The 144179-nt window shown below is 38.8% G+C and overlaps 2 protein-coding genes across 3 annotated transcripts in view; both read right to left on the bottom strand.

Annotated features, from left to right (window-relative positions):
* The window catches only part of MCF2L (MCF.2 cell line derived transforming sequence like), a gene marked incomplete at both ends in the record, with an annotated part of 134864 nt that extends 132123 nt beyond the window's left edge, over positions 1-2741 (bottom strand). Inside the window, one exon of the mRNA XM_079540922.1 lies at positions 2564-2741. Coding sequence (XP_079397048.1) covers positions 2564-2741 — 178 coding nt within the window. The remainder of the gene's footprint in view (positions 1-2563) is intronic.
* A 22520-nt stretch (positions 2742-25261) lies between these two features.
* On the bottom strand, positions 25262-142856 carry ATP11A (ATPase phospholipid transporting 11A; the record flags this gene model as incomplete). Of its 2 annotated transcripts, none has more annotated exons than XM_079543824.1 (29): positions 25262-25519; positions 32272-32437; positions 33176-33279; positions 33606-33671; positions 38554-38689; positions 40503-40630; positions 42964-43023; positions 44010-44155; positions 44383-44485; positions 45165-45339; positions 47696-47947; positions 48655-48836; positions 50728-50831; positions 51075-51148; positions 52827-52898; positions 53169-53332; positions 54570-54743; positions 57698-57895; positions 59016-59166; positions 59793-59874; positions 61093-61157; positions 63464-63514; positions 64656-64759; positions 65266-65394; positions 68628-68735; positions 71787-71867; positions 73579-73668; positions 86092-86214; positions 142818-142856. In XM_079543824.1, 29 exons carry the CDS (start codon positions 142854-142856, stop codon positions 25262-25264), a joined length of 3585 nt encoding a protein of 1194 aa, XP_079399950.1. The 2 variants fall into 2 exon arrangements, with proteins under 2 accessions (XP_079399950.1, XP_079399951.1); XM_079543825.1 differs by lacking the exon at positions 25262-25519 and adding an exon at positions 30226-30303.
* Between the last annotated feature and the right edge of the window lie 1323 nt (positions 142857-144179).

The raw sequence follows: 144179 nt of genomic DNA, 5'->3' as shown, positions 1-144179 counted from the left end.
TATATTGCATAAATGGAGGACTTCTCCCCAAAACCACACTGGTTTAATCTTGTCACTCTTAAATGCCAATAGATGAGGCTTCTAAGATGCCATTTTAAATCTCTTATGTTTTAGTTAAGATTTTTTTTAAGTATGAATTTGTAGACATCGAGGAATAGAAGGAATTTAGAAGGACCATTGCAGTGCTTATATACGCTAAACAATGCAGTTTATGATTTTGAGATAACACCAAATTCATTTATTTCCAAGAGCAAGTAAATGTAACATGAGCGTTTCAAGCGCCTGTGAATACAGCAGCTGATGATTTGCTTTACAGCACGTTTACAATTGTTAGAATTGGCACATCACATTCACTCAGCTGCCATTTGATTTCTTACATAAAAATCCTCATAATTCTGTAAAATGGTGAAAAGGCACCCATTATAATTTAGAATGTTTAAAAAAAAAAAAATACTTTCACCTTATTATGTCTTCCCAGGTAAATCTGGACTGAAGAGACATAAACCTTTGCAATCAGCAGTCACCTATGTCTTGGAATTTCTCAAAGCCTAGGCAATCATGATGATCCTTACACCATAATAAAGTTTTGACTGTAGCACCCTTGTTGCTACGTGTTACAGCAACAGCAATGAAGGTTCTTAAGATGTTACACTAGCAAATTTTTTACACCATGAAGTCTCAAAGATTTGTTCCGCTTTCCTACTGGCTTAGCAGGTGGTTAAAAGAAGAAGAATGTGTCTTACTACAAACAGATCTAAACCGAACAAATGAACAAGGAAACAAAAAGGCTTACAATCGTTTCAAGGAGGCTGTCATCAGAGCAGAAAGGCCCCAGTAAAAAATGTTATGTAAACAGGCCTTCAAGCAGAATGCTCCTGAAGTTCAATCCTGACCATACAGAACAGCATAACAGGCATTGAGAAATGGTAGATGTGCTGGATTATCCTTATTTATTGTTTTTTAAAGACTCATGACTGCCTTTCAAATCTCCGCCCTTTCTCCGTGCTCCATGTTTTCCAACCTCTTCTGAAGAGTGGGAAAAATTTATTTATTATACCACATGGATTGAAAGAAAGCAACACAGCTCAGTTGGACATTGTCCTGCTTCCATCTTGGTTACGCTCTGCTTGAAGCTGCATTTTGCACGTTTCCTCATCTACAGTTCTCAAGCTAAGCTCTTAAGTCTTCCAAGATGCAAAATGTTCTCAAGCAAAAATGTGTAAATTCACAGACACAAGACCTGCTCTTAATTATAACTTCTAGGAAAACACTGCAGTAAAAATACTGCTATTAATATAGTATCAATAGCATAACAGATGAGTTCCTGGGGAGGGAACAAAAACACTAAAACTTCAGCAATGGCAGCATATTGTTTAACTTAGAAGAGCTGCAAGATCCTCTCCATACTAACAGTGTTATCAGGCTGCAGGAGGGGCTCTCACATTGGCTTACAGAAGCCAAAAACAGAGATCATGTTGTAACCCAGATATACTCTTATGATTTCCACTGAAGTTCCATTTTGTCAACTTCTGACCAGGCCTGGAATTTCTGAGAGTTTGGAGTGTTTGGGTTTTTTTTGTTTACATGTTTCTTTGTTGCTCTCAAAAGAAGCGTACCATGGCTGCTGAGACCTCACTATTACATGAATAAAACAAATACTCTAGTAACTGCTTCCTGCTAAGCTACAGCAGAACAAGAAGAACTTTTTCTTCTGTAGTTGCACCAGTATTCAGGCTAAAAGAACCACTTTTTTTTTCTTTGCTGTTACTGCAAAGGAGTCATAGCCTGCCCTGTGATTGTGTATTAAAGGCAAAACTGCATTTCAGTTGACTCCACCTTTCTGATTTTGGACCGTATTTCTAGCTAGAGAGGTTTGCATGAATACCTGCAGATATTTTGCAATGACCTAGAAGGCTTACATATATAACTTAATAAAACCAGAGGAATACGTATTAATAAAGACCACTCACTATCCATTAGAAAAGTTTATCACGTTATAGCACTGTAGTCCATCTCCATCAGTACCAAGGCAAAAGCCTGTAACAATTTCCTATGTGAGTAAATGTAAGATCATATGGCAAAGGAAAAATGAGTTTTTCATCCCTGTCACTGCATACCAGCATTCACTACATTTTTCTCCTGCTTATGGACCACGGCAACAAAAGCATGGTGAAGTGCAGAGTTATTTTGTTCTTGCTTCTCTGAGCAGTTTATCTAGAGCATGATTTTAAAACAGTAGGAAGGTAGGTCAGGTTCCTCGGGGATGACTATTTTTTGCTAATCAATTAATTTATGCAATTATTTTAATTTCTTATGGCAAGCATCAATACCCTAGAGTAAAAGCCTTCACTCCTTGCTGACTGCTCCTAGACATTTGTTTTTGTTGTGACACCACCCTCCCCCAAGCTTGGCAACTGCTTGATTTGGGTTCCCTTCCCTATACTCACTGCTCGTGATGAGACACAACCAGTGCTAGAATTCCCAAAGCCATCACTCCTTCCCTTAGTCCATACAGCCTGGCAGCCAGTGGGACCATTTCCAAAACACACCACATTTTTCTCACCTGCTGTGCTTTCCGGCACCTCCTGCTTGTCTCGCACAAGCTGCATGATGTCTGACACCACAACCTCGTGGTTCGTGTCTTCTTCTTTCTCCTCATTAGACTGATTGGCTGTTGCAAAACAGTTACAGCTACCGGTTTCTTTGCATGGGACCAGCCTCCAGTACCAATAGTCAGACATGAAAATGCTCTGTGTTGATTTCTGTAAATCAAAAACAAACAGAAAATCATTTGCTGCCAGATCTCCCACACAAACATGCCTAAAAACCAAAAACACAACACAAAAAACATAATTTCTGAAAAGAAAACCCTCAAGTAATATCAAGATTGACAGTTATACACAGATTACTGATACCTTTGGTTTCATCTGAAGAAAACTTATATGCAGTTTATAATAGTCACCTATGGCATCTTACTCAATTCATAGAAGCCATCCATGGAAGAGTATCCAAAATACTAACCTCAAGAGTCCCCTGTAGCTTTTTAGAATGGTTATATTGTAAGTCAGCGAGCCACTCACATACACAAAGACCCTTATTTCATGCAGTCTTAGTATCAATTGTATGAAAGCAAAAATTAGCAATGTCTCTCCATATTTTCAGAAGGCTGAGTCAATATTTGGAAAGCCAATTGAAGCAGGTGAAAGAGCACCCCAGAGTGTGTGCTGGCAAAAAGCAAACTAACGCAAGGATTAAAACATGACAGAATGCTTCCTGCACTATGGGAAGCTGAACTTGCTGTGAGAAGCTTTAATAAGCACACGAACTGAAGGAAACCTTGATGATGGGAGAGTGGCAGGGGGAACTGATAATGCAGACCAGTCAGGTTTGGCTTTCACCTGGTGCCAGGGGCCCTTGAGCTGCCTTCCTGAGCAGGAGCAGGGGCACAGGAGCACCCTTAGCCCCCCTCTAGCCAGAGCTCATTCTCTGCCCTACTTGCGATTAGGGGGAAGGGAGCAAACATGAGCTTTAACACCTGCAGGTTGCTACATTTACATATACAAATGTCAGAGAGCTACCACATTCTTTCTCTTTTACATTAACAAAAACCATCTCTTCCCGAAATTATAGATAATTCGACATTCACTGTATGAGCTTCCCAAATGTTTACAGTTGCTAAACTGTACTTGGGAACTCTGCAGAGCGCACTTCCTTTGGGAAACCACACCTCAGCCCCCTGGGCTGTCTGCCCTCTTCCCCAGAAGACACACTGGGGAACCAAAGATGCCCGAAGCACCGAGGCCAACACATTTTTCTGGCCATATCTAGAAATGCCAAGCTGAAGAGGGGGGACACATACATTTCTCTAGGTAAATGTAATGCTATCTGGATAAGGAAGCACTGGATGATGTCCATTTGTTCTAAAACCCAGTGCTTCCAGTGTAGCTGCATTGCTGGATGCTCCAGTAAATCTTACATTACGTTTAAAGGTGACAGCTTCAGAGAGCTGAAGAAAGTAAACTCCATTAAAAAATTATCTTGATGCAAAAGAGTTATCAGCTTAAAAACAAACAAGAAAAAGTCAATCCCATGTTATTTAGCAGTAGGTCCCCCAGGAATCAGGTCAGGAGCATTTAGCATCTCTGTCTCTTATTTCAGTTCTTCAACAGAACAGAGGATTTCCTGTTGAAACACTGTGCTTGAAATATCACATCAAGGTGAATCTTCTCACCGGATTAAAGATAGCAATCCCACTTTATTTTAGGCCAGTGGTACAGTTCCTACAATTTTCCCTTTTCGTGTTTCCAGACTTCTGAGGCTCTGCCACATTTGCCAGTGGTCTGAAAATGCAGCTGCAAGCAACGGGCTCCAGTTATTCTGCAGCTGCCCAGCCTCCCATGCCCAGCACACACATCCCCGCTGTCAAACAGGTAGCAGAAACCTGTTTGCCTTCAGTACAGCTGCATTCGCACACACGCTGCTTATAAGTAACTGTATTTACTTTTAAGCTGCATCTACCTCTGTGAGTGTTTGATGTGCTGCATGCAACTGGGCAACACGTGCGCACACAGCTTAACGGAGCAGCACTGCTGTTTGAATGAAAGAAACACTTCACAGCACTTCAACAGATTTTTTAGTTGCGTGGCATTTCTTTCAATTACCTTTGAGATGTTAAACAAATCGATTTTTTTTCCTCCTTAAAGTCCCTTAGAAAAGTTTAAAGTTTCTGGTCCCGAATTTCTCCTTTCCTTGCTTCCTAAAATTGGGGCAGGGAATGGGGAATCTGCTCTGAAGAAGCAAAAATCCCAGAAAGTTGCAGAGGATTTTTCCCCAGCTCTTATGAAAGGCTAAACTGAAATGCAGCTGGATCTACGCTTCAGTAATCAGCAAATTACTCTCAGAATAAAATTTTAATTTATTGCCTTTCCTTAAGGAATGAAAACTCCTAAAGATCACCAGAAATAATTATATCCAAACACGCAGCTAGAGACACACATTTCTGACCTTAATTCTACTTTAATTAAGTTTCCTGACCCACTCCTTTTCTTTATTTTGATTTTAAGAGCAGTAATGTGAACTTACTTTTTGAGCCAACAGCTCAGGGACCCCAGAGAAAAAAAACCCTGGGAAATAGAGGAGAGGGCTAAGACATAATTGCTACATCCATTCTTCATACTATTTGTGGAGATGGCTCACAGGGACACCCATAAGATTGACCTGAGCAAGACTGCCTAGAAGTTGGAAAACACCTAAGAAGGGGGAAGCAAACAATCAAACTTCATCTTTTGTCTTAAAAGCAAACACAAAACGTTCCAAGCAGTCACAGCTTCCTTGACAGATGCACTGCAGTGATCTGAGAGGACATGATTCTACAGACACAAGTTTTCATTATTTCAAAACGTCTAAAGATAAACTAATGCCCACAACCAAACTGATGTAACAAGGAAAAAAACAAAAGGAAGCAAAAATCCACTATTTGATACCTGCTACCAAATGTCAGTTTTGCATGCTAAAACCAATACTTTCTGTTTCCTTAATTCAGACTGCAGGTACCAGAGTTGGTTAAAGATCTAAGGAAAAGCACAGGCAGAATCTAGATCTACTTGTCAGAACCTGAAGGCACTGCCAGGCTGCACTGGCCCTGTATCAACCCAGACCACTTCCAGCATTTATGTTCAGCCCAGGGCTGAGTTTACGCCTCAGGCTGGATATCAGGAAAAGCTTCATCACCACAGGGTAGTGGACATGGAATGGACTCGCCATGGCAGTGGTCACATCCCCAAGCTGCTGGAGTCCAAGAATCTGGACAACACTCTCACACATCTGGTCTGACTTTTGGGTGGTCTTGTGTGGAGCCAGGAATTGGACTTTATGATCCTTTTGGGTCGCTTCCAACTCTGGGTGTTCTATAATTCTGATGATTCTAATGATTACAACCTAGGAGTGGCTGTCTCCAGCCCTGACCCCAAGGCAGACCTCAGATCTGTGCTGAAGCCCTGCTTTCAGACCCAGCTCTGGATTTTTATGCTCCTCACCGTGGACCTGGTCCTTCACTCACCACATCTGGGAGTGCTGGTAGAGCCTGTTCCTTACACTCTGTTCTTGTACTCAGCCCCTGTGAGCAGTGCCCTGGCTGGCAAGATCTGTGCACAGCCACTAATCAATAATACTAATAAATAATGCTAGGGAGCATTCTGCACTATTTCTTAAGGGGTAAAGGCTTTCCTCAATCATTGCCTATTAAATTCATAAAACAGCAACAATTTTTTGAAAGCAGGAGTCTTTGTACTTCAATTGCTCTACACTCACACATGTAACTAATTTGTTTTCCAACCAAAATCGCACTTTAACTCAAGACCAACATTGCAAAGGGAGTAGTTAATAATTACCTTCAAAAGTAGACCAGTTACTTAGGGCATCCAGCTGTCCCACAGACTTGTCTTCATATTCTGCAACCACGACCCTGTACAGCCATATTGGCTGAGGCAGCAAAGTCATCTGATGGACCAGGAGTTCATCAGTATGCTCAGTAAGTTTCTGCAGGAAAACTGGGCTGAATGGGACCCCAAAGTCCAGATAGTTCTACTCAAGACTTCTTTCTTTCAGAATGGATTTAAACGCATGGAATGGTACTTAAACCCGTACAGTAATGTTCTGATGAGAATGTTATTTTTAGTAAATGAATCTGGGCTGCAGCATTCTCTACAGTTTCTGTGCTTTGCAGGACTGGCTTGTTGTTCTTTTCATTTCACAATGCATGGGGAAACTGCTAAACACATGGGGTACGCACAGATGACAGCTTAGATGCCTCCCAATAAATTCAGACATCAAACAGGGATATCTAAGAACCCAGTTGAGGGTTGGACTAAATGATCTCCAAGGGTCCTTTCCAACCCCTGTGATTCTGTGACCCTTCAAAACTCACTGGAAGAAAACAGATGTGCATCTCCCAAGGCCCTTCCAACTCAGAGCATTGGGCATTTGTATACAAAAATGGGTCTTCATCATCTAAACTCAGATGTGCCCACATTACCCACACTCAGAAGTGTGCCACAAAGAATAGATCACATAATAAAAGCAACGAAGAGGTTTTGGATGTTATTAACGCCTATTTAACTATTCAAGTTCTGCCCATGGAGAGACTGTATTTCTACTCTTACCATTCCTCAGTCCTTTCACGTTCTGCTCAGAGAAGAATAAGGCAATAGCAATGAAACCCCAGATGTGCTCATCTCTATCTCTAGGGCACGCAGAATACCCTCACACGTATCAAAAACGAAATCAATGTACAGATTACATTTTTCCCTCATCTGGAGCTTTGCTCTGATCAACATTTAACTTGAGTACTAAGTGGTCCTTCAAGACAAATGTTCTCATTTTTTATTTAAAAGTCTTCCATAAAGCATCAGAAATCATCAGCGGACTTCTGTAGGAAATGCTAATTTCTAACAAACTGCAAGACTGCTTAGCAAGGGCTAAACTGAGGCCTCTTCAAAAGAAAATCAAATGGGTTTAATAATAGAAATGCTTTCTTATTTGTTCAATTTTTCATCTTACAGACAGAAATTACTCTTTTGAGGAACACTCACATATTTAACTGCAATTCCCTCAGCTGTCTTCCTGCCTCCTTCTGGGGCAGCTGTACAAGAAAATGTTATCTCTTGCTAGTTAACTCAGAATTGTGCATTGCATATAAGACATCTAAGAGAAAGAAAAGAAAAAAAATACCACATAGCATACTTGAGTCCTCCTGAGACTTAAGCAACCTTCCCTACAGCAATCTGCAAGTACGTGCAAGAGTAACAACAAGCAAAGAGTCAGATTCTGCCTCCCTTTCTTGAACTACAGGCTCCAGAAGTCACCACCAATCTGGCCCCAGACCCTCAGAGCAGAGTGTGGGGGCATGGGAAGAGCTCCTTGAAGGTACAAAACAAAGTATGGACAAACGTTGGAACATCCTCCTTCTCTTTGCCCACCAGCTGCAAGCATCCTACCGTGAGCTACATCTCAAGTCCTTCACTAGTCTGGACCAGCCACAGGAGGCACTTCCACTTCTGATCTATCAGAGAAAAGAAGAAAACTAAGGGCCTCAAGTTTAATACAGTAGCGGATTTGTCTGTTTTGTACAAACCTCATGTCTAATGGTGGATGACAAACTGTTGCTACTCTCGGAGAACGTTAACATGAGAAAGGCATCATATTATAGAGTTCTAGTTGCCTAGAGATCACTATTAGCAAAACCATATTTTCCTTAGACTTTAAGACTCCCACCAAACCACCTACGTCCCTGGAAACTGAGCTTTCCGAATTAGGTACCTACATTTCTTCTCCTCCTGCCCCCTCACACTGCCCCCACGCTGCAAAATTCCCATTCCCACTCATTTTTCATTCCGCCCATTAGGAATCAGATAATCGCACCAGCCTGAATGCTGCGTCCTTTGGTTTTGACACCTCAAGGCAACAGAATAGAGAGCAGCTGACATCTCTTTAGAACTGCTCATAGTCCATATCTGGTTCCACTTGGATCATATTTCAGAGATTTTTCCTCAAAGCCTCAGAGAATGACAGGCCCTGTTTCATTTTTAAAATAAGCCTGAAATACAATAGAAGCTGACAGCGCTACACAGCATTTTGTGGAGAGTGAGATGGCTGGGTGCTTGACCCCGTACTTTAAACTCTGACAAACCTCCCCTTATTCAAGCTGCCCTCCTGATACACCTGAGCTCCCAGCTCACCAACACAATACCCCTCCATGTGCAAAGCCACAAATAAGATGCTGTCATCAGCATGAAGCCACTCTATGCAGACAGGTGTTTAATTCAGAGGTGCTCACAGCCAAGCAAGCAAACTGTAGCTACCAGCTAACTCTGTTGAAACAAACAAAATAGATGCTACTTTCTGAAGGTCAGGAGATACATGGCATGTTCAGTTTATTTTTCATTTATTATGGAAACCAGCACTGGAATATCAGCATTTGGAATGTTAGAGACCTCTGTCTGGATGAAGCCCCTGGGAAAGACAGCTCAGTGACCGCACAGCAGCAGCCTTCTCTCCCATTATAGCATGCCTGTGCTCACAGGGCATGGGCTCTGGGGACGGCCTCGGTCATCTCGCCCCACAGACCTGCTGACAAACATACAAAGGGTGTCCGTTTTCAAAGGGCTCACAGAATATCTACTGCATCGAGTCCCTTCTCTTCTTCCTCCTGCCCAAACTCGGTCTGTCAGAGGTCAAAAACATTTTGAAATAACCCATTAAAAAAAAAAGCTCAAGACTCATAGCTACAGCATTCATTCTTTTGCCATAACACAGCCAGGAAAGCAGGATGGCTGAGGTCTGCTGAGAACGAGAAGCCTTCCCTGCTGCTTGCCCGCAGGGATGCGGAGTGCTGCCACCATCCCACGCCTGCACAGTTTGCACAACAAGACAAAGGAGACCCTTCAGGAAAGGGGCAGTGAGCTTCCTTCTGGTCAATGTGGGATTAAATTTAATTAACATTAAGCAACCATGCTGAATACTTCCTAACGAAGTTCGTATAGATTTATCCTGCAGAGTAACTTTGTTAGAAATGGCAACTGATAATAACTTCCTTCTTCAAAGGAGCACTTGACTTAGTCAGTAAGAGCATGTCTTGTGGTGATTAAACTGGGGGCTGTTTGAAACCTCCTGCAAAGCCTCGGCAGTGCATGCAGCTGCTCACCTTCCTGACTGACTCAAATGGTACAGAATGATAGAACGGATTGGGTTAGCAGGGATTTCAAACATCACTTAGATCCAACCCCTTCCATGGGAAGGGCTGCCCACCAGCAGCTCAGGCTGCCCATCCAACCCCATCTAACCCGGCATTCAGCACCTCCAGGGATGGGGCACCACAGCTTACATGGGCAGCTGTGCCAGCTTTGACACAAACACACACACAGCAGTGCTTTTCCTTGTGACTTCTATAACTACTTTTGTATAGTCCAGTCCTGAATCAGTGGAACCTATAACTGCTGGAAATCACTCCAAATGCATGGATTTCAAAGTTCAACAGAAGAAAAAAAAAAAAAAAAAAAAAGTGGTGTGGCTGCTGCCCAGATGTCCACACTGAGGAGCTGAAGGCAGAGAAGGGGCTGTATGGCAGCTGCCCGGCCCTGGGCATTTGGTGGCTTCTCATTCACTCCCTGAGCCCTCACTCAGACCCCCTCTGTCTCTCTGAAATCACCAAATCGCTTCTGAAACAAAACAGGTTTGCCAGTGCAAGCCTGTTGGCAAGCGTGTCGACATAAGAGTTTCACGTTATTTTTCCATGTTTTCAGCCAAAAACACCTTGAAGTCTTTTTGGCTTTCGGATGGCAAACCCTTGAGCTTCCTTCCTTTTGGAGATACAAAAAGACACAGAAGTGAGGAAAGAAAAAAAAAAAGAAAGAAAGAAAAAAACAAACAGCAAAACAAACAGCAAAACAACCAACAAGTCTGCAGCCAACACGGCTGCCTCATTTATTTCGATAGCCCAGCTCCAGCCAACCGCAAGCCCAAGCGGCGCGGCGGTAGGAGCATCCCGCGTCCAGCGCTGGGCTCAGCCGCCGCGGGTACCGGCCGCGCCTTCACACCGCCTCCGCAGCAGCGGAGCGCTTTGTCTCCCGTTGCGGGACGCCGAACCCGACCGCCAACAGAAGCCCCGCTCGGGGAACCGACGGGCAGCGCGGACTGCGGGTGGGACAGCACCAACCGTCCGCCCCGGAGAGAAGGGATGCCAGCCCGCAGCGTCCCTGCATCTTTTTGTTCGCTCGCTCGCTTTTAGGCAGGTCGCCGGGCTCGCCTTTGTTCCGCTCCCCACCGTCCGAACCCGCGACCACCGACACCGAGAGGGGAACAAGAGAAAGGAACGGCAGCCCGCAGCCGAGTAACCCCGGCCCTAAGGTCCCGCAGCCCCGCCCCGGCCCACCCCCGCCCCCGGCAAGATGGAGGCGCTGCCCGGCGGCACTCACCTCGCACCCTGCCCGGGACCAGGTGGCCGCCACCGCTCCGCAGCCCGACTGGGGCAGCGCCTCCCCTCGGGGCCGGCAACGAGCGGGGAGGCGCCGCGGGGCCCCGCCCGCAGTGAGGTGGATGTGGGCGGGGGGCGGCGGCATTTTGTCAGCGCCCCGCTGCCCGCGTGCGGCTCTTTGTTCGCGCCGGGCACCTGTAGCGCTGTGTTTGGGTCTTCTCCGTCGAACAATTGAACAGCTGGAAGAGAATTGCCTTCCCCGCAATAAATATACGATGGGTGTTTGTTTGCTTTCTTACTCAGATGTCCCTGAGTGGTAAAAACTTCCGAAAGGAAAAGTACTGCGGGGACCTGGAGCTTGTGGGGTTACAGTAGTGATAGTGGCGCCTGCGTCTCCGTACTCAGCTCTGGTGAGGCCGCACCTCGAGTATTGCGTTCAGTTCTAGCCCCTCACTTACAAAGAAAGACATTGAGGCCCTGGAGCATGTCCAGAGAAGGGCAACAAAACTGGTGAGGGGTCTGGAGCACAAGTCTTATGAGGAGTGGCTGAGGGAGCTGGGGTTGTTCAGTCTGGAGGAGACGTGGGGGAGGCCTTATTGCTCTCTATAACAGCCTGGAGGTGAGGTGGGGGTCAGCCTCTGCTCCCACGTAACAGTGCATTTCTCCTCTGAAATCGTGGTGAAGCGCTGGGCCCAGGCTGCCCAGGGACAGGATGGAGTCACTGACCCTGTTGGTGTTGCAGAACCACGTGGATGTGGCACTGAGGGATGTCGGCAGTGGGCATGGAGGGATGGGCTGCTGGTTGGAGTAGGTGTGCTCAGAGGTATTTTCCAACCTTAACGGTTCTATGGAAAGAAGACACAGCTGTGTTGGGAAGGAGTGTGAGAATTTATGGGAGACCTGCCTGGATGCCTACCTGTGCTACCTGCTGTAGGGAACCTGCTTTGGCAGGGGGGTTGGACTTGATGATCTCTGGAGGTCCCTTCCAACCCTTACAATTCTGTGATTCTGTGATTCTGTTTTGTTTCTTTTCAAACGTTGCTTGTTCTGCATTAAATAAAATATACTAATTGGTGTAGTACTGACTTTGGAGAAGGATGCTATATTCTATGGAAAATACTTTTTTGTTCTGGCTGTGCCGATAGGCTGGGGTGGATTTCAGCAGGGAAACAGCTAAGTTTCAAACAAATGTCAGGAACAGATGACATTTAGGAGGTCTGAAGAAATTAATAAATAAAGTAACCAAGCCACTGGAGCAAATGTGTACTTTTACATTGCAGCAGCTGAGAGCAGAACAGGGTTGGACTGAGGTTAAGGTATCCATCCTAAATAGGAGTGGTTTGGGATTCTGAAGGCTGCGAAAGAACAGTCTTACAGTTCAGGCAAAAACTGTCACTGAGCACCTTCTTCAAATACACAAACACTGTGCTTCACACCCTGCCAGCATGAAAGTGCTGTAAGTCAGCACAGGGAGTGAGGCGCTGATTTGTCTAAAACTTTCAGCTCAGAGAAAAGCTGGGATGAAACAGCCCCAAAGGCTGTTCCCAAGGGAACCAAAGGTCCCAACAGGTCCCAAAGGACCTAACGAATCCCATAGGTGCTGCATGTGCTATTGTGCAGACGAAGAGTGGACAAACCCAGTAAGGCTTTGGAGGCTCCAACAGACTGATGATGATTCTCTTCCTTGTAACTAAGGCAGTACTTAGTGAGTGATGCAGAATCATTTTAATTGATAGAAAGGCATGTCTCAGTATCTCTAATTCTCATTTCAGATTGTGTGATGAAGCACCGGGCGGAGTGATTTGTGAGTGGCTAGTGTCACTGAGGTGTGGTTACAGTAGGAAAAGACGTAGAGCAGACTTTAAAGAATCCCATTGGTAGGCTGCAAAAATTCCATGTTTGTGCAAGATGTGAGGAAAACATGTTCTCAGAAAACTCGCCCATCTTCTTGTTACACTGAAAACGTTAGCAAACATGACTCATAAGCTCAGGGGACTCTACACAATCGTGCTGGTGGCTTAAAGTATCTCTGGAAATTCCTCCTCCTCTGGTACGAAATATTTACCTCAACACAAATCTTACGAACTCACTAAAAATAACAGCTCTTTCTCCATGAATGATAGATTCTTGGTTGCAGGTGTATTTTACGGCTGAAAATTTAAGACTTAGAACAGCCTTCAGTATGTTCAGTCTGTGGCATGTTCCATTCCATCAAAAGGGCACAGCTGAAGGCTTGGCGTGCTGTGGTTGGGGGATCCTTTGGTATCACTGCAATGCTCTGGTGCCCGCCAGCTCCTAATGAGACCCAGGACTGCCACTGTAACAAATGGGACTGCGTCAAAAGGACCTGGTTTGTGGAGGAATCAAATGGACAAGGCACTCAACATGCACACCGACTAGGACAAAAGCTAATTGGCTACGAGGAAAAAGAAATGTGCTCACCAACTGCTTGTTGATTCCCTTCCTGAGCTCATTTTGATCAAAAAGCAGTGCACATGCTGGGGCTTTAAAAACCACTTGGTAAAATGGGAAAGATTTTACCTAGCCCTGAAACAGAACTGAAACCCTCGTCCAAGTCCTTACCCAGATTTGTTGGGCTCCAGCTTTGTGTTGTGCTGGATATGGAGGCTCTCAGCTCGCCAATGCAACAGCCTGCTCTGCTGCTGAGCCCTGCAGATGTGTGGGTGTTACAGGTGGAGGAGGTGGCAGATGAGGTATGGAGGGCTGAAGGAACAGCTGATCCCAAACCACGTAGCTTTGCGTAATCCTCCTGCTTCTGTCCTCTGTTCCACATTAAGATCAGGGAGTGCTTTGGTCACGCTCAGCTCCCACGACATTGAATGGAAGCTGAGGGACGTAGTGCAGCGAACTCTTACTCAGAATGCTATTTTTAGGTCTCAGCATTAAGCTTGCTGCCAGAGTATGTGGGCCTTCCAGCACAGTTAGGTGCACAGTAAGCTTAAGAACTGTCATGACCTGTGTTAGGACGTGTGGGCTTCTGGAGACAAAGGCACTTGTTGGATGTTTTCTCCCATCTAGCTCCCTCAGCTAGTCACAGAGCAATTGTGAGGTGCTGGGAGAATGAACAAAGCAGGAAGAAAGCTGTCTCAGGGAATCAGCTAAGAAAGGAAAATCCTTCTGTTGGACCTACCTCTTGGGAAGTCTTAGGAAATCTCTAGCAACAGGAGCATGGGACTCCATAGCTTATGCGGAGGAAGACTTCATTTCCATTGCTCTAACAGTGCAGCTTAAAAGCTCCTCACTTTTCTGAAAAGCAGAAGGCGTGCTGCTTTCTCACTGTAACCAAACCAACGCTGGGACGCTCAGCAGCAGGCAGTGATGCGGGACTGATGTTCGCAATAGCCACCCAGCACTGCAGAGCTTGCGGGAGCAGCTTGGCAGAGGCAGATGGTGCTTTCTGCAAGCTCCACGATCCCACAGTGGGAAATGATTCCCCACGGACATGGTGGAATCTACAGGGCAAGCATCTCCCTGAACCTTGGTTTAGCAAATATTTGAGATTGCAAGCAAGTTCACACTGGAAGTGGCCATGGAAAATCTGTCCTGTTGTTTTCCTCTGTAGCTGGCACGGAATCAGAATCTTCCAACTTTTGGTGCAAAGTATCTGTGACACATGGAGCAAGATTGCCTTTCCTTTCCTTTCCTCTCTTCCTTCCTTTCAGGGTTATGAGAGTCAGGCCAGGCCTCGTTAGCTGTTCCTCTTCCATTTTAAGTGCTGGGAGGTCTGTCTGCAACCTGTGTGCTGAGTACATCCGAAGGGAAGCGAGGAGATTGTTGGGCTGGCGCTCTAAATGTGCTTAGGTCCTGTAAAGCTTCATGCAGTGTACAAACAATGCCAGCTAAATGAGATTAGTCCTAATCAGCATACTAGGGACATGACCACAAACAACAAAAGTCATGTGGGAGGATGGGGCTGCAAGGCCATCCTACTGCTAGCTAGTGCAGAAGTCCCCAGTCCTACCCTGCTTGAACTTTGCATGCTTCTATTTCTATGCTGCCAGAGTGACAGAAAACTGAGAATATTTTGTCTCTTTTTTGCTTGGACGTGGATATGAAACCTCCTTTGCTGTATGTTTTTTCTCTTAGTTAATATTTTTCCTGGCTTTCCAAGTGTTTAAGAAATAACTGAAATTGTTAATGGAGTTCACTGTGCTTACATTCAGTACTGTTACTTATATTTGAAAAGTAAAAACATTTTAAATGTCTAACAAATAAAATAATTACTAAAGGGCTTGGGATGAATGTCTTGACTGATTAACAATAGGTTAAGTTGTAGGTACTCTGTTGTTAGTGTGCCATTCAATGGGGAATCTTCTGCTGGCTCTGGTGGGAGCTCAGACACCTGCATGGTAGACACAGCTTTGTCTGAACCTGAATCTCACATTTGTCTTCCTGGATCATATTTGATGTTGAGTTCATGGAATCTGTTTGAGTTAGAAGGGAGCCTTAAAGGCCATCTGGTCCTGCAATGAACAGAGAAACCTACAGCTCCATCAGGGTGCTCAGTGTCCCATCCAGCCTCACCTTGAATCTCCCCAGGAATGGGGCATCCACCACCTCGTGGTGCCAGAGTTGTTCAGATACTCAGCTCCCAGTAAATTCCTGCTTATAAGGGAGGGAGAGGAGTGGAAAAGTTCCTGGGACTAAGAACATGGTGTGCTTTGGGCTGCAGTGTGGAAAGAAGGGATTTCTAAGTCATGCATACTGCTGGTTGTTCTGTGGGGAAGACAAACTGTGGATCAGAGCTTGGGACTGTGTGCCATGAAACACCTGAAACAGACCGATAGTTAGAGAAAGATGATGTTAGGACTGGAAAACATGACATTTCTTTTTTTTTTTAAAAAAAAAAAGGTAGTAAAGAATAACACGTTAGTTTTGACTACATCCAGTGTGGTAGTAGAGAATAAATGAATTTGCAGCCCACAAACCCTATTATAATCATAAAGTCATAGAACCATAGAATGGCCTGGGTTGAAAAGGACCACAATGATCATCTAGTTTCAACCCCCTGCTATGAGCAGGGTCATCAACCACCAGACCAGGCTGCCCAGAGCCACATCCAGCCTGGCCTTGAATGCCTCCAGGGATGGGGCATCCACAGCCTCCTTGGGCAACCTGTTCCAGTGTGTCACCACCCTCTGTGTGAAAAACTTCCTCCTAACATCTAACCTAAACTTCAGACTCAGTTTAAAACCATTCCCTCTTGTCCTATCACTATCCACCCTTGTGAACAGCCGTTCCCCTTCCTGTTCATATGCTCCCTTCAAGTACTGGAAGGCCACCATGAGGTCTCCCTGGAGCCTTCTCTTCTCCAAGCTAAACAAGTCCAGTTCCCTCAAGAGCAATGTAACATGACAGTGAGATGAAATACATGTGGAATGACAGCGTGAAAGATAGGTTACAGGCAAATGCTGAAAAAACAGGCAGTTATCATGTCGACAGGCCAATCCCTATGAGTGAACTCTGTGTATAAGACAAACTTTTTTCATGCTGCTATAACATATTCCTAGCCAACATATTTAATACTGAATCTGTAGTGCTCGCACATAGACAATAGGAAAAAAGATGAGTGACAAGAGTATCCTGGGATAGTGCCCAGCAGCATTGCTTGGGGCTTTTTGCACAACATCCACTTTCCTCCTTAAACCAGTAGAATCACACTGCCTGAGCTCAATACTTGAATACAAAACCATTAGGATAAATCAGAATTGTTAAGTGTGCTCCTCTGGGAAAAGCAAGGTGGGTGCAAATCTTTGTAGACAAAAAGTTGATAAAGGTGGTGAGATATGAAACTCATGAAAAGCACGAGTATCTTCTGAAATACAATCGTTTGCTGGTCTGCGATAGCAACAACTCTTGAGTTTCTATGGGTGAGGGGGAGATTTCATGGATGAACAGATGAGTTGCCAGTAAAATTAAGATATTGTCACAGCTTTTTGTATTTTAGAGTTCATGCAAATTTGGAAATAAAGAATTGGCAGATGGTTCTCATGAACTGCATCTGGAAATAAAAGATGCCAAAGTTGACTGCATGAGTAATATTCGGATAGGCTAAGGAGGGTGGCACGTTGCCAAAAGCTTTCTGAAGGCTGTCATCACGACTGATGCAGAGCAAGAACAGCGTGAGGGAAATGTATCATTAAGATATGGATATTAATTTCCTTGGTGTGTGTGTGTGGCAGAATCTAAATATCATTGCCTTTCCATGTTACCATCAAGTCCCTGGGTAAATATGAAAAATGACACTTCCTTTTGTCTTACAAATACTGCCCATCTTAAAGAGTTTCTCCCTGGAGACCCTCAGACAAGGGAATGTCCAGGTAGTTTGTCAGTTAAGTAAAATTCTAGGATACAGGTAGTTTGCAGTAAATTGAATGGGTTAATGGGTAAATTTAATTTAATGGGTAAATTTAATTCATTTTTTCCCCAATATCTTCAAATCACAACTTTTTATGGTGAAAGCAATTGAAAAAGTCTCATCAGATCATGTATTCTTTCTGAGCAACTAGCATAAATGGATGTGAAACCAGGATTTGTAATAGAGGTTCATCACGCTGGAGAGGCTGTGAAGAGAGAGCAGGTGGGGAAAGGAACCTCCCTTCTCAGTGCTGTATGTGGGATATTTGTGTTTTCTGGATAGAAGTGAGCAGGGCAATAACCAGTGGTGGTGACTGTACCACATCAGGCCACCTGCTTTGCCTGTTCAGTGAGCTGTGAGGTAGCACAAATAAAGATCTTTCTCATTACCCTACGTTGGACTGTGCTTACTCACATAAGGAAAGAATGGTTTCTTTCTTGAGAAGGAAAACGGGGAGTGCTGAAAAGGAACTTCCAGGGGAAATAAAAAGTATATTAAAGGTGTCAGTATCAAAATGATATCTTTTCCTGTTTGGGAACTCCTTAGTAGTTTCTGATGAGCATATGCATGCACTGTAATTATAGTTTATCTGTGTCCAGATTGAGTTCAGTTTGAGGAAACATATCTGTAAATGCAGATATACACTCCTAAAAGTAAGGAATGAGCAAATATTCCTAGCCATGTTTCACATTGTGTACTCTGGGTCCTATAATTTTGTAGTGTTAAGCACATAGTTCAGATCAGTGTGGGTATAAACCATGGCAAATTAGCCACCACAGCATTACCTAAGCATTGGCATTGATTGACTGTGTTGCTGTAGCAGCCTGGGGAGACCTACTCAGGGAGAAGGAAATGGAAGGAGGGATGCTAATAGTTGAGACTGAAATGAACTTCATGAACAGCAATGGCATGTGCCAAAAGATCATTAGTATGGGGATCTCTGCATACTTTAGGCCCCAAAGTTATTTCCAACAGATACAGTATTTACAGGCAAGCAGCAAATTATAAATCACAGGTAGATCATTACTATCTGGAGTTCAGTTGTCTTGGACTCAGACCTCTTGTTATCTGCAGAAACATTCTGGCTGTGCACTATGGTGGATGTAAATACAGCTTCCGTGCAGCTGCTCGGATAAGTATTCAATGAGGTGAGAGGGTATCAGCTAGCTGGGCATTTCCCACAACCAGACAGCAGCCTAGGGCCACCAAGGAAGGTGGATTCATAGAATTGCTCAGGTTGGAAAAGACCTTAAAGATCATGGAGTCCAACCACAAGCTAACCATCCTACCGTAACTCTAACAACCCTCCGCTAAATCAAGTCCCTGAGCACCACATCCAAACGGTTTTTAAACACATCCAGGGATGGTGACTCAACCACCTCCCTGGGGAGCCAATTCCACTGCTTAACAGCCTTTTCTGTGAAGAAGTGTTTCCTGATATCCAACCTAAACCTCCCCTGGGGCATGATTATTGGCTTTGGGCCTTACTGAGAGGTCAGAGGGGAAACATTGGGCTGCAGTATCATCTACAATGGAAGGACATGCAGCTTTTTTTCCATCTGGACAAGTCCCCTTAAGTACAATGATTTGCAAACATTTGGTGCAGTTATGTTACAAACCACAGCCTTAGTTTTCAAGACACCTCTGTTCCTTTGGGTCAAACTAATTCACTTGCTAAGAGTCACTTTAAAGCCAAGTGCATCTCTATTGTTACTGAGCTGTATCTCTCCATTGGTGAGATGAAGTCTCACTTCAGTCTTGTTTATATTCCCTGACTAGGCAAGGTTTCTCTTTCTAAATTCTTAATTCTATTAGAAGGGAACACAATCCCTCTTCATAGCTGGAAATACGCAGATAGAGTTCAACCTAATTAATGCTGACAACTTTCATTAGCTATGCATTTATAATCTGTGTAGAACTGGAGGAAAATATCTGTGGAAGAATATTACTGCTGTTGGATTGGAAGCATTTACTGACATGAAGGTCAGCATATCACTCAGTGGTGGTACATGGATCAAGGACTTATTTTTCTTCTTTTCTAAGGCTCAGCATCTATTAGACTGCAAGATCAGATTAGATTTCAGATTTGGTTTTGATGTTAGCATTTCAGTCAAGCATCTTTTCAAAATATATTTAAAATCTCAAGGTAAGTATTGTTATGCTTTTTGGACAACTATTAGGATTGCTTTGCTTGTTAGGAGCAAGAAGCAAATCCATGAAGTGATGGATGAGACTGGGTGTTAACAGCTCTCCTTGACATAACCTGACTAGTGGCCCCACAAACTGAAGAGGACACTGCATCGTATGTATTTTTAAAAGCTTAACGGGCCAGATTGTTTTAACTGAAATGAATAATAGAAAACAACAACAAACCTTTTGGGGGTTGAAAATTGAATACTATTCCTATTTGTCTCCCATAACTGGAAAATAAAGACTTCAATTATTAAAACTCACCACCATTACTTTACTGCAGACTCACCATTAAAAAAATGACTTGAATGACTTGACTTTGCTTTAGCATTTGAATGAAATTAAAATGAAAGGACCTGTAAGGATACGTAATGGAAACACACAGAAACAAAACTTTATTAGAACACTAAAAAATCATTTTGAACTTCCTGTTGAGTATCAGCTCAGGAAATCAGAATGTGCATAAAGGAAAAACATGAAATTTCAGCCTGCCTCCAACCTATTTCAGTTAATACCAAAACTGACCTCTTGAAATAGTTTATAGAGCAGCATTGTATATATTGCAAAAAGGAAAAAAGTAGTGTCTTTATAGAAGAAACAGCTTTCAATTAATTTATGATGTAACTTACTAGAAAAGGGTAATTTAAAGAGCTCAAGGAAAACACAGTGTGCAATTTAGAATTAATAATGAGAAATCACTGCCTTTCTGCCCTTTTATCCTTTAAACAATTTAACATTTTTACATACAAAATAGAAAGTTGCCTACTTACAATGTGACTTCTTCCTTGTGCTACTGTGTTCTTCCTGAAATCCATACGCATCCCATTCCTCTTTCAATTTTTTATCTAATTCCAATTTGTGCATTTTTTAGTTCATTATATGAAGAAAGGGGAAAACATCTTCCAGATTCACCTTTTTCCCCTCAAACCATCCCCACCACAGCTCATTCAGTAGAAAACCCAACACTTCTCAATGAACAAAAGGGATACGGTAGGTAAATGGGCTTGCATTATTCAGATAAATAGTTGTTACAAGCAGAAATCTGTTACTCTAACATTTTTATTTTGCGAACAGAAAAGTCAATACACAGAATGCCTAAACATTCTATGCAGCCTCATCAAGAATCACAGAATCACAGAATGGCTTGGGTTGGAAGGGACCTCAAGGATCATCACGTTCCAACCCCCTGCCACAGGCAGGGCTGCCAGCCACTGGATCAAATACTGGATCAGACTGAAGAAAGGGGGAGGCACCTCACCTACTGCTCTGACCTGCTTTGTGGAAGCAATCTGGGGTAGCTTCAGGTTGATGGTGTCAAGACGTTTGTTATCGTGCTCTGTAACGATGTCCAAAGTACAGGATGTCCCATGGTACCACCAAACAAAAGAAAATGATAAACATTTGTGCAATCAGCCTGCTTTGTAAGAACACTGCTGCCAACTCAGATGGCAGAGCACACTGGCTTTGCCTGTAAGTCCACTTCTTTAAACTGATAACAATGCAGAGAAAGGTGAACTAGCTCTGGGTAGCAGGACTGCAAGGAAGTACAGATCTTCTTATGTGCAGCTTTACTAGCTTGGATTGTAAGGAACTTTAGCACTAATCCAATCAATGTGGGAAGAATGAAGCTCTCCTGGGCTGGTACTGATTTGGATCAGCTTCGCAGCACCCCTCACATCATTCACCTTTTGCTCTTCTTTGAATGTTCCGCTTGCTTTTTTTTAACTGGCCGCGATACTCTGAGAGCAGACGTGACTACAAGCACATTCAGCAGCAGAATCAAACACTCAATCCATTTTCTGTTCTCTACTTACATTTTATTACAGACTAATATGAAATCATTTCATATTCATACTCGGTTTTAATTACTCGTGAGCAAACTTAAACCAGTTCTGAATGTTTATATTTATTGCAAGCAGATCCATGTCTCCTGCTCATATGTTCTACGTAAGGATCCAAAACGTGACTGAATATAAACTAGTTATATTTGGTTATCTACAGAAATTAAAGTTAAAAATAGCACTGAAAAGAAACTTTACAGTAATGTATTCACACACTGACTCTTCAAATCAAATAAATGAAGTGGTATAGGATAATCTAAACATTAGATTTGAAGGCTGATTTATTTTCAAATAAACGCATCTATAATTGTACAATAAAAATAAGTGTTAGTATTTGGTGCCGATGACTACAGACATCTTTAATGTTAATGCACAGATAACTACCCCCAGCCCCCGGGCAGCATTTCGCAGATTCTACTTTACATTCAGTCATGGAAGGACATGTAAAATGGAGTGCATACGTAGCACAGAACTTGTTAGAGACGATGCATGTTAAAATCGTGTGAATTCTCATAAGGTAAAAAATTAAAGCTTCATCGATGGATTTGTAGATTATTCTGCAAAGTAGAATCGCGTACTTTTTAACTTTCACAATACTTTCACAAATTTCCATTAAAGCTTTCTTAACAGAGACAGTAGCATGAGCACAATGACCCCACTGGCTTCCAAAAAGAAAAGTAGTGCAGTGCTCAATTCGGCTATCTTTTTCCTTTTGTATTTGCAAGCCAGTTGGGACAAGACAGGCTAATGCAAGCAAGAAAGTAAACTGTAAGCTTTTATATTAAGTGGCTGAACAAACAATTATTGTACAGTGTAAAACCAAAAAGATCCACATCTTTTGCCACGAGCCACTGCAGGAATATATGAACTTCAGTGGCTGAAAAGCTTGAAATACTTTCTAAGTCTTCAGATACATTTGGTTAGCGCTTACCAGTTTCAAGACATTTATAGAAGTAGTTATGGAGACATTATGCTGTTAAAGCTGCAACGATTTAAACAAGGCGAGTTAGGAAGTTACATAGATTTTTATACTTTTCCCCATTCTTACAATATATAGAAACCAGTCTCCTTTCAGTGCCCCATCCATAATAAAACATTCTAATTCATTTTGATCTAAGTTTTCATCTTGGTATTGCCTGGTTGGTTTACAGATTAACTCCAAGTTGCCACCTGCTGCAGTGGGCTAAGTTTGCATGGCAATAGGAACAGAAACAAAAACCTATCAAGTGAAATGTTGGTGTTCTATGGGTTTTCCATCAAATGGTCTATTTTAATAAACAGTACCGACTTTTAAAGGTAGAAATATTGCTAAATCAAAGCAGAAATTTCCACTTAAATTCAAGCACTTTTCCTCCTCCAAAAATGACACATTCAACTAAAATTTCCCAAACACATAAAGAGGTGTTTCAGCATGAATAATATTGTAAATATTCTAAGTGCTGGTCTACACTAAGTTTGCAATGAACTGCTTTGTTAACAGGCTGAACGGGAATGCAGCACTTTCAAAATCATCGAGCAAAAAATCTCCTTATTTAAGGCTAAAAGATGGAACTCAAGAAGAAAAAAGCAGGAGGGTTTATAGAATAGAAAAGCTAGCAGTAACAGTACAGCACAGAAAGTGTATCGCTCTAATTGCCAGCAAATCATTAATGGTTTGGGTGACACTGACAGAGCAACTGATCTATATTTCTAATTTAACATTCATTAAAATTTTAACATTCAGCCACAACTTCACTCTAAGCTAAATTTAAGTGGCCAAAACTCATAAGTATAAAAAAAGCCTTCAAAACATATATACTTAAAAAAAATAGAAATGGTGTGTTAACAAATGTATGCGTAAAACAGATTTATAAATAGCTACAGTATGAAAAATATTTCAGTGCAAAGGCAATTTTAAGATTTCTAAAAAATACATTACAAATAATTTGTTAACTACACACAAGAAATTTGTCACTGCTACTGGTATAAAATTTATACGCATAATAACTTTGTTTAAAAAATATATACACCAGTGTTTTATGTAGGGGAATTGGTTTGAACTGACCAACATTCAAGTATGCAATGGCATATATATGTACACACTCCCACACTCATATACATGTTTATGTATTTCAAAATGTTGCTGCTATGAGGACATTCTTTGAAACACAAAAGTGCTACATGTCAAATGGTAAAGATACCTTCATCTGTGGTGCTCACCATCAGCCTTTTATAATTCTTCCCTTTTCTTTGGTATGATGAAAATTTCACTGCTGACTTTACAATCTGCTTGTCTCAGGGAATATTCAATATTTCACTACTTGTTGAACAAGAAAGTCACTCAGAATATTGTGTGAAACATTTCCTACCGAGTTGATTTTTCTCTTACTCAAAAGTAAATTATTAAGTAAACCATTTTGTCTCTATGGGAAGTCATTTTTCTCCACCACTCACGTTCATTAAATACACAGCTAACGTTTTGCTCAAGTCTTCCAATAAAGACTGCAGCTCTGATTCCAAATGTTTTGTTTTCATTTTCACACTGCAACACATTTTTAGTTAATATCCTCCCACAAATATTTAAAGACTGTGGTTATTAACGAGTTAAAAACACCAGGCTAAACTAGACTGAAATTGGATTATTCCTTCAGGTAGTTTTGTACCCCAAAATAAAACACTGGACTAAAGAAACGAGACAAGGACACAGCTAATAGTTGAATAAGTGCAAGGTAACATAAACGTAGCAGAGAAAATAGAAGTAAAAGTTGGCTGTCATACTTGAAGTAATACAAACAGAATCTTTGCAGTCAAACTAATTTCTATTATAATTATGTTTCAGCTGTTAGTAATAGCTGTGTGCCACCTACTGGTTTGCTTGCAAAAGTTAACAGTTGGGTATTTCTTGCATTGTAATGCATCTCCTCAGCCAATTAGGTCTTATCACTAAAAAAAAACCAAAAAAACCCCTAAAGAAATAAAAAGTCAAAACTAAAAGGATAATAAAAGATACTTATTTGCAAAAATAGCCTTTTTTTGAGGGGAGAAAAAACCAAACCAAAAAGGTTCTCTGTATAAACTTACTACTATACTTACTAGTATGCATACTTTAAAAGCATGGAGATAGTTAAGAAGTGGGAACACTGCGTACCTGCATCCTTGATGAATTCACGAAGACACTGGAGGCAAAATCCTTACATTCAATTTTTCTGTAGATATCGACACTGATGATACCTACTGAACAGCCAACTTGACTTCATATAGAGTGCACGTACTCTACACAAGGATCATTTTGCCTGTTTTTCTACAGGGGAGTACTAACTGAAAACCATACGAGGCCCTGATTTGGCCACTTACAAGGAAGTGAACATTAGAGAGTGTTTCTTGAAAGCAGATTTGCACAGAGGAAACACCAGTTTGTTCTACAGAAAAAGCAAAGAAAGAAAAAGGATAGAGGAAAATCAGAAACAGCACTTAGTAATATGCTTTAGGAAACTTTCATCGGAGATAACTGAGGTCATCGCTTCTGGCTGAAAATTAAAACTGCTGATCTCAGAATGCAGGTCACTGACTGAAACTATACACTTCAAGTAACAAAATGACTAAAGAGGACAGAAACAATAAATGCACAAGAATCTTGACACAGGAAGATGAGTAAATTTTAGTGCTACCAGTCTCACAGTACCAGACTGTGCAGATTGTTCATTGCCCCAGTAGTTCAAAACATAGAAAGGAGGCCTATCGGCCTGGAAGGTTTCATACTTCTAGCTCTTGATCCTGTTTGTCTGAGCAATACCTCAGACAGCAAAAGCCACATATAGTTTGATATACTTCTGTGACATGTTTGTTTCCTAAAAAAAGAAATAAACAAAGGTACAGTTTTTAAAGGCTTGAATTGGTGTTCTGTCATACAGACGTTTCCAAACCTGACCCACTGTAGCGGTAGCCTGCACTGGAACGACAATGCTTATTTGAGTAGCCAAAGACAGATGGAAGCACTGAATAATCAATGCCTCTCCAGTGCGTAAACATTGTTTTTTTAGAACGAGAATGAGACCTTCTTGCTGGGGAATTGCTGCAGTCATTGCTCCTGTATCTTGGGCTTTTGAGGCAGGCAAGAGGTGTGAATTCCGAGATGTGGTCCCGACAGTGCCTTGATGCATTCTGTTGAGAAAAAGAAAAACAAGTAAATAGGTGATTTCAGAGATAAAAGCCTAATCTTGCATGCTGTGTCTGCCTTCCATTAAATCGCCACTTTGGCTATTTGCTTCATGTGAAGGTAAAATCCCTCTTTGAACATGACTGGTTGTATATGAAGAACTAAAGAATTAGGTGCAATTTTACTTATAATCTCTAAGCCTGATAATGGGTTCTCTAGAGAAGAGATGAAGAAACAGAGGACTGCTTTCAAGTTGATTTTTGTGTTGTTCTTTTTGTTAATCTAGTTTTATAATTCACCATGCAATCTCTTTTTGTACCTCTTTTTATCTCAGAACTTTTTTTAGTCAGGTATTCTTAGGGGGAATTTGGAGGCAGAACAGACTCAACTACTTTGCCCTGTACTTCCAAAGAGAAGGAATTCTTTACAGTTGGTTTGAGCCAATAGACAAAATTTCCAGAGGTTTTTAGTGCATTTGTTTTGTACTTCTAAGCAATGCCAGGCTTTGGAACTGCTCAGGTTTATATGTAGCATAAAGTACCTGTAGGCAATCATAACAGCAGGTTTATCTTAGTCTAATTGTCCATTAATGTTTATCTATACCACGCAATCATCCCACGCGTGGCAGAATTGGCACCCCTACTCAGGAAGTACTCAGGACCATGCTATTACCATGGTACATGACAAGACCCTGAAATGAGTGAACAGACTAGAAGAAAGGCAGCACAGCACTTCCCCCAGTGAGATTATCTTATCTCCTCATGAAATGTACTTTTAATTTCCAGACATAGGGCTATGTGGGTTATATGACCATGTTTAAGATACTAATGCATTCTAACCATGATTTGGACAAGCATTATCAATGATTCTCTCCATAAGTACTATTTAAGCCAATTAATATTCTAGTCTTGATCATGGATTTCCTCCTTCCCTGTTAACATTAACACAGTAATAAGAGGGACAAAATCCCAAAATAATAACATAGCTTACAGAAGTTTGCCTACTTTCAATGCCAATCACAAGCTTGAACTGCTGTGCTAACATAACCAAAAGTATGTAGAAAGTTCCCTTAAAACAGTTTCTCTCGAAGAGAGTCAGTGAACTGTACCAAACTGCTCATTAGCAACAAAGCCTGTATTCTTTTACACACATATAGATCAAATACTAACATTAGTACAGAAAAATTTAGGGAAACAGATAACAGAGCGGCTAACTTTCTTTTGGAAATGTCAGTGGGCAGTGCAGTCCTACACTGTATAAGTTCTTTTACCTATTCCTCCAGCTACAAAGTGAAGATTTTAGTTACTCTTTCTAAAGATAAAACGGTATTTTTTCTACACATAAAACGTTGGGTTCCAATACGCCATGCCTGACACTACTCCAGAAAGCTGGGGCTTTCTACTGCTGATTGTTCAGCAGTCACTAAAGGCAGTAGATACTGGCAGATGCACAGCCCCAGACGCACAGCCCCTGACCCAGGGTCCTACTCACAAATAAATCAACTCCTTCTGTATGACAATCTCTGTTTTACTGTCTGCATTTGGTCTATGCATGTATCGAAAAACATGAGAGATAAGAGATAAATTGCTGATGTGTGAGACTTCTGACTTCATGTATTTGACACCGCAGCGTAATGCGAGCACACCCTGCTGTAATAACTGCTGCTCTTACAAAACAGATGTAAAACAACACCTATTTGTAACACCATGTATTAACTGGACTTTAATATGGGTATATCCACTCACACAGACACACTGTTCTCCTCAAATGACTAAGTGTCTGAGACAAAAAGAGCTTACCTGTGACATAGAACATCTTTTGCAACAACTAGGCTCTCCAAATAAAACATAATTATTTTGCATCAATATTGATGAAATACAGGAAAAACTCTGGAGGAAACAGTTGATTTGTAAATAGTACAGTTCACCAATAGAAATCCATCCAAACTGGCAACACGTACAGTACTGTTACCTAGCTTTGATCTAATTATGGCTCGAAGCTGAAAGAGTTCCTTCAAGAAGTGGCCCATCGCTGTTCACCAGTGCATTTAGGGCTGTTTTATGTCTCATACTCTTCTGCAATGATGAGGAAAAACAGTGAGACTTGCTGAACACAGGAGAGAAATATGAATGAATTGTACCATTTGGTACAGGTCTAACTATTGTAGCAGGGCCCTATATAGTGACAGATTTTCTGATAGATTTAAAAGGGAAAGGTTATCCAGAGTATAACAAAGTTTCTATTACTTGATCCTGAGGTCTAATTGTTTGAGCCATACTTTCACAATTCAATTTCAAACCGTTAAAAATACTTAATTACTCTCATTTAAAGTGTTTAAACTGTGGCATGACTAAGTATCATGGGCTCCCTGCTGACAATAAAGTATATTATTTATCAATAAAAGATCTCCCTTTGATATGATGCCATGTGGCTGCACATGGAGCAGTGCCCTGTAGGGCAGCCCCACTGGCCCAGTATTTCCTTAGGGACCTCTCTCCCAGCCAGTCCAGGCACTCCAAACTAAGGAGTGGATGTTCTGCTTCTTCCAAGAACTACTGGAGCACTGCACTATACAGAAGGTGATGGCGTCAATATTGATGAAGGCTTACAACCTAATCATTACCACCTGCTGAACAGGGGCAAGGCAGTTATTATGGTAACTTCTTGTATGGGATTCAAATATTTCAACAGCAGGATCATTTCTTTGTTTTCTATAGAAGAGGAGCCCAACACGTAACAAAGGCAACAGCTGGCTTCTTTAAGAGGCCCGTGCTGTTTTGTGTGCAACAGCAGCCAAGCCCAGTGAGGAAAACAGAAAGATGGTGAGTCCACAGAAAGGCTTCCCCAGGCAAAAGCAGGGTGGTGGGAGCAGCAAAGGGCAGAGATTCCACGCTGGGCCTGATGGGCTGATCTGATGACTGAAGTGAAAGCAAAGTATAAAAACCATCAATGAGAAGCAAAAGGAAAAAGAAAAATATTTCTTAAAAAGGGATGAAAACGTAGAAGTTATTTACAGCTCACAACCAAAAGGCATGGTATTTCAGCTAGAAATACTTGGGAGTACAGAAACATCGTCCATCGAAGTGACAATTTAAAATGAAAAGAAAATAATTCAAAGCGAAGTTACATTTTCCGTAACAAAACTGCTTAGCTTCTCTTCTCAATGAGAGAATTAAGAAAAAAGAAATATCATCAATTAATATAAGCTGGATATTAAAAAAGCCCTATTGCATCTTCAAAGGTAAGGCTGAAAGAAACATTACAGCAGCATATTTTCCAGTTGAAGAAAAAAATTCAGCTTGTTTCATTGAGCCAAATACTCACTGCAACTAAGTGTGACAGACACGAGCAAGTTGTGATTTAAATTACCAAAGACAACCGATTCCTCCAAAGCTTTTGCAGAGTTAATGTTTCAGCACAAGAAAGTCAACAAGTTGTGTATATATGCACATATATACACACATACATATATGGACATATATGTATGCACATATACACGTATACATACATGAATGTATACCTGCATATATAAATGAAAAGATCTTTCCGAGAACCCAGAACTAGATTGGCAGTGTTTAAAAAACTTTGAATGACGACGATGGTAAGCAATGACCTACCACACTCTGGAGCGACACCCAAGTAATAGAATAGGTAAGAAAGACAAGAATTGCTTCAAAGGCTGTGTGCCATCTGATTGTCTGAGCAGAACTAAGTTAGTAACCTGCAAGGTGACTGCTAGCCCTGTGTTAGTCTTGCCAACTGTTCCAGAAGCCCTTTGTCGAAAAGGTTGTAGAGTTTATGGGAATGCAGTAAGTTTAAAAATAGTATTAGTTTCAAACTCACTTCAAACCAATCCAAAAGATCTTAAAAGCCAATTTTAGTCAAAATTTGCAATAGTGAAAACAACTTTGTGTATCTTCCCTGTGACTTCTACAATTATGGTCATTTTTATTGACTATAAGTTTTGAAGGAAGGAAGAAGATGGATTTTTCATCTTAATCTGTTAAAAATTAAGGACATAAAAACTGTAATGGAAACCAAACCAAGAGCCTCATAGTATGAAGTCAAAAGGAGCTTTCTTGCAGACTGCAGTGAAGCCAAGATTTATCTGCCTTTCTTCTACTTTTGTAAAATTATATCTCATAGACTTCTGAATCTTGAGCTATTTTCTTTTTAGGAAGAAGCACAGATTTGAAAATGCCTGCTAGAAATAACTTAGTACAAAAAAGTTGCATTTTCAGCAGAGTGGATATTTTAATAAATTTGAAAGACTTCTTAAAGGGCTTCCAGTACCAGCTTTTCCATACCAAAGTAGGATATCAGCATATTCAGAATTATTGCTCTATGTGGCAACTATCCTCTTGGTGATTTACAATGCAAGCAAGACATGCATTCGCCGAGAGAAACACAAAAAACACAAAATGGGGTCTAAGAATCTTAGATTCTTGAGTCTACATTTTGTAGAATTCAGTAACAACGTGACAAAAATGATGGTGATAGTGACAGATTATGACAATGACTCATAGAATCCTCATGATAAATAAACAGAAATAGGAAAAATTTACAAGTATTTTGCAAAGTACAGTTGATGTGAATCAGAAATGGAGATAATGAGTACAGTAAATAACTTCTGATGACAAACTTTTTACTGTCCTTCGAATGAAATGGCCAAGCATGCAGAAAGGCAGAAAAAAAGTCACCTTTTGTTCCATTAGAAACTTAGACTGCTTGAAGTCTGAGAAAGCATAAAGATGGTGGACTGCTCAACAGAAAGGCACTGATGTTTAGTCTGATTTTCCCAGGAGATTGTAGGAGGTAACCGTGCACATCATTTATATTTAAAGCAAGGCAGCAGTTATTTAGACAAAGCAGATTGGAAGACAGGAGGAAAACAAAGAGAGGGAAGAAGAAACACAATGGATATATCTGGTTAAAAGTCAAAGATCTTGTTCTAAATATTAAAAAAAGAATATTGCCAGTGTTAGCCCAAAGTTTGCCTTGAAATCGATTCATTTTCCAGCACTAACATATGATGTTGGTGAAATTCCTTTATTTAGGGCTGTGTATTTGCATTAACCCAGCCTCATTCTCTCTCGTTAGACTTCAATTAAGCATGCAGAACCTACACCAAAACCAACTTCTTCCACAAATAGCATATATGACAGAGAGATCTGTTAAAGATATTGAAATAGAGAAATGCTAAATGCTGATCTGCCTAGAAATACTTCTTTGCTTTCTGCTTTCTTTCCCGCCCTCCTGAGGTGAGGCATTTTTACACCAAGATATATTCAAGGAATAGAAAACAATGGCAAGTGGGTTTACTTTTCAGGTGTAAGAAGAATTTTTTTACCTTTGTCAGAAGGGAAATTTTACAGTCCTTGGAAATTCCTTTATTCATTACCTCTTAACACAAAGTATCTTCTCCAATAAACATTAAATGTCATCTGATCCCTACACATATACTCACTAATAACTCATTAGTTTAACCTAATGATGGCAGCTGATGTGCTGAAAAGAGTGAGGGCAATAACATTAACTATCAGGTTCAAAACTTCTACTGTTCTTCACCTTCTAACATATGTAACATATGAATATTTATTGGAGTCAAAAATACACCCAAGATCTTTGGTTGGGATTGGTCTGATGCCCATAGAATAACACCACGTTTACCCCAGAAGTTGGCTTCTCTATAAGTCACAGTAAAGCAAGCTTGCATTTACACAACAATTTCTGCTTTTGGGTTTGGAAGAAAGGTTACAATAGATTTAAAAATACTTTTCTCATTGGCACAGCAAAGCACACGTATATAGAAATAATGAATCAAACAGATAAAATGTAAGTTGATATATAAAAGAGGAAAAAATGTTTAATAAAGTAGGTTTTAATACACTTGTTTGTTTTGTAACAGGCCCTGCTTCAGTATTAAATAGTTTGTAAGATTCTACAGATAATGTAACATGAATGTTGGCATGAATTCATGACATATTCCCTATCAACATACTATATATTTATCACGTTTATTTTAAGTGTACGAATTACAGGTTTATTCAACAACAAACACATATGTAGTTGTAGAGTTTGTTGGTATAGAACTTTAACTGCTTGTGCAAACCCTACTTTAAAGGGATCTTCAACATTATGGCTTGCTCCCTTCCTACAGGTTCTGAACATAGCTTATTTTAGCTGCATTTTAGAAAATAGATAAAGCATTTTAGATAACTACATTCAGTTTGCACAATAAATGCTAAAACGCCTGTATTAGAGTTTCCTTAACGAAGTAAAATGACTACAGATGTATTTCCTTGCTTTAAAATATAATTACCTCAACTCAGAGGTGTGGGCAGTACCTGTGAATATAACTTCATGACAGCAGGAATAACTGCTGTACAGGCTGATATAAGCGTCCCTTGTCTATGCTCACTGAGATCCCAAGCTCCTTACTCATTTCCTCAAATCGAGAATCATGTTGAACCATATAGCTATCTCCCACCATCCTTATCAACTGATTTCCCACTGGCTGCTGATATTGGAATGTATCAATCACCAAAAGTATTCAATTCAAGTATTTACCACCCTATAAATGGTACGCAGCTTCTTTCAGCATGCTGGCTGGTGAAAGAAGTGGCTGGTATACAAAACCAATGATATACACAGAGATGGGGAACCTCTATTCAAATCTTATCTCTAAACTTGAGAGAGGTCTAATTATTAGAAACTTGTGACATCAAAAACTAATTACACGGAAAAATATTTTTACCTGGATTCTTTCTGTTGCTGTAGGCCACAACTGTCTGCATAAGACCTTCTTGAGAACATCTGGAAGAAGGCTAACAGTTATGAGCAGAATTATACCCAGCCATGCAGGACCACTAGACAGCATTTGCATGAACACATAATACATCCTCTGATAATTGAGAAAAGGCCTGGCAAGAAAAAAAGTTAGATATTACACTTCAGTACACATTAGACAGAAAAGACTGACACTGTTAAACATAGAAGTTACAAAAATGATAAAATACTGAAGGTTTAACTTCCCAGTTTGTTGGGATTTATCCATGCCAGTATTCCCAAAAGGACATCTAAACATTCACAGACTACAGAGTTGCTTCCCTCTTGCCTGTCAGGGTGTAGGAAATATCAGGCTGTCCTCTCTCCCAAGCTGCCTCTCCCTTGCAAAGATAAAAAAAAGTCTGATCTCATACACAGGACTCCTGATGGTCTGCACAACTTCGGTGTGAGTTCCACTCCCTGGCTCTAACATAGACTGCTACAGCTACCTCCCTCCAAGACAAGCTGCTATGCAGGTGGCTAATCCCCAGGCAACACAGACCTGACCTACTCTGTGAAACTGTACCTCAGATAGACAGCCTCAGCTACATGAACAAACCCTTGTACTATTTTTGATGGAGACAGTTTTACTGGCAGTCTGAGGTCTGACATTCTTCTCCTCATACTGTAATATTTTTAAAAGCTTTACAGTGAAAGAAGAGCTGAGCATTCTGTAATTATGATTACTGACGCATTTAAAATGTGACTGCAATTGAAAGTTCTGCAATATATAAAAGCTAAATTGAGTTATTTGTGGGGAAAAACATGAAATGTATGACATGTTTATGTTTCTGAAATAACATTTGCAATGCAATTTATATTAGCATTCATACCAAATAATTCCTCCCCAGAGCAGAGAAAAGACAATGTAGAATAGCAGTGATCCCCAGATCATGAAGTGATTTATCCACGTCCAATAGTGTGTATCTAGTGCAAGCTGAAAAGAGCAATACATTATATTGCGTTACTACTATTTACAAGCAACAGAATATTAAAAAAAAAAATAGTAAAAGTGAAACTAAAATGACAACTTTTGAAAAAAAGGTAAGAATTCTACACAGAACCAGCTGGAAAAAGTTTGTTTTTATTTATTTATTTTTTTTCTTAAATTTTGGGCGCAGTTAAGAAGCTGTAGATTGCAAAAACTGTATTTAAACTAATATCCTACAATGTATGGTTGTAGACAGAAAGTGGTATTAGCAAGCAGCAATGAGAAAACAAGCTCTAAGAAAGTTTCAGTGGATAAAACACAGCATATCTTACCTTCAGTGTAACCGTAAATACAAGCACAGTGAACACCAGTGTTCCAAAGGTCCAGTTTCCAAACATCTAAAAAAAAATGGTCCAAGGCAGTTATAACAGGTAATATCTTCCATTGCTTCATGAATTGTCCAGAATAAACTGGACAAAAGAAATAAAAAGAATAAACAGAATTGTCCAGAATTGTCCAGTCTTAAAGCTATGTCTTACCATTACAAAGATACCAGGAATTGACAATTAAGCAACACTGAATTCTTAGATGATCTATCCACTGAAAATTTTTCTGTTTTCTTGCCCTTGTGTATACATATACTACACATTGTATGGGATTTGCCCAAATGTGCTGAAAGAGCCGGCCCACGTGATTGCAAGGCTACTGTTCATCATCCACGAAAAATCCCTGTGACAGGGGGAGGCAAATGAATACTGGATAAAGGCCCCAAAGCCCATCTTTAACAAGAGGGCAAGGAGAGAACCTGGGACATTATATGCTTGTCGGGATCGCCTTGATCCCTGTAAAGATAATGTACTGTTAGATTCCATCCCATGTATGTAAAGTACAAATATAAAAATATATTTAAAAAAAAAAAAAATCGTGAATATTCAGCATGATTTACCATGAACAAATCACACCTGATCAACCAGTTTGCTTTCTATGAAAAAATGACTGGGCAGGCAGTTGGTTGGAGAGCAGTAAGAGTGAAAGTCTGTGAGGCTGTATGAACAAAAAACTGGCTGGACAAGCAGACTCCAAAGAGATGTCAGTAGCAGTATGAAGTAACTGGAGGCTAGTTACTGGTGATGTTCTCCAGGAGTTGTCACAGACCAAAACTGTTTACCTCATGAACAGTCTGAGCAATGGAGCAGAACATACCCTCAACAAATTTTTAAATGATATCCAATTGAGAAGCAGCTGATAATCTGAAAGCAAGGATTCTATTGAGATGAACGTCAACTGTTTGGTGAAATGGGCTGACTAATCTCAAGAAGTTCAGCAAATGCAGGATTCTGCACCAGGAACAGAACAATTCTATGCACCAATGCATACTGGGGCCAACTGCCTAGAAAGCAATTTTACTGGAAAGGACTTAAGAGACTTAGTTGGGGTGAATAAGTTGAACCTGAGTTGAGTTTGCTGGTGTAAAGGCCAACCTCATAAAATATTAACAAGGATGCTATTAGCAGGTAAAGGGAAGTAATTCTGCCTGTCTACTCAGGACATAATTGTCCTAAGTAACAAGAAAAGTCCTGCTTAGGTATTAGGAGAAATGTTTTCAGCATGAAGGCAGAAAAAACATTAGAACAGCCTGCCCAGGAGGATTATGAAATCTCCATCCTGAGGGATATTCAAAACTTGAAAAAGAATGGACAAGACCTTCAGCAACTTGATTCTACTTAGTGCCTCATAAAGTAGAGAGCCAAACTGGATCACCTCTGGGTCCCTTCCCACCTACATTATTATATACGAGCTCACTTTACAACAGATGACAGGAGATCCATATGGCAAACAATCATACAAATGTCCTGCCTTGGGAAAAACTCTGAATGGACATCATAGCCAGCCATATGACAGAAATCTGCAGGAAACTTGGCTGAGATGATCTGATCCAGTGAGAACAAAAAATTGTTTAAAAAATAAACACATAGCTGACCTAAATATTCATTATCCTGAACAATCATTTAATTACTTCAAAATTTCTGAATGTGTAACCAAGTGTACAGAGCAGAAAACCTTCAGTATTTTGAACTGAGTTTTACTAAGTTATCTAACCAATGTTTTAGTGGGGTCATGTCCATGCTACATAATTATGTGCGCCCTAAAAATGTATGTGTAGCTAATACCAGGCAGGAATCTGTTTCAGGAAACTGAAATTACACCAACATTTACTGGATTTCCCTTGCAATGAAACTTTACAGTACTCTCATGCTGTATCTGGCATCTCTTGGAGTGCGTAGCGTCAGTCTAAGTTTCTGCACACTGAACAGATGTGTCCATATTTCCAGTAAAAGCTGGTAGATGAGGAAAATAACAGGAAAACCTTCCTTGTCTCTGTTCATCAGTCTACATGGGAAGCACTGCGCTACAACCTAACACCTCATCTATCCATGTTTTTGGCTAAGGAAATGAGGCCATAGCACAGAGATAGCAGATACCAACAATCTGCTAATTCGGCACAAAGGAAAAGTAAGCAGAGCAATATGGGAAAGAATGTGCCCCCAAAATGACAGAATTTTCAGCACTGAATATATCTCAAGATACTATTTGTCACTTCAGGTTCTCAATCATTCTTTTGTAAGTCTGTTTATTAATGTGCAGTTTATTAACAAATATTTTGTGCGCTCTGCTCCCAACCTATCCAAGATCCCCCCCTCCTTCTGCAATTGCATTTGGTGTATCTTCCACATTCCAGTTCATCACTCATTTCCCTTCCTGTTTTATTTTTTTCCCACTGTTAATCCCTTTAACACAGTTTTTCCTACCTATCTCTGAACCCAACTTAACAATTATATTTAAACCCATCTACACCAAACGATAAGATGAAAAAAAATCACAGCAAATATTTTTATATGAGTAAAACTAAGATGACATTCATAATTTGCAATCACTGCTACAGTGCCTTCTTTTCTTCCTTCTTTCTTTGTGCAGTTGGCCTCTGACTATATGGTTTTGCAACACCAGCAATGCCATATCCAAATTGGAACTTCATACAAAAAGTATCATCACAAAGTAATAAAGAGATAAATCTTTGGCATCTTAGTTTTGTTTACCAGGAAATAACTGAGGCACACATTTCTGGAGTCAATTTCAGTGATTGAAAGTATACTTTTCAGTATCCTAGCTATTCAGTATTTTAGCTTTTCAGTATTCTAGTATTCATTACTGTACAGAATGCAAACAATTTCAAACGCTTTTATTGAGAAACATTCTAGAGGAATGATGTTTGGAAGTAAACTGAGGAGTATTTAAATTTTACTGTGACACTGGGGGCAACTGAAGTAAAAGACATTAACTTTTTACTAGCTTTGCAAAAATGGTGTAATTCACTTTTGGAAGGAAAGAAGACTTAATTTTTTGTTGTTGTTGTTTCAGAAACCATTTTAACACTTTGGAATCTAACTTGAATCATCTGGTATCACTTATGATATTAAGTTCTTTTTATTCCCTTTCATATTTACTTCCATTGCCAGTTTCATAATAAGACATTATTGCAGTAAACATTTCAAATCTTGCAGTGTTGTACTGACATCTGCCAGACATGAGCACAATTTAAATACTTGGAAATAACCATCAACTAGCTTTCAAGTATGTACGAACTCACATTGCATCTCTGATTCTTACTGAACACTACAATTCTGGAGCCTTTAAATGTAAAACTACAACTGAAAATCTGTACACTTTATGCATACAAACAAGCATGCTGAACGATATCAAATTGTCTAATCCACTGTGACACTCAGGAGCCAGAAACTCTCATCAAGCAAATCATTTCACCATCAAATATGAACATGGGTATCTAATTCTAGACGCACACACTGAAAATTTGCAATTAAGTGTTGATGCTTCTTCACTGAGAAGAACTTGATTTAGTACACACAACAGAAATAGATTAAAATTCCAAAAACGAACTCTACCAGAGCATCTGGAATAAAAATCATTTACAAAATTCTGTACACATGAGAAGTCTAATTTTCAGGACTATAAATATGAACTGATACAGATTTGAACAACTAAGTGAACATAATGGGATCAAGAAAAGAAGTGCTGCAGGGTACAGCTATGCCTAATGGAAAGCCATCCAGTCCTTACAAGAGCTGTCTTCCTTAGCAGATGTTCTTCCACTCACTGACAAATGCCACAACGATGGTATTTTATGGAATTTGAATATTGCTTTCCAAGCAAATGTGTGTGTCATACATAAGCAACAAATTGTGCTGTTTATTTTCTCTTTCACTTTGAGGGTCTTTTCTAAAACTGTTCAAACATTTTATAGCATAAACTGCAATAAATTTTCTATAGCAGAGAGTCAGCAACAAAATATAGGCTACAGAAAAGTATAGAACAAAATAACAAAATGCAAGGAAGCAAAAAGCCTGCTTATTTTTGAAAGTTCTTGGCTCTTCACTACGTCTTGTATACTTTAATACACCTTGTACTCTACAGAATTTCTTTTACAAGTATTTTAAATACTTGTGAGGTAGTGATGAAAAGAGCATTTCTATTTAAGTAATACTGTGAAAGTTATAAGAAATAGTTAACTGCTCTTTAATTAACAGTTTAATTAAAGAACAGTGAAAGAAACGGATATCATGACAAATCCACAATAGTCTTACCATGTGAGTGTTGGTTGTCATTAGCTGAGGATAGGAAGAGAAGCAAGTAGCAAAAAGAAAAAAAAAAAAGCACACAAATAAAATAGACCAACATATCAATGGGTAAAATAAATAAAATGCAAAAAGGTTCCTAAAACTTGAATTCGTGTGACAGCAAAGCATATACAGAGAGATTATTTTAAATTGCCATTATGTAAAAATCAATTAAGATATTTAAAAGCTTGGTATACCTAAGTTCTTTTCTGATCATTCATAACTGCTCTACCAAGAGTTTTTCGATACACTAAACTCTACCAAGAGTTACTTTCGATACATTAATCAGATATTCATCAGATGCGTGTTAAGCACAGAACAAAAAGATGATTTCGTAAATTCTGAAGAAATTCTTCAACTTTGTAAGTTTTTTCCTAAGCTGCATCGAGTCCCATGCCTCCATTTACTGATATACAGAATGCCCATTAAATAATACAGATTTGGCTAAACAGGTAACCGATCATAATTCATAAAACAGCCATCATCTGGGAAATCTTAAAGAGAACGATTAAGACTGTGCATGATGACAGAACACACTTGATGTTAAAAAATTACCTGTTACTGACTGACCAAATCCAACACTAACCTGTCCATTGCTGGTCACAATTGTGTTGTCAAACAAGAAATAGGCACCAAAGAAAAATACCACAGCATCAAACACTCCTAGGAATGTCCAATAAATAAATGCACGCCAGCGCAACAAAGCATTCTTGGCAACATCTCTGTGTAAAACAAGATATATGCGTTTACATTAGAACGTTTTTAAAAGCTCACAGAAATGATAGCAAAATTGTTTTTCATTCAAAAACCTGTAAGAGATCTCATGAAAACCATCACCTCTCTATATGACAACTGCCTGTCACTCCATACCAAAGTCCTTCCTGAATATTTCCTCTTTATTTGTTTAACTCATCTTTTACTGAACCCTTTAAACTGTTGCCCGTAGTTTGCTTATTCCATCTGCACAGTAAACCCTCCTGGGCTACACCCATATACTTTCTTTTCTTTTTTTTTTTTTTTTTTTTTTAAACAGAAGGTATCATTTTTTTACAGGATCTGCTGTGCATATGACAATCCAGCCCGGATTGCTGGATTGCACTAGGGGTCTCTCGATTGCAGAATTGCACTAGAGGTCTCTGGAGACTCTGCTTCGTTTCCCATTGGGTACTTCTACACAGGATGTTGCAACAAAACAATATACTAATTTTATGTGGAACGTGCAAAAGAATGATTTTGCAATTAGGGTGAGCCTTCAGGTCAAATTGCATTTCTTAGATGTTTTCTCACGAAGATTACATGAACTGGGCAAAACTGTTCACTGCTGTTTATTTTGTTACTGCAGAAAAACTTAAATAGTTCAAATTAGTTCTTGCACACAGAAAGACTATATGTCAACTTGCCATTTACCATAAGACACATCAGAGCATACTTCTGATATATAAACAAATCAGTTACATGAAAACCCAGAATTACAGGCATCTCACATAGTAGCTAGCAATACTATTAACCAACCCATTCACTACATATGTTTAAAAACTGTATCTGATAACTAGATTAATTCATTTGCCACTGCACGTTAACCCAGTAGATTAGAAATATATGGTCCAAAACCATATATGGCTAACAGTAGCCTTATCGGGCCCAAACAACAGTGCTATGCCCAAAACAGCTTAGCATAGACTCTGTTAGATATCAAAAAACAGTGTTTTTGACCAAATAACCTGTTAATTAAAAAAAAAAAGAAAAAACTTCTGAATGACCATTTCTAAACAGAACATTTAAAATATAGAAGAGAAAAGAAAAATGGGGGGGTTTTGGTTTCATCAGTAGTATCGTGTGTTCCTCTTCTATTTCATGGCTAAACAGTGTCTACACACTGATCACCTTTTGGCCATGTATTACCTTCCTCCAGAAATGCTTGCACTTTGATTACCTATTGTTACCACTCTCTAAAATGTACTGGTTTTACAGCCATGAGAATAAAAAACTGGCAGTGTTTCTGGAAGATTTAGATAATTACATGCAGTTTATTGGCAGGGAGTGCATTTCAAGTGGCTAAGAATCTAAAACAGTCACAGTTTTAATGCCCAGAAGGGAGTAAACAATATGCAGAGGACTGTCTTGGACACAACACAGAATATAACCTATGATACACTAGTACTCAGTCTTCTTTCAGAATAATATAAAAATGTATATTTATTGTTATTATTATAAAAAAATCTACTCCTCATGGTTGGAGGAAATAAATAGAACCAAAATAAATCATAATTTGATTTACAAAACAATAATTTCTATTATACTCTCACTAATATAACAAATGAATGGAGTGACTTGCAGTATGTAAATATTCATGTTAAAATGCATGCATGTTGCAACAGTTTACATGCCATGTGTGTGTTTTTCAACACTTTCACTGCAGTGTGTGTGATGTTCAGTTGTGCCTCATGGTACAGAAATCCTGAAGATTTTGGTTATAACATCAAAAGATTCCACAACTGAACAGTCAAACTTCAAGGACTAATGTATTAAGTTTACCTGTACAGGGAAGGCTCTCTCTTGAGTGTGTCTGCACTGACATGTTGTTCCATTAGACTGTACAAGAGGATAGGAAGGGAAGTGAAGCTGATATTGTACAGTGTTAGATACGCAGTATCATACAAAGGCTGTCGGTGGAAAAGAACACAATGAGTTATAATTGTAAAACAATCCACAGCTCTGCACTTGATTTGAAATGCATGAGTCAACTTCTTCAGAAAACGTAAGTAAACCCCTTAACAAAGGAGGCAAATGCCCCATGACAGCTGCTTACTGATTTAAGACCTAACTGTGCCTTTGAACTCCATTCATCTGGAGGAAAAAAGATCAACTAAAAGAAGGGGGAAGTATTCCAGAGATTCTTCAGCTGCAGGTGACTGAAATGAGCTGCACAAAGAAATAGCCCAATATTATCGTTGTTTCTTCACCTCTCTGAACTATTTTTCCATGCATGGATTACCACTGTAACTAGAACTTGAACTTATTACATTAACATTACAGTCACAAGTCCATGGGACCGGATGGGCTTCATCCTAGGGTGCTGAGGGAGTTGGCGGGGGTGATCGCTAAGCCGCTCTCGGCTATCTACCAGCGCTCCTGGTTGACTGGAGAGGTTCCAGAGGATTGGAGGCTTGCTGATGTGACGCCTATCTACAAGAAGGGCCGTAAGGAGGATCCGGGGAACTACAGGCCTGTCAGCCTGACATCAGTGCCAGGGAAGGTCATGGAACAAATCCTCCTGGGAGAGATCACACAGGTTGTCCACGGGATCAGGCCCAGCCAGCACGGGTTCATGAAAGGCAGGTCGTGTTTCACCAACCTCATCTCCTTCTACGACTGGGTGACCAAACTGGTAGATGAGGGAAAGGCAGTTGATGTAGTCTACCTAGACTTCAGCAAAGCCTTTGACATGGTCTCACACAGTATCCTTCTGTGGAAACTGGCTGCCCATGGCTTGGACAGTTTTACCCTCCGTTGGATAAGGAACTGGCTGGAGGGCCGTGCTCAACGGGTGGTGGTCAATGGAGTGAAGTCCAGCTAGAGACCTGTTACAAGTGGTGTCCCCCAGGGGTCGGTACTGGGGCCCATCCTGTTTAATGTCTTCATTGACGACTTAGATGAAGGGATTGAGTGTACCCTGAGTAAGTTTGCAGATGACACCAAGTTGGGAGGTGGTGTCGATCTGCCTGAGGGCAGGGAGGCCCTGCAGAGGGATCTAGATAAGCTGGATCGCTGGGCTGAGATGAATGGGATGAGGTTTAACAAGGCCAAGTGTCGGGTTCTGCACTTTGGCCACAACAACCCCAGGCAGCGTTACAGGCTTGGGCATGAGTGGTTGGATGATTGTGAAGAGGAAAGGGACCTGGGGGTGTTGGTTGATGCTCGGCTGAACATGAGCCCACAGTGTGCCCAAGTGGCCAAGAGGGCCAACGGCATCCTGGCCTGCATTAGAAATAGTGTGGCCAGCAGGAGCAGGGAGGTGATCATCCCCCTGTACTCAGCACTGGTGAGGCCGCACCTCGAGTATTGTGTTCAGTTTTGGGCCCCTCACTACAAGAAAGACATTGAGGCCCTGGAGCATGTCCAGAGAAGGGCAACGAAACTGGTGAGGGGTCTGGAGCACAAGTCTGATGAGGAGCGGCTGAGGGAGCTGGGATTGTTCAGCCTGGAGAAGAGGAGGCTCAGGGGAGACCTCATTGCACTCTACAACTTCCTGAAGGGAGGTTGTGGTGCAAAAGGGTCTCGCCTCTTCTCCCAGGCAAATAGTAGGACCCGAGGAAATGGCAAGAAGTTATACCAGAGGAGGTTTAGGTTGGATATTAGGAGAAACTTTTTCTCTCAAAGGGTGGTCAGGCACTGCAATGGCTGCCCAGGGAGGTGGTGGAGTCGCCGTCCCTGGTAATGTTCAAGAGGCGTCTGGATGAGGAGCTACGAGAGATGGTTTAGTAGCTTGTGGCACTGATAGGAATGGGAGGGTGGTTGGACTGGATGATCTTGCAGGTCGTTTCCAACCTTGTGATTCTGTGATTCTGTGTGATTCTGTAACCCCTTATAAGGGCTCTTTAATTATGCAAAAGGTGGTCTTTTATGCTTAAAAATTGCTGTCATGTACCCCTTTTTGATTCAGAATTCTACTTTGTACTCAAGAACAGGAACTCTTACAACCTAATTTTCATCAACAAATGTTTTAATAGCAAACACTTGCAATGTCTTTGTGTTCTTGTCTTCTTTTTTTTTTTACTTTGAAAATACATTGTTTTTATGATTCTTCATCACATTAATTTCTGTAATTTCAACTGCCACTAAAAATCATACGAAGCAGAAGTAACACTCCTCTTCCTACAGTGTGCAAACTAACCTAAAAATTTTATCACCTGGACAGGCGCAGTTTCAAAGGCTCCCTTTGTTTAAAAAATGACAAAGAGAAAATTTGGCAGTGAGGAAAAAAAAAATAACTGACCTGTTGTGAAAACCCACAGAAGAACTGATATAAAAACTGAGGAAAAATGAAGCAGACATTCTGAAAAATAAAATGACATGGTTAGAAGTGAAATACAAGCACTAATACATACGCTGTTCAGTGTTAAAGCTACTCATATTACACTTTTATGACATTAGTTATAAATGCAGTAAACACTGCAGGAACAATAGAAAGAACTGCATACGTTATATATCAATGCCATCTCACCAGTAGTGCTGCTAAGAAAAAGACTTAAAATATTTTGACAGAAAATTTATAGGATTACAGTTTCAAAATTCAAGGGCAATGAATTCGTGATCCAGGAGCACAGCTCAGTTTAGAGAAGGGAAAACAAGATGCAGTCCACAGGAGAACACAAACTGTGATAAGGAAGGATATTTATCTTCTGCTTAGCAGTTTCCAGCAAGATAGTTTTTAAGACCCTAAGCTTTTAAGACCCTAAGCTGTGACCCTAAGCTTCATCTTTCCCTAGGTATACATATAGTCAAGCAATAAGATCTTGAATAATCCTCTGATAGTTACTTCCTATCATGTTCCACTGCTTACCGAAAGAACTTAGACTGGATTCCAACATTGAGACCTAATAAAACTGTCTAAAAAAGAGAATGCAAATTATAAATTTCCTCCACTCACGCTACTCCAATGAATTTAGAAATCAATATAAATTTAGTTCTACTAAGTTCTCAGGTACTACTTGCAACTTGATTTAAAAGGGCACTGTAGAGAAAATCCAGTTAATGAAGTTAGAAAGTTAATGAAAACATATAGAAGAGTCTGTCGGAATTTGTAAGAGTGAAAGGCAAATCTCACACTGAATCATACTGCAGATTACAGAATACACTTATACAAGATATTCCCCTTATGACCTGGTTAACAACAACAGTCCTATTTCAAATTTGCAGTTGGCAGTCAGGAAAATCTCTTTGTGGAATTATTGCTTTGTTTTGTACCAACTATACGTACATAGTTAGATATTGCCAATGGAATTTTTGAAATTGAGATAACTACAATAAGCATTTTCCTACCTTATAAAAGAAGTATTGCACAAGTTCAGATATTCTAACATAATAGAAATGCCCGTGAACAAGCAACATTTTTTTCAAATGTTTAAACTTAGGTATTGCATAGTCACTGTTTCTTGCTGCTTGACGACCTTCTTTGCCAATGATTCCTTTAAAAAAAAAAAAAAAAAAAAGAGATGGAGCTGTTTAATAATGGAAGAGCTACTTGAAAGATGCAATTATTTGAAAAACTGAAAAATAATGCTATAACATTGGTATTCTATGAGATCACTACTGTACCTCATAAAATCCCCCCCAGATTGCCTATAAAAACCAGAATCTGATTGGGATCACCTATTTTTAAGAAGTAAAGTTTTTTTCTGAAAAGCACACTTACCTATACCAACATGTGCTTCTAGAATCATACTGACATCATTGGCTCCATCACCAATTGCTAATGTGATAGGGTGCTCCTTTGATAGCTTAATCAATTTTACAATCTGGAAAAAAATTAGTGGTAAAAACTCTTGTCTACAATGGGCTGGTAATTTTGCATGTGTGTACGATTAAATAAAAATGACCAAAACAGCTATGTAAGAAGCTCTCTAAAGGACACAAAAGCACTATTATCTGATCCAACAACTAGGCATTAAGATCACAGGAGGGTCTTTGTATTAAAAATTTTTTCTACAAACATGAAAAAAAATTATTTGATAAAAATTAGTATACAATAGTCTGCAAGTACTTAGTTATCTAACATGTTATTCTATCTGAATTCTTCTTTTGTGGCTCCCCACTTATATTAAATTAGAAAATTAGTATCACTCCACAGTCATAAATAACCCAGGTTTTTGCAGCATCAACAGTTAGTAGACAATTGAAGGCCTGTTACATTAGGAGAAGGGAATTAGTTCCATTCATTAAATATGACATGTACCAACAATAAAGTTTGCACAGTATGTACATAAATCAAATGCAGTTGGGTGCTATTTTAGCATACCATTATCTAAATTGCTTGCCAGTAGAAATTTCCCCTGCTCATTTTTTATTTTTTTTACTGCTTTTTCCATTTTAGTAGATACTAATGTAAATGTTAACATTTCAAGTTATTATAAACAGCACAGAGTTTTAACTTTCAATATTTACATACGTATGTTACACCCGAAAAGAAATACGAACCTGTGCTTTTTGCAGAGGTGCCATTCGACAGCATAACACTGCACTGCAGTTCCTGCAAATTTCAAGAAAGAGCTCTCTGTAGTTACCAGAGCTCCCATCTTGTCTCGGTTTCATTATTAATGACAAAGCTGCTCCATCAATAATTAAACCATAATCTTGCATATCAGTAGAAAGTCTGTTCAGGGATAAAATATAAACTAAGAGTCACTGTAAAATTCTCAAATGTATTTTAATTTTGGCAATAGTTATTTTGTGAAAATTAACTAACGAAAAAACAATGAGTGGAGAATAGTCCATAATTAATACATTTTAAATGAAATTCCTTATATAGCACTGCTATTTATGACATTTTAGAATTCGAGCTTATGTTGAACACATCCAGTGCTTCACCTGTTTGATTACAGCAATCTGAAGCCTCAGTGACTTCAACAGTGAATATGAGTTGGTCTGAAAGGGCTTTACAGACTGCTGTAAGGTAAACTGAATTGCAGAAAGAACATCAGTATTCCATAAGACAGGGAAGAAAGTAAAAAAAGAAAAGCTTCAGGTGCTCTGAAATCTATTTTGATGAGGAAAATAGCATTGTTTTTCAAAGGTCTATGTTTAAAGATTTTAAACCACATTTATGCCATGCTTTGAAGGCAACACTGAAGAGCTGACCTGAAGAGTTAAGGCCACTGTTTACATTTACAGGAGAATGCTTTGCATTTAGTACAGTGACTAAGTCTGATACAAGCAGACCTGGGTAAACTTTAAGATAGCTAATTCAGGCATTGCCAGAAGTGTAGCTATGGTTGCATGCAGCACAGTTCAGCATAGAAACATACACTGAACAATAGGGGGAGATGCTGTACACCGAGTGCTGCACTACAGGCTTCTGCAGCATCCTAATTATTTCACAGTTCCCTATCACTTGCCAAAGTTACATAGTAGCCTCAGGCTCAAGCCCACCAGTGAATGTTGTATAAACACACACTCCCTTTTATTTGTGCTCTAGTTTCAGTGCTGCAAGGTAATACTACTCCGTGTGGGTTTTCAACAAATGATTTCACCATGACCAATAAAAAACACTGCATCTATTAATAGCCTTTAACGTATTTTAAGCAACTCCATCTTCCCTACTAAAACATAAGCTATTTTTGACAAATAATGAAAAGTATTGCAAACTATATTTTAAAATAGGTTACAGATATTTTCCAGCACTTTCTTACCACTGGAACAAATAGGGCAACACCATTAGTATAACACAACATCTAATAAAAATATATCACTTTGAAGTCTAGACAATGTACTGACTGTCAAAAAAAATTACAGTGAAAGGTCTTCAACTTGAATTTGAACACCTAGGTAAAATCTCGCTATTAATATCTTTGCACATTCTCCACCTCTGGAGCCAAACATGGGAGGTTCTGATGAGTTTTTTATTGCAAATTGGTACTCCACAAGAAGTTCAACATATTTAAAAGTAATTTGTAAAACTTGCAGAATGTAAGCTGAAAGTGGAATGGATGATATGGAGATAATCAGTAAGTTATTTTTAAATGTGAAATGTAAGAGACACGTTTAACCGAATACACAAATATTCTGGCCCTGAGTTTCAGGCTAAGAGTTTAAGAATCTCTCTGTTAAAGTATCACAAACACATTACTAGCTTGTTGCTCCTTTGCTACTAATTTATTATTATTCAAATGCATATAAAATGAACTTGCTCACTGGTTCCATATTGAAAACAAAGCAAATACATACAATCTCATCTCAAAGGCAAGTAACAACTTTTCATGATGATATGGATGCTTTTGAGTCTAATTTCTATGTATTTACACAATATGAAAAGAGGTTTCATAGAAGACTCTTTAATGTGTATCTCCCAGTAAGCTTCAAGTAGTCTAACTTATTCCATATTATACCAATGTTTTTGCTTTTTAATGCTGTTTTCTATCTTCTTTCATGCTATGTTTCAAGAAAATCATTTCCATGCGCAATTCCTCTCCTTCCTTTGACATTCAAAAAATAGAGAACTTGATATTTTCTGTACAATTTACCTTTCTACTTAGGGCACTTTAAGTATTTGTATGCACAAAGAAGACTCGGTACTGTGCTGTTGCCTGTACCCTGTCTGTAAATACAGCAGAATCTTCCCCCAGAATTGTGCAGTAGGGTCAAAACAGCATAGCTCTCTGGGGACTTAGTTTTATCAAGAAAGTCGTATCACACAGTATCTCTGATTACAGAAATAAATCATGCCTGCTTCCTTTTTAAAAGCTAGAAACAGTATGTTACTACCAGTTTTACCAATAATCAGTATTTTTGCAGTATTTTCAACAGTAAAGCAGCACCAGTAATGAGATAAAGAACCAACTATGACTGTAAAAAATTAAATCTATATAGAGTAAACTTAATTGCTGCACAATAATTCACACTAACAGAAACTGAAATGGTATATTGGTAGTCGTAAGTTATTGGATCAATTTAATTATTTACAAAATGCACAGAAATGTATTCTTGGTTTGAAAATTCAACTTTTGTCTTACCCTGACAAGCTATCTCTGGTTAAGCTGCCACTGTGTCTTAGGACAGTTTTGCTTAGGTCAAAAAGCACATCATGTAAACTCTGCTCCTCAATTTTCTTTGTGGTTAGCTCAAGTATTTGTGTATTTCTCCGGAACAGTTTGCAAGCATAGCAAGTAGCTGCAGCAGTCTCCATTTTGTCTCCTGTTAGAACCCAAACTTTAATTCCAGCTTTCTGGAGTGCTTCAATTGTGTCAGCAGCTTTTTCTTGTAGCCTGTTGAAGTCAATGGACAACAGATATTCATGGATTACTCAGAAACAGGAAATGGAAAGCTTTCCATTAAAAATAATAGAAGTATTCAATAGAAGACATCAGATGCAAGAATTTTCCCCAGGGTGTGAATCTAAAATGCTTAGGGGAGCAGAACATTATCAGTGATTTATTTTGATATTTTCTAAATGTTCAAAGTTTCATCTTTTGTTTATGTAGCCAAAAGGACATGATGCTTAATTCTCCAGACAAGTACTTCACTTAAAACACTTCTAGTGCTTTCAGCTAATGACATCAAATAATGAAGTATACTGAATTATTAAAGCCACCTCCCATTTTTAATAGACATTTCTTTTAATTTAAGACATAATGAAGATTCTTCCTTTATTTCCTCAATTCCCATGTAACAGTTATTTCCTCCAGAGCTTTTCCCTACAGTTTGCTCAATAAAGTATTACACAAACTGCACGTAAATTGCTTGAACACACTGATCTTTGTATGCTTACCTATTCTTACTAAATTGCTAAAGTTACCATGTCTAATTTTAATAAGATAAGGGTACAAACTTCATTCAAACAGAGAGGTGTATCTCTAATACAAAAAAAGAATTACAAGAGAGCTTTCCACAATTTCCACTAGCAGACATTTCCTTATTTATAAACACTGGACTAAGGAAACATCTCCAAACACAGTCTAAGAAAAGTACTAACCGATCTTCAACGGCTGTAGCACCAAGTAAAATAAAATCTCTTTCTATCTTCTCGTACACTTCTGCCAATTTCTTTTCTCGGTCCTGGAGGGCCAACTTTGCATTCTGCAGCATCTTCTGTGCACTGCTATACTCTTCTGCTGTGAGCTTTTTATATGCAACACACAGCGTTCGCAGTCCCTCCTAAAGAATGTAATCAAAAGAAACAATGTGCATTTCATAAATCTATTCCTAGATTTCCTGTTGCTGTTTACGCTGTAATATTTGAAAAATCTGAATGATTTTACTACTAACATGAAGAGTTCAACCACTTACTTTTATAGTAAAGCGAGTATTGGATAATACAGACTAGAAAACAAGGGTCAGCTTGATTCTGTGCTACCCTGGAAGCTGTTACAACCTGAGGAATGAACTTCTGTCCTCAAGACAAGAAACAGTTCAGCCACCCAACTGTATGTATGGGATTACCAGGGAAACGATGGTCACGCTGAAGTTTTCCTTTCCTGTCTTTATAATGCGCAGGATGAGTCAGAAGAAATAATGATATAAATAGTAACTGTGCAAAATCTGATTTTGATGCTGTGTTACAGCAGAAATAGGGACAAGGACAGGAACAACACATCACAGTAAGGGCTGAAAGTAAAAATCCAACTGTGCCATTTCAGTCATGTGAAAAATAGAATTCAGTTGTAGGTGTTTCAGACCAGATCAAACTTCTGGATAGGGTGATATGTAAAAAAGGGAGTATACAGACTGTGTAAGGGAAAAAAAGCTGCCATAACAATAAAGGAAGTTTTGCAATCTCAAATGTATTACTTCTCCTAACACCATTTAACTGGTGCTTTGTCTTAATAAATATTAATCTTGTAGGTCTTTGTATAGTTACTTATTACAAATGCAAGAAGGAAAAGAATTCAAGAAGCTTCATGACTTGCTACTAATGAGGGCAGATACCACTTCTCTGCCTATCTCTTCTTTCAGAAGCTCCTGAAAGCTCAGCTTTCAGAAGCTGTATGTATCAGTGCTATATCCAATTATCTAGAATGAAGAGACAGATGGATTTCTCTGCTGATAGACACTGGATTGCTATGACACGTGAACACTTCTTTCATGAGGCCTCCTTCACTTCTAGTTATAAGACAATGCTTTTGTATAGCAAAGGTTAGTAAAACACTTCGGCCAATAGTTCTGAAGTTTCTCTTCATAACAAAAACAAGTAATGCTGTATGCATTTTTTTCTTATATCTGCAGTAGTACTTTGTTTTCAGTTTGCATACTGGATACCAGTAAATTTTACCCTATTTGTAAGACTACCAGTAATATTTCAATGCAGTGAGTTTTGTGCATTTTTGGACATAAACCAAAATTCAACATTCACAACTCCAAGTAGAATCATGGAATCAATAAGGTTGGCAAAGACCTCTAAAACCTCAAAAATGGCACTAAGCCATCCCCACCAAGCCCACTAACCATGTCCCTTGGTGCCACATCCACATGGTTCTTGTATTACTTTTCCAGTAAAACCAAGTTCTGAATTTCTTCTAAAGATGGTCAAACAGCTCATAATTCATTTTAAACAAGCAAAAACATCAGTAGAAGGATGACCACTACACTGTTTCCCCATAAGAACTATATTTATTGCCAAATTGTGCTCTAGTGGTTTTTCTCTTTTCAGAGCTCATAAAGGAAAGGCAGGAAATCAAAATTACTAAGGCTAAAGTCTTAAACACAAATGAGGTTTTCAGTGAAGTTTCATTTTGCTTCATTCAAAAGTTAATTCAAACTTCTGCAGTTGTTAAAATTGCATTCTAAAATGTTAATTGATGGCCCCCGGTATAACACACTTAACACATTTCTATCACACCAGAACTGCTATTTGGAAGATGAGATGGAGGAAAACCTCAAATAAAGGAGTGACATTGCTGTATATACTGCCTGTGTTTACTTTGGTATAGAGTAATCTCTATACCTGGGAAGACAAATCTCTTAGATTATCAATCAGGAGAACTAAAGTTTTTGACACTGACAGCACGTGAACAGTTCAGTAAAAGTTTAATGCCCACTGGAATCTTACCACTGCATTGCGTTCAACTCTGGATCGTATTTGGTCAATTTTGCCTTCTTTAACTCTAGGAAATATGGAAGAATCTGCTCCCTTGCAAAACAGAAATATATCACCTAAAAGAAACAGCATGGGTAATTCAAATTAGTGAGAAATACCTTTATCCTTCATAAACTAATAAGCCTTGCAAAAATATTTCTTCCAATAGTTTTAATAACATTTGCATGCATGCTGATACCCCTTCCCTGTTTTTATAAAGAAAGGGACACAGACCATGAATGATCAACACTCTGATAAACTTGAAATAAATTTAAGTGAGATAAATACATCTAACAGGAAACAGAACATGGTAGTCCTACCTGTTGAAGATTTGACAATTACACTCATGCGTCGTCTTACAGAATCGAAACTCAAAACCTCCAATAATTCAAACCTGAAAAGAAAGAGTATTTTTTAAACAACTCTGCTTTTTCATAAAATGTAAGCTGGTTATTTCAGCTTTGAGCACCTGGAATAAAATTGCTACTAACATGGAAAGTTATATTAAGTAGTATGAAATATGGAACCACTACAAATGAAGTATTATAAATAATAATTGTGAGGGGGAGACTCAGCTCTTAATTACTTGAAACAGAATCTGTCTGCGTAAGGTTTTGTGATCTCCTCTGGTATCCAGTTCCTGGTAACAGTCAGTGTAATTTATTTTAGCAAAAAACTAGAAACCTTGTAGTAGTACACTATACTGCTAAAAGAGTAGGTAAGCCACCAGTAATGGTGTGTACATACGCACATCGTTACAACTTGTCTTTTAAAAACACTGTACTAATTCTGACTGTTACTAAATGTGCCAACCTAATTGCACAATTTTTCCGCAAGTGTAGACTGACAATTTAATCAAATGAAAAAACACACTTCTTTTTACCAGTATTACTGATCGTTGCTTTTATGATTTGATTTATCTTCTTTTTCACTAGGAGGAAAAATGAACACAAGCTCCTGTTGTGTTGTCTTTCTATCATTCATTAGTCTGTATACATTAATCACTTACTGTCTTTTCCAGCACAAATATACATTTTATCATTATTTCCAGTCTCTTCAGGATTCATACAGAATAATAAAATCCTTTAGGTTGGAAACAACCACTAAGATCATCTAATCCAACCACTAATTCATCCTCACCATGCCCACTGACCACAATCCTCAGTGCCATATCCACACAGTTCTTTAACACCTCCAGGGACAGTGATTCCACCACCTCCCTGGGCAGCCTGTGCCAATGTCTCATCACTCAGATTTCTGAGAAAATTTTTTTCTTAATATCCAACCTGAACTTTCTCTGGTGCAACTTGAGGCCATTCATTCCTCTTGTCCTGTCACTGTTACCTGGGAAAAGAAGCTGACTCCCACCTCACCACAACTTCCTTTCAGGTGGTTGTAGAGTGTGATGATAAGGTGACCCCTGAGACTCCTTTTCTCCAGACTGAACAATGTCAGTTCTATTTCTGATAAGCCAGGATGTCATTGGCCTTCTTGGCCTCCTGGGTATACTGCTAGCTCACGTTCAGCTAATTGTCAACTAACACACACACATATATATATAAATTTTTGCTTATAAAAGAGATCTGGTGGTTAATTAGATCATTCAGTTACAAGTCCTTACAATATCCTGGAATTCAAACCTGTGCAGGACTACAATGGCTATTTCAATAAAAGAGCAATTTCTAACAAAAAGCTGGCTCAGGCTTCTGCCTATGAACTGTGATACATTTTGGACAAGTTAAGAAATCATTACCATACAACAAAGGAAAAATATGTATAGTTGCTAAGATTATCAGTAGCTATTAGATTATGAACCACCATGTCATGCTTTTGTTGTTATTTTCATTTTTCTTATTGCATATACTGTCAAATTAATGGACTATGCAAAAATATAAAACCATCTGGTGTATCTAAAACTACAAATGTTAGTAGAACACTTCTTTTCTTACTAACATGCACAGGTTGTGGCTTTTCTGAATATAAAATTGGTATATAGGGAGAGAATGAATTGTTAAACATATCAATAAAAATTCCTTTTCTCAGTCACATTTTGCTATATTTTAAGCACTCACTTCTCTCTGTTATTTTCCCGATTTAAGATCTCCATGTAATTGTCCTTCAGGCATAGATAGGTGTAACCGAGCCTGTAAAATTGAAACACACACTAAGAGAATCCATACAAGAAATATGTAATTATCCAGTTTACATGTCAGAAAGATTTAAGACTGATATTCCGAGAAAAACACAACTGTTTTTAGTTTATGAATATGAATAATCATGACTGCATACTAAGAAAATCATCATCAGTAAGTGATCTGATGTTTGTTATCAGGATTTTTGTGCTGAAAACAACTTTCAACTTCAGTGATTAATTCTCCAGATTGAAAAATTACAGTATTTAGTCACATACATACCTCTGTATTCCTTCAACTAAAGCTACTTCATCAGGTGATGAAGATATATATATGCGAGATCTTCTTGAGAGCTGGCTCTTCTTCAACCCATCTACATTGTCATCATCTTTTACCTGAACAGTGTGGCAAAGACAAAGAGCTCGGAAAAATAGCTCCTCTCTCTCCTAATAAATAAAAGAAATTATTGTCATTATGTGTCATCACTTTCAAGTATTCCTTTCAATTATTATTTCTCTTTTTTAGGAGGTTAGCAACATCACTGATTACTATTAACACATGCAGGCAGTGTTATATGCTACCTGCCCTTTAAAGGTACCCAAGCCTGTACCTGCGGTGGCCACACAGCTGGTTAATAGCTGCTAGTAATAACATGTAATGTTATTACTATGTAGTAATAACATTAGTAATGTAATAATGGCAGTCGTAAATTGCAGACATGTAAAAGAACTCCATTGTGCATCTGTATAAAAGGTGTGCACATTTTGGCAGCTGGAACCAACAATTTCTATGCAGTTTCAGGTGGTTTGGCAATAGCAGCTTATCTATTTCTTATTTCTGGTTCGAGAGTCACACCAGAAAGAGATTTCTATGTATTTAATGGATAACTGGCTGTGTTCTAACTGTATCTTTGTAACTGAACCTTATCTGGATCTGTGTCATTGTGATTCCAAGACAAAAACACAACTACTCTGGGAACATGTTCAGATAAGTGAAAATCACAAGAGTGCTGATTTACAATTACATACAGACCTTATCTTGCAGCAGTATAGGGTATGGACAAAGTATGATCTGAGATTGTATCGATACATATTTTAAAATATAGCGTCCAGTTATCCTATCCATTTACACAATGCTAAGCTACTGACATGAAGTTGCCTTAACTTTCAAGTAACCTCTTTTGTTTTTCACAGAAAAAAGCCAAAGCACATACATGCCATGTGTAATATGCTTCAGATGTGGCTACATTATGTCACATTTAGAAGTTACTTTAAATTATAAGCCATTCTATGGCCATCTTCGCTCAATGATGACTGAGTGTATGCACTGAACACTCACTTTTCCCCTACAAGAGTTTCCTGCCTCGATTTCCTTATTGTAGACAATGTAAAATGGAAACCAGCTATAACATATCTTTAGCCCTTAACCAGAGAAAGTTCTGTATTTTGGGGTTTTATTTAACTCAGTCTTACAGCTTTACTAAGTTGGGAAACTTCTGATTAAGCATCTAAATCTTAATTAAACAAGGAAAGGAAAATGTTTATGCTGTCATGCGTTTCCTGCAGATATCTACTTTGATTACAAAAATTCAAGGATCTTATATTTCTACAATTCCCTTCATCAGCACAATTCAATTTTCACATTTCACTGTGAAAAACACAGACCTAGAAAGAGTCACCATACCTTTCCACTTCCTCCTGGAGAAGAATCTATCATATCAATGCCTGTGCAATCATGGAGAATTTGGCCATTGCAGATAACATGTGGTATATAAACATGTCCTTCAATACAACATTCTACAAATTCCATGTTGTTCTCAGTTAAGGTTCCTGTTTTATCTGTGAAGACATACTCAATCTGCAAATGAACACAAATTAAAAATAGCAGGAATATGAACAGAGATCTTCCAAGTTCTCTTCACATAAGTGAAATTATTACTGGGCTACACCTTCCTTAATCTGAGCTCTTTTCGAAAAGGAAGACAAAGTTCTTTTTTGGATACATGTTCTACTAACAGATTTTATCATATAAGAGTACCAGCAAAGCTATCTTCTGCCTGATAACACTTATAAACAATATTTAACCTACTTTTACTCTTCTCTTAAGCTCCTTTTTGGTTCATAATGCCACACTTGCTGCAAAACAGATATTTATGGAAACAAAATTCACGGATTCCATTGGCAGGAATGATTATTTAATGTACCTGGATTCAGATCAGTTACTTTCAGCACAGTACTTGAGCCAGTGTCAGAATTGCCCAATGCAACAACTTTTGTGTAAATGAAGAGTCTAGACTATCACGTACAGTTATATGCAAGAGCACTCTTCCTGCCCTGAAAACATTCTTTCTGTCTCAAAATTGAATTTTTAATTCATTTTATTTTACAGTGAGACACAGCATTAAAGGCTAACAAAAGCAAAAACAAAACTGAAAAGTGAATTGCAACAGACATATCTACCTAAGCTCAATTTTGGATTTAAACAGTGAAAGTAAGGGAATTATTTAGTGTTCAACAAATTGTTTAACTGACTTTAATATTTAGTAAATATTTTGTCTTCAAACAAAACAACTACATTTTCTTTCAGTAGTCAGAAGTTATTATTTGAACTTTCTCCCTAAATTAACTTTCCTAATATTCACTGATCTGGAAAAGGAATTTTTCAGATTTTCCAAGGCTTTCTTATCTGCAAAGACAATACTCTAATGACATGTTTTTCAAGGTGGACAGGATTCAGTTCTCTCTCATATGAAGTACTATATAAAGATTTCGTATTATATCTATACTGGATACAAAATGCTATAAAGCAAAGCACTTTTATTCACTCAGTGTGCAACATCATTTCCAGAAAAAAAGAAGTAAAGTATGTATTTCACTAATAAAATTTACCACAAGTATCAATAATGATTAACATTCAATACGTTCATTAGAAGTAAGAGAAATAATACCTTTCAAGAATGTAGAAGCAGAAACAAGTTCATTGGATTTATAATGATATACCAAGTAATGATAAGTCTCATTCTTGTGATTGTATTTAAATGTAGTATTACTCAATTATTTTACATATCAATCAATGGTTGTATATGAACAGGATGTCTGGAGGTCACCTGGTCACCAAGCCTCCCTACTCAAGCAGGGCCACCAAGCGCAGGAATTGGACCCAGTACTCGAAGTGTGGCTTTAGAGAGCTAAACAAAGTGAAAGGATCACCTTCTTTCCCCAGCTGGAACCATCCTCCACAGGGTAGACCAGGGGGCTTTCGGTTGCCTTTGCCACAAGGGCTCACTGCAGTTTCATGTTCAGTTTAGGGTCCACCAGAATACTAAGATTCTTTCTGCAAAGATGCTTTCCAGCACAGTGGTCCCCTGAACACTGTGTCCCATCACCTTTAATGAAGATGATGTGAAGTGAGCTCAGTACTGGTCACTGAGCTACATCCACGAGATACTGGCCTCCAGCAAAAAATTCACACCACGGATCACCATGCTCTGGGCCTTGCTGTTCAGCCAGTTCTTAATCCATAACACTGCCTGCTCATTCAGCACAGACATCAATACCTTGTCTGCAAAGACTATATAAGAGATGGTACAAACAGTGGTTGCCCATAGTAATAAAATACTTGTACCATCTTTTGTCCAAATAGGTATAAATACTCCTTAAAACCTCAATAACTAGTTCAGCAGTACAAAAATAAAGCAATACACAATCTTATTTTACTTGACAACCTATGAAAATTATTTAATTAATAAAGTTCCTAAATAGTTTATCCAAAATGTGTGCACATATCTGTGTCAATATGATGATTTTGTTAATGCAAAATAATAAAGATGAAATTTCTTTCAAAAAAGCAGAAGGTCAGACAATCATTTTATTGGACAATACTTTTGTCTGGATATTTGCTATCAATCTACCAGACAAAAAGGGTATTTCTTTTATCTGCCTTTCACCGTAAGGAATTTAGATGCTTATGTAAATCTCCCTCTACAGTTACAAGAGAGAAATTACCTTCATGAAGTCCTTATTATTTACTAACATATATCTAAAATTATATATATATATATAATTTACTAACATCTATATCTATAATACAGATATCTTTTTGTGACTACATTGCAGGTACCTATGCCAGTAAGAGGAGAGTGAATGCCTGAGCATCTGTTCAGTGAAAGTGGAAAACTCCAGCTTAGATTACACACTTACTGTCTAGATAATTTCACTTTTGTGAGATGATTCAGACTGAAGTGCAAATGGTTCAGAGGATACATAAATTTGCTATTGCTTAAATGTACAATAATAATATTATTTGAAAAAAAAAAATCAAATAAAGGAATATTTGTGTAGGAAGAGATAATACAGAACTAATTTCCTAGGTTAGCCACAATACAGTAAAAAGTTATGAAATTCTAAAATGCATTTAAACAATGAAATAAGGAAATACCATTGTAATGAGCAATGTAGTACTTCTAACTCATGGAAATGAATGAGATTGCTTTAAGTGAAGTGTATTCAGGAATTACACATTAAGCTAAATGTAAGTGTTGTTTATGTTTCAATACTCAGCATAGTAGCTCACAGGTATTTTCAGAAACTGTGATCATTTGCACTGACTTAGCTGAGAAATCAGAATTTTTTACTGTGAAAATCTGAAGAAATCAAATACAATTTCTAAATTAATCAACACTAAGGAAAATGCAGTTTAAAGCTGCACAAAATATAATGAAAATTAAATTTTAAATAAAAATTAATATACATGAATAAAATATATTTTTATGGTGGAAATAGTTGAAAATTTTTCCATTCAGTGAAATTTACCTGTCCCAACTCTTCATTGAGGTCGGAAGTATTCACCAGTGGTCCTTCTCCTGTGTCTTCATCAAACATTTCCTCATCCCACGTGAGGAAATAAGAACCAAGAAATTTCTGCATTTCCACAGTGACATACATGGATACAGGAATAATGTAGTTGAAGAGAACCATGAATGCAAGGAAGTCTGTAAATGCTTGAAGAAACTGCCAAAGAAGCAAGATAAAAGTAATAATTCTTCATGTACCATCAAATACTGAAAGTCAGCTACTTGCATTTGCAAGTCTGTTTTTAGCTTTCAACATTAAGCAACTCCACTCACATAGAATCATAGAATCACTCAAGTTGGAAAAGACCTTAAAGATCATTGAGACCAACCACAACCTAACCCTACTACCCTAACTCTTAACAACCCTCTGCTAAATCATGTCCCTGAGCACCACATCTCATATTTTGACAAACAATGTATACTTTCATGATTTACATCATAGTAATTTTTGCATGAAGTTTTTTTTTTTAAGTTTTCACTTGTATTTTTCTTTAAAGATATATAGATGGAGAATACATTTACACATTATTGCTGCAAAATTCTAGATCAACTAATGAGAGTGACTGCATATGAATAGAAACAACATCATGTGAACAAGGAAAACAGTAAAAACGTATATTCCCAAATTAGCAGAAGAATAACATAAAATCACACAAGTCATCTGAGAATTAGCAGATTTCATAGCCTTCAGGCAGCAGCAGCATCATTTAGTGTGAAGAGGAATTTTTCCCCCCATCGGGAAGATTTACTAAAATAATATTCTGCCTTCTGTAATGTGGGGCTGAGCTCACTATAAAGTATTCTTGATTGACAGTGTCCTTGCTCTCGTAAAAATGCTGGACACTGGCAACTCTGTTGGTCTCTAACACTCATGAGAGAGTTACAAGACTATATGAAACTAAGCTTCTGAGAGGTACTTGTACAGCAATTCCTACAGCAGATTGCTTTGAACAGCCACCGGTTACGTGATTGCCAGTAGGTGGGTGATTCCTTTCTGTCCTACGTTTCTCTTTAAGAGTTCAGCTCTTTTCTTTAGAAACTCAGTGGCAGGAAACTCCAGGACATCTGTATGTGGATTTTTATACTAAAAAAGAACTTTCATATCCTTGATGAATCTCCAGTTAAAGTTCAAACAAAACCCACCACATACAGGCTTTGCACAAATATACTACCACCATTCTCAGTCAACGCATAGGCTGTATATACTTTTCAGTAGGAGTCTCACAAGTTTAGAGCTTAATAAAACTTTTTTTCGGTATTTTAATTTATTTCCATACCTGATTTCTCTTCCTTTCTGGCTCTGTTTTCTGATTATACCATGGCTCATCACGAAACGGTTCGCTCTGCCAGACATACTTCAGGACAGTATTTATTAGCGCTTTACTGATGAGAATACAGAGGTATACAATAAGGAATACATTCATTGATCTAAAAAATAATAATAAAAAAATTAAAAATAAATAAAAATTCCACTAGTATACAAACTACAGAGTTCATTTAAAAATATTCTACTTGTGTTTCAGCCTAACATTTGCTATGATGTTAAATAACTTCCCCCTATGTATGTCTATATGGAACATACAATTTTAGATTAAACATGGAAGACCTGTCACAAATTAACTTTGCATTACTACGTTTGGTCCATACTCAAGGAATTAATTCTATTAAATTCAATTTAATTATATGGTTAAACAGCGTTAGGATATTGAAGCACATAATCTTGGAAAAAAGTCAGTAGGTAAATTCTAACCAATGAAAGAAAAGTCTGCTGGAACAGCAAAGCATACTTTATCTCAAAAATGTAAGCACAGCATTATGATGGTTTCTTTCTAATATATAGTAATTGCTTAGTACTGAGAACCTCATCTATCTGAGGTTACAAGACTCATTTCATAATTCAAAAATGAAGAAATAATGCAAATTTTAAGTTCCTTTACTTCTTCCATTGTTTAAAATTAATAAATCACATACTTTTAGTTAAATGAAAATACTCCCTTTTATACATCATTCAAACATGCAGTTTTCCACCCCAAAATAAAAGTTTGAAATATTACTTTTCTACAGCAGATCGTTTCTGTGATTTTGACTGGTAATTTAATGCCATTTTTGTTTCCATGCCAGTGTAGATAGCAACACCTGAAATTAGACAACCTGTTTTACTAAAGATTACACAGTACAGCAACTTACTTGAATAAGAACACAATTCTCTAGACTATTAGATCCCACCAACTATTACACCCCCTTCTATATAGCTTCTGTAGTCTGAAGAAAAAGGATACAGATCGAGATGATACCCACAACTGAAAGTTGCCTTAATATTTTAGGGAAAATTTTAAGAAGCATTTACATCTCACTCTAAAATCACAGTTCCCAGTTCCTTGCATTTTTATGGCTGGTGGGGTTTTCTAGGCTTCAATTTTAAAACATAAGGAATACATTGTGCAAGACAATCCAACGAGGGCTAAACTACAGAATAAATCCAAGAAGAACAGAAGGCTACTGATTTACTTTTCTTCAGAAAATGCTAATAATTTATGAAGAGGGATCTTCTGATATTGCTGAATTCCTCTTAAAATTGCATTTTGAGTGACTAACTCTCAGAATATTAAATACAATAACTAGAAGTAAATATAAACAAGAAAATGGATGTGAAGTGCAGAGTAAATCAGCGCAACGATAAAATAATGCAGTTTTCAATATGGATCATTAATGGCAAACAACTGCATGTGTTTTACACAGATCAGAAACAACCACTCACACATCTCTGCCTGATACTCAAGTTGACTGAGATCTTAAAATCATGCCCTGAAGTTTAAAGAAACACTACAATCTAATTATATTAGTTCATCAGTTTCAGATACCAACTAAAAGCAAAGAAGGCAAGTCCAAGTCAACACATACTTTTCATCCTTTTTGCCAGCTGTCAGATTTTCATATTTTAGGCTAAGTAATACATTGTTATTTACAACCTTCTTTTTCAGAGCGTGGAAATCGTATACAGTAGTGGATGATTTGGACCCTTGTCCCTTTTAATACCAGAAGGGAGTCATTGACTTCATTGGGCAACAATATTAACCCACAGTCTCTGTTCAGAAGCCCTATATTCACATGAAGAATGTGTGCCATCTTCACTCATCCTTGAAAATTAAACTCCTCCCAAAAATCTCTACAATCATTATATGTCATTAATACTTCTTTTACTGCAATTACAGCAACAGTAAATCTTACTAAAAAGTTGTAAATCAAGTGCTTAAATAGAATTCATACACACAGTAGTAACTCCACAACTGCAACCCTATTTGATGTTTGCTTATTACTTCAGCATCCTCTGAAATAATTAATACAAATATTTACCAAAGATTTTTTCTGTATTCTTTAAAGTGGCTCCTCTAAGGAGCAGATTTTCGGATCCTAATGGCCTGCAAAAGAGAAACATTCCGAAATATAAGTATTTAGAAAGAGAGAACAGGCTTTAATGGAAGCCACCGAAGAGAGGAAGGTAGTTCTACTCAGTGAATTAATTCATTAATTAAAGGTATTTAACTATTTTAAGTGAAGATTAAAAAATATAGAGATGCCTAAAATTAAAGACATCACCTCACAATCCAAAGCTAGCATAGGCAATCTAATTTTGAAACACGTAGAGAAAACAGTGTTTCTTCATTTCTTTCATATTGAAAGTCAGTGCATCTAAAAACCACATCTGAAGATATCTAAATAATATTAATTATCATAATTGTAAGGTGATTATTTTTAACAACACCAACTCTTTTTTTAGGTTTGTTGAGTTTCCTGCATGTTAGAATTACTTGTTAAAGACAATTTTGTCACTGTATTCCAATTATAAATGCTATACAAGGTACTGCTTTAAATGTACTACATACTTTTCAAAGCATAAAGATTAATATAGGTAAAATAATTTAATGAGAAGCAGGTGGAATTACCTACTTCTTCCCATGCTGTTTAAAGATGTTTGGAGCATATGTAACACAAACCACTATAAGACTATGAAACCAAGGGCTATGTTATTGACAGACAGCATGCAGAATTGCATGGATGACATTTTAAACTACTGCCAGGCTCTATTTATATAGCCATGGGGGATAAAATAACAAACAACAACAAAAAACCACCCAACAAGTAACCTCACTATTTTTGGATGTTATTCAAAGTGTTCTTGTGGTACAAAAAAAAAGAAAAGAAAAAAGATAACTACAAAAAAAACCAAATAAAGGAACTCTAAAGAAACAAACAAAAACTCCAGGGCTACTCGCTGATGTAGAACATGCAACTGGTTCCATCAAAACCAGCAGTGTGATGTTAAATGAATGAGTTGGGCTATAGAACATTGTATAGAACAGTAAAACAATCCCAGTAGTAATAGTGCTGTTCCAGGAACACATGCCTTAAAGCCACAAATCTTCATGTTCACACTCTTAGACACAGGCTATTGCTGTTTTGATTTAAAAAGAGAGTGCTCTTTGGAATTGTATTTTCTACATATTTTCCTTTTCCTTCCCACCTGACTAAGAATCTTGACGGAAGGAAGAAAGTTTTCACAGCAGACCATAGTAATCTGCTTTCCAGTAACGCATCACTAGACATGGAAAGGACAGGAGGATCCCGGGGAGGGTAAGGATGCCCACTACCTGGGAGAGGGAAGCCATAACTAGGACAGTTCGTGAGGACAGTGCTCTGCCTGGCCCTCTGATTTGAGGGATCCCTAGCAAGAATTCAGCCCCAAACAGCCAAGAGAGGTGTGAAGTGCCCTGGATGGTGGCAGATTTTCACTATTTCACAGTGCAGGCATACATGTGTTTCTTCAGAGATCTTTGACATTAACAGGCTCAGCAACCAGGCTTTCTTCCCTCTTTGTTTACTGATAGAAAATTACCAATCTACAGACACATGAGCTTAAGAAGGCACTTTGCCAGAATGGAGTAAATTCTCACGTGCTGAACCTTGGATGTAATAAATGAGAAGACTTCCTGTTATTAATTTGTCTCTTTGTGGCACACACCTTATCAAAATCAGGTATGCAAAGTCTTTTCCTTGCTTGCACAGAGAAGTTCCTAAGCAGAAGAGACACGAAGACTCATGACACTTTTGTACTGCTTTGTTTTTCTTCTCTGTTGGAATGGTCTGGGCTACAGACTGCTCCATGTATAGAATGCACGTCACCCACTTCAGAAAGAAACTTATTTGCACAGGAGGCAGATCCTCCTAGGTGTAGACCCAAGAAAACAGATCATTTCCTACACCTCATATAAAATCATTTCCTTAGATGTTGCATTCTTGATCACTCACAACACTGCAGACAGTTCAGATAAATATACAAATCCTTTCCTCAGTAACACTAAACATGATATTAGCACGTGCAATCTCCAAGAAGAAGGAAGAAGAAGAATGACAGGAATACACACAATTCTGTGCACTCTGTTTGGTATACTGCAGACACCCCATGCTGATGGAGCAGCCTTATCAAAGCTCTGCCAAAATAATTATCAACATCATTTACAAAGTAAATATAGATCAAATAAAAACTCAAGTTAAAACATGAAATATTTATGATGTACAAAATTACAGACTATAAACTTCTAAGAGAAAAATATTTCATCAACAAGAAAAGACAGCCCAGTGTTGGTGAAACAAATGGAATTTAATTATTGATACATCCTCAGCCCTAACAACTATTAAGTGTATAGAAATGCTGGATTTTCCTTACCTTGCTATAGGCTCATTTCTATCATGGTAAACATTTATTCGACCAACAAATCTGCAAGGGAAATACACAAGTAGCTTAATAGCAGTGTTATTGCTAACAGCAGTTAGTGTATTCCTATGTGTATGTCTCAACATTTCTATTTTCTTAATGTACAAGGACATGTAATTCTCTTTATGTACAGATATGTATATGCCACACACATATACAACAAACAAGGCAAATTCTCTCACTTTTAAAATTTTTAAGGAGTATAACAGATTATTTGAGAAAATTTTGTTTAACGCTTTGTGATCACTCACATGTTTTTCATGTATCCTTGAAGTGAATTAAACACATTTGTTCTTAAATACAAAAATAGCTAATCAACAATGGATTGGACACAGTCCTACAACTAAGAGCGGATCTACAAGGAGTCTGCAAAGATGCAACATGAGCATAACATACTGCAGGTTCATTGTTAACAACAGCAGATGTAAGTCCATCTTCATATAATCTTCCTGAAAACTTTAAATGTTTTTTGGCCAACTACTTATTAAGAGGTCACAGCAGGAGCACGAGAAATGTTTGCTCTGCCATTTTTTTGTTGTTTGCTTGTGCTCGGATTATTAATCTGCAGTTTCTTTGTAGGAATCTTTGTGAGTCGCTTGCTTATTTTGTGAGGTTAATTCAGTTAGAACTAGGTAATATAACTCATAGTTCTCTATAACCAGGTACAAACAAACTGCCATACTTCACAATACACTGAAAATGAACAAACGAATCAGGGTGTCAAGTGTCAACCTCTCCACACTGCAGAATACCCACACTTTCCCAGAGATACTTCTCAAACTGTGAACCTTCTGACATACAGACAGCACGAGGATGCCAATATCAGTATGTACATTAAATATTAGTAAAACATATTTTTTTTTAGGTTAAAAAAATGAATCCAAGTAGAAGTTTCAACATTTCCTCCACACACCTCAGTGAATAGTCCTGCACGTCCCCTGAGTTGTGGGCAGTCCACTTTGGAGACCCTTGCCCTAGAGGAGACCTCTGACCTACCTGCAGAAAAGGAGCAAGGATGGAAGACTAAACTGACTCCAGACTCATTTTGGGGCCTACTCTAACCATGCAGATGCAGTCAGGAGACTTTAATGATGATATACTGGTAGAATATGTTAAATCAAAGAGATAAGAATTGTTTTCTTACTTATAAAGGTCAGGCTGAGGTTGTTCACATTCAATGGTAGCATGTAGTGCATCAATTTCTTGTTCACTGTGAAATGCCTTTGTATCTTGAACAGCATAGTGAGTCTGGAATGAATAAAAAGATGTATATACATTGAAAAAATAAGGACAGAGATATAAGGCATTTATCTGTAGATAAACTCTGGTTCATTGTGAAAAAGACATACTAGCTTTTACATGGCAACTAATATTTCAAATAAGAAGCACTTTTAAACGTTCCTTAGTGGATACATTATTTACATACATTATTTGCAGGTACCTTGCAATGTACTCATAAATCAGGTTAACATGAAAGCATTTAAGTACAAAAATGTTTGGGAATCATCTTTGTAATCTACATGCCTATACTATACACAGACTATACTATACACAGCAAAAAAAAAAAAAATTTTGAATATTTTCATAAATTAATCAAGAAAAAAGAACTGTCAGAAACTCATACATGTCAGTGTATTCATTGCATCTGTTCACAAATATATGCATGACTATATTTTTTTCTCTGTAAAAAAAAAACAATACCGAACCTGAAAGCAAATTTTGCCTTAAAAAGAAAATGTAGAACATTTTATTACTTTATGACTGGATTCACCATCCAAACTAGCTGTTGTAACAAAACATGTTCCATCTCCTCTACTACTTGACAGAAATATTAAGTCACATGGGAATGTTTCATCTTCTTTTACCATCACAATATCACCAACCTAGAGGGAAAAAAAAAAAAAAGTATCACATGGCAGCTCAAAAACTTAGGTTCATTCAAATATCTTGAAAATTCATAAATTTTATTCAGACCAGGATGTTACCACAGGAGCATGTAACTACAGAACTATATCTGAGAATTACACTTTGTGGAATGAATCAGGTTTACTGCATGCTACCTTTCAGGATTTCAACCATTGTGCAAATACTGAATTATTAAGCTTTGTGACATTATTTGAGTGATGGAAGATATACTCTTGCTTCAAAAATAATTACAACAAAATATTATTTCAAAAACAGCTGGAGATGTGGACTGCTTTCTTTTGCTCTTGGGGATAAACATCTCAGAATACTGTAATTAGAGACAGTTGAAAGAAACCTAAGAATTCCAAGTCTGCCAATGAACACAAAGACATATTTTCAGTAGGATTTGTCATTAGAAGTCCACCCTACTCTTTATCCACGTTTAAAGGTGAAAAAATTAATCATCATTAATGCAAACATAAGAAAGCATCTTACAGTCTGTTAAACAGTGCAACTGAACATCCAATCAACTACCAATTCAAGAGATTACTGTAAAGCATCCCTCTGAGAGCCTTTTATAAACTGTTGGAACTCATATTTTACGGAGGAAAAATTTAATAAATGAACAAAAGCTAAAGATACAATGTATGTTTTAAGAATATCAGTTTCAATTTAAAAAAATTATCAGACATCTACTAGGGATATCTTTCTGTCATAAGCCGTTATCATAAGATTCAGCTTAATCTTTGTTCTCATGATATAGTTATCAAGCTGAATTCTAATATCCCTAACAATCTGCCAGGAGTTGGCTAATTCTAGTTAAACAAAAATGTCTGGTATAAGGAGGTAAAAATGAAATTGTGATAGCACTGATATGGTTTATTAAAATGTACTGAAGAACTACTAAAGAATGATGCTAAAACATTTAACTTGTAGGTAAGCATAAAGCTTTAATTAAAGACCTTACAAAATATGTAAGGACAATTGGATACTTCATGTCTAGGGAAAAAAATTTACCACCAAGTCTTGGGATGTTCAAATTTAGGAAAGGATTAATTTTCTAATGTACTTCCTTCTTACTACATGATTTTTTATATTTCATTTTACTCAGGCAAGTGAAGGTACACAGTAAGACAGTGAAGTGGTAGGTTTGGAACTAGAGGCAGTGAACACCTTGGCTGGAGCCAGTCTGAACAACATGGAGCCTTCATTGTGAAGAGCAGTGGAGTTTGTCTGACCACACTGCTGCTGAAATTGTCATAATCTCATAAGTGTCTCTGAGAGAATTTGCCAATCTGCCACAAAATCATTATTTGTAAAAGACAGCGATGTGGTGAACTATAATAAAACACTCAAAATAAGAACTTTATCAAAAGCACACAAAACACTGTTAGGGCATAAACTATACTAAAGGGAATAAACTGTGCACAAACAGAGAATCCTACTACTATAAGAGGCAATTTTAAGAAGATTGGGTAATTAGATTGGTTTTACTAGCCCTCTTTAACACTGAAAGCATTAATTTAACTGTCTATCTAACTAAAACACAGTGACATTATGGCAAATTTAATCATCTCTGCAGATGCTACCGAAGAAAGAATCCCAAACTGTTCAGAACTTTTAATCTAGATAGAGAGAAAGCCAGGAGGCTGGTTTAGCGATCAAAGCCATCTTGGCAGTCAAGTGTCACAGTAAGAACATGCAGGAGAAAAAACTGTACCTGGAGTTTTTCAGGTTGCCACTAAAAATATTTACATATCAGAAAGTGAATTTTCAGATACAGCTCAAAGACAAACAAGTTCTCTACATTCTGATTTTCACAGTTCATAGCGTTGAGTGGTCCTTATTTACTAACTTATCTAGCAAGATTGTCTCCGTGAGCTATGGCGTACAAATCAATCTTCAAGCCAGGAGCAAACTATAATAAAACAACCTATCCAAAAATAAATTAAAAACCTAAACAGTTTGCAGTAGAAAAAGGGCAGAGTCAAGAAAAAAACCAGTAAACAAAATACTGACAGAGTGCTCTTGTGATGATATCTGCCAATGTGTCAGTTACAAAGAAATCTCATCTTTTAGCAATTCTTTTTCCTTCCCTTAATGAAATGTCCACAGGCTTTTAGGGGCAGAAGGATCTGCCTTTATGTGATCTAGTCTATTTTCTTGCATAATACGGGTCTGAGAATTTTACTCTGTCACCCACAAACAGATACCCCCTCCACACAAGTATTCCCTACATCTGTCTCTCCTACCCTTTAGTTTCCTTGAAATAGATTCTGAAAGGCAAAGAACCGGGGAGGAGTTGAGAAAATATATGCAATGGATTCATTATTGAAATACAAATTCCAGTTCTGTGCTACATCACTCACTTCATATAGAAGGTTAAGGTACATGGAATACTGAGCACCATATCATGCCTTAGTTTTATTTATTTATTTTATTATCTGGAAGCTGTAGGCAGAAGCTACCATATTCAAATGAATGGTCACAGCAGGAAAGCAGTGAACCCTGTAGATCTATTTATGCCCAAATGAAGCTGAGCAGAAAAAGATATTCCTAACAAAGGTATTAGAAACATGGGGATTCCAAACAAGCATCTATCAGATCTGCTAAATTTTAAAGATCGTAACAATGTCAACTTTATCTGCTCACAAGAAAAAAAAAAAAAAGAAAAAAAAGAAAGAAAAAAGAGAGAGAGAGAGAGATTTTATGAAAATTACCCTCAAATTATCAGGAAAAGAATGTAGAAGCATTCAGAAGCCCAATAAAGAGGCTGTGATTTGATGGGAAATGAAGAAGGTATTCTGAATGTGTTTTTTCTCAATAAGAAATAGGGCAAATTGATAGGAGTGATTGTTATAATTGGGCTTAAGTAAGTTATTAATGTGCATACCCACAGAGAACTGCAAATGCAGAAAAGACAGAAGACAAATAATGAGTGAAACATTTCAAGTTAAAAAATGGAAAACAAAAGCAATAGTTATGAGAGAAGCCTTAACAGTGCATAGATAAAGCAGAAACATGTCTAGCTTGTTACAATACTAAATTCAGAGGCACACGATTAAGAATTAATTTATTTAAGGTCCACTTCATGAAGCTTATCATGAAATGTAATAAATACATTTTCTACACTACATTTCTGTGTAATTCTTTTTACAAAAAGTGCACAGTAAACCTGACTCCTAAAGTCTATTAAGTCATAGCTACTTACTCTTAATTTTCGGCTTTGCTTTCTAACCAGTTTACCATGTTGAATGAAATGAACAGGGCATTGGTTCATTGCATTGTCAGCTTTATGTCGAAGCCAATCTTCATAACCCTAAAAAACAGTGAAATGGAATGATGCAGTGATGAACATTTGGCTATAAAGACAAAGAACAGCATTCTTAACCAGAGCAGATTCTTAACCAAAATAAGGAAAAAAAGAAAAGATTTTCACTAAAATAAATGAAATTGTGGTACAGTCATGTTGTCCATATATGACAAAAAGAATTCACCGTTAAAATTGGTTAATAAAATTATCTATTTTAATGAAGACATTCTGATAAATAGGGATGTCTATAACATATGGAACAATTTCTGATGTTTAAATGATCACCTTTTGTTCACACTCTAACTTTGAGTAAGCACGAAGTATTTATAGAAATTGCTGCTAAAAAAGTAGAAGTGTGAAAATCACGTTTTGGAAAAGTACGACTCTATATGAAAAGATGACAAAAGTGAGACCATGACTGAAGGTGGTCATATTTCCTGACTACTGTACAGTTATGTCAAACTTTTTAACCCTACATACAATCTATGAGTGATGAAGATCATTGTTTGAAGAAATTTTGCAGATTGCCATGCTGATCACTGAATTACCCTATGAACTGGTGTGTTATGCCAATAGTCAAAATGAGTTTCCATTTATAAGATCCTGCAACGACCTAAATATTGGAGATGACAAAGACACCAGTGGTTAAGAGAAAAAATACCACAAAATTTTTCATATCTGACTCTCTTAGGCACATTTGAAAATCCACTGTAGAAAAAGAGTATCACTACTCTGGATGCTCTCCGAGATACTTTGGAAAGTCACAGGGTCTTTAAAACTCTAGTGGAATAACTGCTCCAGACAAGTGGTTTTCACTTTGCCACCTGACTTGGAAAGATGCAACTGCCGTACTATGTGTTATAATCCAGACTTGAATAGACCACTGTTTAACTACATTAAGATTACATTAAGTCCAGTAATTCAAATCTTAACAGTAGGAAACCACATCTAAATTACCAGCCAGTTACGATCGTAATTTTTACTCATAATCAAGAGCTGAATCCCACTACAGACAATACCCAACTACATATACTTAGCACTGAAAGGCATGAAAACACAACACATTATAGTTTCTTGGAGAACTGAGACAGGAAAAATTTGCACTTCGCATAAAGACAATGAGGATAACCAGTTATCGTATTAAGAGCCAATCAAAACTACTCCCTGTACTGGGGCTGGCTGGAATGAAGTGAACTTTCTTCACAGTACCTGATACGCTTCTGTGCTTTGCATTTTGAGTTAAATGGTGTTAGTAACACCCCAATGTTTCTGTGAATAATGAACAAGGGATGCGGAGCATCAAGGCTTTCCTTACAATCTCTCTCCTCTCCAGGAAGCCAGTAGCCTGGGGATGGGCAAGTGGGTGGGAGCTGCCACTGCCTGGAGAACAGACCCAAAACTGACCAAAGGGATATTCTATACCAATGTGGTGTCATCCCCAGCAAGAAAAGGTTAGGGAAGGGAGGAGGGTATATTTGTGCTGATGGTATTTTGTCTTCTGAAGCAAGCACTGAGCATACCAAAGCCCTGCTTTCCAGGAAGTGGCTGAATGTCTCCCTGCTGAAAAGTAGTGAATGGACTTTTTTTTCGTTTTTGTTTTTGCTTTGCTTGCACACACAGCTTTTGCTTTCCCTATCAAACCATTATTAACTCAATTGTTGCGTCTTTTTGCCTTCCATTTTCTCCCCATCCCATGGGATAGCAGTGTTAGCTAGATGCTGGCCACTGCGTTCTCACGCAGTGAGAGGCTCTCCTAAAAGAGCAGTTATCATTAGATTGGACTGAAGCTAAAATGCCAAATAAATAATAAACACTCAATATTTGTGACTATTACTTTAGGAGCTCACAGTTTTAGAAACTCCTTTGTGGCTGCAGTGATGGTGCAGTACACAGAGATGAAGAGCATAATAGCCACTAGGTGCACCTGTTATAAACTCTCATTCTAGTTAAAATCTAGTAAAATTTTTCATGAGTTAAATAAGGTTTATGCCAAATAAGTTATTCTTCGCACTCCTTCAAGGGGCCTAAAACTGCCAAAGACAACAAATTCAGCTTTAGCTTAATCAGAGTGCAACGTCTCTCATTCCTGATTAAATCTCGATCCAGACCAAATTTATAGTATCAGAAGCTCTAATAATGCACAGATCTGATGATCATATTAATGTATTAATAGTAATAAATTAAAATATTCAATATTCATCTGAGATTTGAGATTCCATCTACATTTAAGCGTTCATGCTAACTGGAACACTGCAGCATTAGGGTACAGCATGAAAAACTACCAAAACCTTTCCCTTTTAATAGCACTAGCTTGGAAATGAAATTACAAACCTGTATAATAATACAAACCTGTATTATGCAATTTTGTTTTGTGAAAGCAACTTTTATTACTGTCGTTTATACTCAATGATGGAGCAAGAACTGATTTCTGAAAACTACTACCATTTCATGGATTAATTTCCACACTGAAAATAAGAGACTACTGTAACATCTATTGAATAGTAGTCTTCAGAAAGTACTGCAGCTATCATTATGAACTGTATGTTATCATCAACATATATTGAAGATTTCAGCCAAAATACTTTCTGTTCTTTTTTCATTCTGCAGAGGATACAGAAACATAAAAAGTATCAGCAGTTTCATCTTACAAGTTTTTCTCATTCTTACTAAGCTCACTTTCAGTCTCTATGGAAAAAAATGTAATAGGATGTCGATGTGGATGGCTGCTTAGTAGCAGACAAAAGTCAAATGTACTGAGCAAATGCAAGAATGCAGATGATTCCTTTGGGCACAAGAACATCAAAGTTTTAAAATAATTTACAAACTTGTGTTGAATTCATGAGACATCATATAGCATCAACCAACTTCTACTACAGCCACATACACAAAACAAAAAACAAACAAACAAAAAAAACCAACCATTACTCTGTCCAATTTCATCACAATAATTCTTTAGGCATTGCTCTAAGATAGCACATAAAAAGACAGGGAGAAATCAAATACTACACAAATAGAAAATTTCTCCTTATGTTTACTTTTGCTAAGAAAACTCCTCACCTGTTTGATAGCTGTTACAGTAATGACAAATAAAAGTGGAAGTCCGCTTGTAACTGGACTAGTAGGTGTATCAATGATCAACTGCAACAAAAGGAACAAATATATTCTGGTTATATATTCTGGTAAATGTAAGCAGTGAATTATGCAATTAAGATGTTTCAAGTACTTTTTTCACTGGTATGTTACAAAGTACCACGGAACTTCAACTAGAAAGAACAGCACTTTAATATGATTTTAAGAATGCCAAGAAAAAACTTAAAAAAAAAAATATAGGCTAAAAAAATTATAGTCTAAAAAAATGGCTGCTCCAGAAATAACGCCTCTTGTTTTACTGTGTTGGCCCACGATGTCAAGAGGTGGACACTGGTGGTATGGCAATGGTGGTATGGAGGTTGAATCTTCCCACCAATATTCTGTTATACGTCATTGCCATACGACAGATGGCAGCAGAGGGGCACTCTGACACAACGGTTTCTGACATGGAAAAGCATCTGAAGCAAAGATGTGGAACTGAATTTTGCCATGCATAAAAAATTGGCATTGAGTGACATTCATCAGTGCTTACTGAACTCCGTACAGACCAAACAATGGATGTGAGCACAGTGAGGTTGTGGGTGGTGCGTTTCAGCAATGGCGACAGCGACATCGGGTCATCCCCACTGGTGCAGATGTTTTATAGGTGCAAAATGCAGGCTCTTGTTCATCACTGGCAAAAATGCATAGCTAATGGTGGTGACTACATTGAAAACAAGCATTTTGTAGTTGAGAATTTGCTCTATCAAATAGTGTTATTGTGCTCTTCGTAGCTGTTGTCATTTTCATGGAAATAAATAGGAGGCATTACTTTTCGAGCAAGCTACATATATTTAAAACACATTCAGATACTAATGACTAGAAATAAATTTTATTTATTTGCAAGAGCTTAAATATGAGAGAAACTGGAAAACTGAAGCTTTGGAGACAAAGCTGAGCAGAATCTGAAATCAGCAATGTGCTGTTTTCATGTTATACAGTGCAGATGTTCTTATGCACACAAAGAGTAAATTCTGAAATACTGAGCTGTGACTTCTACAATTATAAGAGAAAGAGGTAGAATCCAAGGGACAGTTCAGTCTGTAAGAAAATTAAATTATTCTGAGAATCCAAAGAGCTCTTCTTTTTATGGTGTCTGGCAAGCCAAGTGATAGAGCCTTTCATTTAATAGATTGTTATTTTTTAATACATTTAAGTGATTGCGAAAGGTTTAGAATGAAGATGTCTAGAAAGCAACAAATTAATTACTGGAGGTAAAAATTACAAAAACAAGTATTTCGGTATTATGCTAAGCAAGCATTAAAGAAGTATCCATACTTCGATTTCTCTACAGGCCCTAATGACGGGCACTTGGAAAATTTCTGTAAAGGGATCATTCTCTTATAAAAAATATAACCTTTAGCATAACTAACAAAATTTAGTCATCAACATAATTTACAAGAACGGCTTTACTCATCTGGATGCTTACTTACTACAAAATAAAGATTAAAATTATATTGCATTTAATCAAGAGATGCTATCAAACCAGTGATGATATCAATTTGTCTTTAGATTAGATTCACGTTTACAACCTGGGAATCAAATAAAACCCCTTTTCTCACATCATCAGTATAAAAGCCTAACCAAGCTCAACTGTTTACTTCTCCATTCATCAAAACTAGTTTTGAAGTTTCGTAAACTTTTCTAAAATCCTTGCGCTTTTTTTTTTTTCTTTTTTAGGAAGAACTCAGAAACTTATTACAAAATGGGAGTAGCTTACCTGAACAAGAAAAATGATGAGAAAATAGAAGTTAGCTATTCTTCTGAACTGCTCAAACAAATTCTTTGGTATAAAGTTCCAAAACGTGTACTGAAAACAAAGCACAGATTATCACTGCTTCTGAGAGAAATATCATTCACACTCTTTTTTCTAAGAATCAGACAAATGCAATAATTCACAATCCACAATTAAATTGTATTATTTTTGTTACTTTATTTAATAGCTTACTGAAATGGAATTTTAATTGGCAATAATATATTCCTAAAATCACATCATTTGCGTTATATAGGATTTTCTGAGCTGAGATAATCCCAAGATTATCTCAAGGACCTTCTGAACAGTAACAACACTCAGAGATTCAGTTACAGAACAGTTCATTTAAAGCAAAGAAAAAAATTTACAAAAACATTCTGGATGCTTAACATTGCTTTTAATTCACTGTGATTTTGAACATGAGGAGGTGACTTTAGGAGGTAGGTGGCACTCTGAGCGTCAACTATGATATCACAGCAAATTAAGAACGAAATAAAAACTGCCAGCCTCTGTACCTTGGCTTTGGTGCAAACATAGTTCTCAAAATAAACTACAGTTCTGAATGAGAGTGTGTGACTGCATGTTTCTCTACTAACCTTAAAAATAACTGAAAACTCACAGAATGGCTTGGACTGAAGGAGATCTTAAAGACTATCTAGCACCCATCCTCCTGCCATAGGCAGGAACACCTTCCACTAGAGCAGGTTGCTCAAAGCCCCATTCAACCTGGCCTTCAATAAAATGAAATATAACCTAAAGAAGGGCAAACAGAATATGTAAAAAATTCAAAGGAAAAAAAGCACAAAAATGAGTGAGAAAGAATCTTGCGACATTTGGTCCCTTCCCCTCCTCTGCAGCAAGTTCAACCTTACTCTTACGCAAATCATTCTGTAGCTCCAAAAATTGGATCAGAGCATTGCTTTTTGTAAAGCATGTGAAAAATTTTATCTAGAACTGTGTGACAAACATGAAAAACTGCTTAAGAAAACTAGTGCTGTATCTTCTTATTATCCAAATTATCATTTGACACATCATAAACCAACAATTTCAAATTAACATTAATTCCAAAGAAGACAAGCTAAGAAGCTTCTACTAATTATTTGCTCAGACTGTACTAATGCATACTGATTAACAAATTATGTCACAAGTTACACATCTCCCAAACTTGGCCCTGAAAGAAAATGAAACCAGTTACAGAAGGAACCTCTGTTCCATATGCAGATGAAAAAGAACTCCAAGAAGTATGTCTTCCTTGCACACGAAAACCCTACTAGGTACAGTGTGGAATCTCAGAATTGCTGAGATTGGAAGGGACCCTAAACACCATCTAGTTCCAATCCCCTTACAATGAACAAGGACATTCTTCAGTAGAATATGTTGCTAGAAGCCCCATTTAGCTTGGTCTTAAGCACTTCCAGGGATCTAACTTTAATCTACTCTCTTTCATTTAAAAACACTGCCCCTTGTTCTAACATTACACTCCATGATAAAACAGCTCTCTCCAGCTTTCTGGTTAGCTCTCTTTTGGTACCGAAAGGCCACTGTAATGTCTCTAAAGCCTTCTGCTCTCAAGAATTCTTATGCTTGGTGTCCTAGAGCTGAACACAGTTTTGCAGGTGGGGTCAATTCTCCACTGGGCCAGTATTTGTGCTTGGGATTGCTCTGATCCAAGCACAGGACCTTGCGCAGGGCTTTGCTGAACTGCATGAGGCTTGCCCAGGCCCGTGCCTCAAAGTCACTCTGGATGGCAACCCTTCAAGTGTGTCTACTGCAGCATGCAGCTTGGTGCCATGTGCAAACTTGCTGAGGGTGCACTTAACTCCAACACCCATGTCACAGACAAAAAATATCCAATACCACTTACAATATAGACCCATGAGGGACCCCTGCTCTGTACTTCTATTTATTTGGGGCTAAAGCCTATACATGCGTAAGACATGAACAAAGTGTTACTCTTTTATGATGTGTCAAAAATATTTCTAAAGTAAATACTTATTCTGTTTAATAAGTTATTTCAATATTGTATCAGCTGTTAGCCAAAACCCATGCAAATGTACACGTAAGAGCTGGAAAGTTAAGTGCTCTCATCTTGCAGTCAGAATACTTGCATTGGAATGGAATTCTATTCACAGTGCCCACTACCCAGTTACTTGCTTTGGCTGCACAATTTCAAAATAAGAGTGGTTAGACTGGATTAGAAGTTTTCCTTGTACAACAGTCTCAGTCATTTAAAGCTCCTGTTATGATAAGCAACAAGAGAGATGTGATTTGAATACAGAGAAGGGAAGTCCACCACATGTTTTCTCCCTAGTAGTTAGTGACAGACAGCAGAATTGGCAATAAGGTATCTTGTTCTTTCCAATCTTAGAGATATACACATTACTGAGCTTAAATGACGACAATGATACACAGACAAATTTTAGAACTTTATTATAGTGGATTTCAAACATACCAACTATTTATTCTGCCTCTTCTTCTCCAAAGGGAAAGTAACTATTTTTTATGGATTTTAGGCAAGAAAGATCACTAAGACTTAGACATTTCCTTCCCTCACTCTCCCAACCACTGTGAGTTCAGTGCAGTATCTACAAATAGATAATTAACATTTAGCCATCATAATCACACCCAGGAGAAACAGAGAGGTTGCCAATCAGAACATGATTTATCTCATGACTGTATTCAAGGCAAAATAAAAACCTTGGATAAAAAGACTTTAAAAACAAACATTAAAATGCATCAGAATACTGTTCCCAGGTAGTGAGCTAATACCATTCATCTTCTTTGGATATTTTCTAGTCATGCTTGCCAATGTGGCTTCCATCTACAAGAAGAGTCATAAGGAAGATCCGAAGAACTACAGTCCTGTCAGCCAGAAAAAGTTATGGAGCAGATCATCTTAAGGAAGACCACAGGGCATGTGTGGACAACCAAGGGATCAGGCCCAGCCTGCATGGGCTCATGGAAGGCAGGTCCCTCTTTACTAACCTGATCTCATTCTGTGATCAAGCAGCCCACCTGGTAAATGTGGGAAAGGCAGTTAATGTATTCTACCTTAAACTTCATCAAAGCCTTTGACACTGATTTCCACAGCATTCTGCTGGAGAAGCTGACAGCCTGTGGCCTGAACAGGTACAGTCTTTGCTGGGTAAAGAACTAGCTGGATGTCCTAAAGAGTGGAGGCCAATGGAGTTCCCCAGGGGTCGGTACAGGGGCCTGTCCTGTTCAATATATTTGTTGATAACCTAGATTAGGTCACAGAGTGCACCTTCAGTAAGTTTGCAAATTACACCAAGTTGGGGGGAAGCATTGATCTGCCTGGCAGTAGGAAGGCCCTACAGAGGGATCTCAACAGGCTGGATAGCTGGGCTGAGGCCAGCGAGATAAAGTTCAGTTCTGCACATCGGCCACAACAACCCCAGGCAATGCTACAGGCTTGGGGCAGAATGGCTAGAGGTCTGTGTAGAAGAAAGGGACCTGGGGATGTTGGTCAATGCTCAGCTGAACATGAGCCAGCTGTGTGCCCTGGTGGCCAAGAAGGCCAATGGCATCCTGGCTCATATCAGAAATAGTGATCTGAACAGTGAGTACACGTTTGGGGTTTCAGGTCAAGGGTAGCAGCTTGAAATCTAAGAGTAATTCCCAGTGAGAAACACATTAATCACAGTATGCCTATGTTCAGTCTTATCTGTCAGAAAATAAAATACAGGACCATGAATGGACAAACATATCCCGTCATAAGGTTCCTTAAAAGTAGTTACTTGTAAAACTAGATTTCTGCTACAAACTGAAAAATGATATCCTTCATGGTCCTTTATTAATTTAACCATTCTAAGTTTCATCAGTTTGAGGCTGTATCTCCAGGAACTCCTCTGATAACAGCATCACCCAGCATTTTGAAGATTATTATATTATTATATTATATATTATCATATTACAAGTTAAAGAAACTAACAGTCTCAGAGAATGTTAGCAAAGAGATGCAGGAGTGTGTACTAGATCAGACGTGCTTCACTTTTTCATATACAAAGGGAAAAGAATTAAGTTTTGTAGTGAGTGGAACAGTACCAGGTTAGGGCCTGCTTCCTTTCCTTTCCTTCCTTTGTTCTTCTCTGCCCCCTCCACCCCCCTATATATAAAGACTCCATATAAATATGAGAAATTTTACTCTGTACCAGCAGAGAATAAAAAACAACTTAATCCCAGCAGAGAATAAAAAACAATTTAATCCCAGGCTGAGTGGGGTGTTTGGCAAATGACTTCTCTTGGGAGCACAGGAGAGGTTGCAGAGAGCCACTAGCCTGGAAATCCTACCAAGAAGAGGATCACGAAGAGCTAATAGCTATTTCTAGCTCTCTGGAGGTATTGGGCATTATCCACAGAAAGAAACTACGTTACCATAAGGAAAACTGCATGATGCACTGCATCCTATGACTTCATTCTAAAGGTATTGCTTCCCATTAACTCGGACCAAGACAAGTCCATTGATGAGAAAGCACTTGCGACTGACTCAGATTAAGCCCATTTACTCTTTTTCATCGCTAAAAGCACCAGCCCCACTCATTCTTAGATACAGCTTGGTAAACCTTGCTATTTTAACCCTTGCAGCATCAGACCTGATCTTCTGCTTCACACTGCATAGCTACAAGTCAGCAGAGTGCCTGGGCACACAGCAGGAGCTCCATGTTACAACTGCTTTCAGATCCAGTCTGTCCATGCTAAAAGGCACACAAAACACTCCTTGCACTGGTGCCTTTCCCATATGCACTGAAGTCTGTCTTTTCTGCACCCCAAGACACACTAAACAAATATTTGTGCTTCACACACACTGTGGGCTTGAGATGTTTTTCTGACTTTCAAATGCCAATGCTTAGGGCTGTGTTTGAACTCCTCAACCTAAAGCTGTTGTGTCATGTCCTCACAGAGATCAAACAAATCCTTACAGATAAAAACCATGACCTTGGAGAGGTCTGGGACAGCCCAGGTCTCCTCTGAGTTTCAAGTTGTGGTGGAGGCACTTACATATCTTTAAGTATTTAAAGTATGAAGCTTTCTCAAGCTTCAGAATTAAGATTTCTTCCAAATGTAGCACAACAATAAGAACAGAGCCTCACTGCCTCCAGTCTTTGTGGTTTTATAACAGGATGCCAGAAGTGAGTGTTGCATGGAAGCGAGCACAAATTTCTGCTGAAAGAAGGAAAAATTTCAACAGTATCCTCTGAAAAATGCCAGAATAACTTAATTTTATTTAACTATTAGTCACTGAGATTGAGATGACTCACAATTAATCAGATTAGCACTGAAAGGAACTAAGACTGTGCCTTCAGCTGAGAGGACACTCAACATGCAATATTATTGTTTCAGGCTATTCACATATAAATCAGTGTTTGGATCAGTGTTTGAACAGAAGCCCCAAGGAAACAAGCAAGTAACAGACAATAGTATTATTTGTGAAACTAAAAATGGGAGCACTTCTGGTCAGTGAATATAGCCATATAGCATTTTAAAGTAGCAAGTGATAGTATTATTTTGCCATCCAAAATTCACTGCATTGCTTCTTAAAAAGCAACGAAAGGAAATAAAGATGTACTATAAATCTGCATTTCATAATTTCATATTATAACTTAAATTGAATGAAATCTTCATGTTAAGGCAAACTCTTCAAGTAACAGTTCTGCTTCCACTGTAGAATCAGCCTTGCATTTCAGGGAATCTCAGCCTACTGCTTTCAGCATCAACCTTTTGGAGGCTTGAACTCCACTGCTTCCAGTTATGCCAGTGCACAAGTATCTTTCATAGCAGTACAAATTTCCCTTCGTGAAACTATGACACGGAAGTTTGAAGCTAGACAGGCTCACGAAGGCGAAATGCTACCTACTGATTACCCACAGACTGAAAACAACAAAATGCTTACCCAGAGTTTCTGTAAATTTCTCTAACCTAGCTTTTTCTATGGGTGGTACAGAAAAAATGTCATCTCCCTGCAGAGTGTTCCCAGTACTTTTGTCAGTTTGACACACTGGAAATTCAGTGTTCCTTCACTCAGATTATATCTATCTTGGAACCTTTGAAATCTTTTTTTTTTTTTTTTAATCTCTTGTGGTTCATTCTGCATGTTGTCTCTAAACCAGTAAGCAGCTCCAATTAAGCACATTCTCAGAGAATTCCCTACAGCTCCCGCCAAATTTTTTTTCTATGTACCTTCTCCTTTGTTCAAAAAAGGCAAATGTATACACACAATTAGTCTTTAGTTCATTGATTCAACTAGAATTGAAATTGCAAACCTCTATTTTGTCTACAACTGAACAAAATCCTGGAAATACAGCAGTTCTATGAAGATACAGAAGATAGCAAATCAACAGTAAGGAAATGGAACATTGGAAATTACTAGAAAATAAAACAAGAAAAAATTAGGTATGCTACTGTGTAAATCTATGGCTAGCCTACACACTGAATAGCCTGTGCATTTCACAATCTTAAATGTTAACAGAGCTTGGGAAAAGACAGACAAATCTGACCAGATGTATGAACTACTTCTGCACACAATTGTTGAACAGGCTAAGACTGTTTAGCCTGGAAAGAGTATGGCAGAAGATCACTAACAGCATCAAGAAGATAATAATGATCATGGCTGCTCTCAGATTCAAGCACTTGCAATCAACACAAAAAATTATGAAGTAGGAGTTTCAAAATGAAAGTTTAGTTTTATTTTCTCAAACTTCTAAAGTTTCACTGTGCATTAATTATTCTAAAAATTCAAGCGGGTTCAAAAAATAATGAAGAAATTCAGACCAAAAACTCATGCATTAAATGTTAAATCATCAGTTTTGGCTAAATCACAAATCATCAAATACAGACCGTGGTGAAGAACTGCAACAGGCTGCCCAGAGCAGCTGAGGATGCACCTGCACTGGAAGTGTTCAGGCTCAGGCTACAGGGCCCTTTGGGTAACCTGATCCAGGGGGTGTCCCTGTCCAGTCCAGGAGTGTTGGAACTGGACAGGCTTTAAGGTCCCTTCCCACCCTACCATTCTGTAATAGTAATATCCTATTGAGAAGTATCACTCTGTGTCTACTCGTAGCTTCCTTCCTTAAACATCTACTGGTGGCAACAAGATACTGTGCTAGGTGGGACTGCAACAGTTCCCATGACAGTACATTAAGTGGTTTGGCACTTCCACACACTATATATATACATATATATGTATATATATACATATATATATATATATATATATATGTATATATATATACATATATACATATGTGTATATATATACACATATATATATATACATATATACATATGTATGTATATATATTCTTCCACACACTATATATATACATATATATGTGTGTGTATATATATATATATATATATATACATATATACATATGTGTGTGTGTATATATATATATATATATATGTATATATATATAGTGTGTGGAAGTGCCAAACCACTATATATATATATATATATATGTATATATATATATATAGGTATATATACCTATTGGCATACTACCTGGGACACTCTCAGCACGAACTATGAAGTACAGACATTAAGGAAGTTTCATATTAGTTATTTTGTGATTAATCACTCTTCAGAAGCAGAATTGATAAAAACTTGATGTTCTCCCAATTCAGAAATAGAAGGAACAAAAGGCATCCCTTACCAAATTCTTTTAACCACTACTGTAGTAAAAATTTTTTTTGAAATAGTGGTTTTAACGATCAGTACATTCTTTCAAAATATGAAGATTTTTAACAAACAAAAAAAAACAAAGCAAACAACTCCTGCCAACTCATTTAACATGAAGTTTTTTGTTTTTTTTGACTCCTCATAAGAAATAGCAGGGTTTTCTCTTCCAGCTATTATTTTGCCATGTTGCATCACTGCCATATAAATTCAGAGGGCACACAGCACCTACATTACATCTGTAGTACATCCTACATCTGTAGCAAGGCCCTACAGAGGGATCTGGACAGGCTGGAGAGCTGGGCTGAAGCCAATGGGATGAGTTTCAACAAGGCCAAATGCCGGGTCCTGCACTTCGGCCACAACAACCGCAGGCGACGCTACAGGCTTGGGGCGGTGTGGCTGGAGGACTGCGTAGAGGAAACGGACCTGGGGGTATTGATTGATGCTCGGCTGAACATGAGCCGACAGTGTGCCCAGGTGGCCAAGAAGGCCAATGGCATCCTGGCTTGCATCAAAAACAGTGTTGCAAGCAGGAGCAGAGAGGTGATTGTTCCCCTATATTCAGCACTAGTGAGGCCGCACCTCGAGTACTGTGTCCAGTTTTGGGCCCCTCACTGCAAGAAAGATATTGAGGCCCTGGAACGTGTTCAAAGGAGGGCAACAAAGCTGGTGAGGGGTCTGGAGCACAGGCCATATGAGGAGAGGCTGAAGGAGCTGGGAATGTTCAGCCTGGAGAAGAGGAGGCTCAGGGAAGACCTCATTGCTCTCTATAACTTCCTGAAGGGAGGTTGTAGTGAGCTGGGGGTCGGCCTCTTCTCTCGTGTCATTAGTGATAGGACCAGAGGGAATGGCTTCAAGCTACGGCAGGGGAGATTCAGGCTGGACATTAGGAAGTATTACTTTTCAGAAAGGGTGGTCAGGCACTGGAATGGACTGCCCAGGGAGGTGGTGGAGTCACTGAGTCTGGGGGTGTTCAAGGAAAGGCTGGATGTTGTGCTGAGGGACATGGTTTAGTGGGAGCTATTGGGAATAGGTGAACGGTTGGACTGGATGATCTCTTAGGTCTTTTCCAACTTTGGTGATTCTATGATTCTATGATTCTATGATTAACAACTAACAGTCCATGCAGGTGAAGTAGTTAAAAACTAGAACCACGTAAGAATCTACCTTACAAAAGTTACTACTTTTGAACATAAGCTAACTGCATTCACAAGCTAAAACAATTATTTTGCTTTTTATTAATTCGACAAAGACTTTTTGTAGTACGTTGTTAAAAGTCACATGAAATCAAAAAAGCATTTTTGTCTGCCCAATGTCTGTCTTAATCAGTTTTTTCACAAGCAGGAATATGCCATTAAATAGATAGAGCATTAACCACATTCCACAGTGACAACGCAATATACAAGAAATATCCTCCTGTACCGGAATCAAATTATCATCTTGCTGACACCAGAAAACCTCTTGTGCAGCATCATGAAGTTTACCTTTAGAAGAAAAAAATCTTAGACTTTTTCAATTACTTCGAGTGGCCATAATTTTTCAGTTTTATGACAGAGCATTTGTTAATACAGGAACATACAGTCCAATTGATGAAGTTTCCTCATGGTTTTAAGGTACTCTTTTTAGAAACTCAATTTGTCTTAAATTGGTTGAATTTGTACTTCAGAGTTCAGGGTTTCTCATCCTTGAAGAGCAATCATCATCTTTCCTGTATGAGCCTTAAAGACCTATAAAACCACAGCTGAAAACTACTGTCTGTCCTACTGATGAAAAACTAAGGAAATACCCTTCATGGTTGAGGTATTATTATATAGCATGCTTGTGGTATTGTTATATAGCATGCTCGCATGTATGTATTTTACTCTAACAACTATGAATTTCTGATTATAACATTGCTTTTCAATAGTATTTCAATATATTTTCATTATTTTTCAGTAAGTTTAAGGCTGCCTTTCTTAAGCTGTGGTAGATATTCTTTCATAGAGCTTCTAAGGGAGATGGTAAGGACAGAGCGAAAGTCTGAGCTAGCTAGCTTACAGAGCAAGAATCAATGCAAGCCAAATCACAGTAGTGCTTTACCCAGTATATCTGGGATAGAACACATGAATAATCAAGTTTTCTTGCAAAGGACAGCATAGGTAAGATAGCAAGAGAAATTTTCTATATCAAGACAATTGCGATCCAAGTTGAACTTTCTGCACTCTTTGGAACGATGCTGTAAAAAGTATGTATCTGTATAAAGGACTTCTGCAAACTCTTCTCCCTCCTAAAAAACAAGGGCTGCTCTGAAAGTAATATTTCCCATTGTATTATGTTGACCCACGGTATCAGAGGAAGATGCTGATGATGCGGCTGTAGAGACTGAACCTTTCCACCAATGTTCTGTTCCATTCTGTATGACAGATGGCAATGGAGGGGCAGCCTGACAAAATGGAGCCTGACAAGGAAGTGCAGTTGAGTCAAAGGGTTATTATTGAATTCCTCCATGTGGAGAAAACTGCATCAATTGACATTCATCAATACTTGCTGAGCATTTATGGAAACTGAACAGTGGATGTCTGCACAATGATGCGGTATATTCAGCAGTGGTGGCAGAGGGTCACCTCTGCTGGTGCAGATTTTTTAAACAACATGCAGACTCTTGTTCATTGCTGGCAAAAATGATAATGCTGATGATTATGCTGGAAACTAGTGTATTGTGGCTGAGAATTTGCTCTATCAAATAGTGTTACTGTACTCTTTGCATCTGTTGTAGTTTCCATACAAGTAAATAGGAGGCATTACTTTTGGAGTTACCTACATAATCTTCACTGTATTTACTTTCACAGTGAATACTTAGATTACTTATTTAAAGTGTAACAAGTTTAACGTATAAACCACAAGTCTGAGATCTGTGTATAAAAATATTTCTAAAAACCTTTTGTTTATGGAAAAGCTTTTACAATCAGTTGACAAGAATCTAATATTTCAAACATCTAACTGAAAATATATCAAAATACAGTGAAATCTTTTCCTTGAGCTAATTAAAATTCCACACATCTAATAACTGTTGGCAAGAAGCTTTGGCTTATTTTCACACTAAACCACATTTAAGATCCCACTCTACAAAGCATAGTAACTCAAAACTTCTAATTTCACTATCAAAAAAGATGTCAAGCACCTTGTAGAACTAAGTAGGATGCTTTTTATTTCAAAAAGCAGTGGCAGTAACTTACTTCAATAGCTTTATGTATGTAAGCACTAGATGAAATATGCAAGATTAAAATGTAACACAAGCACAAAGATTTGCATAAAATGTGTTTATGCTGCAACAATACACAAAGTGATGTGCAAAGTACAGGATTTCCCATTGTACCTGTCTGACCATATTCCACCTGGATTATTTACCAAGTTACCTTTTCAATATTTTATCTAATTAAAGATGTTTAGACACTTGGCTATTTTTCTAGGCATGCTGTCTTTGGAAGAGATATGGGAAGATGATAATAAAGATTGTAGTGAAGGAAGATAGTAAAAGAAAATTTTATGTAAGAAATGAGACAGTCTGAGAAGCATAACTTTTACTACAGCTTTGCCATATATTAGTGGAAGGCAAGTGTTCAGATCCACTAAGGTATGCAAGCATACAGAGATTACAGGGTTAGAAAGGTTCTCAAAGCAAGTCTATGAATCTAAGTTACTGCTTAAAAGTAACTTTTTCCAGTAAAGCTATTTTAAAGTCATTCATAGAATCACAGAACAGCTTGGGGTGGAAGAAACATCAAAGATGATTTGACTTCCAACCTCCCTGCCACAGACAGGGTTGCCAACTGCTAGATCAAGCACTAGTTCAGATTGACAAGGGTCCCATCAAACCTGGCCTGGAACCTCCTCTCCAGGCATAGGGCATCCACAACCTCTCTGGGCCGCCTGTATCAATACCAGAACCTCACCATTCTCTCAGCGGAAAATTTCCTCCTGACATCTCATCTAAACCTTCTCTCCTTGAGTTTAAAATCATTTCCTCTTGATGTTATTTCATAACTGGCTTGCAGGTGGGCACTCATGAAGTTGAACATCTTGAACACATTCAATAGATGAAGTTCCTGGGGAGTCTGCGACATAGAAAGCTGCAAGCGTTCAGTTTTCTATGCTACTGGAACAGAAACATTTAAGGCAACCCAGTCTTTCTAAACCAGCAACTTATTTGTTCACACAATACTGCTGAAGCAGGAAGTTGTAAACTTACAGTGAGTGATAAAGTGTATGATTTCTAAAAGGTATAAAATCTTGGTATTTATGATATGTTTAAGACTGATTCACTTGTTAGATGGGTAATAATATCCCATAATTTCTAAGAGGTTTTTGTGTCAGTGCGAGCTTTTGAAGGGAACACTTATTGTAGAGATCACATACATCGATCACAATACTTGTATTTTGAGACAATGCGCTCAATAAAAAAAGAAGATGTACAATTACAAAGTCTCGCCTTGGGAAGATGTTCTTTACTCCAGCATCAACCCAAATGAAAATTAATTTCTCACTCCTTTGTGAAAAAGCACAGCCTCGTTCTAACACATTCTACATACTACATTGAACATTGGATGAGTTACTTTATTCTAACTCATGAGAGGCAACGTGACAATTAGTTTTTGTAGAAGAAACTTGAGATGTTCATTTACCTTTGTCAATCACGGTAAAGGAGAAACATAGGAAGTACAGAAAGACCATCCTGGAGGAATAAAATAAGCACATAAAGCATAACTTAAACTAATTTATGCAAATGAGTGAAAGAACACTACCTTTGATGAGACTATTCTGTTATCTGGAAATCTCTGAGGAATGTATGCTTCAGTGCCTGGAGGTGGTTCACGATGCCCAACATAAATAGTCCGACTGTCCACCCAATTCTCTTCTCCAGCACACTACGAGAGGGGGAACAAAAAAAAGAAGTCATTATCACTTCACCCAGTATTTCTGCAGTAAGGTGAGTTGCAGATTCAAGTAACTAAACATGCCTAATCAGTACATACACAGCCATCAGCGTCTGATCCCTTGCATTTCTCTGTATAATCTCAAGACCACTAAAAGACAAGTTTAAGTCAATTCTCAGAACTCCCTATATACACCAAAACCCACTTTTCCTAAAAGAGGAAACATGAAAATTATATTCTGACTTCCTAGTTTTATAACTGAAAAAAGAAGAATGGTAACTCAGTAGTTTATTGGTAAGTATCTTAGTTTTAGGAGAGAAGCCCTATCTTTTCCAAAATACTAGCAATAACTATATTCTGAGATACAGAGCAACAGTAGGGAATCTTAGATTGCCAGGAGAGAACTCAGCTTGTCAGCTCAGATTCCTTGTTCTTTATTGAAAGCTGCATCTGCAAGTAGATGAACCAAAGTGAAATGCTCATAGTTGCTTTGTGGAACTCCACCACATTTGTATTTTAATTAGTACTTCTACACTATGTATAAAAACATACAATTTGCTGTAGATAAGCCAATTAATTCTACAGTTTCACTACTTCCCATCCAAGATACGAAAAATGCTTCAAGAACAGAATACATTTCTAATATCTTGATCCAGACAGAAAACCAGGCATCCCCCATTTTGAAACTGTCACTAGGTAAAAAGATGAGTAAATTAAATGTTGAAGTATATAACCAATTTGAAATTAAAATCTGTCTTATGCTGTAATTATATATATATATATATATATATATATATATATATATATATATATACTTATACATATGTGGTTTTGGCTGGGATATAGTTAATTTTCCTCACAGCAACTGATACGGTGCTACCTTTTGAATTTAGGATGAAAATAGTGTCAACAGCACAGCTATGTTTTAGCTGGCACTGAGCAAGGTGGGATACCTCGAACTCCAGGACTTTTCTGCTTCCTGTGCTGCCCTGCCAGAGAGCAGCCCAGGGGTGCACAAGGAGCCGGGAGGGGACACAGCCAAGGACAGCTGACTGCAGTTGAACAAAAGCTATCCTGTACTGTAAGAACGACATCCTCAGCAATAAAAGTTTGGAGGGAGGGAGTGCAGCAAAGTAGGACTGGGGTGAGATGGACAGGATCAGAGCTATGCTCGAGTAAAAATAAATGTTCTCAAGTAACTGTTACGTGTGATTCAGTCTCATGTTCCTGGAAATGGCTGAACATCTACCTGCCAAAGGGAATTAGCAAATTGCTTTGCTTGCATGTATAGATTTTGTGTTATTAAAACATCCAAGCTCAACTCATGAGATCTTGCAGTTTTACCTTTCTGATTCTCCTCCCCATCCTGCTGTGGAAGACTGAGTGAGTGACCATGTGGTGCTTAGTTGCCCACTGGGATTAAAGCACAGCAGTAAATTAGACGGAAGCTCCTTTTCTGACACTTTGTATAGTGTAGTAAATACTTCCCAGAAGTGTCCGTGGGCACTGATGCTGTTTGGCAAAGTAACCAAAGTTACCAGAAGCAGTTTAGTAGAAAAGTCGAGCCAAAGCATCACTCCCCAGAACAGCAGCTCTTCTCTTCTAATCAGTCTTTTTGGCAATAGCTCTGGGCAGATTTGCTTTACTAGTGCAGATATGGCTGGTAAGTCTAACATTTCATTTTTAAGCTTAACCAAAAACATACACTCTCACTTCTCTTTCATTGCTTCTCTTCTATGTGATCATTCCACTGTTCCATGCACAATACACGTGAAGAACAAACTTTCAATATAGATTGTGTAAAAGTAAGTATAAAACTCTTTTAATCTCCTGAAAACCTGAAGCAGCACTTTTACAACAGTTACCTATCTGACATGAATGCTATGTGACATGAATGGCTTTCTTTGTGGAAAGAAAAAAAATGCTAAGCAAAAGTATAGGAATAAGAGCTTCAGAACTCAGGCACAGAAGAGCTGACTGGCCATAAAGCAAACTGTAAGGTGAACTGAGAGAAAAACAAGGAGGCTTAAACAAAAAGCAACTTCGGCTGCCCCCCACCTTTATACTTGAACTAGTTAGGAAAAAGCCCTAACTCATACTAATTCTTACTTATGACAGAATCACAGAATCACAGAACTGTAGGGGTTGGAAGGGACCTCCTGAGATCATCGAGTCCAACCCCCCTGCCAAAGCAGGTTCCCTACAGCAGGTCGCACAGGTAGGCATCCAGGCAGGTCTTGAACATCTCCAGAGAAGGAGACTCCACCACCTCCCTGGGCAGCCTGTTCCAGTGCTCCGTCACCCTCACTGTAAAGAAGTTCTTGCGCATGTTTGTGCGGAACTTCCTATGCTCCAGTTTCTGGCCATTTCCCCTTGTCCTGTCTCCACTCACCACTGAAAACAGTCTGGCCTCGCCATTCTGCCCCCCACACCTTAGATATTTATAGACCTGGATCAGGTCCCCTCTCAGTCTCCTTTTCTCAAGGCTGAACAGACCCAGTTCACTCAGCCTTTCCTCATAGGGGAGATGCTCCAGGCCCTTCACCATCTTCGTGGCCCTCCGCTGGACTCTTTCCAAGAGATCCCTGTCTTTTTTGTACTGGGGAGCCCAGAACTGGACGCAGTACTCCAGATGAGGCCTTACCAGGGCAGAGTAGAGGGGGAGGATCACCTCCTTTGACCTGCTGGCCACGCTCTTTTTAATGCACCCCAGTAAGCCATTGGCCTTTTTGGCCACAAGGGCACACTGCTGGCTCATGGCCAACCTGTCGTCCACCAGGACACCCAGGTCCCTTTCCGCAGAGCTCCCCTCCAGTAGCTCATCCCCCAACCTGTACTGGTGCATGGAATTATTCCTCCCCAGATGCAAGACTCTACACTTGCTTTTGTTAAACCTCATCTGGTTTTTTTCTGCCCAGCTCTCCAGCCTATCCAGGTCTTGCTGAATGGCAACACAGCCTTCAGGCGTGTCAGCCAAGACAGAAAACAAAGCGATTATGTTCAGAAGCTACTGAAAAATCTGAATTACAGAATTCAGAATAAAACTAAAAGACCTTTGCTTTTGTTAGCTCTTTTAATATGTACATTTTATCTAACTCAATAATTTTGAGGAGTTAGTTAAGCATATCATATGAATGCAAGTTCATGAAGGAAGGATGGTAGCCCTCCTTAAGATACATCAGAGCCCTAGTCATAGCTTCTACTCTTGTATCACTGACTTCAGAGGGTGGGCATATATATTTCACATGCCAGATCCTTGCAATGGGAACCCGAAATTAGGATGTGGGTTATTCTGAAAAGTACACTAATCTTCCAGCCAGACGACTCCCACATCTCTAATTTGCCTTGTCACAATCTCAAAAGCAGACTGCCATTCTAAATGCTCGTACCACTTCTGAAGACTAGCTAATATTCCTACAGTATGTCAAAACATTTTAGAAGTAAAGCAGTAAAAAAAACTTTCCACAATCTACCTCACTTCTGTGCCAAGAGCAAAAAATCAGCATCTTTTATCATTTTATTAGATGATATTTTTACTTTCTCAGTACACCTGAACGTGCAATGTATGCAAATGATTCAGTGACTCCTAGGACAAGCAGTACTTCTGGAAACATAGGAGTAAGAGATATTCCTAAGAACTAGACCAAATTGTACTGTGTTCATTAATTTTTCATTAAGGATATTCCAGACATCAAAGAAGCACAAAGATTATTGCTAATACACTTAAGTGCTGAGTTCATAGACAAATGCTTAAAGGGGTAATGGGAATACAATGCATGAATCTTTGAACATCAGGAATAAATCCCTCACTTTCTCCTTCCCTCCACATAGACTGTGCCTGACAATGTATGTCAGCTTGACAAAGATCTTAGTTCAAATATATTTGGGTTTTATTTATTACAATCATTTTTATTTTACAGTGTAACCTGATCATTACTCCAACTTAGTTAAAACAGTCCACTGAGAAATTACTTATCAAGCTAGGAAGCACAAAAGATAGATCTCTTCAAATTGTATCCTTCTGCACAACCATCAGTTTGCAAAGGTTTGATACCCTGGTGTATTGTGTTACCACTAAGACATAGACCAGAATTTGCATCCAAAAAGAAAAGTTCTACAGAATTTACTTTAAACACGGATGTAAAAATCAAGACAAACCCTTCTGTTAGCTTAATTGGACCCACTTTTTATTTTGAAGTGATCAAATCACCACAAAATACAACCACATAGCTTAGATCTCCAATTTTCCATTTCAACATGTTGACAGGAATTGGACACCATACGTGCTTTACACAATTCAACAAGTTGACACAAACTTCAAATCTCTCAAACACTCAAAGGCCATACACAAAATTTTGTGGGAGAGACAATATTATACAGAGTCACAGAATTGTACGAGTTGGAAAGGAGCCCTAGAGATCACTGAATTCAACCTCCTGCTAAAGCGGGTTCCAGTGCATAAAGTGCTTTATTCAGTAAGAGCACAAGGTACCTCGCTTTCGCGAAGCAGAAAAAGGGAAAACACTGATGTGTATCACAAAACACACAATCCAGAGAAATCAAGTCGCAGCATTTTAACATCTAGTAACACTAACCTATAATACTGAACATTTTGAATCAAGAATTCTTTTGCTGTTCAGGTACCTCATATGAGATCATTTGCTGAATGACACCAGGGTAATTAAAAAAAAAAAAAAAAAGCAATCAGATGCTGCTGTCAGTACAATGAAATATGTTCTTTTCTTTATTATTATTTTAGAGTTCTATTACTTAAGCCCATTAAGGATATGGGGAAGAAATCAAAAATAAATCTTAACATTATCTGCTTCTATTAATAGTATAAAGCTCAGCCTACTGAGACCAAGTTTCATTGGCACATCAATGAAGAAGCATTACTTAGCTTTTATGCTTTCAAGCAAGGTCAGCAACAAAGAAGGCAAAGACCAGCAATAGACTCAGTCATCCTTATGCAATGCTAAACAGAGGTGTTAACAGAATTATACCTTAATACATGTATAAACTGGAAGGTGAACACCTAATATTCAGTTCTCTGAATTTAAAAAGAAAAAAATAAAATAAATAAAGCTGAGACTAGCTTAAGATTCACCTTCATACTACTCCCACCTAATTTTTTACAGAAATGCATTATCTGGGGTAAATATTCAACAGATGACAGTGAAAAGAAGACAGACGCTGGGCTAGCAGTTGTTTGGTGTCTTCCAAGCAGCTCTCTGTGGTTAATTTGAAGATGCTCCTCTAACTTCTCATGGAAAAAAAAAATAAAAATAAAAGCAACATGGTAGAGTACAAATGATTATCCAGTCAATGGTTTTTATTTTAGCACCTTTCAAAGATAATTTTAGCACATTAACTAAAATTGAGCATACTGAGGTTGTCACGACAGTGTGTAGGTGCTGGGAAAGTAACTGACCTTGAAAGATTCCAGGTCTTTCCAAATATTTTTAGTAAACACATTCAACTTACAGTTTGCTAATCAATGGTAGCACTGAATGACACTTCCTGACTTTCCACTTGAGCTACTAACTTGGGCATAATTGCAAAAAACAACCTTGGATTCAAAATTATATTCACTCTTCAAATAAATTAAACACAAACTACTAAAAAAGGTTCATAATGCATTACGCATTACTAAAAACACAGCTAAAATCTCCACTGGTCAGGCTGTAAATATATTTTGTTGGACAACGTTCTCTCATACTTCTTTGCTAAATGCTTTCTCGGAAGGAGTTACAAACAGACTGCAAACTATCTATAGATTTGCTAGCAGTAAATTCCATGCATCAGTTGTAACCTTGCTCACCCGGGCTAAGACTAAAAGTTCTTTTCTACAAGCACTGCATTCCTGGAGGACAGAATGGCATCATTTCAGGTACTTTAACAAAACGCTACTATTTTATCCCAAGTGCAATTAAAACTATTGTTAAAATTGCACGCCCAACCTACAGCTGTTCATCACTATAGAGTATTAAGTATTAGAGGATAAGAAGCACTGGTCAGCTATTAGCACTTGACATCTGCATGAAGACTAATGACAAAAAGCCGAAGAAAATTTTCACAAGCAGAATATTTTGCTCTGATATAACTGGATACATTCCATTCAGTAACCACTGAAAAAAAGATTAGAAATAAGATTCCAACTTTGTATTTAGTGAAGAGAAAAAACAATTTTAGTTCCTCAGGTAGATCTAATTCAATGAAGTGAAAAAAATATTTCATTCTCACTTTCATTTTCTTAAGCATACTAACTTCTTCAACATACACTCTAACATCTCACAGTTACGTGATCAATCTCATCTATTTCTTGTGCCCTCAAGTATACCATGTACCTGCTCTTTTTTACTTGACTCCGCGCCATTCTACAGGTAAATATCAACCATCTCCCTCTGGAAACAATGGTGCAAAGCGCAAGTGCCTACCTAACCATTGTAGACCAATCAAATCTGCAACACTTTAAAGGTAGAGCTGGTCTGTAAACCCTAAAAAGCAGAACCCTTCTGTAAATATTACAAAGCAGGCTACTTCTAAAGAAAAAAAGAAAATTTACATTTCCTCCAAGCTCCTCACTAGTTAGAACAAATGAGAACATTTGTTCTCACCAAAGCAAACATTCCAGCTTCTACAAAATATGAACATCTTAATAAAATTTATCTCTTCCTTCCACATCATGTCTCCTTGAGCACCATACTCAGAATAAAAGGTTTCTGAGAATATTCTAATACAGTTACACTCAAATGATATCGTACTAGCTCGCACAATTATAATTTAATTTAGCCCCTCGTAGAAAGTCACATTCCTTTCATTTTCAGTTTAGAATGCCACATTTAACTGAACACCACCTGTACTTAACAGATGATAACACAGAATTGCAGAATGATTTCAGTTGGAAAGGACCTTTAACATCACCTGGTTCCAACCCTCTGCTGTAGGCAGGGACACCTTCCTCTAGACCAGGTTGCTCACAGCCCCATCCAGCCTGGCTGTGAATGCTTCCAGGGAGGGGGCATCCACAGCCTCACAGGGCAACACAGGGTTCCGTGTCTCACCACCCTCACAGTAAAGAATTTCCTCCTAACACCTAAACTAATTCTACCTCCTTCCAGTTTAAAATCATTTTCCCTCACCCTGTCACTACATGTCCTTATAAGTCCTTCCCCAGCTTTCCTGTAGGCCCACTGAGGTACTGGAAGGTTGCTATAAGGTCTCCGGAGCCTTCTCTTCTCCAGGCTGAAGAGCCCCAGCTCTCTCAGCCTTTCCCCATAGAGGAGGTGCTCCAGACCTAATCTTCGTGGCCCTCCCCTGGAACTGCTTCAACAGCTCCACCTCCTGTTTCTGTTGGGGACCTTCTCCTCAGAGGTGCTCTCAAGCCATTCTCTGCCCGACCTGTTTCTGTGCTTGGGTTTGCCCCCAACCCAGGTGCAGGACCTTGCACTTGCACACAGAGCACTGTAGTGACCCCCTTACAGAAATTCTATTTCAAATATATACTATCCAAACCAAGTTTTTCAAGCAAGAGTAAGACCTTTTACAAGTGCTCAATTTAAACTCCAAATTTTGTTTATATGCTGGACCCTGAGTGTAATCATTTGTGATGCCTGTGATTTGGAAGAGAAACAATATTGCGAAGCTAGCAATCTGGATAGCAGACAGGCTACAGTCAGAAGTCTTGTCTTTTTCACCCGTGATCTTCAACACATTTCAAGGAATTATTGGGATGATGGCAAAAAGACCTGTAAAATACATTAATTAGTGGATGCTTTTGCTTTATTTGTTTTCCTTCCTCCCACTGTAAGGGTTCTGACACATTTTGCTCCTTGCTGTCTGCACATCGGTAAGATACCACAGCAGAGAGAGAAATGCTGTGCCTTTCTGTACCTGACCCCATTCAGGAAGAACTGCTACATGGAAATCCTTTCAAGAATGTCTCAAATGCAATTAGAAAGTCAAATGAGAAAAACTATACTAAGCAGAACCATAAGAGAAGCTACAAGGGAAAGTATCTCATAAGATACCATACTTTGTAGCTTTGTCACTTATAAATTATACATTAAGTTTACATCTAGAGTAATACCACACCAACAAATTCAGCTTTGTGCACAAATCTTACAGGTTCTTTTGTTGCTATCAAAAGCTGCAAAACAAGAGCAAGTCTATTTCTTGTCAGGTAACTAAACACCACACTGCCCTCACAGCCAAACTCAGAGTGTCTGTAAACATACTTTTAAAGAGAGTACTTCATAGATACTTCAGAATCTATGGGTGGGTAATTTTACCATCTTGCTTGCCAGAAAAGAGAACTATTTCCAGTAATTCATCAAGAAGCACTTGAGAAAAATTTTAAGACAGAATAAAACAGAATGGTTCTGTTAGAAGGGACCTTCAAAGCTGACCTTTTAAATTCAACCACCTGACCACTTTGGCGCTGACCAAAAACTTACAGCATGTGGCTGAGGGCTCTGTCCAAATGCCTTTGGAACACTGAGGAGCATTGAGCATCACCCATCTCTCCAGGAAGCCTGTTTTAGTGTTTGATCACCCTTGTGCTTAAGAAATGTTTCCCAGTGCCCAGCCTGACCCTCCCCTATTGCAGCTCTGTGTCATTCCTGTCCTGCCATCAGTTCTCAGGAGCAGAGCCCAGCACCTATCTCTGCTTCTCCTTTTCAAGGAGCTGAGGTTGCTTCTCGGCGTCTTCTTCTCCAGACTGGACAACCAAAGCACCCTCAGCCTCTCCTCATAGGACAAGCTTTCCAGCCCTATTACCAGCTTTGCTGCCTTCCCTCCTCTGGAGGCTTTCAAGGGCCTTAAAACTGTTTTTGTACAGTGGAGCCCAAGAATTGCATGCAATATTCAAGGTGAGACCACATCAATACAAAAATACAGTGGAAGAATCACCTCTTTTGACAGCCAGTCCTTGCTGTGTTTTTGCTGTGTTTTATGCACCCTAAAGAACAGTTTGTGTCCTTGGCTGCCAAGGCGCACAGCTGTCAGCAGCACCCTCACATCCCTTTCAGCCAAACTGCTCTCCAGCAGCATCCAGCATTTTCCTTTGAACTTCATGGTGTTGCTGAACTCCCAGTATTACAGTCTATCTAGATCCCTCTGCAAAGCCTCTCCAGGGAGTCAAAAACTCAGCTTTCTAGTTGAGTATGATCTACAAAAATGTGGATGCACACTAGTCTTGCATCCAGATCATTGATGGAAATGTTGAACAGGACTGGCCTCGGATCTGAGCCTTGGGGAATACCACTGGTGATGGTTCCTAGCCAGCACCCATCGAGCCAGTTCACCATTCTGCATATCGTGAACCTGTTTATCTCACAGGTGGACAATTTCTCTGGACAGATGCCAGGAGGGAAGATGTTACTGAAATCCAGAAAGATCATGTCCACCATCTTCTCTTTCTCCATCATGCAGGTGACCTTATCATAGAAGGAAGTTAAATTACTAAGGCAGGACTTTCACTCCATGAATCCATGTTGACTATGCCCAGTAACAGCTCTGTTCTTTAAGTGCCTTTCAATATCTCCAGACAGTTTTCTTCATAACTTTCCTAGGGAGTGAGGTTAGGCTAATAGGTCTGTAGTCTCCTGGGTCTTCTCTCATTCCCTTTTTGTACATGTCAACTAGAATGTTAAATAATGAACGCAGATTATAAAGAAACAGGAGGAGGGAGGGAGGCAAGCAGTGGTTCTTACTTCTTTTTGAATGAGTAAAAATAAAATTCACAGATATAAACTGTTTTCTCTGGAGATAAAATGGTTAAGAAAAAAAAAAAAAAGAAAAAAGTGCCTGCCATAAGCCTTTCCTAAATCACAATACATACAGGGACAATACTGATAACATCAGAAAACTAAAAGCCACTAAGTGATGCTCTTAGAGTAGTTTGGGGTTATTCAAGGAGGACATATTCTAAAAATACAGTTTAAATTTAGAGCAGTAAATTACTTTACCATCAGCCTTCACTTGGATATAATCAGAACTGGCCAAAATGACAAAGTTCTTCAAAAGAATTTTAGCAAATAGTTAACATAATAGTCAATTTAGCTGCCCGTTCTTTGTTTGAACACTCATAGAACGGCCTGGGTTGACAAGGACCACAATGATCATCTAGTTTCAACTCCCCTGCTATGTGCAGGGTCACAAAGCCACATTCAGCCTGGCCTTGAATGCCTCCAGGGATGGGGCATTCACAACATCCACAACCTCCTCGGGCAACCTGTTCCAATGCAGCACTCACAGAAGTGCCACTCTCCTTTAAATGAGCACAAGTTCATCAAAAGCCAATTTCCAAAGAAAAGAAAAGGATAAATCATTACATTGGTGCTGTCAGTAGAAGTTAGTTTTTTCCACACCTATACAGAAAAAGCTAAACCTTTAGTCAAAACGTGACCCTTGCTAATTCTGCTAAGTTTCAAATGAAGACCCTGCACACTTGAGTTCCAAACATATTGCCTCTAAATAATGCCTAAATAATTCCCACAGAAGTAAAAAGGTAAAATACAAATGATGTCCTCTCTCTCTCCCCCCCCATAACTGGCATGTTTATTGACAGCCTGCAAACTTCGGCATTAGTTAAAATGACAATATTAGACAAGTTTTACTATGGACAACTGTGCTTTCCATATCCTCTGCGCTATAAATTGTGAATTATTTACCTCACTTTCTCTCATGTGTAATTGATTTTATGAGCTACTTAAAGTCACATCCTAATGTGACTTTATCATCATGACTCCATTTTGAGTAAGTCTTGTATTTATAGCACAAAAATAACTTGACAGTTCAGAATGTCTAATGGTTAATTATTTATCATTAGAAGCTGATTAGTATTTTCCTTTATTTCCTTACAGTATATATATATATATTTTTAAAGTTCTGTGTACCAGCATCAAATCCCACGTTAGGTAGATTTCAGTGAATAACTAAGCACACAGCTTGCTTGGGTATGAGAAATGCTCTTAAATACAAATGGTTAAAAGGGTTACTGAAACATTAACTTGGAGCTATTTGAGTTTCGACAAGCTTCAAACTCTAACATAGCCATACAATTGTATTCCAGTACAACTCCAGCACACTAAAGCAATATAAAATATTAATCATTCCTTGCAATGCTGCCAAGCAAAGTCCTGTGTTGAACTACTTAAGGGAAAAATGTGATGTGTTGATTCAAGCACAGACTCACAAGTTTTATTTTACAGTTTTACCTACCATCACATAGATGCTGCTGGTGAAATAATATCTGGTACAATCCCTATACATAAATAGGACTTTTTTTTTTCCCCTCAAGTTTTCTTAATCTAGTAGGCATAAGGATAATATATCTAATAAAAAAAAAATTAGCGTTCTTGTTTTTCCATCCGTAACTCATGGTATGAAAGGCCTTTCATCACCCTTGGGTGTTAACATGAGGATCATGAGTAAACCTACTCATAACACATAAAAACCTTTGACACCAATACTCGTGAGAGTTTTAGAATACTTTGTTCCTCAAGCGCAGTGAAAACGTGAATTCCACTAAGATTAAATATTTCTTTCAAGTTCCTTTGATGCTCTGGATTTTTAAATATTTACTTTTATTCAGAGAACAGCCTTAAGGATTTGCAACTGACCAATGCCAAGTACAATGAGGTTCCATAACTTGTTACATTCACAAACATAAAAAGATTTATTTCAAGGACCAACACTTCTACAGTAATGTTAAAATCCAACTGTTTTCTACTGTTCACAGTACTATAAGTTAAATGTTCATATAAAATGAATATTTTATATTCCAGCTTTTTTACTTTGCCATATATACTGCCAGAAAAATGTAAAGAAGTTTTCAAAAAAAACTAGTCTACAATACCAAATAAAAACATCAATCTGACTAGACAGAAACCAGTGCCAGCCATTTACAGAAGGACTTACAGAAAACAAGTTCAGTCACTGCATTGGATCTTGAGTCCATTCCTGACTGACCAGCAAACATTACAATACATTAAGACAGGACATAGGAAGTCAAGCACAGACTTCCAGTTTTAAACATCTTAAACAGGTCCATAATGAAAGCTAGGTGAAGTTTAAATTAAAATATCATTAATAACTCAGGGGAAACTTGTGAAAACAAAGAAGTTTTCAGGCTGGATTGGGTTGTGATTAACTTTATCTAACTGCCAATGCCCAACTGTCCTGCTATGAACAGGGACTAGACAGGTTGAAACTAGATGATCATTATGATCCTTTTCAACCTAGGCCATTCTGTGACTTTGAGGGTCTCTTCCACCTCAAATAACTCTATGATTGTAAGGGTGAGGAACACTCAAGTATCATACTTTTCAAACATATATTTTTTAGTGATATGTAAGGCACAAGTCGGTTTCCAATGACTGGTAAACCTACATAGATAAACCATACTTATAAAATACCACTGATAAAAGCATTAATGATAACCAAAAAACTCGTAACAAGATGAATATGGTATGCTCAACACATCTGATGTAAGGTTACAGTACACGTGCCAACGACCATCTCCTGAAATAAAGCACAGAAGTGGATGACATAAGGTTGCCAATAAATATTCTACTCAACACTGAGAACCTGCTACAAAGATCAGAGATTCCCAAGCTTAATGCCAAACACAGCTTCGGCATTCATTTTTAATACATGCAGCAGGTGTATGGCATTGATTTATTCACAAAGAATACTTTCATCTTTTGGTCCTAAGATACTTCCCCCACATCTGATGTACTGCATATATCATACTGCATGTTATTTAAAAAAAAAAAAAAAAAAAAAAAAAAAAAAAAAAAAAAGAACAAGTGTTTACTATTCTCTTCCCAAACTCGTGTTTTATGATTTTTTTTTGTTTTAATTTGGTTTTATTTGTAGGAGAAAAAGGAAAATTAAACTGCTTGAAAATTAAGGCTTGGCCTGATTTTTAATACTGCTTACCACCTGCACATCTTTAATTTTGTTAAAAAGTAATGACTAAATGCTATGATCAACAGGAAAATGGAATTTTTAACCTACAGTCAGGTTTTACTGAAGTAATAAAATCTCAAGTGTATGATCTATACTGTCACACTGTGAGGGCGGTTAAATACTGAATAGGCTCCCTACAGTGGCTGAGGAGTCTCTGTCCTTAGGGATGTTCAAAACCTTATTGGACAAAACCCAAGGAATCTGCTCAACCTGCTTTGAGCAGAAGTGTTTGACTAGACACACTCCACAAGTCCATTCCTGAAGCCAAGAGACTGGCCTGATCTGTGGATGTGCATTCAGAGCATGAAGGATAAGGTCACCCTAAACACTATGAGATTGAAATTATTATTTTAGGAAAAAAAAAAAACCCGAAACTGTGGCCACATCCCATTTTATAATGACAACATTTTATCTATAGCTCAGCAGGCAAGCTCCTCGATAATGCCATAGGGTTTGATGTCAATATAATTAGAGAACATGGGAAACAAGCCTTTGATAATTCCAGTATTTCATTTTATTCATCCATGGGAGAAGAAACGCCTGCATTCAGTGTCAATACATCAAGACTGTTCTGTGTCCTTCATGCAGGAAAATCAAGATATTTCTAAAGAAAGACTTCCCTAGCAAGTCTGGAATTGTACTGTACATTGAGATTAATGTGTTCTGAGCTGCAATGATTTTGACAATAAAGGCAAAAGAGGTTATGTAGCTTTGTCTGGGATGAGACGATAAGTGCAATCTCGACCTGCATATGTCTGCCATTCAGTGACACAGAAAAGGTTAAACAATCCTTTTGATGTCACACCCTTCTAAGGTTTCTATTCAGCAGAAAAAAAACATGCATAAAAACAAGAGAAGGCATCTACTTCTAGGCCCTGAATTATTGCTGTGATCTCTTTGATGTGCGGAGGGGTAGACATGAGCTGTCAAAATACAATACTCTGTTAAAAAAAAAAAGCTTGTGGTTAGATACCCTCTGCTATGAAAATCCCTAGAGGCTCCAGCTTTCTGAGAAATGCCTCCTGTTCACCCCCATAAGCGTACCCCACAATGTTAATTCACACCTGGTAAAACATAATGAACTAAAGAAACCTTCCTCAGACTTTGAAGGCTGATATTTCCATCTGCCACTGCTTCCATTGGTCAACAGGAAGAAAAAAAACACCAAAATATCATTTTCTTAACATTAGACTCAAGAAAACCAACATTGGCCAAGAGCATCTTACAGAGGATTGGTAGTCTCTCAAATCCTATATATTTGGAACCCTTATCATAACTAAACTCCCAGCAGAAAGTACATACTGACACAAAAGACCTTTTTTATTGAACTTAAAAAAAGCACAAGTGTACTTGAGGACATGACAACCCCCCACAAACCCTTAAAGAACCAAGTCTAGAGAAAATCAGGCTTACAGATATTTTCTAGCTATCTTAGGGGGGGGAAAAAAAAAAAAAAAAAAAAAAGGAAGAAATGCTACTTCAACAGCAGAATAAATCAAAACCATTGATATTGCCTGTTTTAATCTCCTGCATAAGAAAAGCTAAAGAAATCACAGACTAATCACACAGACAGGTAATTGTGAAAAGGGGAAAATAACCTATTTATCACATTTTTTCCCCTACAGCAGCACTCATTTTTCTTAAAACACATGTTTTACATAACTTAAAAAAGTTATTGCAACAACAGAGAAAATATTTTGTTGTTTTCTTAGTGTTATCATTTAATGACTCAGTAGACTGATTTTCTTTTTAAATATTTAGCTGCTGTGCTCAATGTAACTCATCTGTTCCTATAAAAGAGTCGTGCAGGCTCCTCCCCCATTCTGTCTCTTCTGATTTGGCCAGGAATTCCTGGAAGCAGTCCAAGGAACAGAAACCAAAATTGCAAATGCTCAGCTGCTGCACAACTGGGCTAGGAATGGCAATGAGGAATTTAAAAGTAGCTTGTCGTGCTTTTTATTTATTTATTTACATTCCCACACCTAACAGTGTGTGTATCAAATACTATTATACTATAATACATATTGCAAATATTTCTTACTTAGAAAACATGTGGCCATAGTAATTCTGTACTTCAAGTCCCGTTTCCGTATTCACAGATCCTTGCAAATCATGACAGATTCACTGAGCAATACAATCTTACATCAAAGTTAAATCAAACTTCAAAACTAGCCATACTCTAAGCAGCAGTTTAGATCAAACAGCTTTCGGATAGAAGTTTTACTTGTTGCACACAATTCCAGACAAAAACATACAATTCAGGTGATTTTAGGAAATGTAATTGAAGACTATGTCTAAAACCAGACATCAGGAGTTAACAGAATACCAGGTCATTTTCATTAACAACCATTTGTAAAGCCTAAACATTCCACACCTTATCCTATTATTTATTCTTTTCTATACCTCAGGCCTCTGAAGGCAAAGCTCACATTATATCAGAAATCAATTTTCTGTACCCATTTTTGGAGAAAAAAAACTAAGAAGATGTGAAAAATCATTCTGTAATCATATTAAAAACATATAATCTGAATGAATGAGACATGTTTGGCTTCTGCATAGGAGTATATGATCAATCTTGTACTATCTGCATGTTTACAAAGGATTTGGACTAACTGCTGCACAATTCCAAACATGCATCCCACAGCACAATGCTGCAGGCAGAGAAGATGGAGCAAGATACTGAACCTCTGCTGCCACAAATAAAACTTCAGGTGATATCTCAAGGGGTATTACTACAAATAAGTTAAATTAATTCTTCGCCAGTGCCTGCTTGGAAGTCAAGTCTCTTACCAGAGTTATTTCTTCTAATACTTATCCCCCCCCGCATCCCAATATAAGATATAATCCAAAAACAAGAGAGGCAATTTCAAGTGGGAAAGTAATTTACTTTTGCCCTCTATAAACAATTTTTCTTTGTTTTTAAGAGGCATTCTATTGGAAAACTCCTCAGAAATAAAACAACTGCTTTTAATAAAAGCAGATGAAATTTCTATGCACAGAAATCTTGACTTCAGTTCATGCATAGTACAAATAAAGATGTCAGTCTGTGGTTTTGTCTTATAAACAAACAGATATGACTGAAAAGAAGGAGAAAAATACTTTCTTAACTCTATAGAACACGACTGCTTTTGACACCTTGCCTCAGCTAACAACATCAGTTACCAAATACAACAACTACACCTCAGAACTAAATAGCTGCTTCAAGTTTAGTGCAGAGAAAGGTCAGGAAATTACCAGTTACCCTATTTTGTGTTGTGGTTGGTTTTTTTTTTTTCCTAGCATACATGGCTCCTAAGGAATCAATTGTTCCTTAGAAGTAGAATTCAAATGAAGGAAGCATTCTGGTAAGAGATAATTACTTACTTTGTTTCTTAACGTAAGTTGATTAAGTGCTTATGTAAGAGGCTATCCGGTGGCAGCTGGAACATCTTAGGCTGAGCCACTGCCTATAGCCAAGGCAGCACTGTGCAGTGGAAATGCAACTCGACTTTCCTTTCAGCAGCAGGTAACAGTCATGGCTCACGCCAGCCTGACAAGTTCTGCCACATACAGAAAGTAAGGATATTGTAAGGCCAGCTCTATCACAAGTGAGTTTAATGTTCTGAATTAAAAAAAAAAAAAAAAAAAACACCTACGACTCCTAACGAGATGTATAGTAAGAAGACAGTTAAAACAACCTAGAACGTAGGCTTTTTTGTCTCTTTGGGTTTTTTTGCTTTGTTTGTTTTTGTTTTTAACATACTTGCCACCCACTGAGAAGGAAGAAAACTGACTTCAGATACAAATTTCTAGAGACAAAACCTTCGGGTGTTTTTGGAAGGATGCTGATGGAAACTTGAAGCAGATAAATGACATATCTGCAGGGAAGTTTTTCTTTCAGTTTTGTTGTTTCCGTTTTTCGTTGCTGGTTGGTTTTTGTTTTGTTTTTTTCATTTGCAAAAAGAGAATAGCATAGAAGATATACCAAAGTGTATTTGCCCTTAACATAAATCCTTCCAAATAAAAAGCTTTGAAATCTTACAACCACCATCCATTTCAAAGGCCCATGCTTTTAGATTCACATAATTTCAGTGCGCTGTAAAAACACTTCATGGAGACAAGTTCAAAACAGATTTTGTTTGCAGGCATCTACACATCATACACAGGATCCTCTCCTGAATCACTGTCCATTCACTGTCTCCATTGTAAATAGAGTAAAAATAACAAATAACTGGTCTCATTGGTATGAATCAGCTCGATAAAAAAAAACAAGAACTGATCAGCTTGAGCAAGTCACAAGTTAAATTGTCGGCATCAGAAGCTGTATCTTTCCATTACATTTACCCTATAAAAAGCGATAAAATGAAGTCTCAGCACTAAATCAATGTAAAAGTTTGTCCCTGTACATAACAATGCTGATGTCAGGCTGTTAAAAAACAACCAGAACAAAACATCGAGCTGCATGTTGTCATGTACTCCATAGCATCACAGTAGCAAGACTTGGAAAATGCTGCGAGAAGAAAGGCTTGCTATGCGACGCCCTATGAATGGGAGTTATACTGACCCAATGGCCCTGTACAAATGGCAGTATTTCTTCAAAAGCTGCTTACTTTTCTATAGAACTAAAACTTCACCGCACATCTTCAAACTTACTGTAAAAATTTGATGTTTTAAAAAAAAATTCCAGTTTTGAGTACTTATTAAATGACTAAGAATGTTTCATTCAGATCAACAAAAGTAACATTTTTTTCCAAGCATTATTTATGACCAACTAACAAAGCTGCTTACTTCAGATCTTTTGAAAGCATGCAGAGCTTTACAGCCATGTTCTTTTTCTTTGGGTGCACGGCAGTAAATTGAAAAAAAAACAAAAACAAAAAAACCAGCAATGTGATCACTTTCAGAAAAAAACTCTTATTCTTTCACTCAGGAAGCTGAAATAGGATGAACTTCAGAAGAATTTTCTTTTTGTGCATGTAACTGAAAGGAAGTGAGCTATGCAGCAGACACTGAAAGGATGAGGCAACGCAAGACAACTCATGCTGGGGAACTGGCCTCATCTCACAGATACCCACACCTTCCAATTAATGCTCAAGCAAGAAATTCTGCCTACTCAAGAGCACAGAAACAAAACAAATGGAAACTATACACCTAAACTGGTAGAAGATGACAGATGTAATTTCAAGGACAAAAATATTTGATAGTTGAAGTCTGAAACTGTTTTACTTTGAATATTCATATATCCAACATGTTTTGAAGTGTACAAACTGGTTACCAATCTTAAAAAACTACAAATATTAGTAAGATCAATTTCAACCCACAAGGTATTTGAATCTCAGATCACAATACACCAAACAGTCCAGAAGGTTTCTGTTTCTCTCCATTTAATTCCTGTGAACTTAGTCTCCCTAGTTCTCAGATAGTACCTCAGGCTTTTCACTGTATTCTCTCTAATATTTTTAACAACTAACTTAGTGTAAGTACCAAAAAAAGCAAGAAATAGTACACACCAGTGCCACTCTTAATGGCATGGAAGTCTGTTTAATCCTGTTTCCATTTTTAACATTACATGCTTATTCGAGGTAAGTGAAGGATTTAGAAATCCTTTTATGCCTCATTTCTACATCTGCACAGATATGAAGCTGGACAGATGGGAAAGGATTTTGCTCAGATGTAATGCCAGCTAGAAAGCATATGGGCAAAAACAAACAAACAAACAAACTCCATCTGTTAATAAATGCTTCAGTTTCAAGATGAAATTGAATATGCTTCCCTGTTTTTATCCTTTAATATAAACTGTCTTACTTCCATCTCATAGTGGAGATATCAGTCCAAGCATTTCTAAATATTTTGAAGAACACAGTGCTAGATTTGCCAAATATTCAATACTTAGGAAAACTCTCATGACCAGTATGGAAGATTCACCATTCTTGGTATACTTCAAAGAAGCAGCATATGCATGAGCCACTCATTCACAACCTTTCCAGCCCCTCAAAAAGGGAATCACATGTACTCCATTTTATTTTTCCCCAATTTAATCATGTCAGGATTTTGCTAAACAAATTTAATAGAAGGCTGACTGTCAAAAGAAGTGAAGAGGGCCATATTACAGAGGAGGTTAGACTTAATAAGGGTCTTTCACTATTCTAACATTCTGATGACACAAATGTTTTCTCTTGTCGCAGAGAATATAATTTTCCCCTTCCACTTAATACATGAGAGTATACATAAATTTGAAAACAAATCAGACATCTTAGCAGAAGAGTACTTTTTTTTTTTTTAAAGTAACTGAGTTTGAGCAAAAGTCTTACAGTAATTGAAGTCATAAAGCAGCTAATGAAAAGCAATCATAAATCTTCCTCAAGGCAGCCTGAAGCTAGATGCAATGTTCATGTTTTGTTCTGTGATAAGATTTGCACTTAACGGGCCAACATTTGCTCTACATGACGTACTTGGTTACAACTAACTTAGAGTTGCACAGAACAGTGAAAACATGACCTAGTCTCATAATGCTGCTCTGTTTAATCTCAATTTTTTTTTGCCAGCATCTTCAAATCTGAGCTTTCTCAACTCCGTGAATCTGGATACGCCACTGAAACAGTTCAACTACTGTAACTGCAACTGATAACACGGAACACAGCCCTTTCTCAGCATCAAAAAGACAGTATGTCAATACCAGATACTGCATTGATTTCATCACTTCACACGGTTAGCCTGAAGAAAATTCAGTAATTATTAGCCTTTGAAAACCCTTTCCTGTATGTAGCATCAGTTAAGTCAACTGAAATTTGGACAGTGAGTTTTGCTGTTGATGTTTTTAAATTACAAACATATTTAACTTGTATTAACAGGCTTCTAAAACTCATTTACACTTCTCTTGGATTGCCTTTGTCATCCGCACTGTACTGAAATAGCCACAAGTTAATGAACTCCCTAAATATAAAATAAAGTTTGAAGGTCTTCCAATATTGTATTTCAGTTTAAAGTACAACACATTTAAGCTGCAGATGGCATGTTTGATCACCCTGGAAGAATCTTACATCTTTCCCATTTTATATAGAGAACCAATGTTCAGTCAGATTTCTGTTTTGGGCTCTCCAACATCAGTTAAACATTACAACATGGTAAAAAAATCTAACAACACTCTTATTCTTTTGAAATATCTCCAAAAAAGCCATTCTTCTTTTATTGCTAGGTTGTCATTATTGGTTGGTGCCATTTCCTTCAAAATGAGGTAGCTCTAAAAATTATCGATTTGAGAAGTTCCGCTCCAGTTCACAGTAAATTCAGACAAACAATGAAGTGTATTGGATCGTCCAATGACCTTAGTTCAAAAAATCCTCTAGGTTAAAGAACAATAATAGAGTAAGAGTAGAAATGACCCTGGTGATTCCTTAACACTAATAAATGAATAAGAAGGCCAATGTGAAGCCAGTACAATTTTTAAGCCATAAAAATATTACGATGCAACACATCAAATTGTTACTGCTGTTATTGCCCACCCCAGTTCTCCTTCACTCAAATAATAGATCACAGCTTTTCCAAGTTACCTCCAATTACAACAACTATTTCACATGATGAAAATAAAAGACTAAATAAATTGAATAGCAGATGTTCATTTTGGGACATTCTGGAAATCATATCCTCTCCAGACATTTTACTTTCCCTGCTTGGACTCTCCAGAAATACTCAGTTTGAATATTGAACCAAATTTACAAGCCTACACTGTGTCTTTGAGGCAAAACATGATAACACAGAAGCTTCCATTTGCAAGCTCACTGCTACTTCCTGACAAAGAAAAATAGAGGGGGAAAAAATCCATACTAAAAAGTACTTCTATTTGGTTGGAATTACAGCTTTTTTGCTCTAGAAAACTCAGCTAGTTTGTGTCAAAGAATGCTCTATCAGCCTAGCACTTAAAAACAGATTTGAATCATACAATCTTGCAAGTGGGAAAGAAACCATGAGGATCATCTCTCTCCTAGAACACTTGATCAGGTCAGTGTGTACACTTCTTCAGCTACGTACAGTATCAAACCAAGCCAAAAAGAAATTAGAAGTCAAACAGAAAAAGAACTAGACTTCCTGAGCAAACAAACCACAGAGCATGATCTCAGGCTCTAGGTAAATCCATTTCCAAGGTCAGAAAAACTTTAATAATTGACCTCCAAGAATAAGGCGAAGAGAAGCCCTAGCAGATAACAGCACACAGCATTTAAGGGAAAAGGTTCTTTGGCCACAGACTCTTACTTACCACAAATAAATAAATAATTAAAAATGCAACTAGCTGTATTAATTAAACAAGTTGTCAGCTGCACCTAAGCATGATGCTGTCACACAAGTCCTTTCTGTGCAATAACTATTACTGCTACTGAAGTTCTTGACGGTTCTGCAACACATTAAGCATGATAGCAAACATAGTTGAAGCTGATCAAGTGTGGATAATTTTCTACATGATGCATCAGAAATAAAGACCTACCAGACAGAAACAGGAGGACACGTTAGTTCATGCTTTACAGAATCACAGAATTGTAGGGGCTGGAAGGGACCTCTAGAGATCATTGAGTCCAACCCCCCTGTAGAGCAGGCTCCCTAGGCCAGGTTGCACAGATAGGCATGCAGGTGGGTCTTGACCATCTGCAGAGAAGGAGACTCCACAACCTCTCTGGACAGCCTGTTGCAGTGTTACAGAATCACAGAATCTCAAGGTTGGAAATGACCTGCAAGATCATCTAGTCCAACCACCCTCCCATTCCTATTAGTACCACAAGCACTAAACCATCTCTCGTAGCTCCTCACCCAGGCGCCTCTTGAACACTGCCAGGGACGGCGACTCCACCACCTCCCTGGGCAGCCATTCCAGTGTCTGACCACTCTCTGAGAGAAAAAGTTTCTCCTAATCTCCAACCTAAACCTCCTCTGGTATAACTTCTGGCCGTTTCCTTGGGTCCTACTATTAGCCTGGGAGAAGAGGCCAGACCCTTTTACACCACAACCTCCCTTCAGGAAGCTGTAAAGTGCAATAAGGTCCCCCCTGGGCCTCCTTCATCCTCAGTGTGTTCCTTCACCCTCAGCGTGAAGGAGCTCTTACGTGCATTTGTTCAGGACTTCCCATGCTTCAGTTTGTGGCCATTATCCCTTGTCATGTTTATGCATAACCATAACAAGGTGTTTGCAAAGAGAGAAAGCATATCTGCAAGAACCAAGCACAAAACATTCCAGGTTTTATCGTAGGCATCAGAAAGGAAGACTTTGCAATCAGAATATCATTACAGAGTGCTACAGTGTCAACTTAAAAACAAATCCAGGGTTTCAAGTATCCTGTGCTGCTTCATTCCTAATTGTGTTCAAAGCAATATGATCTAAGCAGCTACGATAGGAATTATTTAGGATTATTCTAGAAGAAAAAGCTTTTATTAATAAAAATGGTTCCTCTTCCATGTGGGAAAAATAAGCCATAGCATAATCTGCTAAGTCACCAACACAATACAATAAGAAGCATCCTCTTATGCAATGTGTCACTTGCTCAATATTTAATATATTTTCAATTGCCATAACCAAGATGCATGGAAAGTGAAACAAAGCATAGAACAAGCTGAACAAAAAAGAAAGTTTCTTTCATAAGACATGAGAGGACCTCTGAATACTACTTGCAGTTTTACCCCTGCATTTTTATTCCCTCAAGGCAGTCAAGCATGAGTTCTTTTTCCTTAAATACAAGCATTTTTATAAAACCCTCCTCTGCTCTTTCACTAATCTATTACTTATTTCAGTTATTACAAGTCCCCTTCTATTGTGTCCCCCTGTTAAAAGTGTTTTTCTACATCCACACTGAAGAAAGGCTTCCATCAAAGTCAGACTCACACTGTTCTTGGAACCAAGCGGGCTCATCCTGTGCTTTGCTGATAAACGACTGCAATACAAAAGACCATAAATCTGACAAACAGAATGGTTTTACATCATTAATCTTCCAACAAGAGATTAGAGTGAATCAACACAAGACAGCAGCATTTGTAGTATCATTTTAATAAAGAGCAACAGAACCTTGAGCCAGGTCCAGCATTGGACCAGCAGCACATAGTGCTGTGTTCTGATTTTGTATCAGACCCAAGAAATGATTCGGAGCGCTACATGAACTGTTTTGTTTGGGTTTCTTTCAACCCTATTCTATAAATAGAAAATCTCAAGGCTGATATCACCTTTTCTTCTAAAAAAGAAATACATCCCATAACCCTGCATTTTATCACCAGAAAGCCAAAAGAATTTCAGAACAGAATAAATCAGGGTTTTTTTTTTTTTTTTTGTGGATAAGTGCCTTGAAACAATGATCTGGAAGCTGCAATCTGCCAAGTGGACTGTGGTGGTATAAAACCAGATGCCCAGATCCTTACAGTGACCTCTCACAACGCCAGGCAAAAAAAAAAGTCAAACAAATGAATGAACTGGTAGACATCCAGCTGGTAGACAGCATGCTGGCCAGCAAAACAAAGGCAGCAACAGGAGTAGAATAACCAGAGCTAGGACATGGGTGAAATTGGGATCATCCATTTCACTGATTATCTTATTCCCTGCACAGTTCTGGCTTGCGTTCACATCCACATCATAGAATGACTAAGAACAACCTATGGAATGGCAGGTATCTCATTTTAGACATAAGGTAGAACTACTTCTCTCAGAGAGTGGTCAGGCACTGGAATGGCTGCCCAGGGAGGTGGAGGAGTCGCTGTCCCTGGCAGTGTTCAAGAGGTGTCTGGATGAGGAGCTGCGAGAGATGGTTTAGTGCTTGTGGTAGCAGTATAATGAGAAGATGGTTGGACTAGATGATCTTGTAGGTAGTTTCCAATCTTGTGATTCTATGATTCTATAGGTAGGTAAAAACTATTTCCCCACCAGATGGTATGGATGAATATATTCTTTTGTCAGGAAAAAGATTTTTGCTATGGCATTGGACACGTCTCCCTTGGAATAAATACACTCCCCAGACTGTTCTGTTTACTAGTATGAAGATGACCAGAGAATCCCATAAAGCATGATCCTTTCCAAACTATAAAAATCCTTCTTAGGTCCACAATTACTGCTATTTCTAACATTTCCATCTGTATGTCCAGCAAATAGGAGGCACACACTCCTTCCATTACAATGGAATTCATGACCATACTTGTGACTCAAGGTTCTACAAGGAGCTTGAAGCAGACAACCTCCAGAGGTCCTTTTCAGTGTCAACAAAGCTGTGGTTCTGTGACATGGAGGGAAAAAAAAAAAAATAAAAAAAATACACACTTCATTTGAGCAGAAGTACTACATTTAGAGTATATTTGCATGCATGAGATGACTTCCTCTATTGATACCTTCAGAATGAAATTGGAAGATGACCTCCCCAAAATTCAGAAAGCAATGACTTATAAAGGAAGCAAATTAGGCAGATAATCTTACAGGCAAACCAACCAAGTCCAGGTGTTGCCACGTACCTGAACAAGGGCAAATATCATGCCTTAATTCCAGGGGCTGGGAACTGGTATGCATGCTAGACTGCAGTGGTAAATAAAACCTTTGGCAAGTTGTGAAGATAAGAATAATTGAAGGTGGAAGTAAAGTGGAAAACAGTATAAAATGCAGTATGGATTTACCTTGCAGGAAATAGACCAGACTCACACTGATTTTTTTTCCTGATTTTTAAGTACTCATGTGATGCAGGAGATTTGGCTTGTCTAGACAACTGACACAGCATTATATAAAGTACCACAAAGCAGCTGGCTATGTAAAACAAAGAACTTCTTGTGGAGGCAATAACTGGAAAAAAAAAAAAAAGCCTGGGATTAGTATTACAAGATATTTTCACAAATAATTATGGCAATGTTCAATACAGAGTAGCAGTAAGTTCTGATGGCAACAAAGCCGGACACCAAAAGAGGACTGGTTAATTGTACTAGAACATCTTGAAATGGTCGTTGAAGAAATAACATAAAATATAACTGTAAATTGTACAAGATGAAACTGTTCTGATTAACAGAAAGAATTGTGGTTATGAACTGGTAGTTCACTGCAACTCATCTGCTGATGAGTTGCAGCATGTAAAGAAATTACCACGATGATGATTCTGTGTAAGACATGAGTGAGTTGTAGAAAACATTTGATACTGGTCTTCTTCACTCAGGTAATACCTACTGCAACTAAGAAAGGCACAGGACTGGACTGTATTAATAAGAAATTTAGTTTATTTTCAATACAAGACTATCTTAGTCTATGAAGTTTTAGGACACCTAGGAATCTAGGAAATTGAAGTCTAAAATGAGATACGGCTGTCCTCCAAAATACACCAGGATAAGATGGAAACATGAAAAGTAACAGTATAATGTTGCCGTATAGACAGATAAGTTATACATGAAGTGGGGCTTCCGAGGAAAGAAGTGAAGATGGGAGAGGGGCCACAACTTTGCAAGGGTGGGGATGTTGTAGCAGTTCTTAATCATGAACTTCGGTCGATGACAAAAAAGCCTGGATGATTTACAAATACTGGCTATCTAAAACATGAAACTTGTTTCACAGAGGAAGTTACCACTAATCTGTACATTTTTTTCAGTAGATAATGTTAATTTCCTAAAATATTTTTGTTACTATAATAATAGATGTCATTTGATTTTATGAAATGAGAGTCCACAGAGAACATATCAAAAAACGGCTTATATTCACCTGCCAAACATGTATTTGTGTGAATATTGTGAAATTTCTACCTAACCTATCAAATTGCTCATCTAGTCTATATTTTAAACACCCTTTCATCCCATATGACTTTTGCTTAACAATGTTAACAAACATAACTAGACAAAAGACTACCTCTGTATTTCTTGGATACACCTATTATGTAGCCACCGAGTCAGCAATAAGGCAGAACTGAAAATTATCTGAGGGGGGAACTAAAGAGAAGCAGCTCAGATCTTTCAATTGGTTAAGTGTTGCAGGTTGTAATCCCAAACCTGAAGAGTTGTACACTTCACATTTTCAAAATCATAACCCTTTCAAAAGGTGAAGCTTTTACCAATTGCTAAGAAACAGCTTTGGATACCAAGGAAAACTACGAACAGTGTGATATCAGAATTTCCAAGTTGATGTCACTGGACTCTAACTGTAGTTACTGAAATGACTGCTGCTTATTAGGGATGGTATTTCATCAAAGTCAGGGGCTTCACAGCTAAAAACAATTTTTTTAATATAAAGAATTCTGAAGTTCTTGGATTAGTAGTAGTATTAAGATGAAACACACTACACAAGAAACAAATCAAGTGTCATTAGCATGGCTTTTCTTTGCTTAAAGAAAAACCTGTCCATATGGTATCCCATCCAAGAAAACAGTGCCCAAGACTGGGAGTATCCTGACAGCATCATACGGGGATGATGTATGAAAACATATCTCAAACACCTTCCCATAATTATACTTACTGTAGTTTTGCAAGAGGATTTCTACAGAATGTTTCAGGGTTAAAAAGGTGACAAACAAGAAGCATCCTGATAACGATCACATAAGGCAATCCGTCTTCCCCTCCGGGTTTCCTGTTGGGCCATACTTAGCCTGTCACACAAATGAAGCAACTTTTGATCATACAGATACACGCAAGAACAAGTCAACTCTGTTGTGCACAGATTCAGTACAGCTAGATGGACAACACTGCTATTGCAGAAAGATACAGATAAGGAACAAGAAGACAAGAGCAAGCCTACAGAAATTTCTTCTGCCTCAGCTGATGGTTCTTCCTGGAAGAGATATTTGCTTGTGCAACAGTCACTAGCTTATTTACATGCAACAGGTTGTTCTGGTGAAGGAAACAAGCAAAACAGCACTGGCATACTTGCCTAAGCTTGGCAAGCTATGGCTAGTGGAAAGCCACTTACGTGAGTTTCAAAAAAACCTGCAGATAGCATTTTTGGAGGCTGCTAAATTAAGAGCAACATGTTTTTATCCACTGCAAGCCTCCATCGTAAGAATGGCTTGTGTGCCTGGAGAGGTAAAACTAACATTTCTAATAGTTGGCCTCTAACAGTATTTGATTCACAAAACCCTGGTTACCTAGTGGCTGCAGGCAACAGCAATTGAATTTTTGGTGCTGCCTAAGCTTTTAGAAGTTACCAAGAATGGTACTGTTAATGGTGTTGCTAATAGGCACCTTTGATGACCCCCTGGATAAAATGGGCCACACAGAGAAATTCAACTGTGCTCAACACTTAAAGGCAGACAGCTTCTAGTTCATGCAGAGTAAGTGAGTAAAAGGGCCAGAAGATTCATAGACTTCGATGTAAATCCACAGTTACCTAACAAGAGTTTGATTACACTGAACCTGATGTTGCCATAAAGCCAAAAGCAGAGGCTTTAAAGTATCCTAACTGCAGGTGCAGTGCTCAGAAACCCAGGCATAGTGAGAAGGTGTATGACAAAGGAAGCAGGGAAGGCAATAAGAAAGACAACAGTAAAGAAACAAACAAAAATTGAATTCTCTTTAAAATCTTCCACAATGACTTATTTGACACTCAACTGAGGAAGGTGAAAACACTAACTTTACCAGCACTGCTGAGCACTTTTCAGATATGATTACTCACCAGAGTCAAAGATATAAAGCTTTTGTTTCTCCAGTGCAACAGGCATTCAAATCAAGTTCCAACAAAGAACATCCTTAAAGAAAATAGTTTAGGATGGGCACAGGAACAAAAAGACTTCATGGGTGCAGTGACAAAACAATGAATTTCAAGGAAGGGAGTCACCTCAAAAGGTAAAGTGCCTTGAGCACACTATGAAGATCACTAGGGCCTGTAGTCTCACTTGTGATGCAATTCCTGAGCTCTTTCAGGCAACAGTGCTGTCTGTGAAACAGCACCACACTGCTGGATACCAGAAGCAAGAGAGGCTGGAATAAAGAAAAGTTTCCTGAAGGAAAGAACAGTCAGGAACATAAGAACGGAAATTAAATGGAAGTGTTGTTTCTTCTGATGTAAGTCTGGCACATTTAGATGTTACTGAACTAAATTCTTAGGAAATACACTGCCACCTTAAAACAAGATCTGATGCATGAAACAATTATTCTATTCCTGACAGGAAGTCATTTAAGAAAGATGTGCTTTACTAGCAAATTATTAAGTGGCACTGACACTCAAACACTACTTAGATAAGGGTTTTACTTCATGCTTTGTAAGTACTTACAAAATTATCTGTCATGCTGTAAGCTGAGATAGTAATATTGCTGAAATCAGAGATTTTTGTTTTTGTAAGCACTTCTGCAAATACCGCAATCCAGTTGCAATGATACCTGCATACACTGACTTCTAAAAGCGGGCCTAGAAGCTATCTCAGTATAAAGCATTGTGCTTCACATATAAGTGAGAGGACAGTGTGGATTTCAGCTTTGAGAGGATATTGTTTAACTGAGAGGAGATTCCTATGAACCACACAAATCTGCAATAATTTCCACTGCATTGGCATAGGCGGGAAGTCACGCGAGCTTACTTTCCCCAACAATAATACATCAAATGACGGAATTGCCAACATTCATTATGAGCTGAAAAAATGGTAACAGCTGGAACCCTGAATCTAAAAGAAAGTATTTTGTATTTCATTTTGTGCTCAGCACATCCAAAGCCTCAATGTACAGAAAGAGGTAAAAGAAAAAAAAAAAAAAAAAGGAAAAAGCAAAAACTGCTGAAAACCTGCCATTCAGAGAGAGAATACCTCTCTTAACCCGTTCACACACTGTTTCTTCTGTTCCGATAACATTACAGATGTATATATCATTTTGGCCAGTGATCCACACTACAAAGCATTAACTACTTTGACAATAAGATTAAGCAATTGATTGTGTAAATGGTTAACCACAAAAAAGAAAAAAAAAAAAAGAACAGATGCAATTCAGTGGTCATTTCTTTGTAGAATGTCAGAGACAAAACACAGGGTTTCTAATTTTTAAGCCAATAAATGTTGGCATTTCTAGCAAATGAGGAACTACCAGGTGTTGGTTTCATGAAGCTTTTTGCCCAAAGATAAGTCTGGCACACACACACAAACTGTAAATAAAACCAATTTTCTTTTTCCTTTTTACTTTTAAATAAATCATTTCTCACAGCACGGTCCCTAAAGGCAAGCCTGTTCCAGCCATCTGCAATCTTAATCCTGTCATAGCTGACTTCCACTTCTATTCCTGTACAAACTAACAATTTTCATATAGGAAAAAATATTTTAAGTTATGTCAACAGAATAATAATGAACAATACATTATATCTCCAGTTTGTAAATCACTTATGGAGAAAACAGTCAGTACAAAGACTGCAAAACCCCTTTATAAAAAGAAAAAAAACCAAACAACTAGATTTAGCAGGGGATGGGCTGTTATCAACTGTAGTTTAATTCCCTTCTAATAGGAAACCTTTAAGAACTTGGAAGAAAGTCTGCACATTTGAAGGTTGAAGAGTAATGCTGCACCAATACTAAACTTCCAGATCCACTAGAGAAACAATCATGAGTACTACCAGAAATGTTTTGCAGCCTTTTGTTTTCTTTAAAAACCAAAACAGAATAAACTGTAGAGCGGCCCATAAAAGTAACCTACAGAGACAGCCATAACCAGCAGCCTGAATATTTGGTCATTTCTCACTATTAAAGAAAAAGTTCACTATTTCAGGTATTTACATGTTACAGTCTCCTAATGTCCGTATTAAGCAAAAATGATTATTGTCTCAGTTTTTAAAAAATTAAGTGCTAAAGTTATTTTTCTACTATTAAATAGACACCTAATTCAAAAAAAACTAAACTAGGACATTATATGTCCTTAGATGATTAGAAATGCAAAATCAAAAATCCAGCTTGAATACGCATTTTATCCTAAGTAAATTATTCTATATGAAGAAAAGCTGATATTTCCATGAAATTGCAGATTATCCTTAGCTGTAACAGATTTAAGCATACCAGAAGTCTCAACTATAGCTTTAATTTCTTTCCATAGATTTTAATTAGAAGAAGAACGCACAATCTTTCAGAAGCAGTCCTCATAAGATACAGTTTCTAACACCATAAAGCAACATCCTTAATTTCTATTAATCTCCCTCTCTGAGTTGGTAGTATGTAGTTCTAAATACAGTACACTGCTATAATATACATCACTGCTTTTATATTTATATATACACACACACATATATTTATACGTATAAATAAAATTTTATGTATATATATGTATATATGTATATAAAATATATCCTCTCAGATTACTTAAAACTTAAGAGTTTGTCACACTAAAAAAGTGACCTCCATTGTTTCATACATTTCAATGATGAGCATTCAGAAATTACTTCCATTAACTACTTCAGTGTAGCTGCTTCAAATAATCAGTGAAAATAAAGAAGAGAGATACCCCAAGCCATAGCATCTAACAACAGTTGTTTCCATGTGTCCTCCTATAATGAGCTATGGCTTTGCCCAGGGAGGCTGTGGACGCCCCAACCTTGGAATCATTCAAGGCCAGGCTGGATGGGGCTGTGATCAACCTGGTCTAGTAGGAGGTGTCCTCGCCTCTAGCAGGTGGTTGGAACCAGGTGATCTTCAAGGTCCCTTCCAGCCCAAACCATTCTACCGTTAATACTGTGGCATTGGTTTTGATGTTCAGGTACCACAATTATTGGATAACTTATTTTGCTTTTATTTCTCTGCCGCTGTTCTTTACCTTGTTCTCATCAGTCTCCAAAGTGTTTTTTTCTTCAATTCTAAATCAATTAGAAGACAGTGAGAGAGATGCAATGGAAATATCTATTTTTATACTTACTGGTCTAAGTTTGGCTAGCTAAGTTTGCTAGAAGCAGTTACTCTCAGCACATGATGGAGTCAAATTAAGAACATGTCAATAGAAAGCCCCATTCTTGTGCTAACACACATTCATATTGTTATCTCCCTGCCCTTCAGAAATGCATCCTTTTCTCAACAGTCAGTATCTACCCAGCAAGTTATTTTGAAACCCACACCTCAACCTCCACTTCAAATTCCAGCAGAGGATAGGAAACAATGATGAACAGAAGAGCGTGTGTGTGTGACAAGAGGAGATCAGACAAAGGAAGAGAAAAGCTCAGTTAAATGGCATCTGAAATAAAGTAAGTTGCAACAGAGGTACAGTACAAAAATACAGGATGATTGAAGTATAAACCAAACCATAAAACTTGACACTTGTAATTGCAGAATTGCGGTGGTTTTATTTGGCTTGGGGTTTTTGTCTCTGAGTTGTGTGTTTGTTTTTATGTGTTGTTGCTCTTTTGGTTGGGTGACTTTTGTTTTCTAGAGGGAAATTTGAGGAAAAACTACCCATGCTGCTTCCAAACTTGGAATAACCCTGTCAGGTTATGAAACTACTGTTAGCATGCATTGCATTCTGCTTAGAAGAAGACCAGATCTTCTAGTACAGAAAATAAGTTTAATGTGCCCATTTTGAGACAGCACTAAGCTTTACACAGAACTGTTTTCTACATCTATCCACTCACTGTATGTTAGAAAATTTACCTGAAATTACACTTCCAGTTTGAGGTGAAAAAAAATGTTACTCAGAAGGTATCTTTATATTTCTCCTAGTTTTTGAGGAAGTCAAAGAGTTAACAGTCTTAATTCCTTACATCAAATTAAAAGAGTAAATTGGTTTCTGGCAGCTTACGGTAATTACTACTCATAATGTCTGACTGCATTCTACAGTAGGTGCTCATCAACCACCACCACCAAAGAAGGTGGAAACTATTCAGCTCATCCACTTGATGTATCACTCAAGGTGACACACAGACGGTTTCCATAACCAGTTGTAACACCTGTATTTCTCCTTACAAAAGCAACACGGTTATTAGCCACCAGCCTGACCCAAAAACTCACAGAGGTCTCCTGAACACAAAGCAAAATCCTCCCCTTCATGAGTGAAGGTTATAGCCAAAACTCTCACGCTTTCAGGCCTGAAGGAAGATGTCCAAATGATAGCTGCCCTGATTTTAAAGTTTCTCCTGTTGTAGAGCAGCGCAGTAAGTTATTAATACTTCTAGCAAGAATGCTGTTAATCAGGTTTCAAAGTTCACATGCCCAAGCTAGCCCACAATTGTATCCCTGTACATAGAATGTTGGTGTCAATTATCTCAGTTTTACACAGGAGACAATTATTCATGGAATTACTGATAGTTTACATGACAGCCTTCAAAAAACTAGGTATTTTTGCAGTGCTTTATTTTCTTTGAGCATTAATTCTTAAACTTCACTGGTCAGGAATCTTCTTATACAGTAACTAGTGTAATTGACACTGCATTAAAAAGTGATGGGACGCATGCGATGGGGGAGGGAGGAAGTGGGGAAGAAAAAAAAAAAAAAAAAAAAAAGGAAAACCCACACTTCAAGCCTACTTTCTAGAAAAGCCTCCTGCTTGTGCTTTAGCCACAAACTTTCCTCTCACCACTCAATCCTATTTAGCTTCCCCTCAAATGGAAGTCACACCACAGCGATTATCCCAGTCATCCCTACTAGATTTACTCATGTCTGAGGCAGCAACCAAAGAAGCATACGGTATCCAGTGCACCGCTGTATCACAGCAAAGATGTTTTCTGTTCCATTTTCTATGCCAGCCCCCAAGCACTCCTGCCACTCTTTCCATTACTGACAACTACTGAGTACAGAACACACTTTTGAAGAACTACCTACAGCTACAATGCAATTTCTCCCAAAGGATCACAGCTAACTAGCTCTATCTTACATCAGACACAAGTAGAATTTTTTCATCACCTTCATTCATCATGCATTACTTTGTATTTCTAGATCCCTCTTGTTCTCACAACTCCTCGGATTATCTAATTTTGTACCACGAGCTGAATATCAGCATGTTTTGTTCCCTCTACAAGATCTGTGGATTTTCTGAATCCTCACATCCCTGAAGATTACAATGGAAACACATTTTGGAAAGCGACCATTTAGTTTTACTCTCTTGTCAGCTTTTAGCCACTTATTAATACAAAAGAAGGCATTTCTTCTTAATCCACAACAGCTGACTGCCTTAGAAAGCCTTTGCCAACTTTTTTTTTTTTTTTAAACTAAATTGAAGTGCTTTTTAGCAGCCATATAATTGTACTTCTCAAAGAAATTACAATCCTTTGAAGGAGAAACAACTTCTAGCTAAAAGAAGAGGAAAAAACCCTATGATCTCTTCACTCTGTTAATGTGTTTACAGAATTTTTATTATATTTCCTTGAAACTCATAGTTCTATTTCCCACTTAGTCCCTATAATAATCACACAAACTTTCCACAGCCTGACAGGCTAAGTTACACACTAAAGCTTAAGTAACACTTCCATATCTGAAGTGCTTTACAAATTGAATGAAACTAAGGTGCACAAGTCTGTGAGACTTGAAGAGATCCATCCATGGGTTCTGAGAGGACAGGCAGAAGTTGCCAAGCTGCTACCCACCGTATTTGAAAGGTCACGGCAGCTGGTGAAGTTCCCACTGATTTGAAAAACATAAACCCCCATTTTCAAGGGAAAAAAAAAAAAAAAAAAAAAAGATGATCCAGGGAACTACAGGCCAGTCCATCTCATCTCTGTGCCTGGTAAGATCATAAAGCAGATCCTCCTGAGGGCCATACTAAGGCACATGGAAAATAAAATAAAGATGAGGTGATTGGTGGTCACCAACATGCTTATCCAAGGACAAATAATGCCTGACATTACTGATGGCCTTTTATGATGGAATTACAGCATCAATGGATAAAGGGAGAGCAAGTGACATAATTTACCTGGACTTACGCAAAGCATACATCTTGTCACTTACATCTTGGTCACTAAATTGAAGAAAAATGGATTTGATGGATGGAGCTCTCACTGGATAAGAACATGGCTGGATGGTCACACTCAGTAGCGGTCAGTGGCTCAGTGTCCAGTGTCCTCATAGCAACCTTTCAGCACCTGAATGTACCCAGAGGAAAGCTGGGGAGAGACTTTCTACAAGGGCATGTAGCAACAAGATGAAGGGAAATGATTTTAAACTGGAAGAGGGTAGATTTAGACCAGATATTAAGAAGAGATTCCTTACTGTGAAGGTGGTGAGACACTGGAACAGGTTGTCCAGAGAAGCTGTGGATATTCCCTCCCTGTGGGGGTTGGGAGTAGGTATGCCCTTGCCTATAGCAAAAGGGTTGGAACTAGACGATCTTAAAGATCCACTGCAACCCAAACCACTCTAGTGCTCTATGATAAAGTGAATAAGGTCTGCAAGATGCCCCCCGCTTCATTTCATTGATTCATTCCACGACCATTTAAGGATAGTTCCTGTTATCCACAGCCTGTGAGAAATACCTTCACTCTGAAAATTTCTCTACAGTCCACATAGGGAAGAATGCAGGCAGTTTGTGTGCTGCAAGAGCACTGATCTCTGGTCACTTGACCAACTAGTCTTCCTAACATGCTTCCATTGCCATGGATAGGGATATTATCCTAAAGCTTTCATTTCAACTTGCAACTCAGGTCCTCCTCTTCCCATATTTAAGAGTTCTACTCTTTGAAGGATTACTACCACCCAATTTCTTCACTATTTAATCAATAGGCAACTGTTTTTGTTGTTTGTTCAGTTTTTTTTATTGGCGTTTAAATTTGTTTTGCTGTTATTTCTTTTGATACATGTTACTTCCAGGTCTCCAATATACTGTCATTATTGAGTCTTCATGACATATACACAACACTGCTTCTCAAACACTGCCTAGAGCAGCTCCTTCTCAGCAAAAATATTTTTCAGTAAATACATCAACATCTCCACCAGCACACAACATACCAGCACTCTAAAATCATATTCTCCAGCACTGTTAGACTGCTCCTGAAGATATCTAAGAGATTATTTCTTACCTGAGACATGTCTTTTATTTTGGACATTGACTCCTTTTTAAAGACTTTTAATTCCCCACTTCTATCATCATTTCTTAACTTCTCACTGGCAAGCTGAGACACTTGTTTGCGCACCAGCCTGTTCCATTTAAGTTATGTTTAAACTTTTTCAGGGTTTTGAATTTAGGAATATCATGGTATTAGTATAATCACTTAATATGTCTCAGCTTAACAGTTTAGAGAAAACTGGACTTTGCCAAAAAGCAGCAGATCTAACTAGGCAGCCAACAGCAATTGTTAGCAAATGTCCAATGAAGCTTGAGAACCCGAGAAACTAATTTCTGCTTGCAATATCTAACTAATTTCAGCTCTGTTTCTCTCAGGATTGTATATTTCTACGATTTAGATATATACTTGTAAAATATATATATATTAGCATACAGCAAAATATGAGCTTTCTCTTTATCATCAGATCAAACAACTGCCACAAAACATTTAAAATCCCTATTTGGCCTTTCTGAAGGAGTTCACTAGCTGTCAGTCTCTTCATGCCTTCTGCTGCATTGTCTTGAGATGTCCAAGTTTTATAACCTGCAGCTACTCTGTCACTTCATCTGGCTTTGCGTATGAAAGAATGTAATGGGCATCAGATCACTGAATTCAGTCTGCTTGAAGGGCAAAAATTTTAAGTCACAGCTCAGGAACTATGCAATGTGATGTGGCAGCATTTTGTTATGAAAACAAGTACAGCAGGGAATAAGTTTATTATTATAGTAATGACACATTACAGAATGCCCTCTACATAATGTATTTTATAATTAATGTGTATATATATATATATAATATATATAACACATAAGTTTATAATTCTTGCTTCTAGAAGGACAGAGAAAGCTTGGTCTCACTTATCAGGTGCAATGATTTTTTTCCAAGAGTTTGGAGCCTTTTTGTTGGCTTTTAAGAACTAGCACAACCAATTTCATCTGAAGGCCCAGTGTACTGAGAACATCCACTAGACCAATTCTGGCTTTCTCAGTTGCCAGTAAGTTTGGGGTACAAACCTGGTAGCAACCCGACTGAGTTGCGTATCTCAGCTTGAATTAGTCTTTCAGATTACTCATAAAATGAAGAGTGAAAAGCACTTCAGCGAAAGCAGTGTCACAAGATTTTCACAACTGCTACAAAGAACACCCAGATCTGGGCAGCAATTCACAAGCACTGAAAGAACTCCTCCTTGTCAAGTCTAAAAGCAAGCCCAGTACTGACCTTACTACTGATCCAAGGTCAAAATTACAAGAACTCTTGAGCAGATTAAATAAGTATTAGACTTACCTGGTTTAAAAAAAAAAAAAAAAAAACAGACACCACAAAACATCACACGGGCACATAAATAGCTATCGTTTCTGCAGTTCAGACCACAAATGGCAGCACAGCAAGAATACTGAGGTGAAAATACTTGACATCTTAACAAAAGTACTATTTCATGACTACAAGCTAAACATCCACCACATTCTTTTAGTCATCCTATTTATTGCAATTTCTTGAGAATGTGAAGCCATCAGCTCCAGCCCATCTTTCAGCTTTGAGATGCTGAGATACCTATGTGATACTTCAATTTTGATTTTGCCATTTACATTTCAGGGCTTAAGCTGGTACAAACCTGTTTTTGATAGCTCTAAGCTGCATGCCACAACCAAGTGAGATCCATGCATTTTTTGGCGACTTTGACTTAGCATGCAGGATGTGTTATGACATAAAAGCTTCCAACATGCAAACGAGGAATACAGATTATATTAGAGGGCCATCGCAAAGTACCTCTACAGTAAAAAGTGATTTACTTACTTACACCGGGTAGTGCCTACATAAAATACCACAATACACTGGGAGAGATTTATCCTCTAAGATTAATAGCAACTTTTTGACGAGTGCAATACTGGATAAGAGGCAGCAACTTAAAAAGGCAAGAACATAAAAAACAGTTTCACTGTATGTTCAAATATCCAGAACCATACTACATTGTACATCATTTGGTAAGATATAACAGGATGTATATTATTCAGAAAATAAAAAGAGTCTAAAATTGATTTTTTTTTTTTTAAATATTCTGTAATTATTCACGCAGTCAACACACCTTCCTCCTCCTCTGCAGCAGTGTCAGATGAAGAGTCACATAACTCTAGGTAATGAATGTGAGAAACACAGCACTTTAGACAAGAGTCGTTACTATCCGAGCATTCTCTCATCTGTGCTGATTAGGCTTTTATCAACGTCTCTTTGGTAACAGATGAGTAATGCTAGGACTGTGTTACACAGTAATATTGCTAATCAAGAGAAGGCATTCATCAGGGAGGCATCTTTCAAACAAACTGCTGCAATAGCAGCCTTTAGGGGCTTCTGCAGAAAAGATCAGAGAAACTCTAGGTCTCATGCCTCTTGACTCATGAACCTTCCAAATTCCTACATATGAGAAAGGCTTCTCTTCAGACAGAGAACAGTACATTTTATTAAGTGTACTATGAAACGACCTATGGGACTGAGTCTAAGAAGTCATTCGGGACTATGCAGTTCAAACTCAAAGGTTAACAATAACAAGTACATCATTCTTCAAACATTTTAAATTGTTGATGCTTAAAGATGAAGTCCCAGTCCGCATGATACATTCCCACAAACAAGTGCTTTGTATCATTTGGTAGGTTCAACTCCCTTCCTCATCCTCCACGTTGAATTGCAGTTCTGCTAAACAGAGTAAAAACAATGTAATTTTCACCTCAGTCTTATGAGTTTCAACATCTCATTGCCTACAAGCAACCTTATTTTCAGTACTTCACAGAATCACAAACATACTCAAGCAATATGTTTGCATATTGGCAAAGGAGTGCAGATCATTTAGAACTGAACTCCAACCAAATCTGCCATTAGTTTACCATGTGGCAGATGGGCTTTGAAGGGTAGCCCTGGATAGAAAGGCTTCTACATAAGATACGGGATTTCCCTCCAACATGAGGTAACTAATGAACCTTTCCACAAAGCAGCAAGGTTATAGTAGAGCACGCTAGAAACAATTCTAGAGGAGGTCTCAAAATGTAGACAGAAAAACACTGTAGGGAATTGAAAGCGTTGATAGAAAAGGCTCAAGCACAAAACAGGAGGAAGAAACAGGTTTCTCAGAAGCTCAGATGGTGACAGGAAAACCAAACTATGGATTCTATCAGACATGAGTTAGAAACTGGCTATTTGGTTTAAATAATTTGCCTTCTTTGCAAAAGACACAGAGGGCAGCATTTAAAAAAAACTTGGTAGAAAGCCAAGTTATTTTAAAAGCACAAGAACTGATGCTACCAAATAAGGGAGTCAGCAAGGGCTACAAGTCCCAGAGGAGAAGTACAGAGAACTGGAGTGTGTTTTGGTCACAACTCACTTCCTCCTCTGACCACCTATAACAATTTGATTCCACACACACAAAAAACAAATCACTTCATATGTTCTTATGTATACACAAACTCCAGATATAGACAGCTATATAAACTATGTATTCGAAAAGTAAATTTTCAAATGGTTCACTGTTTCAGAATCCAAACAACTATGCTCTATACCTTTTCCCAGGTCAAGCAATACTAACACGCACACATCTGCTGTATCCTTTCATTAAAGCTATACTATGCACAACAACTGTCTGAAAGCTAAGTAGCAAGGATCTATTTTGGTCTTCCAGCAGAGACCAAGAGTTGTGTGCTGCTGACACAACTGCTTCCATGCCTCTCCTAAAGGATTATCACCATGACAAAGGATGAAATCGAGCTCACCTATCTCCTGCACCTGATGGCCACCACTTGCATACACCCCCTTTCCCCACCACCACATCCTGAAGCCAATCAACTCTAATTACAAATTTTTAAAAAATCATTAGAAATGCATTAACGTTATCAAAATATTTCATAGTATTCAAATGTATTTATTAAGACCACAAATGTTAAAACATTAAATAAACCTCCAGGATTTTATCTCTGTCCTGCCCAAAATAGGACAGTATCAGGCTCCTAAAACAAAATAGCTATCAGCATTTTCAGGGGTGGTATTACTCAGTAATATGACATTTGTGCCTAGAACTACTTTTTTTGAAAGCTCAATTACACAGAAGTGGAAAACTGATAGCCAGATACAAACACGCACACTAATGGCTTTAGAATGGCTTCATTTTAAAGGAAAATGACAACAGTGGTGCGATCCCACTGAAATGCAAAATAAAGTAGAAACTCCATTTTTATTGTACTACACTTGTTTGTTTTTAAGTCCTTGGCATCTCTTGTCTTCCCACGTTTACAAAAACAGGCATTCTCCAGATCCACTTAAGAATTGTTGGACATATTCATGCATTTTTAAGGAGAAGAACGCGTCTTATAGATTTGAATGTGTCTGGAGTAAAAGTACAATCTTTACTCTTGCTCTGAGAGCAGTAAGCAAGAAAGGAAATTGATACTAGCAAACAAAAGTAAGCCTCAACATCAAAGTTAAACTGCAGTGTAGAGGCACGAAAGGAAGCATATTTGAACTATTTACTATTAAAAAAACCCTCACAAAATAATCCTGGTCATTCTTTTAAATACTTTAAGAACTACAGTGACTTCACAGCAGACCTATAGCTTCTACCCAACTTGCTGTCTCCCATACACATCTCCCATCTTCAGCACACTGTTTTGCAACAAAAATTCAGGTCCCCAGGAAGAGACACCTTTGATAATAGTGATGCTGACGTGACAGTGATGTGATGAAGCATATTTTCAACAGATAACTACCACTCATACAGCTGGGCCTTTGCTGTTAGAAGTAGGTAAGTTCTGTCCCCTTCCCGAGGTCATGAGTCTCCTCAGTTCTAGCTCTTCTCACTCCATGTAACAGAAACTGAACAGTGATGGGAAGGAATGGGAAAGGGAGCAGGTAAGGAGTGTCTGAGCTGTTCAGACATCCACAAGCTGCTGCTTCAAAGTCTGATGTCTCAGGACAGGAGTACCCTTACAGTTTTGTGGTCTGTAACAACCTTGGTCTCCTTCACCTTAACAACAGATTAGTTTTGTTCCCTCCTTCCCTAGTCTCAACTCATCTGCATATTTTCCTTTTGCATTTAAACAAGGAAAAGCATATTCCCCATGCTCAGTTATATGATTAAAGCATCAACATACATGCTTTATGCATTTTCCCTTCCTGTTTAAGCTGTAGCTACATCAGTAATCATTGTGATCTTTAAATGCTAGCAAATCAAAAGCGAAGTGCAGGTTAGGGACAGCTGATAGCTGCGGCCACCATCTTCAAAATGTGAAAAAAGCGACAGCTTCATAGTTAAGACTTTTCAGCAAATAATTCATGCTTGTCAGAAAAAGCAAGTTGTTTTAACATTCAGTCAGCAGCATGGAGCAACAAGAGAGCTCGCCACACCTGGCTGGTGTTAGAGCTGCCATCTTGGATGAAGGTCACCCTCAGTCATAAAATGGGATTACTAAAGAATACAGACCCTTACGTCATGCTTAAAACTCACACCATTTATGTCTTAACTAAACTGAGACCATTACCCTTGCCATCTATCCATCATAAACCAAAGAAACCCAATCTCATTATGTGCAGCACTTCATAAAAAATTTAAAATGGCAATTTCACTTCCTTTAGATCAGGACTTCAGCCTGTTGAGAACAAGAAATCTTTACTTTCTTATTAAAAATTTACTATATGGCTGTTCTGGCCTCCTCACAAGAAACGCCACGTACAAATGCTATGCATTAGAAAAATATGAAAGCTACATTTGAAGCACTTAAAAGATCCTGGCAAGCAGACAATGGCAGGGAAACACAAATAAAGCTGACAGCCTAACTTTCATTGCTGCTTCTTTCCAGGGCAAGCAGCAGCCACACAAAACAGCTTTTTTCTTCGCTCAGAGGTCAACACGTGTCAGGTAGTTTTCCATAAAACAGACATTTGTCTCTACCTGAACAATCAGCTCATTTTCCTGTCAAAGCTTGCCATTATGGCATGTTATTCTAGAAGTCACAAGTGTTTACCAGCTTCAAGTACATATAAAAGCAAATTTACTGTACCCCCCCACCTCGCCACAAACAATTCTATTTTCAAAAGCGTAAACCTAACAAGTCCAATTAAACTAAATCAGAACACCAACATGATAACCCATATGATGATGCAGAACGTGGAAGCCTTAAAGTAACAGGCTATCTTCAGCATACCATTCCCTGTCACAGAAAGAAAACTTGAATGTTATTTGTTTCTTTAGATGATTTTACAGTATGTTCCTGCCAGTAGCTGTACAGCCATATCAATGCAGCAGCTATACATAATGAAGAGATTTAGCAATCCCACTGCAACTGTCAGATGTGAAAGTACAACTGCATATCCTGCAATAAGACAGATTCGTTCCCTCCCACCACCATTCACTGCAAAACTGTTAGAGGATGTTACAATGTACCACAGACTCCTCTGCAAGCCATATATCTGTGAGCTTCCAGATTTTAAAGTTTTATTTGAAGTGAAGCAGTAGGAACTGGTGTGCTCACAAAAGCTTCCAAGCCTAAACATCAGATTAATATTTAGGAAAAAAAAAATCTTCCAGTGCAAAGCAGGATAAGATCAGGATCACGCTGGTTGGCTGCGTTTTCATATGAAAATCTTGCTTTCCAATGAGTGGACAAGGCCAAAATTTCAAGGCATTCAACTTCAGGTCAAACTTGAAGGCATCTATTTCAAGAGATTTTTGTTTTCTGACAGAGCTAACCCAGTCCCACCGTTTACTCAACAAGCAACCATGGTGCCAGGCTGTCCATCCTGCAGACCATTTCTCTGAGAACAGAAGATAAAAACATTCTTTACAGTGTGGAAGTCTTTGTGAAGTAGCCCTGAATGGCTGCAAGATAATCACTATTGTGCTCAGTATCAGCTTTCCATCCTCTTTTGCTGTCAGTCTCAATTGCCTCTTTGATACACATCAATCAGACAGAAATTGCAATCTGCATTTCTTCCTCGCACAGCCTGCCAAGACAGCTGCATTGCCTTCTGTACTAATGACTTGAGAAGGTACTAGAAGTTTTGGCACTGATGTCCACCAACAGAAGATACTCCTAGCATTATAGCATTACTGGAGATGGCTACCATCGTGCTCTCCTATTAGTGTAGAAGTGTCATGCAAAAATATATTTAGTAACTTAGCGTGGCATAACCCTTTCAATCATATGCTTCAGCTCAATTTGAGGAATAACAAAAGCATGTTTTGTTGGCTGTAGTTTTCCAAGCACCAAAGACAGCTGTATCTCCACAGGAAATGAGATCCAATTTATTATTATCCACACGAGGACCACCACGCAAACAGCTGATTTGTATCAGCTGGGTGTCAGATGACCCAGACCAGATTCAAGGCTTGGAGCACAAGCCTTATGAGGAACAGCTGAGGGAGCTGGAATAGTTCAGTGTGGAGACAAGGGTATCTTATTGCCCTCTACAACTACCTGAAGGCAGGTTGTGGTGAACTGGGGAATCAGCCACTTCTGCCATGTAACTAGCAAAAAGACTAGAGGGAATGGCCTCAAGTTGCACCAGGGGAGGTTCAGGTTGGATGTTAGAAAATACCTCCCCAAAAGAGTGGTCAGGCACTGGCACAGGCTGCTCAGAGAGGTGGTGGAGTCACTGTCCCTGGAGCTGTTGAAGAAACATTTAGATGTTGTACTGAAGGACATGGTTTAATGGGAAATATTGGAGGAAGGTGGATGGTTGGACTGGATGATCTTAGAGGTCTTTTCCAACCTTGGTGATTATGATTTCATAGTCCTGAGGAAGAGAAAGGCAACTTCTCTACCAGGCTAGGAGAGCTCTATTGGCATTCACTACTCCATTTCCTAGAGCTGCTAAGAAGGGATGCATATGAGCAGGTAGACAAGCTAGGACAAAAGCTACAGAGAAAGACTATGAACCCAACACAGGCTCCAGGAAGATAGCTGTGAAACAATGGGCAGAAGACCTGAGCAGAAGGAGACCTGTAAGAAAGGCTTTTCAGAAGAAATACGAACTGTAGTAAGATTAGCTGAGGTAGCGCTAAAGACAAACTGAGGTACTGGAATAAGAAGCATCTGAGCTTAAAGATCAATAGATTACTTAGAGACAGAGCACAGAAGAACAGCACTTCCTGAATCACCTGGAAAGGAAGCGGAACAGAACAAACAGCACTTCAGCAAGATGCATGAGGCTTTTAGATACCATCCAGACCAGGAATTATATCTTTCTGGTAAAGATTCTAGCTAAAGCCCAGGCTCAGGATTTAAGCCTTTAAGACACTAATGACATTCCTGAAAACAGACTGTACACTCACATACTTTGCAAGGTAAGATCACAATTATAAGCACATTTGTTTGGCTTGCATTAGCACATAGCAATAGCTTGTTTAATATAATGGGACGGAAAGGCTGAACTCAGCATAGAATGAGTACTGGTCTCCCAGAATTCTTTTCCAAAGAGAGGAAGCAGAATCTACATCCTAGGGTAGTGTCATAAAGCTTCTAGACCCCCTTTTAGAGCCCAGATCTCATAAGAGGGCATTCCATAATTTAAGCCAACTAAGCTACTAGGGAACCTATTAGCACTTCAGTGAAAAAGCAAACTCCAGTCAGTAGCAGGAACGCTGGCCTAATTTGCCAATTTATTTACAGCTTGACCACTAAGAGTTTCAGCCATCTTCAACTGACCGCAGAAGTGGAGGACAAAGATGCATTTATAGCTTGCTGTCCCTCAGCAACCAGCTCAGAAACCACAGAAGGACATACCACAACACATGACCTCAAGCACATGACATCAAGTGTTCAAGAATCTCCTTCAGCCAAAGACTTCCTTTGTTTTATGGAATATTCTTTCACATTCCTCCTCTGAGATTTTAAAACCGTGACAGAAATCCACTTCATTAACACGCTCCAAACTATCTTAAAAAATGTAAGGCAAATATACTGAGATCAAGCAGTTTCCACTTTCATACTTTCCTTCTAAACAGAAAAATCATGTTTGCTGCCTTTTAAGCAGGTTAAGCCTCAGGACTTTTCCAGAAGCTTGTCAGGCTCCTAACCTAGCAATAAGTCTTTCAGGAATAGCTTACAGCCTGCTATTTTGAACAAACATTCTTATGGTAATAGGACCAAATGAATCCAATCTCTTTACATGGACACCCAGAGCTCACCCTCCTTCCTTTTTGCTCCCATATTCCTCAAACTGTATATACATGCAGTTTCAAACCTTACACACAGCTCTAGAATAACCTCTCAGAGCACAGGCACCCACAGCTGGTGCTCCATGGTGACACAGCTATCTTGTCATGAAAGTTGAGACCAGCAAGCCTAAGTCTCAAGGGCACAGGCATTTTCTCACCATTTGTTACTAATTAAAGTCTAGTGGCTTTTTTCTTCCTGCTGCTGAGGTCATTTATACATCCACAGCTTCCAAATTAAGTGCTCTATGGAAAAGTTGTAGGCATGCAGCCTGTTTTGCCTCTGGGAGAAGGGTTTCCCATCCACAGCTCCCTTCTTTGCTGCCATCTTCTATCACAAAGATTAGAGCGTCTTCAGGTAGTAGACAGTGACTGCGTTAATACCAATGACAACTTTGGGGTTAATTTTTTGTTTGTTTTTGTTAGAACTGGAGCAACAAGAGCCAGCAGAAATACTTCAACCTGCTCAGGTCCATTGCTATTAAAGCCTCAGTTCCATCCACAGCAATTTTTACTGAGCTGTATACAGGGAAGCACTGTGAACCTCTATCACAGCACTCTTAATGCATGAACGAACAAATACACTATACGGTGTAATTACTGTTCAGAATAACAACTCATCAAGCCTAAAGGTGATCACTGCTGTCTTACACAGTTTCATCCACAGAGCCTGTTCTAAACTATGATGTTTTAATGCCACCTCAGAGGAGAAAACAGTATGGCTGCAAAAGAGACAAAAATATACTTCCTTTAAATTAACACTAAGCAAGTTGGCAGTTCCGATTTCACAGTCAGAATTATGCAGGCTGGAATGGATTTCTCCACATCATCTGGATACTGTTTATGGAAAGACTTAGGAAGTATTTTCAGATTAGTCTGGCACCAACAAATGTTTTGATGTCTCTGTCCCCCAGCTAAACTATCTGAAAAGCTTTATATTGGCTAGAGAATCCCAAACAGCTCTTGCCTATACATGTGATTCAAACTGTACATCAGCAGCTGCTAGATTACACAAGGTAAACAGTTTTCAGAAAACAGGATATTCTGTGGTCAATTCAGAAACACTTAAGAACTGCAATCACAATCTGAGAAAGTAAATAGCTTACCTTGGTTTAGAGCACACAATTACATAGCAAACAGTGCCAGAGTTAGCATACTTAGTTGTTGAGTGGAATCAACCCTTAAAGCAAAATGTGTTGAAAAAGAACACAGCTCAAGCGATTCCTTGTTTTAATACTCACATTTTCTGAGAAATAAGCATACAAGAAAGAAAAAAAAAAATGGAAAGCAGGGGAATTACATTTATTAGCACAGAAAAGAAAGGGATTTTTGCTGTTACAAGGTGTGGACTATCCCCATCACCCCCTTGTATCTGCAAAGAACATACTACACACACAACCTACTAGGCAAAGTGAGCAACAATGCAATCTACTGTTGGCTGTAATTGCTCTGCCTCTAGCAGGCTGGATAGAAAGACCCTCACAGCCTCTCCCAAACAGCGTTTCTGTGTTCCTGAACCACTTTGCTGCTCTCAGCCATTGAAACAAGAACAGAGAACAAAACATTCAAACTGTAAAGAGACTGGCTATATTCCACTAAGAGGGCTCTTAAGAAATATAGCCACTTACAGCTTACGAAATCCTGCATCTCTCATTCTGTGATGGGCTTTTTCCTCCCCTCAACTCCCATCCAAAGAAGTTTTAGGAGAGAATTGTTTTCAATTTTGAAACATCCTTAGTGAAAGGGATTGTGTACATCTCGTCTCCATGCCAAGAAAATCTTGATTTTTAAGCTTTTGACACTGGCCTTCACATAAGCAAAGATTCCCTTACCAGCCTTCCACAGCTGCCCGTGAAAGGGTTAAAGGTGCCCTGGGCTTATACAATCCCAACAGCAGATTCCTGTTCTGGCTAGCATCCCTATTTCAATAAAGCATGTTCTAATATAACACACAGTAGGAAGTGCTAAGCTTATGTCTGTTCCATTTTCTCCAAAGTCATTACACCTTGATTGCACTTAGAACTTCAGGAAGGCCAATCCACGTGGCACATGAGCACTATATGACAGCACATATCACGCACTTAAGTCAGGGAAGTTGGTTTGATTTTAAGTAATACTCCCTCTAGCTGGCAGTACCCAGACTTCTAACTCTTTAATGCTCCTCGTCATTTGTATGAAGTGTTATCTTTCCCAATTACTCCTTTTCTGATGGCAGCTGATACCCACCAGGCAAGACAGAGTCTCTCATTTGTCAGGAGCCCTGACTCTCAGGTCATCTCCTCAGTCACTACACCCCTATTCAAAGCACTACCCAGAACCCCAGTTTGCGCAGCACCCTTTCTTTTACAAAGGAACTTTCTCCTACTGAACTAATTTCAGCTTCAAATCCAAAGAGTTATCTTCATAGAAATGCACCCTTCTACTCAACATCCAATGGTTTGTCAGTCTGAGTGAAGAGATATCACTATCATCAAGCCAACAGCACATCCAAAATAGAAGGGAAGAGCATGAGTAAACTGATCTCCACTGCCGAAGTGCCTTCTGACAGCTCTTCAAAGGTTAGAAGAGCTACGTGCACAGCTCCGCTCTCATGAGAAGCTCTGAATTCCAGATCACAGTTTCAAGCACACAAGGAGGAGGCAGCACATGGCTGCCTGCAGCCAGGAGCAGAGCCATAGCCATGCCTGCCCACTCCTCAGCTGATCTCCTCCAGCCCAGCACCAGACAGGGAGAATCCCGCCAGGCTCTGCAGCTCTCTGCTTTTCCCCTAGACAGAGCTGCACATTGAAAGTGATGAGTTCAGAGGCACTGTTTTCCCACCGTAACACTAAGGCTAGCTAGAAGCTGCATAACCAAGCAACTGCTATTGCCTAGCAAGACGTGATCTTATAAGTAGAATTATGTTGTCTGAGTGGGAGCTGAAACAAACAAGTCAAAAGATCAAGGCTACAGTCTTACTTGTTTTAAAGCTCTGGAAATACAGTTGCCTCACTACTCTACAACCTTGCATCAACCAAACCTTGTTTGGCTTTTGTTACCATTTTCAACATATGCAAGAAAAAAGCATGAGTAAAAACATTATTAGTTTCAGTTTTAAACACTATCATCAAATACATACCACAAAATGGCAAAGGAATACCAAGATTTTAATTCTACTCACCCAACAGAAGTCTAGCCTCCAGTCAATTTATGTGCATACACACACAAATGCTTTGAACAAGTTACAGCAGATACCATCAGTACTATAAGTAAAAGTGTTCATCATGGCTTTTCTACTTCCTAGGGATGAAGTCCTAGGCTGGAACCTCTGGGACAGGTGTTACAAATTTGAGACCTCAAAGCTGAAAAAGACAGAAGAATCCAGACTGTCCTATATAAAGCTCCGTTTATATCTGCTTATACTCAGTTGTACTTTGCTACATGAGAGCACCTGAAGGCCTCCTTTTATTTCTACATGCTAAAGCCACTTAAGCATCAAGGCTTAGACTCCTCACACAGACGAAAACAGGCAGAATCTAGAAGTCAGCATACTCATGCAGCACCTCGAAGGGATGAAGCAGTTTTGGGCTCAGGGCATAGCTTTCCCTATGCCAACAACACCCCCCACTCATTTTTCTCCCCTCTCTTCCCTCCCAATCCCCACACACACACACAGGCACCTCCTGCCAAATTAGGCCATCTGGTCACCTGACCACTCTAAGTAGTTAACAGCCTGTTAATACCGTTTAGAAGATTAACAACACTTGAGCTTTTGCAGGTGAAATTAAGATAGCTCTGTCAGTTTCTTCATCTTAAAAGATAGGGGGAAAAAAATTAATAGCTGTGTTCAAACAAAAGTTTTCAGAACCAACTCACTATCACAGCCTTGACTCCTCATGAATGCTGAAGACCAACAGTGTATTTAAGTGTTGGAAAGCTGCTGCACAGAGAGTATACATGCCTGCAAAGAGCTTTAAGTCAGCAAGAAAGACTGGAAGCACCCAGAACACTTAGAATGATTCTGGTTGAAGGTAGTGTAACATGCTGCAAGCGTACTGTCATTCTAAAGTAGACCATACCCTCTAGACAAGTGTTCTGTAGGAACCAAAATTGAAGCAGCAGCAATTATCAGTATCCTACCTGAAACTGTTAGTGTTAAGATTACAAGAGCAATTTCTCAGAGGCATCGTTCCAATAATACGTTTACAGCTTTGCAGAGTACTGTCCATATTCCACGAAAGTCATTTCTATCATTCACTAAAGGTCCATTTAGTAAGCAAACCTCTTTCAAAATACACAAGCAATTTTCCTTTGCATTAATCATTGCACACATCATGTTTTCCAACAATGGTAGTATGTTCCTTAGTTTTATTTTGTAATGACCCCCCAGAAAGCACAGTGGTCTAACTAAGCCTAAGGCCACATAATCATAATGAATGGTATAAATGAAGGAACACAAAATGGAAGAAAGGAATGGCATTAGTGTTCGTACTTAAACATAATGACAGCTTGTGAAAGCAACTTTATTAATAATATTTTGAGAAGATATGAAGGGCTGTGTACAATGCTAAGCATGAAGTGCAAGTTCCTAATGCAATTTGGTCAAAAAAAAAAAAAAAACCAAACTTATTTCAGTTCTTCTACCTATCCACTTTACAACACAAATTAGAAGCCTTAAGAAATTAAACACTACTGGGTAAATAGCTCAGTTCCTCTCTCCCTTCATCCACTTTTCACTCTACACAAGCAAAAAAGCCCTTCATATAACTGTTTCGGTCATTAACTTTGTAAAACTTGACTGGTGCTTCGACAGATGCTCTTTTCAGAGGATTTCACAGCATCCTATCTTAGTAGTGATGTAGAGGAAGAACTTAATTGTCCTTAATCCTCTATTTAAAATAGGTTATATGAAATCCTCTTTTGACTGAAGCAGTCAAAAGACACACTACATACACTTGTTATAGGCCTATACTGTGAACTAGTTTTCTTCCTGCATTGTAGTATAGAATCATCTCAATGCTTTGAACTACCCTTAAAACATCTCTCTGCAAAAGAGCTGGACAATACTCTCATCCTCATTGTGAAAACAGATGAAGGAATAGCAGATAAATTAACATCCAGATCCACAGGAGAGATCTAAGTGCTTTAATAGCCCATAGGCTGTAAAGTTCCAAACTTTGAGAACCTGGCTTATCCCATCTCCTAGAACAATTTGGGCTAGGCTGCCAGTTCCTCCCTAGAAAGCATGCAATTTTTAATATAGTATCACAAATAATAAACACTTAACAAAATTGAAGTAAATGTTACATGAAACAAAAGCCAAGAAAACACTTCTCATAGTGACTCGGAGCACATTCGTGCCACAAGCATCCCAGGGTCATTGCCAAGAGGGAAGAAAAACAGAGACCCAGTATCTGTGTTACAAAGGATTCCTGGTTTGCCTTGTCTACCTGCAGTTGTTGCCATGGCAATTATAGCAGAGAAGATAATAGCATTCCAGTGTCATTCTGCTTCAGTTCAGGATGAACTTCAACTGAAACGTCCCTTGACAATTACACAAATAGAAATGCAATATCATTCTACTGGTTTGCCATTATGCAGTATAAGAAGCACTATTCTGGAAAAATATAATCCAACTAAAAGACTTAAAATGAGGAAGGCAGGCTATTTTGTTTAAAGAAAAAAAAAAAACAACAACCAAAAACAGTAAAGTCAAATCCAGTTACATAACAGGTGCTAAAACATCTGCTCTGCCTTTTCTATGGCAGAGCTTTCTCTTGGTTTCCTTTCCCTGCCAGTATGCACATGACACCGAGGTAGCATCTCACTGTCAATCACACTGCAGCTCTTCCAAAACACGACTGTTTCCTCATTGCATTTAAGTCCTGTTAAATTAAATGAGCCTATATCCCCACCTCGACAGCACAAGCAGCAGCCTGGTATGATATCTGTGAAACGTTCTACTTGTCAGCCCAGTTATTGCTTTTTAAGTGTTTCAGTTTCAAAAAGGCAGGCTCATTAGAAAATCCCATTTTGCCTTGCCACTTTTCTTGTTTCAATTACTGCAGTATGACAGGAGCAAAGAATGAACGTGAAACAGTGCATGGGGATTACAAGCTGTAAGCATGCTACATTGTATCGTGCCTTCTTTCATTCCTGCTAATGATTTTGAAGAGGTTCCCTACTTTCAGTAAGGATTATATGGTACCCTAGAAGAGGCACAATTAGAGCAGTATATTGCATTAAAAGTTAACAAAAGCAACTACAGTTGTCATATCAGAAGAAAAACTGCAAGTTATTTCTGACACTAAAAGTGCAAATTTAAGAGTTCTTGATCTACTTTAAGTCACTTAAATGCACTCTGAGAGTAGAGAATGTGTTTGGGAGGGTTTACATTGCAGAAGTATCCTCTGCATACAGGTAAGCAACATCTTGTAGTCAATAGCAACCAGCTTTGTAATACATTCTCTGACATCTTGAAGCTGTTTTACATACATACTGTCTTACTTTCATTCATCTCAAAAGATAAAGAAACTGCATCTTTCTCAAAGTAATTAGCCCCCACAAATCTTCTTGTTTACTGTCCCTCTGGTTGTTTATTTGTTAAGTTGGATTTTTTTTTTTCAGAGGGAGTGAAGGTAAGGCTGTTTTGAGGAGTTTGGGATATATACATTACAAAGCTGGAAAGAGCATGAAACAGAACTCACTACCAGCATGCAGGAGCTAGGCAGGTTTGCAGAAGTGCCAGCATCCACCAGCCACACTTTGTGCTCACTACAATCAACTCCTGGAGGAAGTAAAGCTTTCAATTTTTGCCTCTGTAAAGATGAAGGGGCTGAAAAGCATGAAGTCAGCACACTGTTCAGGCTCATCACCCAGAGGAAACAAACCAACCAACTCCATGCAGATAGGAGAACAACAAAGCAAGGATGCTTGGGGGAGACAGGAATTCAGAAGTGACCTATGCTGTTTAAACTCAGTCACACCTTCCGCACCAGGAACAACTGGCACCCCTGTGCAAGAGAGCAGAAAGGTGAGATGGGAAGCATCAGGAAGAACTGTGACACACTGACATCCAGGAGAGATATATGTATTAAAAAATAATAAAAAAAAAAAGATTCCATGCCAGGGACAGACACAAACACTTAAGAAATGCAAGGTACTAATTACTGGCCTGTAAATACATGCCTAACCCCTAAAGAGAATGTCTTTTGTACAGTTCAGACTGCTTGCAGACAGAGTCAGGATATAAACACATTCATTTGACATTTATAAGAGCTTGAAATTCTGTCAAATTCTATCACTGGAGGAAAAAAACTAACCCTTCTGACTTACTGCAAGTGACAGCCAGGGGGAAAAAAAGTGTTCATTTAAAGAGGCACCCTGAGTAAGAAACATGGAGCCAATGCTTCTCTCACACCGGTCTGTAGAGTCTCAGGGAAAGCTGAGTGACTGCGAGGGAAGGCAAGAACTGGAACACTGGGCTGCTTTCAGATGTGTTAGCAAAGCTTAGAAAACCACAGATCATCTCAGCTGCTTGATAAACAGCCTGTCTTTTTACACAAATAATTCCAGAACACCAAGGCTTACTTTCAAGCTCTCAGGTCAAAATAGTTACATTAAGACTATGTGTACAAGTAAAATACTTCAGAAATACAATTAGAAAACAGTTTTGGATTTCTATTGAAAAAAGAAACAATAATTGTCTGAACTATTAACCAAAATTCACAGGCTCTCATGATTTAGCAGTGAACGCGCTTTGAAAAAGAAAATCCTCATGTAACTTCCTGGCCAGATTAGTCAGTCACCTCCTTAAACTACAAGTAAAGTCAACCCACTCCTTCTAAAGAAGTGAAAAAATAAAGCATCCTTTTTGTAATTTCATTTACTGCATCCTTCCAAAGGAAGATTTTTCAGAACCACCTGCAGAACTAATAGACCAGAAGGTTTCCACAGGCCAGAACTGTAGAAAACCATTCTTTCTTTTTAAAGTGAATCTTTATATGTTGCTATATACTTCAGAAATACTTACACAGGCAACAAATACATAACATCCATGTTTGTACTCCTGAAGTAGTATAAGAACAAGAGGGGAAGCAATACAGTGGCAGGATTTCTAAACATACTACACAATAGAGGCTGAGGTGCTCAGTAATGCAGTGCTGGCCCAATAACATTTACCATACAATTCAAAGCAATTGCCCTGGGCAGGAGCATTTCCTGATGAGGGGCCAGCTGCCCTACAGATTCAGAACAGAGCATCACGTTCTGCCACAAGATGGTGAGTGACCATCCAGTGCTCAAAGAAATGTATGCTAAGAGTGTTGTTTTCCAGGTTGCCCAGGCATATTCAAGTCAACAATATTCATGCATACGCAAATCCACAGTCTGCCATAAGCAGCTATTGTGAACGCACAAGACACTCGCACACATTTCATTAAGCAGACGAAAAATAGTGCTTATTTTATGAGAGATATGATGGCATTGAGACTTGTTTTAAAGATATTAGCTATCTCTCAACTTATCTCTTCTGAAGAACTTCAGACGCCCTGAGCTCATCAAAGCCCTTCGCCCCCACAGCCCAAATTAAAAGACAAAGCTAATGTAACACCAGTTACATGGACAAAACATGTTGCTTAATAATACATAGCGAGTATTCCAAATAATCCAATCTAATACTAAAGGTCACCAATCATCTATGGACACAGCACTGATTATGATGATATGCTTGTTTCCTCCCCCTACTCGCCCCTAAATAACGTATACTTTTAATGCTAAACTGACCAGTTCTGCTCATCACTGACCACAGAGGCAGGCTCTGCGTGGCACTCACTGGCAGCATGCATTAACTCAGCTTTCTCAGACTGGGAGGCTGCCCACTGTGGGGTAGCACCCATCTCCCAGGGAACACACAAACAAGCCAAAGGTAAGACAGCAGCACGACACCTGATGCAAAAGCACCACTCAGAAATACAGATTATACTCTAATAAAGAATGTGTGATATCAAACCTTTTACCCCCACCTCTACTCCCAAAGGGAGTTTTTTTTTTTCCTTCAGTATTCACAGGATCACTATTTCCCTTCTTTGGGAAATTAAATTTAAAAAATGACCAAAATTTATCTCATTACAGAAAGCTTTATTCAGTTGCCATTGCTTCATGTGGTGGAAAGCTGCATATAAAGGTTTTTCTACTTCATTATTTAAAGATGCCACCACTACAGTGGATACAATTTGAAGCAGCAAAATATATAGACATTCTCAAACCCAATTAAGAAGTTGCACTGCTCTATTTCAGACTGAAGGATCAAGAAGCGCTTAGAAAACTACTCTGAACATTAGATCAACTGCACTGCAGTGAAACAGACATCCTCTGCACAGCAAGTTATTCTTCCCCAACAGCCCTATAAATTTTGTATGGCTGCAGCCAACGAAAACAGAAAGGACGAGAGCAAAAATCAAAGAAATCTGCAGGATGGATATAAGGAGGCAGAACACCACAATATCCATTTTGAAATGGCGTAAGACAACGTTATCACTGCCTCTGTCCTTCCAGGAGACTACTCCATCTCTCAGTAAAGAGATGCAAGGTATGGTACGACCAGCATGCTGAACATGGGTCTGACTCAACCATGTCACTGGAGGGTTCCAATGTCTGGAAGGTACAAACAAATAGAAAACAGTGCAGGTGAATAGCATACATATTAGAAAATGCAGGAATCATTTCAGGAAATCAGGAAACTGACATCAGCTTGACCTGGCAGCACCCAGCCATCACTATGCTTCCATACAGCCTTTGAGATACGAACTATTTTGCATTGCCTCAGGGCAGTGACTGCAATAACAAAGAAAATGGGGTAGAGGGGGGGTTGTAGGAAAACCTTTCAGCACATTCAGGACATGAACTGTCCTGAAGGGTATTTAACTTATTTAACTTACACCCTACAACATGTATCAGGGAGAAAGGAAAGCAGTTACACCTGACTCAGACACCAATGCATTAGAAGCTTCCATCAGTACAACTCAATGACCCCAACAGCATCTCCAGCTTCCTTCAAGAAGCGACTGCTCTGCTTCAGGAAAGATCCACAGCTAACCAAGTCCCAAGTGCAGCCTGGAAAATGACAATTCATAGTTCTAGACCATCAATTGCTGAATAGTCTCTGCATAGATTCGAAATAATCTCAAGTACGAGCTTACTTTGGTATACTTTGGTGTTGTATCTTTCTCTATGACTCCTGCATAAGTGCCACTGCTTGTTCTCCCTCATTACAAAGTAGCCTGGAAAAGGGGAAGCACATCCACGCTTCTGAACCATAACTGTTTTGTACACAGCTCGGGTGAACAACTGTTGAGAGACACTGCTGACATGTACATCTGTTCCTCAGTTACAGCACTCAGTTTCAGGCACAGCATTTAAACTATTAATTTTCATTTTCACTGCTGTAGCTGTATAAAAATAGATGAACCATGGAGAAAAGAAACAAAACAATACAGTAATCAGCTTGCCAGATTTAATGGCCTTACTGAAATAATGATCCCTGACAACAGATTTTTCCAAAGTGTTCTTTCCTTGGAAGAAAAAAATTATATATATATATGGTCCAGTCTGATTGCAGGCTATTGGCTTCAATTATTGTACTGGTTGTATCATATAGGATGTAGATTTTGCATGATTTTATACTTTGGAGAAGTTTAACTAGAGGCCATTTTATTATTGAAGTTTTGACAGCACAGCATGCCATTGAGTTCATGATCCAAAGTGAACACCAGCAGTCAAATAAACAGAACTGTATTATATTGTACCTATATTAAAGGCAGTATTTGTGGTATATAAATTAAATCCCTAAATAAAACTTACGCAGTATGTTGTGTTTTTATAGAAGTTAGCTCTGTGGATGTCTTAATAGAGAATTGTAAAAAAACATGCTGTTTTATATTTGTATTTATATTTGTAAGCCTTAGCTACAGAGATTGATCACATCCAGCCTTTTATCTTCCACTGAGGCTGACTTCTTCATCACTGTGTTCTTGAAGTGCTTGCACATGCATGGCTGTATAAGATAGATAGATAGATAGATGAAAAAACTGACAAGATGACTGAGGAAAAAACAGTGCAAAAAGAACAAGCAACAGGTGACAACATATAAGGCAGCTTGGAACAGCCAGACAGTTACCCAGGCACAGCCTACTCGGCATACACATAATGCAGAAAGCAAAGTGATCTAGGAAATTTTTCCTCACAAGGGCTGTTTCATCAGGCTTTTAGACCACTGAATTACCCTCATCAGCAGTGCAGGAGCATGATGATGGTCTGCAACTTAGAAGTTCAAGTGTCTTACTTTTTCCAACATGCTGTCTTCTTAGGTAAATCTTTGTCCTTTAAAATAAAAGTTATAGCTAATCTTAAGTTCGCTTCAGTCACATTTGATGCTCAGTTTGAAAGAGAGGTTACAGCTAAAGTTCTGTAGAAAACACCTAGAAATCACAGTTTGCTCTACACGCAACGAACATGGTATGATTTTTGGAGTATTTGTACAGGCTTCAGCTGCAAGAACACAAGAAATCTTCAGCTAAACCCCACATGAAGATCAGCAGTGCCAGATCAGTGTACTCAGACTGATCTTATTTCTAAACAGAGCCCAGCACAGCTCACTAGAGCGCTGCACATCCACAGAGACTTCTTCTCTCACACCTCATCGTTCTTATAGTACTTCCTCCTCCCCTCGGGGTTACTTTCTAAGGATCCCTATACACATCGCTGCATTCGGTACTCACCTATTCTCTCCTCATCCCACAGAACAACGCAAACAACAAACAAAATCCAGTATTATTTCCCACCGGATCTTTTTTTTTTTCCATTTATGTGTAAACGAGAAAGGAAAACTCAGCATGCATTACATGAACAGAACTCAACACATCCAAAACTTAGAGTGTTCTGACCAAACACAGGTATGGTCAGAGCACGAAAGTTTCCTGACTTACAGCATTTCCTGCAAGAGAGAAAGAGCTGTGCGCATATGGAAATCCCCATTGCCTGTTTGCAACATCACTTCCCAACTGTTTCTAAGTTTCTCCTGCACCCAAAAGCAGCATCGCGCATCCTCCTGCTTGTTGGCCGTTCCCAGCCCTCGGATCACAGGGATCTGTGCTTCACGCACCTCGTTCTACACCTGGAAGCGTAGTGTACTTCTAAAGCAGTACTGCTTTGTTTCGGCGCCGGGAGAACAGCAACTAAGGTCAACTCTCCGTCCCCGAAGCAAGTCGGGTGCGCCCGAATCCTACCGCGCGCATCTACAGGCAGAGCGGATTACTCTGAGCGCTCGCCCGCCTACTTAAGCCGGCCAGCTCCGCAAAACGCAGCCGGACTGAGCCATCGGAACAAGCAGTGGAACCGCGACCGAGCTCGGGACGTCACCCAGAGCCCAGAGCCGCTGCTGCTGGGGGCCGGGCTGCCTGCAGCCGCTCACACCGACGGCAGAGGGCCGCCCCGATCCCTGCCGTGCCGCGCTCGGAAGGGGCGCCCCGGGGGGACTCCGTCGGAAGCTCCGTGGCCGTGCGGCGGTACTCACGTATCGGCTCACGAGGGTCCGGAGCAGGCTGCAATCCATGGCGGGCGGCCGGTCGCCGCTGCCCGGCGCTCAGGACCGCGCGGTCGGCTGCTCTCTGCTGCCGCCGGGCTGCCCGGCTCTCCTCGCGTGCCACATGCAGGGAGCCGCACCCGTTCCCTCGCCGTCCCGGCTAAGCCGTGCGCTGACCGCCGCCGCTGCGGCGCGGTGCCCCGCGGCCCCTCATGCCCCACAGCGCGGCTGCCGCGACGCTTTCGAGGGGAGGAGGAGGCGCAGAGGAACAACGCCTCCGACAGCGCACCCGACCGGCAGCGTTCCCGCCCCTCGCTGCGCCCGCCCCACGGGGCCGGCCCAGGATTTTATCCGGCGGGCGAGCCCCGTACCGCTCCCTTCGCTGCCACCGCCCGACCCGGCTCGCCCCGCGCCCGCTTTGATCCCGGCCGGGCTGCCCCGGCCGCGCACGTCACGCGGGGCGGGCGGGCATGCGCGCGGCGACGCCCCTCCCTCCTCACCTCAGCGCTCGCAACGGCCGTACCGGCCATGGGAAGCGGGCAGAGAGCGGCGGGGAACTGCGGCCGCGCCCTTTTGGGGAGCGCCCTCTCGTTGGGACCCCGCCCGCCTCACACTGTGGGGGAACAACCGCTGCCAGCGCGGCGGAGCGAGCTGCAGCCCTGCGCCAGGCAGAACTGGGGGAGTGCAGCCCTTCGCGCGCCGGCAGCTGAGGGATGGCTGTCCTCGGGCTGAGAGCCGTTAGAAAGACATCTCGTCTTCCAGAGAGCGTTACAGCCCCGACAAAGCGAGCAGAAGGGATTACAGTGAGGGGATGTGCAGAAGTTTCCATCGACTGTTGTGCTTTCATGTCCGTCGTAGATTTAGGGACACCTAGGGGCTCGCTCGGCTTTGCTGAAATCTTGTACGAAGCCTCAAAGAAATTGAGTATTGCTTTCCATGATTCAACATAACTAAACCCCGGCTTTAAGCTAAATACTTCCTCTAAAATTAACTGGAACTTGATGCTGCCATAAAATTCAAGATGTAACTAAAAAGTCAACTTTAAATAAAGCAAACAAATCGCTTTGTGCAGTCAGACTGAAAATCCACTCCTTTGAGCAGCAATCAGTCAAGCCGGCTGCTCTGTCACCAGGCTGAGCCCACAGCTGGTCAGTTGTCCCTCCTTTGGATCCTGACCGTTCAGTCGCTCTTCAGGCACTGCATAATCCTTCCAGACCAAAGAGAATGCAAACTTTTAGTACAACTTACATATGCAGAAAGAAAAAAAAAAAAAAAAAAAAAGCAAACCCACAGAGATTGTGCTATTTGAGATCAGCATTCAGTATTAAGAAGAATGGCATATGACTGATTCTT

This window comes from Tetrao urogallus, assembly GCF_951394365.1.
Source record: "Tetrao urogallus genome assembly, chromosome: 1".
In the NCBI taxonomy this organism is placed as follows: Eukaryota; Metazoa; Chordata; class Aves; order Galliformes; family Phasianidae; genus Tetrao; species Tetrao urogallus.
This window is presented reverse-complemented; position numbering and strand designations above follow the sequence as displayed.